This window comes from Wyeomyia smithii, chromosome 2 (assembly GCF_029784165.1).
Source record: "Wyeomyia smithii strain HCP4-BCI-WySm-NY-G18 chromosome 2, ASM2978416v1, whole genome shotgun sequence".
Lineage (NCBI taxonomy): Eukaryota > Metazoa > Arthropoda > Insecta > Diptera > Culicidae > Wyeomyia > Wyeomyia smithii.
Window position 1 is genome coordinate 161,118,503 of NC_073695.1, and position 144,179 is coordinate 161,262,681.

At 38.6% G+C, this 144,179-nt stretch overlaps 3 protein-coding genes, 1 long non-coding RNA gene and 1 pseudogene across 6 annotated transcripts; 2 read left to right on the forward strand and 3 right to left on the reverse strand.

Annotated features, from left to right (window-relative positions):
• Positions 1 to 15,153: 15,153 nt before the first annotated feature.
• Positions 15,154 to 16,303, forward strand: LOC129720163 (uncharacterized). Its single transcript, XM_055671598.1, has 2 exons — positions 15,154 to 15,388; positions 15,452 to 16,303. The coding sequence occupies exon 2, from the start codon at positions 15,470 to 15,472 to the stop codon at positions 16,301 to 16,303; it is 834 nt and encodes a 277-aa protein (XP_055527573.1). The 5' UTR covers positions 15,154 to 15,388; positions 15,452 to 15,469.
• A 12,190-nt stretch (positions 16,304 to 28,493) lies between these two features.
• Positions 28,494 to 86,861, reverse strand: LOC129721723 (nucleolar complex protein 3 homolog). 3 transcript variants are annotated; one of them, XM_055674630.1, is made up of 8 exons: positions 86,494 to 86,724; positions 85,668 to 86,439; positions 84,904 to 85,238; positions 48,004 to 48,374; positions 31,589 to 31,797; positions 28,884 to 29,186; positions 28,775 to 28,822; positions 28,494 to 28,720 (listed from the first exon to the last, which is right to left on the reverse strand). In XM_055674630.1, exons 1-7 carry the CDS (start codon positions 86,500 to 86,502, stop codon positions 28,782 to 28,784), a joined length of 2,040 nt encoding a protein of 679 aa, XP_055530605.1. In that variant the 5' UTR covers positions 86,503 to 86,724; the 3' UTR covers positions 28,494 to 28,720; positions 28,775 to 28,781. The 3 variants fall into 3 exon arrangements, 2 of the variants coding, with proteins under 2 accessions (XP_055530605.1, XP_055530604.1); XM_055674629.1 differs by having other exon boundaries at positions 28,775 to 29,186; positions 86,494 to 86,723; XR_008727452.1 differs by lacking the exons at positions 28,494 to 28,720; positions 28,775 to 28,822; positions 28,884 to 29,186; positions 31,589 to 31,797 and adding an exon at positions 53,649 to 54,465 and having other exon boundaries at positions 48,239 to 48,374; positions 86,494 to 86,861.
• Positions 86,862 to 95,607: 8,746 nt separating this feature from the next.
• LOC129720164 (uncharacterized) lies at positions 95,608 to 97,409 on the forward strand (annotated as a pseudogene).
• Positions 97,410 to 103,795: 6,386 nt separating this feature from the next.
• LOC129724013 (uncharacterized) lies at positions 103,796 to 105,733 on the reverse strand. The gene is made up of 3 exons (XR_008727860.1): positions 105,581 to 105,733; positions 104,389 to 105,060; positions 103,796 to 104,320 (listed from the first exon to the last, which is right to left on the reverse strand). It is a non-coding gene; the product is annotated as an uncharacterized LOC129724013 (long non-coding RNA).
• A 15,194-nt stretch (positions 105,734 to 120,927) lies between these two features.
• Positions 120,928 to 136,395, reverse strand: LOC129724033 (60S ribosomal protein L13a). Its single transcript, XM_055678623.1, has 4 exons — positions 136,299 to 136,395; positions 135,706 to 136,092; positions 135,530 to 135,652; positions 120,928 to 121,166 (listed from the first exon to the last, which is right to left on the reverse strand). Exons 1-4 carry the CDS (start codon positions 136,317 to 136,319, stop codon positions 120,981 to 120,983), a joined length of 717 nt encoding a protein of 238 aa, XP_055534598.1. The 5' UTR covers positions 136,320 to 136,395; the 3' UTR covers positions 120,928 to 120,980.
• Positions 136,396 to 144,179: the final 7,784 nt, after the last annotated feature.

The following is a 144,179-nucleotide window of genomic DNA, read 5'->3' on the forward strand; positions in this document are numbered from 1 at the left end:
TCAAGTTCTGGTGGATACTGGTTGTTCAAAATGCGAGATAGCCCGTAGAATCAACAGGTCAGAGATTGTTCGAAATTTTCTGAAAAATCCACAAAAGTACGGAGTTAAGGCACGTACCACCGAAAATGCGAAGTTGACGGCTAGGCAAAAAGGACGAATTCGGGAAGAAGCGACTAAAAATCACTTGAGTTGTCGCCAGATAATTAACAAACTTGATCTACCAGTACATAAGAGCACCATCAGCCGCGTTCTCAATACATCCTCATTCATTAAATGGACAAAACCGAAGGGAAAACCCAGACTTACGCCTCAACACAAAAGGAACCGACTAGAATTCGCGAAAAGACACATGCACTGTACTGATGAATGGCGCCAAGTAATATTTTCAGATGAAAAAAAGTTTAATCTGAATGGCCCCGATTGCTATAGTCACTATTGGCATGATTTGAGAGATAAAGATGTCACACGTTCTAAGAGAAACTTCGGTGGCGGCACAGTCATGGTATGGAGTGCATTTTCATACGACTCTAAGTTGCCAATCTGCTGGATTTCCACAAAAATGAACTCGAGTAATTACTGCGAGCTCCTGGAAGAAGTTTTAATACCGCCTTTGGACGATCGAATGACCGATTCGGTAATTTTCCAACAAGATAATGCTTCGATCCACATATCACGTCAATCAAAGGCATGGTTTGCAGATAAAGAGATCACTGTTCTCGAATGGCCGGCATGTAGCCCAGATTGTAATCCGATTGAAAACCTCTGGGGCATACTTTCTTCTAAGGTTTACGCAAATGGACGTCAGTTCGATACCACAAAGGACCTGAAGGAGTGCTGGGATCAAATCGATCAACAAACTATTAAAAACCTTGTCAAATCAATGCCAAACAGAATCTTCGACGTAATAAGGAACAACGGAGGAGCTACAAAATACTAAACGACCAATATTTGAGGAATTTTTGTGAAGTTCCTTTTTCTGAATTAAATGCGGCTATACGAACGCAACAGTGTATTTTCATTTTTTTACGATTAAATTACTGAACGTGATTTATTTTCAAGGAAACAGTGGAACATATTTGGTCTTGCGTTAATAAACAACATTGAGAAAAAATGAGAATTTCCATATTGTTTTTACTAAGAAACACAAGATAATTTTAGTGCGGCTGCATCGCACTGTATATATATATATATATATATATATATATATATATATATATATATATATATATATATATATATATATATATATATATATATATATATATATATATATATATATATATATATATATATATATATATATATATATATATATATATATATATATATATATATATATATATATATATATATATATATATATATATATATATATATATATATATATATATATATATATATATATAAGTTAAAAACTTGCAACGATTAATGTTCGGATTGACGTGAGGACGACCTACTACGTTTACGAGTTAAAACAATAATGATTTATTTTACTTATAAAATGTTACACTGCTCGCGATTGTCGTCGTCGTCGTCGTAGCTGTCCAAGGGTCATTATGCCCATTCTGCTAAGTCGGCACTCTCGGTGCTATCGCATCGATAGGTAGTACGCTGAGTTCTGCTGCAGAGTGGAAGGTTTTGTTATTGATGATCGCGCCGGGTTGGTTGGCGTGGCAAAGCATTTAACGCAAGAATTACAGGTGGCTTCAACTGTACTTGCTCTCGATACAACTCGCGGGGTGCGAATAATCGTAGCACGTTGTTGTTGTTGTTATTGTTGTTGTTAAACTTCCATCGCAGCCAGGGTTGCTGCGATTTGTTGTTGTTGGGCTTTTAGCTTCTCAATCGCGTTCGTAACTACCCCCTCCTCAAGTTCGAGCCGTCCCGGGTCGACATTTGGTTGCTGCTTTTTCCTAAAATTGAACATTAGGCAAGGATTGATGTTTCTCAGAATGAGGATTATTATAATGAAGCAAATCGCTGTCGAAAGAGATATTCCTCCAAACGTTATCCATAGATTGAAGCGAAGGCTACTTTGTTGCAAATAAACGTGGTCTAACTTCCTTCTATTGTTGATGGCTGTGTCGTGGATTTCCTTTATATTAGGTTGGTTTTGAATGGTCCAATTGATCAAAATATTGTGGAATGCTCCATGCAGGATTTCTGTATCCACCATGGTTTCCGAATTATGAAATTTATGGTTATTGAATTTAACCGTACAGTTCGCGAACTTGATGATGAAATTGCCAGTGATGGTTCTATTATCGGGTCCACAATTGGATTCTAGTGTGTGATTTTTAGCGTTTGAAATTAATAAGGTGTTTTCGTTTATTAGCTGTTGGGTAGTTTCATTTTTGTGAACTGAGGTACAATGTGATTGTTTTCCCAGTATTAGTGGTCTAATACATTTATCTTCGAATTCTTTAGTGTGGAATGATCTCTGTACGAAGTCTTCGGGCTTATCTGTTTCGAAAAGTTTTGGCCCACGCCGTATAATGTGGCTTGGGTACGATTTTATCATTTGATTATTTACGATCAGTGGGTATATCCTCACAATTGTAGATATTGCGTTTTCCAATTCTGGAACATGGAGTATGTACAACAAGTCTTCTTCTTTCACGGCGATTTTTGGAGTAACAAACTGTAGGGCTTCGTCCGGAAAATTTATCTTCACTCCTTGGTCTTGAAGAGCGGTTTTGATCGCGTTTATTTCTCGTGTTGATAAAATTTTGTTGTTAATAACGGAAATTCTGCTGAGGGTGATTGCTTCCTGGATATTGTCGAGGAGTTCATTAATGACGTCCATGTTCAACATTGTGGTAATTGCTTGCATAACGTCCAATCCATTCTGGGGGTTTAGAGCGCTGGCTATTTGATTGATTGCTTGCGTCAGTTTCGAAATCCGGTTGTTGATGTTTTCGTTAACTCTGTATTGCTGGTTATTTTGATCGATGATATCATTCATTGTAGAGTTAATGATCTGTAGATCTTGTGCATCGGGCGATCCGGCAATCCACTTCCACGCAGCGCCTAATGAGTCCCATCTCTTGTGTCGATGCGTTTGTTGCGGTTTCAACGCGTAGAGGGATGATTACAGCTTCTTGATCCGATATTTAACATCCTCGTTCATTGGGTTAGTTGGGGTTAGTTGTGTATAAAATTTTGTAGTCAGTAGTTCTATGCTCTCTTCGATTTGATGTAGATTGATTGGATGAATAATTTTAATGGTTCCGGTTTGTAATTTACAGTTGTTTTGTTTGATAAGAACGATTGGGTTATTATGAAGGTTAACAATATCTAATTCTGAACTACAGTATACTGGAATCGACAAGAGGAACCATGTTTTCAGTAAGCTTCGTAGCATTTTCCTGTAATTTAAAACGTATAATTGCTTTCGTTCGTGAGCGTCTAATTTTGATTGATTAAATTAAAGGATACGATCATAAATTTGCTTTCAATATTATAATTAGTGTTAGTTGGAGTTAGTCATTCGTTTTGTTTATTAAATCTACATACAATGGTAATTTACTTTTTTTCTATATCTAGGCATTCAAAGGTACCTGAAGGTGAGAGTTGTATTAGGCTCGATGTAACAGACGTGTAAAAGTACTTAGACGTAGGGTAGCAAGCTGCCAATGGAAAGTTTACTTTTTAACCTAAAATGGTAAGAGGAGAAGGTTTTATTATAGGGCACAACCATTTTTTTTATTATTATTATTCCGTTCCAGAGAGTTAGGTTTGTCTACCATTGAAGTGAGATGATCTGTGTGATATCTCCTCATCTTTTATGTTAGCCAGTTGTATGATATAGAGTGAGAACGGTATATCGTAACTGGTTTGCGGTTTCAATGTCTGAAAAGAAGAATAGAGAATATTAATTCCTAATCCGGTGTAGGTTTGATTTATGAATCTTTTTCCCGTCCTGGTCGCGGAGCGTTTGGTGTCCATCGTTATCTACAATTTTCAGTTCGAATCGATCCCTCCGTTTCGATTTGATACCTTGGCACTTAACGAGAATAGGTTGATCTTCTTCGAGAACTGGTGGGTCTTCTCTTGTAGCATTGTGATACATGTGCTGTTTAACCTGTGTTTCTTTGTTAGTGGCAGTAATTTTATCATAAAATTCATTACGGACTCTTATTAACTCAATTTGGTCGAGAGGTCTCTCCTCTCCGTCTTTGACTCCAAAAAATGCTTCACGTGGTTTCAAATTGATAGACGAATGGATAGCATTATTGTACAGTATGCAGGCTAGTTGGAACATTTCTTTAAGAGAGAGATAGTCATACTTCGGCCTATTACACCGAAAGATTTCGATCAAAGTTGAATGAAAACGTTCAACTATACCATTTGTCTCGCTATTATTCACTGGTGTGAAATACTGTTGGATGTTCAAGTCATTTAGCATTCCACGAACTTCAATTGATTTTAGGGCTGGTTCATTATCGGAAACGATTAAACCTGGTTGCCCATAAAGTGACAGGTATTTGATAAGCGCTCTTCTTATATCCGGAATAGACCTGGATTCAACAGGGATTAAAGTTCCAAACCTTGAGAATTTATCGACAGCTGAGAGAAATATACACGGCTGTGATATGAAAACGTCCATATGGACAATTTCCAATGGTTTCTTAGGAATAGGCGTCTCCCCTAGTCGGATGCGATAGGGCTTCCTTTCGTATTTCATTTTGTTACACGTCTCACACAAAAGCACATATTTTCTGATTTTTGCTTTCATTCTGGGAAAATAATACCTTCTCAGAATTTCTGCTTGATTTTCTTTGATTCCCCGATGTGAAGTTTCATGGGTTTGTTCAATTAGTAAGTTTTGTTCAACTTCGTCAGGGATATCGATTAATATGCTCCGAGATATTTTTGCTCGAAATATTCTGTATCTACTGAAGTAATCTCTATAGACTTCTTGAACTGAAGTTAACATTGTTTCGGGACACATTATGCAATTTTGTTTTTTTGTATCCATGTGGTCTTTGAATATCTTAATTAGGGCAGGGACTTCGAAGTGAAGTTTAGTTATTGTTCGACGATAAACCTTTGGGAAAACAGTTTCGAATACTTCTGACTCATCCTCTCCTATTTTGAGAATAATTTGGTTATGAAAAAAATTTAATGGTCTCTCAGTACATTCAATGAGGTTCGGCGGATTTGAGTTGGCGGAATACAAGGAATTCTCGTCCGTAGAATCCTCTTCGTTCGCGTTAACCTCGTGGGTAATTCTGGAAAGGGCATCAGCTACCACGTTTTGCTTCCCTGGGCGATGCTTGATTTCGAAATCGTATTCTAGAAGCCTCAATCTCCACTTAACCAACCTGGTGTTAGGCGACTTCAGGTTCAGTGCATAGGTTAGTGGCTGGTGATCTGTATATAAGGTAAATTTCCTTCCAAACAAGTGGGGTCGGAAGTACTGCGTCGCCCAGACAATCGCCAGAAGCTCTTTTTCTATGGCGGAATACCTCTCCTCGGTCTTAGTTAGTGTTCTAGACGCAAAAGCAACTGGTCTGTATCTTCCTACACTGCCTTGGGATAGAACTGCTCCGAGGGCAAAATTACTTGCATCTGTGGTTAAGACGAAAGGTGAATTGAAATCAGGATATTGGAGGATGTCGCTTTGCGTGAGCAATTCCTTGCACTTCTCAAAAGTTTTAACGAATAATGGTGTATGCTCGACCACTTCTCCTTTTCGTAGTTGGGCTGTAAGGGGCTTAGTAATCTTGGCAAAATCGCGGATAAACCTCCGATAGTATCCCAGAATTCCAAGAAATCCTTTGAGTTCTTTTTGATTTTTTGGCAAGGGCCATTTTTTAATACTTTCAATTTTATCGGGGTTTGGTTTACCACCCTGGTCTGTGACTATGTGGCCTAAAAAAGCGACTTCTTTCTTGAGAAACTCGCATTTGTCAAGTTGTAATTTAAGATTCACCTTTTCAATAGCTTTTAGAATTTTTTCTAAATTCTCTATGTGCTCCTGGAGGGAGGTTGAAAAAACAATAATGTCGTCCATGTAAATTAGACAACATTTTCCAATAAGCTCTCTGAGCACATGGTCCATAACACGCTGGAAGGTAGCCGGTGCGTTCTTAAGACCGAATGGCATACGCAGGTATTCGTATAAGCCATGTTCAACTTAAAATGCAGTTTTCGGTACATCTCTGGGGTTCACTTCAATTTGATGGAAGCCAGAGGCTAGGTCTAATGTACTAAAATATTGGCACTTGCCCAATTTATCCAATATTTCTGTAATATTCGGCAGAGGATATTTATCGTCTACAGTTTTGGCATTCAACTTCCTATAGTCGACGACCAGCCGCCACTTTTGCTTGCCTGATGCATCGGCCTTTTTCGGTACAATCCATATGGGGGAAGCCCACGGCGATGTACTCGGTCTGATGATGCCTTGGCTAAGCATTTTGCTGATTTGTTTCTGCACTTCTTCCTTGTGTATGAAAGGGTATCTTTAATTTTTAGTATATATTGGTATTTCATCACAAGTATTTATCGAATGTTTAACGATATTGGTGAAGGAAAGGCTATCGTTTTCTTTATAGAAAACCTTGGGAAATTTTCGGAGTATCTGGATTAATTTAGAGCGTTCCTCTACGTTCAAGTGATCAGATCGCACCTCGTCTTCAATCCGCCAAATTACTTTGGTTGCTTCGGAAGGATATTTAGATGGAAAAGTTACTCTCTCGAAATTGTTTACCTCGGCCAATATGCTTCCATAGTCGATGGTTGCTATTGTGGGTTCCCGGTTCACATTGACAAAAAGCAAGTTCGCTTTACCTTGCTCGATGCTGTATAATCCAGACGGAACAAAAATATTGGGATTAATTCTCAAGTCATTTTCAACGAAGAAATCTCCTGAGTTATCAGGCATAGGGATTTGTTGAATAGTATGTGATGATTCTTGAAAATTCAACTGTACCGTATCGGGAAACTTTTTTTTAGAGGTATGACGGTGTTGTCCAATATGATACTATTAGTTGATGCGTCCACGATGCATCCTAACTCGTGTAGGGTTTGCATACCAATTAGGCCGTCAAAGAACCTGTGGAATTTGAATAAGTAGAATTTTTCACAGGCAACTTCCTTACATTGTTTAGAAAAAGGGTTGAAGAGTGTGTACTGTTCTATATTGTAAGAGCCAATTAAATTTTTAACTTTGTGAGAGGGACCCAGTCGCACTGATTTTAGGGGTACGAACTCTGGGGAAATATAATTTTGGTTAGCTCCTGTATCGATCAGAAGCTTAAGTGGAGGACTGGACTTGGAGAGAATCTCCAGGTAAGGAATAAAACTCATTCTATCTCTTGTTGCTCTAATTCCGGAGGAAAATTTAGCTCTTCTCCGAGATACTCTGGTTTATTTTCTTCTTCTGTGTATTCTTCATGTTGTGGATTAAAATATTCGCAATGCATATTTATTTGTGGGTTATTATTATAATAGTTTGATCTAGTCTGACGAGAATTGGGAGGAAGTGCTTTTTCCTGCTTAATGGGAGGGAACCGTGATCCGGACTGATTATTTGGGTTAAATAATTTCGGTACGGGGACGTTATTAACTGGTGGTTGTTGTTGGAAATATGGCCTATTTGCTACAACTTGACGTCTTGCTGCCCCGTATTGGTTTTGCGTCAAATTTGGTTGATATCGAGCATTACTCGGATTCATATAATTTGATTTCCTGGTCCTTTCTTTTCGTCTCTTGTAAGCATTGTCTTGGTCTAACGCATTCTGATAGGCAGAATACAGGCTGGTAGGTCTACTTGTTCTCGTTAATGACGATATTGAATCGTCCAGTCCGTCGACATAGGCATTTGTTACCATGGTCTCATAAGTTTCCATGATGCTCACCGCACAAGTTTTCAATTTATCATCAAGCATAACTTTCGCTCTAATTTCGGATAATACTGCATCACACTGGTGATAAAAATTTTCTACACTAAGATTTTCCTGTTGCAAATAAGGGATTTTGTTTAAAAGAGTGGATAAGTCTTGTTTGTCTCCAAAACGATCTTTTAATTTCTTTTTAATCGCGTCCCAAGTGCAATCTGTGTTGCTTAATAATAAAGCCTCATTAGCTTTTCCGCTTATTTTGTCCCTAATAACTGATTCCCAAACTGGCAACATTAAAGGAGTTTTGTCTGCCGGCACTAATCGTTTTGCGCACTCGAGTTTTCTCTCTACGGAGTCCAGCCACGCTGGCAATTCTTTTTCGACACCGCTGTATTCCGGGATCATTTTATTCACGTCCGGAATCCTGGTGAGAGCGAAATTGTCTCTCGGTTGCGAGACAGGTATTGATCTTTGCGACGCATTCTGCAGCCTTTCGAGTTGCAAAGACTGTTGTTCGACCAGGCGCTCGAGTTCACTTATTTTTTCTGCCATTTCAGAGATTTTGCGTGTTAGCATTAACTTTTTTGATGAAATTAAATTTTAGAAAAATTAGAAACTTTCGTTACTATTTCTGGCTGATTTATTTGTTCACAACCGCACACGCGCAATTGATACACACTCGGTCTTAATTCTAGCACTGATTAGGGTAAAACTAGTTTTAGTTAAGAAAAAAAATTACTTACAAAAAGATCGTTCTCTCGTCTGAGTTGGAGGTAGTGATTGTGTTTGGTGTCGTCTCTACGGGTTTGTCCTCAATCCTTCGATAAACCGTCGATGGCGTCCTTGGCGATTCCGATATTCCCTCGGAGAAGCACTGCTGACAGGAACAAACACACGTGAACGAAATCAAACACAGTTCTTAAACCGACTGCGCCAGTTATAAACTTGCAACAATTAATGTTCGGATTGACGTGAGGACGACCTACTACGTTTACGAGTTAAAACAATAATGATTTATTTTACTTATAAAATGTTACACTGCTCGCGATTGTCGTCGTCGCCGTCGTCGTCGTCGTAGCTGTCCAAGGGTCATTATGCCCATTCTGCTAAATCGGCACTCTCGGTGCTATCGCATCGATAGGTAGTACGCTGAGTTCTGCTGCAGAGTGGAAGGTTTTGTTATTGATGATCGCGCCGGGTTGGTTGGCGTGGCAAAGCATTTAACGCAAGAATTACAGGTGGCTTCAACTGTACTTGCTCTCGATACAACTCGCGGGGTGCGAATAATCGTAGCACGTTGTTGTTGTTGTTATTGTTGTTGTTAAACTTCCATCGCAGCCAGGGTTGCTGCGATTTGTTGTTGGGCTTTTAGCTTCTCAATCGCGTTCGTAACTTATATATATATATATATATATATATATATATATATATATATATATATATATATATATATATATATATATATATATATATATATATATATATATATATATATATATATATATATATATATATATATATATATATATATATATATATATATATATATATATATATATATATATATATATATATATATATATATATATATATATATATATATATATATATATATATATATATATATATATATATATATAATATAATATAATATATATATATATATATATATATATATATATATATATATATATATATATATATATATATATATATATATATATATATATATATATATATATATATATATATATATACATATATCATGTTTCAAGATGGCTTGGCTCAGTTTTTTGAAAATTTCTCGGAAATTGCTTAACCACAAATTATCACAAATTAGATTTCGAACTCACAAATTAACCACTAAATATTGGTGATAAAAGAATTAAAAAAAATATTTTGTCAAGCCATCTTGATATATGCTGGGGTGAAATGTTCGAGCGGTACCTTTTATACCAAGGCTTCATCAGTTAGTTAGAAAGAACGAACGGAAGAAAGAATATCATACCTGTTAGTCGAAATTTCAGTGTCACTTGGAGGAGATGCCTCACGATTCCTTGAAGCCGCATCAAAGCGAGCTTTTTTATTTCTTCCAGGCATAAATGGAAAACTTCATTACACTTTCACTTCACTATAGAATTGAAGTAGAAATATCTCAAACCAAATTTTCTCACTGATCTCTGGATTAAGTTTTTTCACACTTGCTTGAAAGCCTGACTTGCTTTCTAACATAGCTGGTGCACCATCGGTATAGGAACAACAAACATTATCCCAAGAAGTTCCGTTAGAATGAAAGAATGACGTGACTTTTGCCAAAATGTCAGATCCTTTCGTTGTTGTTTCGAGTGGCGAACATAACAGGAACTCTCCCTTGATGACATTGCCGAAAACATATCGCACGAAAACCAACAACTGAGCACAGGATGACACATCCGTGTACTCCACAAGTTGAATGCTGAATAGCCTAAACTTAGCTGCCTTGGTCTCAGAAATGACTTGGTTTTTAATGTCAACAGACATGTCACTCATCCGTCGCTGAACTGTGTTATCCGATAGAGAAACTGCAGCCAATTTTTTCTTCAAGCCGTTTCCCAATACAATTTCCACCATCTTTATTGCACAAGGTTTAACCAGCGTCTCCGATTGTATGAGTTTTTTTTCGCAATTTCAAGTGCAACAACATACGATGCTTCCTCCGTTTTTGTGTTCGTAGTGAAAATACTTCCCGTTTTATCAATCTTCATTGTTCTAACACTCCGCGCACTGCGTTCAAAAAAATCTACTCCTTTATCTGGATACTGTGGGTGCGTCTTGAAAAGCTGCTTTAACTTACATGGCTTCATGGAGTGATTGGAAAGAATTTTCAGGCAAACCAAACATTGTGGTTTTTCTTCTCTGTTGACAATAATGAAGGAGAATCCGAACTGAAGGTACGTAGATTCGTACTTTCTTTTTTTACAAGCCATAGTTATTTCCTACAAATAAGAACAGTATTTACAATGATGAAAACATTTGGCAAGCCAGCCTTTTCACTCTTGAATAAGGCTTAAGCTATCGTACAAGCCACAGGGGCATTCTAAAGAACACGCTCCAGGTGATCTAGAATGAATTTTTGGCGCACCGAAACCTTTTTTAAATTGCAATGCGCTTGAAATTGTCATAATTTCGGTTCTACTTTTTCGATTCAAATAATAATTAAGTTTTCATAATAACATTCCTGAAAGTACTTATTGACGTTGACTAACGTCTATATCGAAGTTAGGCGCCTGAATTTGAAAATCTAGTAATTCAACTAGGGAAAACCAGGGAAAAGTGATCAGGTTTTGAGTGCTAATTTTCAGTCATTTATAATCAGGTTTTCGAGGTTTTGGCATTAATCGATCAGAAATTCTTTCACGGTTAAATTTACTTAACAAAAACAAACTATTGTTTGAGATACACTATTGAAAAATTGGTAATTAATATAGATTGTCTAAATCATACCGCGCAGCCAATCACTACCTCTCTTCCCAAGCACGGATACAATCGATCTGACTTTGTTGTTATTGTTGTTGTCACTTTCTGTTTCCGATGCTTATTTACGTTCCTAGTCATTTCATTTTCTACTTAGCCCCTCCTTCTTTCTAACTAACTGATGAAGCCTTGGTATAAAAGGTACCGTTCGAACATTTCACCCCAGCATATATCAAGATGGCTTGACAAAATATTTTTTTTAATTCTTTTATCACCAATATTTAGTGGTTAATTTGTGAGTTCGAAATCTAATTTGTGATAATTTGTGGTTAAGCGGTTTCCGAGAAATTTTCAAAAAACTGAGCCAAGCCATCTTGAAACATGATATATGTATATATATATAAAGAATTAAAAAAATATTTTGTCAAGCCATCTTGATATATGCTGGGGTGAAATGTTCGAACGGTACCTTTTATACCAAGGCTTCATCAGTTAGTTAGAAAGAAGGAGGGGCTAGGTAGAAAATGAAATGACTAGGAACGTAAATAAGCATCGGAAACAGAAAGTGACAACAACAATAACAACAAAGTCAGATCGATTGTATCCGTGCTTGGGAAGAGAGGTAGTGATTGGCTGCGCGGTATGATTTAGACAATCTATATTAATTACCAATTTTTCAATAGTGTATCTCAATCTTTGTGATAATTTGTGGTTAAGCGGTTTCCGAGAAATTTTCAAAAAACTGAGCCAAGCCATCTTGAAACATGATATATGTATATATATATAAAGAATTAAAAAAATATTTTGTCAAGCCATCTTGATATATGCTGGGGTGAAATGTTCGAACGGTACCTTTTATACCAAGGCTTCATCAGTTAGTTAGAAAGAAGGAGGGGCTAGGTAGAAAATGAAATGACTAGGAACGTAAATAAGCATCGGAAACAGAAAGTGACAACAACAATAACAACAAAGTCAGATCGATTGTATCCGTGCTTGGGAAGAGAGGTAGTGATTGGCTGCGCGGTATGATTTAGACAATCTATATTAATTACCAATTTTTCAATAGTGTATCTCAAACAATAGTTTGTTTTTGTTAAGTAAATTTAACCGTGAAAGAATTTCTGATCGATTAATGCCAAAACTTCGAAAACCTGATTATAAATAACTGAAAATTAGCGCTCAAAACCTGATCACTTTTCCCTGGTTTTCCCTAGTTGAATTACTAGATTTTCAAATTCAGGCGCCTAACTTCGATATAGACGTTAGTCAACGTCAATAAGTACTTTCAGGAATGTTATTATGAAAACTTAATTATTATTTGAATCGAAAAAGTAGAACCGAAATTATGACAATTTCAAGCGCATTGCAACTTAAAAAAGTTTTCGGTGCGCCAAAAATTCATTCTAGATCACCTGGAGCGTGTTCTTTAGAATGCCCCTGTGGCTTGTACGATAGCTTAAGCCTTATTCAAGAGTGAAAAGGCTGGCTTGCCAAATGTTTTCATCATTGTAAATACTGTTCTCATTTGTAGGAAATAACTATGGCTTGTAAAAAAAGAAAGTACGAATCTACGTACCTTCAGTTCGGATTCTCCTTCATTATTGTCAACAGAGAAGAAAAACCACAATGTTTGGTTTGCCTGAAAATTCTTTCCAATCACTCCATGAAGCCATGTAAGTTAAAGCAGCTTTTCAAGACGCACCCACAGTATCCAGATAAAGGAGTAGATTTTTTTGAACGCAGTGCGCGGAGTGTTAGAACAATGAAGATTGATAAAACGGGAAGTATTTTCACTACGAACACAAAAACGGTGGAAGCATCGTATGTTGTTGCACTTGAAATTGCGAAAAAAAACTCATACAATCGGAGACGCTGGTTAAACCTTGTGCAATAAAGATGGTGGAAATTGTATTGGGAAACGGCTTGAAGAAAAAATTGGCTGCAGTTTCTCTATCGGATAACACAGTTCAGCGACGGATGAGTGACATGTCTGTTGACATTAAAAACCAAGTCATTTCTGAGACCAAGGCAGCTATGTTTAGGCTATTCAGCATTCAACTTGTTGAGTACACGGATGTGTCATCCTGTGCTCAGTTGTTGGTTTTCGTGCGATATGTTTTCGGCAATGTCATCAAGGGAGAGTTCCTGTTATGTTCGCCACTCGAAACAACAACGAAAGGATCTGACATTTTGGCAAAAGTCACGTCATTCTTTCATTCTAACGGAACTTCTTGGGATAATGTTTGTTGTTCCTATACCGATGGTGCACCAGCTATGTTAGAAAGCAAGTCAGGCTTTCAAGCAAGTGTGAAAAAACTTAATCCAGAGATCAGTGAGAAAATTTGGTTTGAGATATTTCTACTTCAATTCTATAGTGAAGTGAAAGTGTAATGAAGTTTTCCATTTATGCCTGGAAGAAATAAAAAAGCTCGCTTTGATGCGGCTTCAAGGAAACGTGAGGCATCTCCTCCAAGTGACACTGAAATTTCGACTAACAGGTATGATATTCTTTCTTCCGTTGGGGATCAAGAAGTTCAAACTTCTCATACTGAGCATAAAACCGTTATGAAGAAGGTTAAAGTTCCACCTATTCTGCCGTAATCTCGCAGACTGACGTATGCGCCAGCGAGTAAAATTTTCAGTACGGAGCTTTTTCAGAAAATGTTTGTTAAATGAACGTTCGATCGAATTTCAACCATCTGATCTGTACATAATGCGTTAACATGATCACAGTAAATTGTCAAATGCATGATTTGCGAATAAAGGTTTAAGAACTAAAGTTATGTTACTAACGTCATTTTGTTGTAAAAACAGCGATTTTTTTTTCATTGTTTCCGATTGACGAACCGATTGACGTACATCCATCTTAGTATGCGACTAGTCGCTCGAAAAAAAATTTTCTTCATAATCAGTCAAAGGTCGCGATTCTCGGTCCAGAATTCGAATTCGGATATGGAGTTGATCGCTGAATATGGCAGTACAAGTAAAAGTGAACCAGAAGATGCAGTCACACTGCAGGTTCCAGGCAAATCACTTATGAAACGCGCAACGGAACATTTGCGCTATTTGCAAAAAAGAAGAGAAGAACACAATGTGATCCCGACAAATTGTAAATGTAACTTCGCCTGCTCCACACAGATTTCTCAAGCAAGAAGAACGGAATTGAATGAAGCATACTTGAACCTTCCCCTGGACAAAAAGAGAGCCTTCATACTTCAGCATAGCCTTCGCCAGAACGTTAAACGCCGACGCGTCGAACCTGATATTTCCGGTTCTGATTTCAAAAAATCATATACATATGCTTACCATCTAGATGGTAACAAATCAGCAATTCAAGTTTGTTCAAGTTTCTTCTTGAATACGTTGGGTTACCGATGAAACAGCAAGTATGTTTGTCCAATACTTTGAAAAATTTCAAGTTTAATTTATTTACATTATCCACTTTAAGCAATCTAATCTACAGAGCTTATGAAGACAAAGAATTATTTAAATTAAAAAACGACTCGAAAGAGGTCTCGATTAACCCACTCGAGGAGGCCGTTAAGCAGGACGTTCTCTCCTATGGTCCGACGATTTCGCATTACAGAAGAGAGCACGCGCCAAATGTGCGTTATTTACCGTCGGATTTAACTTGCAAGCAGATGCACGAGAAATTCACACGTCGGCGCGAAACTGAATCGAGAGAAACGTGCAGTTATTCTTATTATAACCGGATTCTATCTGACATGAAAATTCACTTCACCAAGCTTGGGCATGAGCTTTGTGAGAAGTGCCGAGTTGCGGACATACACATGAGAATAACTGGCCATCATAAGCAGAATACCGAATAGACCGAATTCCGTAACGCCGTCTTAGCTGACAAGGAAGACCAAGAGAGTGACGAAACAGGTAATCTTGCCGAGCGGCCCTCCATCAACCGTAGAATCGATTCTAAGTCTGCTGCATCCCTTGTGAATAATGAAAAGAACTGTTCTGAGTGTGCAGCATGGTTGAAACACCGCGAAGCAGCTATCGCAGCACGACAAGAATACGAAAATGACAAGTTTGCTGCTGAAGGTCTTGCTGTTTCCGTCGATTTACAGAAGGTTTGAATTATTCCTAATATTTCGAAAAACTGGGTTATGTATCTTATTTACAATTTCAAATAGGTTATACAACTACCGAGAATGGAACGTTTTAAGGAGGTTATATTCTCTCAAAGAATCGTTGTCCTTAATGAGACATTTGCGCCAATAGGAGGAGGAAAAAATGGAGCAGTTCACGCTATTTTATGGAACGAAACGGTAAGCGGTAGGAAAGCAGCAGATTTGACAAGCGTATTCACTAAACACCTGACGTTAAATGGTTCATCAAGTCGCGTACTCTACTGGTTGGATAATTGTTCCAGTCAAAACATGAACTGGAACTTGATAGTTCACATGATTCTGCTGGTTAACTCACCACTTATTAAAACCAATGAAATCACCTTCAAGTATCTGGAGTCTGGACATACATTTATGTCGGCTGACGCATTTCATGCGGCGGTCGAACGAAGCATGAGAAAGTACCAAGAAGAAGAGCTCTACACATTTTCGGACTTTGTCGAATGTGTCAAGCAGTCTAACAATGAAACTAAGCCACCTGTAACCGTTATGAGCTGCACCGACTTTTTTCAGCCTAGCATTGCCTTGAAACCATCCGTGCTGAACAAATTGAAACCTCGCCCGAAATTAGCTGAGATTAAACAGATTCGATTCACGCGCGGGTGTTTCGAATTCAGCTATAAAACGAGCTTTGGGCTAGAATTTAAGAAAGTCAAACTCTTCACTCAATTACAATTGAAATGCGTTCAGAATCCGAAGTTCAGCCTTGAATCAACTTTTCAGTATAATAAAACGGATAGAGGAATAGAAAAAGTAAGGAAGGAGCATATTTCAAAGAAACTCTGTCCTTTGATGCCGACAGAGAAACGTCGATTTTGGGAAAATCTCCATGTCAACGATCATGTTGATGTATTCTAAAAAAAATGGGATAATATAGATAAACCGATTGGAATCATTGCTTCGTCCTTATGTTTCATTAGTTAATATCACAAAAAACTTTTATATGTCCCTTGTTAAACATTTTTACCATTAATCCCCCAAAAACCGATCCCCCTTCTTCTGTGTAATAGATTGTAACGCTGAGAGCTACCTTCCTCTGATTAATACGAAACGAACACGACTTTCGAAATAAACTATGTCGTTATTTGTAATAAACGCATCACAATCATAGTGGTGTTGGATTTACGTCACTCGGAGTAGAAATGGCGGTTACGTCATTTCGTTTTCGTGAAGTGTTGACGCTATTTTTCACACTTTTGATTAAATTTCGGTGCCTATAGGTTCAGTTTGGTGTGTTCTATCGTTTAATCACAAAAAACACAAATTGGCCACTTTGGCGCTTACGTCAGTCTGCGAGATTAGGGCAGTATTGTGGTATTTGTAGCAAATTTTGAAGCATTTCGATCAGAACTTTCATCATTTCTGTCGGATGTAAAAATTAATTTTCAAATTGGCTGCCAAGGCGATATTCGTATTTTGGCCGAATCTTTTGATGGCCATAATCATCTTTTACAGTATTTGACTGAAAAGATGTATAAATTTTATTCTTTTGATGCCAAAATAAGAGACCGTTTAAGGCTGTTTTGAAAGGTCTTTCAAATGATCAAACTATTGATGAAATTAAAGATTGTTTGTCAGAATCACTTGGTTTTGCCCCCAACCAAGTAATTTTGATGGAACGAAAGGCAAATGCCTAAATTAATCAAACTGGAATACACCAGGACAATTACTTAGTACATTTTGATCGTACCAAAGTACATAATTTGAAATGTTTGGAAAAAGCACGTGTTTTATTTAACGTGCGAATAAAATGGGAAAATTTCAAGAGACATAGAGGAATCTTACGCAATGTCGGAATTGTCAAGCCTATGGTCATGGAACTCGAAACTGCCATATGGCAGCAAAATGTATGATTTGTGGTGACACTAGTCACACGAAAGATATCTGCCCCGTGAAAGAGACCACTAATAGTTTCAAATGTGTAAATTGTGGGGGAAATTACAAATCTAATTTCTTTAATTGTCCTGTAAGGTCAAAAATTATTGCTTCCAGACAACGTAGGAATTCTAAACAACCTGTTGTCAATGTGGGTAATCAAAAGACTTTCAATACTGTTCAGGCATCACCAGCACTTTCATTAGCAAGTGTGCCTGTAGGTAATAATTTAAATTCAGATAACAAATTTCAGACAAATAATCCTGTTCAGGCAACACCAGGCTGTTCATATGCCAGTGTCCTTTCAGGTAATATTTCAAATTCAAACAGTAACAAACCATTCGTGTTTGGTGCAGAAAAGTCAGCTAGTATTGATTTAGGTATTCCAACACCCGAAAAGATTGATTACCTACAACAATCCATGCTGCAGTGAATGTCCGCTTTGTTGAACTGTAACTCGATGTATGAGCCTGTTCAAGTAGGTATGAAATTTACAACAAATATTGTAAGAAAATTGAAATTCAGCAATGATTTTAAATAATGCTGTAAATTTTCTAAATTGGAATGCTCGCTCTTTAAAAGCGAAAGAGGATGAAATTTTCAATTTTTTAACAGCCCACGATGTACATATTGCAGTTGTGACTGAAACGCTTTTAAAGCCAAAGGTGGTAGGTACGATGCGTGGAAGACAGCCTAACGGCTGGTTCGATGCTGAGTGCCAGAGAGCGACAGATGAGAAGAACCGTGCCAGGAGCCGCATGCTCACTGCGGCTACGCGTCAGAACAGAGAGAGGTACAGGGTGGCAAGAGCTGCCGAAAATAGAACCCACCGTCGGAAGAAGCGCGAGTACGAGGAGCAGGTGCTCGCCAGCGCAGAGGACAGCTATGCTGAAAACGACGTGCGGAGATTCTATAGAACTGTCAACAGAGTCAGAAGCAGGAATTTCCCGGTGCCGGTCATGTGTAATGACAAGGACGGCAACCTGCTTACTGATAAACCGACGGTTGCAGCCAGGTGGAAGGAGCATTTTCAGGCGCTATTGAACGGTGAGGAGCCGGATGAGCAGAGCAGGAACAGGATGACGATTATGAGTGACGAACAAGCTGTGGAGCCACCGACACAGTAAGAGGTGAAAAAGGCGATTAGTGAGCTGAAAAACGGCAAGGCCGCTGGGAAGGATGGTATCCCGGCCGAACTTCTAAAAGCGGGAAGCGAGCGGCTGTACTATGCGATCCACCAGATAATACTAAGAACCTGGGCGGACGAACAAATGCCGAACGACTGGTTGAAAGGCCTCATATGCCCTATCTATAAGAAGGGCCATCGATTGGATTGTGGCAACTATCGAGGGATAACGTTGCTCAACTCCGCATATAAAGTGCTCTCCCGTATCCTGTTCTTCAGATTGAGACCGCTAACGGAATCCTTTGTTGGCGAATACCAGGCTGGTTTTCGACAAGGGCGTTCCACGACGGATCAAATTTTCACCCTGCGACAGATCCTCGATAAGTTCCGGGAGTACAACTTATCGACTCACCATCTGTTTGTGGACTTCAGGGCGGCATACGACTCAGTTAAAAGAAACGAGCTGTGGCAGATCATGCTGGAACACGGTTTCCCTACGAAACTAATAAAGCTGAGTCGTATGACACTGGAGGGATCAAAATCGTGCGTGCGGATAGCTGGCGAGACATCAGCCGCGTTCGTAACGTTGGATGGACTGAAGCAGGGGGATGCGCTCTCCAACCTACTGTTTAACATCGCTCTTGAGGGTGCAGTACGAAGAGCAAAATTCGAAAGAAACGGTACGATCATCACGAAATCTCACATGCTTCTTGGTTTTGCGGACGACGTCGATATCATCGGTATCAACCGTAAGGCCGTGGAGGAGGCTTTCGTACCTTTTAAAAGAGAAGCAGCGTGATTGGGACTTGTCATTAACTCTGCCAAAACAAAGTACATGGTAGCTGGCAGAGAGCGTGGGAGTCCCCGTGGTGTTGGTGCTGAGGTGGAGATAGATGGGGAACGATTTGAAGTGGTTGACGAATTCGTTTATCTTGGTACGCTTGTGACATGTGACAACGATATGAGCCGTGAAGTGAAACGACGAGTTGCAGCTGCGAACAGGGCTTTCTACGGACTGCGTAACCAGCTATGGTCCCGTAGTTTGCAAACTCGTACAAAACTAGCGCTGTATAGGACGCTGATACTCCCGGTGGCCCTTTACGGACATGAAGCATGGACGCTGAAGGAAGCTGATCGACGAGTGCTCGGAGTTTTTGAGCGTAAAGTTCTGCGATCGATACTTGGCGATAAATTGGAAGGTGGAGTGTGGCGCAGACGCATGAATCACGAGTTGTACCAGGTATACAAACATGCTGATATAGTGTAGGTAATACAGCGTGGCAGGCTTCAGTGGGCTGGACACGTAGCCAGGATGCCTGACGAGAGAGCCGCCAAAACTATCTTCAGTAGAGAACCAGGAAGAGGCCGTCGACTCCGTGGTAGGCCTCGCACGCGGTGGATGTGGAAGAAGATGCGTGATCTGCTGGTGTACGGGGAGACTGGAGAAGGGCTGCCCAAGACAGAAGAAGCTGGACATCTCTAATTCGTTCGGCCCTAGACCGGTGAACGGTCCGTTAGCCGAAAAAGTAAAGTAAAGTAAAGTAAGTATTAAACTAAAAAAGAACCCAAATTATATAGTTCATAGGTTTGATAGAATTGATGTTGTCGGTGGTGGAGTTGCAATAGTTATCCACCGTCGAATAAAACATCGTGTTTTACCCCATATTGAAACCAAAGTTATCGAGAGTTTGGGAATTGAAATTGAAACAAGTATTGGCATTTTATTTATAGCCGCAGCGTATTTGCCTTTTCAATGCACTGGTGAGCGAAAAAATTATTTCAAGGGAGATTTGCAAAAACTCACAAGAAATAAATCTAAATTTTTAATCATCGGTGATTTTAATGCGAAACATCGATTTTGGAATAATGCTCAAAGCAATTCCAATGGAAAAATATTGTTTAATGATTGCTCGGCTGGATTTTATTCAGTTTTATTTCCAAATAATCCTACATGTTATTCTTCTATTAGGAATCCATCTACAATTGATTTGGTACTAACAAAGTCATTCATGCAGTGATTTATTAACTCATGCTGACTTTGATTCTGATCATCTTCCCATAACATTTTCTATTTCCCATGAAACTATTTCAATCCCACTAGATTTGTGTTGAATTAACACAAGACTAATTGGGATAGATATCATTCTACGATCGAAGAAAATTTGAATGATGATATTTTCTTACAAAATAGTGCTGACAGAGCATTAGAAAATTTTAGCAGCTTAATACTCAATGCCCGAAATTTATCAGTTCCTAAGGCTCGAGTGAAATTTAATGCACCAATTATTGACAGTGAACTTCAACTTCTTATACGTTTGAAGAACATACGGAGACGTCAATACCAAAGATCTCGTGATCCTGCTTTGAAAATTATTTTTCAATAATTACAAAAGGAAATTAAACATAGATTCACTCTCTTGCGAAATGAGAATTTTATGAGAGAAGTTGAACAATTAAAACCTTATTCAAAACCTTTCTGGAAGCTTTCGAAGGTTCTTAAGAAACCTTCGAAGCCCATTCTTATTTCTTATTTATGTATTTATTTCGTCAATCATAGTAGACTACATCTTAAAAACTATTGGTAACATCACAAATATAGTTATGTAATTTTAGTGTTCAATATTTTTCTAAGAGCATTTCGTGACATCGTTAAATCAATAACTTCACAATATTTATTGAAAAGACTCATCATACTATTAACTGGCCCGGCCATGGCATATTCTGTTCTATAAGAATTTAATGCAAAAATTTTTCGCGTTCTTAATGAGCGTGTAGGAGCATAAAAGTTAAGTTTTCCAAGCAAATTTTCCAAACTTATGCGTTGTGAAACTAAATCGTTGACAAGAGTTACCGAAGCAATTTTTCTTCTTTTTTCAAGAGTTTCTATATTAATAAGCATGCAACGCGATTCATAACAAGGGAGAGGAAATGAATTCCAACCTAGTTTTCTTAGTGCATATAACAAAAACTGTTTTTGTACGGATTCGATTCTATTGGAATGGACGTCTTGATAAGGCGACCAAACAACCCTACAGTATTCTAAAATAGATCTAACATATGTAACAAAGAGAGTTTTTATAGTGTACGGGTCTACGAGATGATAACTGAACCTTTTTATAAAACTTAGCATACTGTTGGCTCTATTGATGATCGTATTGTAGTGATCAATGAATGTTAACTTAGAATCCATAATTACTCCTAAATCTCTAATTTGATAACACCTTTCTACAACTTGATGTCCAAGAGTGCAACTGGAATGTTCAGGATTTCTTTTCCTTGTGTAGGATATAATATTACATTTTTTACGTTGAGATCAAGAAGACTTTTTTTACACCAAATGTAGACAATGTCAACCTCTTGTTGGAATTGTTGGATGTCTGATTTGTGTTTTATTTCCATGTACAATTTCATGTCATCGGCACGATACTCCCACACAGGAGGCATGGAATTTTCGATTACACCCTCCAACACACGACCAAAACACTTCGGCACCGGAGTCTTTCGCGCAGATTTCGCAAATTTGATTCATTTTTACCGACACAAAAACACAACAAGCAAAATGAAAACTAAGCGAAAAACAATAATTTGATTTAAATTCGCGCGTGGATAGGAGCTAACAACAAACACGTCCAACTTGGTTGACGATTGACGATCCATACCAGTCCTTAAAGATGGTGATTGCATTTTTCTAACGAATGAACAAAAATCTCAAGAACTTGTTCAGCAGTTTGAGAGTGTTCATAACTCCAATTTTAACGTAGTAAGTCCTTTACGAACTGATTTCATTTTTGTCATATGACTTACATTTTAAGTTTCGTAAAGCGGGCAATGTATGCAGTTTGCGAGGATGCGAAAATGAACGGAAATAGAAGGTGTGGCTTTTAGGCTTAGAAAAAAAAGTAGTAAGTCGTATTGAAAATGAAGTAAACCAAAAGTATGATCAGATCACCACCCAAGAATTTCATTCCGAAAAGGTATTGGAAACAAACTTGAATGAGGTGCGAACTATACTCAAAAAATTCAAAAACATGAAAGCACCAGGAGATGATAAGATTTTCTATATCCTCATCAAAACACTTCCCGAAAACTCTTTGAATTTCTTGGTAAATATTTTTAACAGATGCTTTGCACTAGCACATTTTCCTACGAAATGGAAAAATGCCAAAATCACTCCAATTTCAAAACCCGAAAAGAATCCAGCTGAGGCATCAAGTTATCGACCAATTAGTTAACTTTCCTCTATTAGCAAACTTTTTGAAAGAATAATTCTTAATAGAATGATAACACATATTAATGAGAACTCAATTTTTGCAAATGAGCAGTTTGGTTTTCGCCATGGGCATTCCACTACTCATCAGTTGCATAGAGTAACAAATATGATTCGAACTAATAAATCTGAAGGCTATTCGACTGGAGCTGCTCTTCTAGATATAGAAAAGGCATTCGACAGTGTTTGGCATAAAGGTTTAATAGCTAGAATGTCAAATTTCAATTTTCCGCTTTACCTCACAAAAATGATAGGTTAACTATCTAAATGGTAAATCTAATAGATTGCCTATCAGAGCTGGTGTGCCACAGGGGAGTATCTTGGGCCCAATCTTATATAACATTTTTACTTCTGATCTTCCTGATTTACCACCAGGTTGTGAGAAATCTCTGTTTTGTGACGATACAAGCATTTCCGCAAAAGGAGAAAGCCATCGTGTTATATGTAGTCGGCTTCCCCTAATGCTTCTAAAACACAGTTAATAATATTTCCTCATAAGCCAAGAGTTTCATTTCTCAAACCCACCCATAACCACGTTATTAAGATGAACGGTGTGGTCTTAAATTGGTCTGATCAAGTTAAATACTTAGGGCTAATTTATGATAAGAATCTTACTTTCAAGGAGCACATTGAAAATATCCAGTCAAAGTGCAATAAGTACATCAAATGTTTATATCCTCTTATCAACAGGAATTCTAGACTTTGTCTCAAGAATAAACTGTTAATTTACAAACAAATTTTCAGGCCAGCAATGTTATATGCAGTTCCCATCTGAACAAATTGTTGTGCAACCAGGAAGAAGACACTTCAAAGGATTCAGAATAAACTTTTGAAAATGATTTTGAAGCGTCCTCCCTGGTTTAGCACGAACGAGCTACATAGGCTCACTAATGTAGAAACATTAGAAAATATGTCAAGCCAAATTATCAACAAATTCCGACAAAAATCGTTTCAATCCTCAATTGCAACGATTAGCTCACTTTATAGTCAGTAAGATAGTTTTAAGTTTATTTTAAGTTTCGTTTTATTCCTATTTTTTTCTCCTTGACAAGTAGGTTCAATGATTTTCCTACAATTACATTAACCTTACTGTGAAAGCTAATAACATTCAATAATATAAAAAAAGCGTACACTGCCGAATTCTTTGGGTGTTGTTTTGGAGCAAATAATACAAATCGTTAATTTTGTGGAATCAAGTGCATTGAATTCGAGACTGTTCAAACAACTTTGTTATAGCATGGACTCGAATCATCAAATGCTATTGTACCATACCAACGTTCGTTGGCTTTCGAATGGGAATGTAACAGATCAGTTTTTCGAATTGAGGGCTGAGGTGAAATCTTTTCTTGAGATTCAAAATAAGAATGAGCTTTTAGCTGTAATAAAAAATCCTCATTTGATAATAAAGCTTGCCTATTTACTGACATATTTGAACAGCTTAACAAGCTCAATTTGAAACTTCAAGGCAGCTAAACCACTATTATACAGTTTATTGATTCCCTAAATGCGTTCCTCGGCAAACTATAAAATTGGAAACGCAAGGTTCAATTGAACAATTTTGCAATGTGCGAAAGACTTTCATCAGTGATTGATAGTGGCACAAACGACAAAACAGTACCGAAGACCATCAAGAATGAAATAACAGAGCATCTGACATCACTTCTAGATGAAATTTCCCTGATATCAATGCACAAGATTCGGACTTAGTCCGAAACCCTTTCCGAATAGCAGTGACGAAAGTTCCTGATCGATTCCAGGATGAGGCTCATTGATCTGCAAAATGATTCTAAATCGAAAGAGTTATTTGAAGAAACATCACAGTGCGATTTCTGAACCATGTTGAGTGGTCTTTATCCTGGATTTTCTGCAATGCTGCAGATGAAAACAAAATACCGTAAAGACTGGACATCGAGGATGACATGAGGTGTGCTTTGTCAAAAACAGCTCCAAAGACCAAGATGTTGGCCGAAAAGCGTGTGTGAATTATCAAAAGGGGGTGCATGAACTGAAAAAGGTTGAAAACCACTGTACTACGGTCTACAATTATGGTGTTGACTAAGTTAAATTTGTGTCTAAAGTCGCAGCGTGTATGAGTGCTGTTTTCTCTCTCATCTCTTCTATTGTTGCTGTTGTATGGGTGCCGTCCATGATCTCTTCTACACGGATCCCCCGATAGCCAAAATCCTCCGATATCAACAATACGGTTGATTCCCAAATTATATTTAATTTTTCCATAGTTAACCGTTGTTTACAGTACAGTTTGATATTTTTCATTGAAATGTTCATTATTACTTTCCATTTGACACCAAAAGATTTCACATCGGTAGAACGCTACAAGAGTTACATATGTTTGAAAATTGTAAAATAAAAAAAAATCTTTTCTTTTGGCCATCCTGATTCAGAAAAAAATCGCCTGAAACGCCAAACAAAAAAATACAGGTTGTTGTGAGTCCCTAACAATCCACAATCAATTGGATATCGATTGGTTTTGTCTCCGCTTGGCGCATTGCATTTCAAATTTGTATGAAAATTAGAATGAAAACCCGATCAGAAGAGCATAACTAAAAAAATACAAAATTCTATCAACGCGAGATATAAATAACATATTTTGATACAATTTAGTATTTTTTCTGAATCTGAATGAGTTATAATATCAAAACCTGAAATAAAGTTGTTCTAAAACAAGTCTAACAAATTTTTCAACTTCATCAAAACCTTGTTGTTATTATACTGTTCTAAATACTATCTTATTTTGTTAGAAAGCTGATACGTAAGTAACAAAGTTTGATATGTGTTTAATACTAGTAGAATCATTTCTGTTATATTTTTTGTTATTTCAACACCAATTTAAAAACACAGCCTGTAAGGTTTTTCCCATAACAAACTTACAGCTTCTGTTACATTTATGTTTCTTTTTTCTGATCGGAAAAACCAACTTTTTTGAAATTTCTATTCTTGAGACTTCGAAATGGCTGAAACCATGCATGTCATGGCTTCAAACAGTAGGTTTTGGTAGCTAGTTGATCAGCGTTTGGGCATTGCATTTAGACGCCTCGCGCGTCTAATTACTCTCGAAAATAGAAGCATTGAAATACGATATCCTCCACCCGCGAGAGGCTGGAGTGTTTGCTATGGGTGTAGCCGCCGTCTATCTTTCAGTTCGTGATCAGTCTTGGACTACAGAACATTACATCGATGATTGACTCTGCGCCGTTCCTACTGAAGGTATTCTTGGTGCCGACGTTGGCCAAATCTATTTTGAGCTTTGCCAAAGCCTCCAACAATATTCAACCTCTCTGGTTCGTGCGGCAACTTCCCCACTCGACTACCCATGCGATGAAGTCACCCGCCATCACCTGCTATCACTGCCGTCCGCCGACCAATTGCAGCTAAAAGATTGTTGTCCTTGCTCGAAGCACTGGAGGCAGATCTCCGGCGGCTGGTAGATGCTAAGCGGGCTCATTGACCAGCCCACTTGAAACCTCACTACTTTTAGCGCCTGCGCTCTGTGGCAGCCTTGTTCCTGCCGGGCCCTTGCGCATTAGAATCGCCTCCGTGGCTACCACTACTCTGTACTACTCTCTAAGGGTGTTCGCAACTTCGCACGCTTCGATGACCTCGTCCTGGTATTTAATCTGTAGGGTTACCTCCGACGTGAGTGCCCGAACCTGCATCTCGACTCCAAGCGCGTCTTGGATCAGTGCTCGGCAGGCTGAGCTCTTGTTTTTGGCCTCCTTGTGAAGCTTAAGGATCATTGCAGGACCGACGGGTGCTTTTTACATCCGTCCTTTGGTCCTTTAGCTTCGCATCCACACTCATTGCCTTGATGACGTCGAAGTACTTCGACTCTTCAGTCTTAAGTATGAGAGCGCCTGTTTTTTGACCGGCTGCAGTATTTTAAGGTTTCTTTTCTTCCACGAGCTGCCCGGAACCTGCTGCTCTGTGATTGCCACCCTAAGAGTTGTTTGCGCCACTGCTTCGCTGACCTGGGGGCTGCGGTTAAACGCTTCTTGTACCTCAGGGAGCCGTCTCTCCTGGGAACTGCCTCGTTTGTTTCGCGGCTGGCCCGGAGTCGAAGACCGCCGCAAACGTGCAGGTATTTGTTGGAACCGACCTTGTCGCCTTCACCTTTTTCTTCTCCACAGTCGCAGCTTTCGCGTTGAGCTTAGCACACTCCTTCTTCGCAGTATTAATGGAGGACCGAAGCATATAGAGGGCCTACTTCAGTTACTCCGTTGTATTGCTGCGACTTGACGCAAACTCAATGATAACATCGATCTGCTCTGACAACGCTGCCACTGCCACTGCCACGCGTCACACCGTCTTATATATCCATTGTCACAATGGAGAAGTAATGACAGTGTGCATCTCTATGATGCGCGAGTGTTGAATGACCATCCTGTCCTTTGTGTGAGAGGCGACGGTTGTTTTACATTTACGGGCGAAAGCCTACTGTGGCACACTAGGGATGGATGTTCTCATTGCGATAAAACCAATCATCTCGAACGGTTTGTCTTTTAAGTTAGAACGTATCCAATATGCGATTCGTCAGGCATTTGCAGAATATTGACAAATCGCAAAATCAACTTTTGGATGTATGTGGACGAAGTTTGCCGAGTCAGCTAGGTAATAAATAAAATATAATTAAAATTCTAAAATAATACTCATCTTACAATAACTGTATGCAAGATTACTTTTTTTCAAATTTGGTTTGATCGTAGCCCACTATTTACCACATTCCTAGGCACATCACAATATTTAGAATAGAAATGAAATAAAGGTTCTCATAATTTTGTTGTTATGAAATCAACTACACGTATACCTTAGAATACTACCTACAACGAAATTTAGAATACTACCACGTGGTTGTTAGTTCCAGCCTGTCAAAATAAATACTATTGGAGATACTCAGAAAAAGACAGATAAGCGATGAAAAAAAACGCGAATTTGGCAACTAGGTTTCACATGTTAGGAATGCCAGAACTCTTCTCAAAGTGCAATGTTGACTAACTTTTTTATTCGGTGGTGACGATGGAAGTCCTGGGAGTACTAAAGTGCAATGCAAAAACCGTGAAGGTATATATACTTTCATTATTGATCATTATTTTGTTAGCCATACAAAAACGTGTGTGAACCTCCAGTGGAAAATCACTGAGATAAAAAAATCTTTCCCACATTCCTATGTGATTGCCGAAACAAGAGTATGAATAAAAAATAGAACACATTCAGTGTAAATAAAAAAACTCATTCATAGAGAAATGAAAGCTCTCTTTTCTCTTTATGCCAGTATTTTTTGTTATGTTTATGCCTGCTCTGTTCTGTTCAAAATGGCGTCGAAGCAAGAAGCATTGTATAGTTTTAAATAAAATGCAGGGAAATCTCGGTAAAAAGTTCACGGTGCGCTATTTTTAGAGCGAAAATCTTCCGGTTTCGACTGTGTATAACATCCTGCAAAACTCAATAATAATCCGCAAGGAAGATAGTGGAAGACCGACCAAAGTACTGGAGGACTTCGTTACTCTTTTTTCAAGCATGATACAAGACCAATGGTTTGATTATTAATCAAGATGAAACCAATGCGAATGTTTGAAGAAAATGTTGGATCCATTTCTTTAAAAACACCATGGTGATAGAAGGCCCCGAACGACGTTGCCACGCGGTGATTCGAAATGATCTTTTTTAGAGATGAATGTTACGTCTATTGGTCTGTGTTTAAAGTATATTAATTCAACGTCCTAATAAAAATATGATATGTGATACTTCAACAGAAAAATGAGAACTAGAAGACTGAAATTGTTTAATGCATCAATTTAAAGATTCCATGAAATTGAATTCAGTTTTTGTTTGTGAATTACATCTTAGTTTAGTGCAATAACTTTTCAGATGTTGATCGCCAAAAATGTGAATAGCCGTTTCAGGTAATTGCAATTTTTCTTTTGGAGGAGGGATTCCGGGATAGAACTCCATTTGAGTAGTGTCGTGCCGAACGTAAAGTTCAATAGGTTTTCTGAAAGAAATGACAGTTTATATCATTTAGTTTTAATATTTACAGGATTCATACAGTTTTCCTAATGTAGGAGGAAGCATTCCAGGTCCCGAGCATGGTGCACTGTTAGAAATATTATTTGTCAATCTTCTTACAACAGGGTGATAATGTCGGTTGAGACTACCCAACTCGTACAGGCATGTTGAGGTTGCATTGCTAAACTCTGGTTCATCTATTTCCGGATCATATTTTCCCGATCCGATGGCCGAATCTGTATCGAGCAAAACACTTAGTGCAGAATTCATAACAAATCCAGTACGAATGACTCCAAGACATCCCAAAGCTCCAGAATGCATCAGCTGCAACGTCATCATCGTAACTCTTTTAATGAACGCCAAATAACGATGATACGTTATATTGTTGTGACGTTTCAGCAGTACACTGTCCAAAACACATATTACAGGTTCTATATCATCACGTACTTTAGCTACATACAGAAAAGATAGAACATATTTTTACATATAGTCTGATATCTAAAAATGGAGGTTGTTAGCATTAATTTCCGAAGTGATTCTAATCAATAAATAATTTCACCCGGAGACCAATTTTACCTCTGCATCTCTAACGACTATAACTCAAAAGAAGGATATTTTGTGACGAATTTTAATACTTTTACCCTTCCCACTACACGCCTACTTTACTGCTCTTCTTTACCGAACTTTGTTAGGAATCGGAAATTATAACTATCTGGAGAGATATTCATTCAACTGTGTGATTTTTTCTGGAATGTCGCATGAGGGAACCCGATAAGAAGACTAACTATAAAATTATAACATTCTATCAACACGAGGTACAAAAAAAACAAAAATTAAACGATTTTGTGTTTTCCCACATGCTTCTAATAACGAACTAACTGAACGAGTTATAATTACAGAAGTTGTCCTGAAACAAGTCTAACAAAGTTTTCGTCTAAATCAAAACCTGTTGTTTCTAACAATGACTGTTATTATATTATTCTATATGCTACCTTTTTTGTTAGAAAGCTGATACGCTAATAACAAAGTTCGATACAGGTTGATACTAGTAGAATCAGTTTTGTTATAATTTGTTATTTTAACACCTAACGGGATCAAATGAAAACACAACATGAAAGGTTTTTCTCATAACCAACTAACATCTTTTATTTATTTTGATACTAGTAGAATCAGTTTTGTTATAATTTCTGTTATTTTAACACTTAACGGGATCAAATTGAAATCACAACATGAAAAGTTTTTTTCATAACTTACTAACAGCTATTATTACGTTTTTGTTTTGTCCGGTTCGTTTAAAGAGAAAATTACGTGTTTTTCTAAACTTTCAAAGTCACCTGATCCGTGTTAATAATTCTTATGCTATACTTGCTTAAAATCAATTACCCTATGGGTATTTATATCTAGCTTGTATACAAATACCCAGCCGTAAAAATACACACCTCCGTTGACGAGTAATGAGAGATACACAGTTTACGGCTGAATATTTCGTTACGAGCTCGATATGATGACCCCTAGTATGGGTGAACAAAAATATATATATGTGGTGAAATGATTGACTTTTAAAGACTAATTTTACTACTAACAGTCAATTCATTTTTTAAACGGCACAAGATACCGTATTTTTTGCCATTTTCTTGACGACATTATCGATGTGAGACCTAAAAATTAATTTGTCACCAATAATAACTTCAAGATACTTTAATTCATTTACGTAATCAGTCGTCTTACCATCAATTACAATGTGTAAGTCCGGTATGGAGTTGGCAGAAGAAATAATCAAGTATAGGGATATCATCTGGTTCGAGTTAAAAATCAGGACAGCTTTTTTCGGCACAAGCTTGATCTATCCCATTTCTATCCTTCGAGGTATAAATCATTGAAACCCGTAATGTTAGATGTGCTCTTTAAAATATACCAACATACTCAATTATTGATTGATGTATTTCAGGCAAATTCTATCAAACAATTTTGAATTGTTAGCCATAAATTCAGCACACTTAAATTATTTCAAAATAAACTATAATTGACAGATGTTATTGGTCTCAACGCACAAACTACCGCTGATGGCCAGTCCGTTTCATTACAAATACTAGCAAACAAAGAAAAACTCGCTCTAATATAATTCCGCACCATTGCTTTTTATGAAATGGAACAATAAACTTGGATGTTTTCACAAAGTTCTCCTTTAAAAGTTATCAAGTATATCTATTATTACAAAACTATATATTGTTAGTTACCATTTTCCCTCAGAACCTCAGTATTGGTAAAAATGCAAATAGATTCAACAGAGCAAAACAAACGATCTCAGTGTACAGTGTGATGCCATTGTGTCTCCCGGAATCGAAAAAAAAAATCCGAAAAATCCTGCATATTTTTACGCTACAATATTGTATATTTTAGAAAAATCAGGACAAATGCTAGAATACGAAAAATAAATCAGGATGCCCAAATAGATTTTCAAAATCAGGACATGTCCTGCTGAATCAAGACCGATGGTATCCCTAATCAAGTACTGTGTTTTAGTGATATTTCATTTAAGCTGTTTAAATTTTAGCCAATTCGCCAGATAATCAAAATCTTGATTCAAGAGTGCAACAACATCGTTTGGATTGGAGAGTCATCGGCAAATAAATTTGTATCGTAAAACCGTAAAACTAGCTTCATGTCATTAATATAAATTATGAACAAAATGGGCCCTAAAACACTTCCTTGCGGTACACCAAGTGTTAGCAATGGAGTCCGATTCTAAATCATTAAAAGGAAAACCACCTGCAGACATTTGATTGTTTTTTGTATTTTTGAGGTCAGCCTGCGACTGGTTTGCCTTAGATTTATGAAAATTGATGGCGCTTACCTCCATTTATGTACAATAAGTTTTTGTATAAATGCGTGTAGAAGCGTGCAGGATCAATATTTAGCACCTCTCCTTGTCCTTTGAGTATTGTAAAAACTGTTTGAATGCAGTGCAGCTGTTCCCGGTTACCAAGACCAGCATGTACTAGAAGATTATCTAGTACATCGATCAAATCCGAAAAAAAATCTATGTTTATGGTATGCGCAAACCTGTAAGAGATTTTTATCATATTAATAATTAAATAGCCAGATAGAGCGTTAGATTGTCACTCTAATATCTTCGAAAGAAAATTGAGTTATTAAATAATGTAATCAAAATATCATGGAGGTAAGCATAGAGGTACATCTAAATATTAATTTCATTCATATTTAATTGAATTACATTACTCTATTATGTCAAAATGAAAATTCATTTGCATATTACCTTTCCTAGTAACACAATACCCTTAATCCTGTAACATCCATGAAGCCAATATGGCTTTCCTGCCCCTTCTTCTTCAAATGTTATTATTTGAAAGAAAGATACGCTTAAAGCTATGCTATAATAATTTGATCGGTATTCGAATCAGTATTAGTCGTTATGCAAATCTCGCAAGTGACATGTAAAAGGTGTCCCACATCAAATTTTGTCCCGGAAAAACGCTGTAAAAAATTACCTTGTTGACCGATCCTTTTCAAACTTTCAGAAAATAAATTATAACACACTGGTAGGCTTTCGGCATGGCTAAGTTACCTTACAAATGTTGGTGTCCTTTTTGCTTTACGGAAGTGAGCTTATATTTGCTTCGCTTATACTGCCGCACATGGAAAGTGAGTTGCAATGTCAGATCCTCTTACGCGTGTTCCAGAGTAATGAATGTAAGCGATCGGCTATTCATCAGTGGTTCAGCTTCTAGGAGAATCGTCTCAAATGTTTCATCATCAGGTTTACAAGCACTTTCTAATATCGCTGCTGTGGTTACTCTCACCGACCTCACTAACTTATCCCAAGCTCCACCCATGTGTGGTGTAGCTGGGGAATAAATTTCTACGAGGTAGCAGATGATGTAAATTTTTCAGCCAACACTTTGTTAGTCTCCTCGCGTTGTCGAGCTAGTGCGCTGTTGGTGCCTTGAAATCACGTTGCGTTGTCGCTCCAAAACGCTTAAGACGTATCGCATCAGCTTATGAAGCGCTGTACTGCCATGACACATGAATCAGTGCTTGAGAAGTGCACTATCACCAAGTGGACGGCGCGAAACACGTAAATACGTGCTTAATGTTGAGCCAGCCTAATTCGACAAACACCGACCCGAAGTAATCTACTCTTGTAAATGTGAAGGGTTGGATAAGGGCAGTCACTCGCATATAGGGTTTGCAATATTCCCGGGAATTGATTTTCCGGGAAACGGGAATGAAAAATCTCATTTCCAGGGAATTCCTGGGAACCGGGAAAGGAAAAAAAATCTTAGCAAAAACGAAACATCAAATCAAGTTTATTAATAAAAGGTATCAAACAATCGTTTAAAAATTTCATTATCAATTCACATAAAAAACGAATTAAAAAAACAAACTTAATCAAGTTTATGTTCAGAAATTCATGATCGATTTTTGTCGCAAATGTTAGCAGAAGAGTAGGTTTCAGGGTTTTTATGCCGTCGAACAATCGCTTCAGATCCGCTGACAACTTTTCGTCAAGCCAAAATAACGTAATTTCCTTCAAAAATTGGTGTCGAAAAAAAAAGAAAAAATCAAGCAACTATCGACTTAGTAGTGAACTAACTAGCAAAAAAAGACATTAGACGAAGCAAATATTTGCATAATTTGTCGTTTACTGAACAAGACAGTATATATTTTTGACAAATAGTTTAAGCAAATAATTTTATATTACACGGCAAGCAAATATTGATCGTCATTTTAAGCAAATATTTGCTTGTGTAATGCACACTTTGAAGCTGCTTTACACTTTTACGACGCAAGTTTCGTGTTTCGATACGTTATTTAGTTTAACTGCAATATTGTATGGAGGATTTTTCGAGAGGCTCGGGAATCCCGAGAATCCCGGGAATCATGATTTCTATTCCCGGGATCCGGGAATCCCTGAAAAAGATAATTCCCGGAAAATCGTGCCCGGGATTGCAAACCCTACTCGCATCTTAGGGAGTTGAGCTATCGCAACAGGGTCTCTAAATTTGCTTTGTTTGTCGACGGAAAACGCATTTTCATGCCTCCTTTTCACGACGACTCTCGGGTAGACCTTAAATTTAATTGAGCACGGCAACTTTTTCGGAAAAAAATTTTTTGCACCGTTTTCCACAGTGAATCTTTGGCTAGACTTAGCTTATTACTAAAGAGGTCACTACTTGAACAACCCAATGTTTCCACTACGAACATTGCGGACAAATCGAATTGCGTATGCTGTTGTACCCTATCTCCCATCTGCTAAATTTTTCAAGCTGCTTCCATTGTAAAAAATCTACCAAATGATAGTGTGCAGGTCGTAATTCAGTTTCTGTGGGTTCTGTTTTCTGCGGTCGAGGCCAGTGCTCTTCGGATTAATAAAGAAATCCTAGTCCTCAAAACCAGGGATTGTCTATAGAGATCTGCGATCCACCATTCCACTTGGTAGCCAGATCAGCAATGTTAGAATAAAATTCGACGACACCTAGCACCACTCTTGTTGCTTCGTATACATTTAAATTTCGCCTATGCGTACAGCAACAAATTTATTATAGCGACGATGGTCGGTAGAACGAATTCACTTCAGCAGTAACGACGAACAGCGAGAATCTGATATTTTACGACAGTCTCTAACAGTCTAGCTCCCAGGACAGCTACCCAGCGTTCCGGCAACAGCTAGATGGATCTAGCGTAAGAGGAGTTGTTGAACCCTATCCAATCCTTTCGCCCAAGTTTATAGAATCAAAACTTGAATGAGGAGCAATGCTACTAGCCCTAAGGGGTCAAAGCGGACTCTGTAACCTATACTTATCACATCATAAAAGGCTTTCCCCAAAACTTAAGATAATTGGCCACAAATCTGTTTAAACAACTGCTCTATATCTTCCTTCCTTAATTCCTTCCCACACTACTCTCCTATCTTTTTTGCCTATCTAAGTTTGTCGTCGGGCATTTTCCGCTCCGACCGACCCCAAGTGGCTTGACTGCCATCCGGTCTTTACAACGCGCCGCGTCCGTCCAGCAACACCAGCCCGCCACCGCCGCCAATCCTCAAGCCGCTCCATTCTTTCCCGTTCCGATCTGCACGTTTCTGCTGGCCCAGGAAATTCAAAACGCCGTAGAAACCCCCTGTGAGCAATGCGATGCGCACCCGACGACTTCTCACACAAAAGAACAGAATTCTCGATCGAATCCACTGTCTCTTGTTTGACAATTCGTTTGGCTCCTCGCAAGCCGTGCTACATATTTCTTGGCATTTTGCAGCGTCGCTTTGACTAGAGACTGGCGGATTGTCGGCGAGTTGCCGTCAAGCTGCAACTACTTCAAAGAAGTGAGGTTTTTGATGGCATATTGCGTGTGCCGGTGTGCCTTCTTCTACTGTGTGGTTTATTTATCTGACCTCATGTGTGCGGTGTGAGTTTCGTAACTTATATTTATTCTAACTGTAACAAAACAACTGCTCTAACACTGATGAGCTAAGCTACGTACTTGCTCGAAGAGAGCAGCGAACCGTGTATATGTGAGGAGCAAGCAATAAACACCGCTATGGAATCTCAAATATTTCTCCAGAGAGATATTAAACTAAAGTGAGCTTTCTTACGCGAAAGGACATTACGGTCCATAACTACACAAGAGAGTTAACTGCAGTGCTTTTACTGTGTTTCGTTGAAGCATATATCAAATGAGGATAGCATCCATATAGAAAAGACAAAATCGCGTTGTTTGCTTTGCATCTCGAAACTGAAAAAAAAACTCCAGCCGCCTGTCACGCATGTTTGCTCCTAGAACTCTATCGAATTTATATCGGCAGTGCAGATCGCGGCGTATTCCGAAAGAGCGAGAGGAAGCCCGCCGTGTGTAGACGCTTTATTTATTGCGTCCTTAATAATCACCTTAAATTGTGGTGCATAGTGCAAAAAATTGTGAAATTCGTGTGATGGTTGATTCCAGTATAATCGGAGTGAGTTACAAGGGAAGATATTCAGGAATTTTAATTTCATCACTTTTTTTTGTGTGCAGTTTATCGTTCTGCAAATGGCTGGCTAAAAGTAAGGGCAGTGCTGTGTTGGTGACCTTTCTTAACGTTCCGGTGTATGCGAAGAGTGTATTGTGTTGAAATTCATCGCGATACGTTTTCTGTGTTGCGCTCGTTGCGCTGTACATATGATCGTCGCCGATGGCACGATCTGCTGAGAGTGTAGTCCGAGTATAGCTATACCGCGAAAACGAATTCGACGTAAGATAACGTGTGAGGAAAAAAATCCAAACAACTTTTAAATTGGTCTTCGATTTCGAAGTGCTGCACAAATCGAAAATTCTTTTCCACAAAATGAAGATCCACTTTTATATAACTGGCAAAACGATCAGTCGATTCTGTCAAGTGACGCTCAGTTGAGAAAATGGCGTTGTCGGAAGAAGACCATTGTAAATTGATTTGCAATTTTTGTGAGCAAAACAAAGAAAATTATAAAAGGAAAGTGTTCCACTGTTTTAAAGATCTTGGATATAAAAAAACATGTATAAACATTACTGTCAAACTCTTCGAGAATGGAAATACCGTCAAAAGTAAATCTGGTTCCGGACGAGAGTGCACTTTGCAAGAGAGCAAAGTTCGAGCGAAATTGAAGGCGGAAACGGCTGGTCGGTCGGCGAAATCATATCGTGAGCTGGGCAACAAATATCAGGTTGATCCAAAAACAGTGAAAAAGTATCTGCATGAAAGGGGTATAAAACTTAGAATATAAGTACCACAAAAATGACAAAGTAGTGTTTTGGCCAGACCTTGCAGTGCCACACTATGCTAATGCAACTTTAGCGGATTTGCGGCAAGGCAATATCGAATTTATTTCGAAAGAATGCAATCCTCAAAATGTGCCACATCTGCAGTCTATTGAAACTTTCTGGACAAATTTGAAGCGAATGGTCTACCATAAAGGATACATAAGAGATGAATGAATTAAAATTTAAAATCTCTTTAAAATAAAAAAAAAAATAACGGATACATAGCAAAAAAACCGTCGATTGTTTGATCGAAAAATCAAGAAGGAGCTCAAAACAATTGAAACATCCGGAATTCAGGAAGCTATGAGGCAAGTACCCCAAATGATCAGGAAATCAATTGCATAAAAGTGACAGATCGTTTGCTGCATGTTCAGTAAAACAAAATACAACTTGCTGGTTGTCAGCTATGACAATTTGCTGTATATTCAGCAAAGCATAAATCAATTTACTGGTTAACTAGTTTGTTCAAAGGAACCATATTTCCCTCAGGCACCAGCTTCCATCCGCCCATCGGATCATAGCCAAACTACTGTTGAACTAGAGATGTATGGTTATCATTTCAACTTTAAAGTTCATCTGGCTATGGTCCCATACCCGCTATCAGGAGCTTAGCGATGATCGCAAACTAGCTGCACAGCGATTTGGCGCGTTTTACTAATGACAGCTTGACGTCAATTTTTTTTTGACATATCAATTCTTTCGCTGGATTCCAGCAAACATTCATTTACTGTTTTCTGTTCAGCAAATAGTTTTGCTGTATTTTCGCGAATCACTGAATCAATTACTGGTTTTTAGTAAATTTATCAATAAAATACTGGTTTACAGCAAAAATAAAATGTAATGATTTATTTATGTACTAAAATATCTATTCATAACTAGTATTGTGTGTTCTGCCACAAATGGTGACATTTGAACACTATTATATATATTTGTACGCTTTTTAATATTATTGAATGTTATTAGCTTTCGCAGTTAAGATAATGTAATTGTAGGAAAATTATTAAACCTACTTGTCAAGAAAAAAAAGGAATAAAAGGAATAAAACGAAACTTAAAATAAACTTAAAATAAACTTAAAACTATCTTACTGACTATAAAGTGAGCTAATCGTTGCAATTGAGGATTGCAACGATTTTTGTCGGAATTTGTTGATAATTTGGTTTGACATATTTCCTAATGTTTCTACATTAGTGAGCCTATGTAGCTCGTTCGTGCTAAACCAGGGAGGACGCTTCAAAATCATTTTCAAAAGTTTATTCTGAATCCTTTGAAGTGTCTTCTTCCTGGTTGCACAACAACTTGTTCAGATGGGAACTGCATATTGCTGGCCCATTGCTGGCCTGAAAATTTGTTTGTAAATTAACAGTTTATTCTTGAGACAAAGTCTAGAATTCCTGTTGATAAGAGGATATAAACATTTGATATACTTATTGCACTTTGACTGAATATTTTCAATGTGCTCCTCGAAAGTAAGATTCTTATCATAAATTAGCCCTAAGTATTTAACTTGATCAGACCAATTTAAGACCACACCGTTCATCTTAATAACGTGGTTATGGGTGGGTTTGAGAAATGAAACTCTTGGCTTATGAGGAAAAATAATTAACTGTGTTTTAGAAGCATTAGGGGAAATCTTCCATTTTTGTAAGTATGAAGAAAATATATCTAAACTTTTTTGAAGCCGACTGCATATAACACGAGGGCTTTTTTCCTTTTGCGGAAATGCTTGTATCGTCACAAAACAGAGATTTCTCACAACCTGGTGGTAAATCAGGAAGATCAGAAGTAAAAATGTTATATAAGATTGGGCCCAAGATACTCCCCTGAGGCACACCAGCTCTAACAGGCAATCTATTAGATTTACCATTTAGATAGTTAACCTGGAGAGTGCGGTCAGTTAAATAACTTTGTATCATTTTTGTGAGGTAAAGCGGAAAACTGAAATTTGACATTTTAGCTATTAAACCTTTATGCCAAACACTGTCGAATGCCTTTTCTATATATAAGAGCAGCTCCAGTCGAATAGCCTTCAGATTTATTAGTTCGAATCATATTTGTTACTCTAAGCAACTGATGAGTAGTGGAATGTCCATGGCGAAAACCAAACTGCTCATTTGCAAAAATTGAGTTCTCATTAATATGTGTTATCATTCTATTAAGAATTATTCTTTCAAAAAGTTTGCTAATAGAGGAAAGTAAACTAATTGGTCGATAACTTGATGCCTCAGCTGGATTCTTTTCGGGTTTTTGGAAAAAACCCAAAATTGGAGTGATTTTGGCATTTTTCCATTTCGTAGGAAAATGTGCTAGTGCAAAGCATCTGTTAAAAATTTTTACCAAGAAATTTAAAGAGTTTTCGGGAAGTCTTTTGATGAGGATATAGAAAATCCAATCATCTCCTGGTGCTTTCATGTTTTTGAATTTTTTGAGAATGGTTCGCACCTCATTCAAGTTTGTCTCCAATACATCTTCGGAAAGAAATTCTTGGGTGGTGATCTGAACATACTTTTGGTTTACTTCATTTTCAATAGGACTTACTACGTTCAAATTGGAGTTATGAACACTCTCAAACTGCTGAGCAAGTTTTTGAGATTTTTGTTCATTCGTTAGAAAAATGCAATCACCATCTTTAAGGACTGGAATGGGCTTCGAGGGTTTCTTAAGAACCTTCGAAAGCTTCCAGAAAGGTTTTGAATAAGGTTTTAGTTGTTCAACTTCTCTCATGAAATTCTCATTTCGCAAGAGAGTGAATCTATGTTTAATTTTCTTTTGTAATTTTTGAAAAATAATTTTCAAAGCAGGATCACGAGATCTTTGGTATTGACATCTCCGTATGTTCTTCAAACGTATAAGAAGTTGAAGTTCACTGTCAATAATTGGTGCATTAAATTTCACTCGAGCCTTAGGAACTGATAAATTCCGGGCATTAAGTATTAAGCTGCTAAAATTTTCTAATGCTCTGTCAATGTCAGCACTATTTTGTAAAATAATATCATCATTCAAATTTTCCTTGATCGTAGAACGATGTCCATCCCAATTAGTGCAGCTGGTGTACTGTTTTTGACGATTACACAATCTGATCTCATGGTTGCTGATAGTTTCTCCACTAATTCTTGCATGAGCATGGGATTTTCTATAGGTGATTACGTTGTTTAGCTGAAAGCAGCTGGTGATCTACAAGATTCTCTAGGCCACAGTCCGTTAGTTTACGTTCACGTATCTTCTTCTCAGCTGTAGCGATTTGCATTTTTGTCTTCCAGCTTTCTTTATGCTTCGTGCGGCTGTCCATTTATGTCTTCCTGTTCCAGTATCTCCTGCTCTTTTAACCCTCTAGTGCCCACATTAATTTTCAGACGGACTTCGAAAAAATCGTTATGAAGCTATATAAACATTTTTTATGTTCTTATTGAAGCTTTTTAGAGCTTCAACTGAAGACCGTCTAAAGGCGGCACTGGGCACTAGAAGGTTAATTGTCGTTCTTCCTTATTAATTTTTTATGTAAACTAATTTTTAGATTTTCAAACTGTTGTGTAACAAGGAGGAAAAAGCTTTAAAGAACTCAGAATAAAATTCTGAAAATGATTTTTTTGAACTACTTGGATTGATACATTAGAATTACATAGGGGAGGAGTGCCAGTTATGGCAATACCTAAAAAATGTACCAGTTATGGCATGAACCAGTTATGGCCTATGGAGTTTAAATGGTGTATTGCCATAACTGGTACCATTGCGCTTATGCGATATAACCATAACTGGTGCACTTGCCATAACTGGCTCACCTACCCTATATAACTTTTTTATTTCGGGTGTTACACCATGACGAGTGGAGCAGTATTACAATGAAAACTAAAACAACACGATATATGCTTTAAACAAATGCGGCATAATAAAAAAAAAGTAAAATTATTGAATATAAAATCTATTTTGCAGTATCGCAGTAATAAAAACCTAAATTAATCCACCTAGCGGTGAGACCTAGCCTTTCTCATTCGAACTTATTATTTTATTTGTTAAAATAGATTTACACCAACACTTGAAAAATACACCGTGATGATTTCTGCTGGATTTGTTATTCATTCTAAACAACAAATTGTTGGTAGCCAACAGCACAACTATACGGAACATTTAAAATATAACATTCACACACGTATCAACATTAGGGTGTCCCAAAAAAATCGATGTTGAAAAAGTCAAGGTGCTCAGCCCCAAATTGAAAGATAATGTTGTTTATAGCATTTTTGTAGAACATTTCGACTTTCTAAAATAACGTCTTCAGGTTGCCCAAACGTGATTTATTAAAAAATGACTTTTTCAAGCTACAAATACACCCTTTCGTGCTTTTTTCAAATCTGTTCAATTCCTACATTTTTCCATACATTTTTTTTTTATTTTATTGGGGTTGTTTTTGAATATTTTGCATGGTTTGGTTCAGCATCGCATTCAATTATTTGACTCACAGAGCGCATTGAACATCACGAAAAAGTGATTTTTTCTCATAATTTTTAGATAAAACCCTTCAAAACACATATAAGAATTTTTTTTGATCAAGAACTGAAATTTTTACTGCAAAGCGGGATTCAAGACGAAAATTTACATGGAAAAAGATCCTTGATATCTTATCGAGGATTTAAGATATTGGCGTTTTTCCATGTGATGGAAAACTATACATTTTGTCAAAAATGCCACTAAAGCTCAATATCTCCATTGCACAGTGTTTTATTTTGCCGTTTGTGCGCATAATTTCCTACATAGTGACTCAAATGTTGATTATAGCCATAAGGTATGTTCGGAGAAGTTTCAGGATATTCAAAAAGGTATCTTTGAATGTAGAAAGATGGGTGATCAATCCACCAATGAGTGAGATAAAAAATTTACTTTTTAATCAGAATGAGATAGACGCAACGTGTCTTCAACAAAGTTTGAGGTTATCTTAAAACAATAAACTTTACCAAAGACATCATGTTGCTATCTCTTACATATTACGTGCAACATTGAATTTTCTATTAGTAGGCACTAAAAATCACAATTTTCGTTCTAATTTTTTTCGCAGATTTTTCCGAATTTTCAAACCTTCTACTAAGTTATTAGCCATCTAAAAAAGCATTTCTTTTCCTGAACATTGTTATTTTCTATCTCCCAAAATAAAACAGTTATTAAACATATTTGTTAAAATGCATAGTTTTCCATCAGGCATAAAAATACCAATATCTCAGCTCCCCGATAAGATATCAAGTATCTTTTTTCATGTAAATTTTCGTCGTAAATCCCGCTTTGCAATGAAAATTTCAGTTCTCGACCAAAATTCTTTTTTATTTGTGTTTTGTAGCGTTTTATCTAAAAATTATTAGAAAAATTAATTTTTCTGTGATGTTTAATGGGCTCTTGGTGTCAAAAAACTAAATGAAATGCTGAACTGAAACATGCATTTTTCCAAAAACAATCCCACAAAAATAAAAAAATATATGGAACAATGTAGGAATCGAACAGAATTGAAAAAAGTGCAAAAGAGTGGGTTTTAAGCTTGAAAAAGTCATTTTTTCATAAATCACGTTTGGGCAACCTGAGAACAATTTTTAGAAAGTCGAAATGTTCTACAAAAATGCTATAAATAACATTACTTTTCAATTTGGGGCTGAGCACCTTGACTTTTCAACATCGATTTATTTTGGGACACCCTAATGAATATACATTAACACATAAACATGCGAATAACATTTAATTCCTTCAAATATATGATGCGATTTTGTTTTTGATCGTGGTATAATCGATTTGTACCCATATACTGCGTATAAATATTTAGATTGTTTATGTCAACTTTAGTCAGTAGATTTCAAATAATCTATATTAAAATTATAAATGTTGTTCCTTATACATTAATTTGAATGATCTTATCAGTGAAAATGAAATTCTTAACGCAGTTGATATATATATATTTTTTTAAGGGAGGGATTTATTAGTAGCTTAAGTATTTATGATAAATATTAGTAAATAATGAGTATGTGTGTCCAATCACAAATGGTGACTTGTCAACACTGTTAGAAATTTGTAATTCTAATTGTTAGGATTTGTTTGCTTTCGCAATTAGGACTTATCATTCGTAGGGATTTAAACCTACTTGACAGAAAAGGGGAAGTAAACTTACAACTAACTTAATTGCTAACTTATTGGCTATAAAGAGAGCTTATCGTAGCAATTGAGGATTGCAACGATTTTTGTCGAAAATTGTTAATAATTTTATTTGACATAGCTTCTAATGGTTCAACACCAGTAAGTCTATGTAATTCGAGTGTACCAAACCAAGGAGGACGCTTCAAAATCATTTTCAGAATTTTATTCTGAAACCTTTGGAGCGTTTTCTTCCTTGTTGAACAGCAACTTGACCAGATCGGTACAGCATAAAGCATTGCTGGTCTAAAAATTTGTTCGTAAATCAAAAGTTTGTTCTTTAAACAAAGTTTAGAATTCCTGTTAATGAGAGGATATAAACATCTCGTATATTTCATGCACTTGGCTTGTATACTCTCAATGTGCTCTTTTATAATAAGTTTTTTATCATAAATTAGTCCCAAGTACTTAACCTTGTCAGACCAACTTAAAATAACCCCATTCATCTTGACAACATGATTATTGTTTGGCTTGAGGAAAGAAGCCCTAGGCTTATGAGGAAAAATTATCATTTGAGTTTTAGAAGCATTGGGAGAGATTTTCCACTTTTGCAAGTAGGAAGAAAAAATATCTAAACTTTTCTGCAATCGACTGCATATAACACTTTTTCCTTTTACGGAAATGCTTGTGTCATCGCAGAACAATGATTTTGTGCATCCTGGAGGCAAATCAGGAAGATCTGATGTGAATATGATGTACAGGACTGGACCCAAGACTGAACCTTGAGGCACACCTGCTCTGACAGGAAATCTATCAGATTTTGAATTCTGATAGACAACCTGCAGAGTTCGATCAGTAAGATAATTTTTTAAAATTTTGATTAGGAAAATTGGAAAATTAAAAGTTTGCAATTTCGCAATCAAACCTTTATGTCAAACACTGTCGAATGCTTTTTCTATGTCTAAAAGAGCAGCTCCAGTGGAATAACCTTCAGATTTGTTAGCTCGTATCATATTAGTAACTCTGAGCAATTGATGAGTAGTGGAATGCCCATGGCGAAATCCAAACTGTTCATCTGCAAAAATTGAATTTTCGTTAATGTGTGATATCATTCTGTTAAGAATAATTCTCTCAAACAGTATACTTATTGAAGAAAGCAAACTGATTGGTCGATAACTTAAAACTTCAGCTGGGTTCTTATCCGGTTTTAAAATTGGAGTAATTTTTGCATTTTTCCATAATTTGGGAAAATATGCATTTTTGAAGCAGCAATTGAAAATTTTCACTAAAAATTCCATTGTGCTCTCAGGGAGATGTTTGATTAGTATATTAAAGATTCCATCGTCACCAGGTGCTTTCATATTTTTGAAATTTTTAATAATTGATTTAATCTCATTCAAGTTAGTTTCAATTATTTCTGCAGGTAAAAAAATCTGGGAAGAAATTAAATCAAATTGACGTGTGACTTCATTTTCAATTGGACTCACAAAATTCAAATTTGAGTTATGAACACTCTCAAACTGCTGAGCAAGTCTTTGAGCCTTTTGTTCATTGGATACAAGAAAACGTTCACCATCTTTTAAAACTGGAATAGGCTTTGAAGGTTTCTTAAGAATCTTCGACAGCTTCCAAAAAGGTTTTGAATATGGTTTCAATTTTTCAACTTTAGTTTCAAAATTTTGATTTCTCAGAAGAGTAAATTTATGTTTAATCTCTTTCTGTAAATCTTTATAAATAGTTTTAAAAACAGGGTCACGAGAACGTTGATATTGACGTCTGTGGACATTTTTCAAACGAATTAGAAGTTGAAGATTTTCGTCAATTATTGGTGAATCAAATTTCACTTGAGCCTTTGGAACAGAGTAATTCCTGGCATCAACAATTGCACATTTTAATGCTTCCAAAGCGGAATCAATATTCACTTCGTTTTGTAAATCAAGCTCATTATTGAAATTTCTCTCAATATGAGTTTTGTATCTTTCCCAATTAGCCTTGTTATAATTAAAAACAGAGCTCATTGGGGTAAAACTGATTCATGTGATAAAGAAAAAGTTATTAGAAGATGAATCAAAGTCAGCATTTGTGATCAAATCACTACATACTTGACATTGATCTGTTAGCATCAAATCATTTGTTGATGGGTTTCTTACAGAAGAAAAGCATGTAGGACTATTCGGAGACAAAATTGAATAGTATCCTGAAGAACAATCATTGAATAAAATTTTTCCATTAAAATTACTTTGAGAGTTATTCCATGAACGATGTTTAGCGTTAAAATCGCCGATTATAAAAAATTTCGAACGATTTCTGGTGAGTTTTTGTAAATCCCCTTTAAAATAATTTTTGTGCTCGCGTGTGCATTGGAATGGTAAATATGCTGCGGCAATAAATAAAATCCCCTGTTCAATTTGAACTTCAATTCCCAAAGTTTCAACAACTTTCGTCTCAAGATGGGGAAGGGCACGATGTTTGATTCGGCGATGAATAACAATTGCAACTCCACCGCCGGAACCCTGAATCCTACCATATCTATGAACCACGTAACTGGGATCATATTTTAATTTAATGTTAGGTTTCAACAATGTTTCAGTAATAATTGCAATATGCACATTATTTACTGTATTAAAAATTAAAAAGCTTATTCTCATTGGCCTTCAATGAGCGAGCATTCCAATTTAATATTTTAATTGTTTTATTTAAATTCATTGCTAAATTTTAAATTAGAAACAATTTTAATAGTAAAATTTGTGCCTATTTGAATGGCTTCAAACATTGATTTTGCATGCAACACGGCGTTCATAAGATCGAACATTGCCTGTTGCAAAAAAGAAAGTTTACCTGCCGTAATAGGCCCCAGGCAGTTGACATTAGAAAAAATATTTTCGGCAGCAATATTAGCTGGAGTAATAGGTGTACAATTATTTTCTAGCGTGTTTTGCTTACCCATATTAATGGTCATTTTCGAACTAAGAACACTAGGCGGTATAATGTTCGAACTACCTGTAACCTGTGCATATGTTAAACGGGTATGCATAGGAGTAGGTAAACTATGCGTCACTGGTACGCTTGGAGAATTTTGTTTTGAATTTTGTTGACCTTGCCTTGCCTTAACAATTGCTAAACGGGCTGGGCATTGATAAAAATTCGACATATGGTTGCCGTTACAATTCGCACAGCGAAAATGTTTACTCTCTTTCACAGGACATGTGTCCTTTTTGTGAGAAGAGTCTCCACAAATGAGGCATTTTTGGTCCATGTTACAAAACTTTGAACCACGGCCATAACGTTGGCAAACACGGCATTGGGTGATATGCTTTTCACCTCCGCCAAACTTTCGATATAATTCCCATTTTACACGCACGTTATATAAAGCATGTGCTTTTTCAAAAAATTTTAAGTTATTAACCTCACTGCGGTTAAAATGAATTAAATAATTTACAAGGGAAATTCCAGTACGCTGACTGTTTTCGCCTCGTGATTTTTGTTTCATCAGAATTACTTGGGTAGGGGCTATACCATGAGGCCAGGAATCAACTCCATACTTCATTTTGAAAGCCGAATTTACGACTTCCGGTTTCTGGAAAACATCCTTCAATTGCGAAATATAGTCCGATAAAGGTACACTAAAGTCGCTTTTCACGCGGGGGATACATGCCGCGTAAAAAAACCGCGTAAATTCCAGAATCCGCGTAAATTCCGGAATCCGCGTAATAAAAAACCGCGTAAATTCCGGAATCCGCGTAAAAAAAACCATCGTTAATTTTGCATTGAGTGAAGGGAAACCGAAATCCAGGCAAAAAAAATACCGCGTAAATTCCGGATTCCGCGTAAAAAACGCGTAAATTCCGGAATCCACGTAAAAAACCGCGTAAATTCCTGAATCCGCGTAAAAAACGCGTAAATTCCGGAATCCGCGTAAAAAAGCCGCGTAAAAAAAACGTGTAAAAAGCGACCTTAGTGTGTATCCACTCTTCGGATTTTAGAATATTGATGTTGTATTAGAAGGAATAATTGGAGCATAGTATTTGAAATTTGAAGTAATATTTGTACTAAATAAATAGTTTCTCTATCATAATGACTCCTAATTTTGAACTTTCATCAAAGCAGCTAGTTTTAAACCGCCTTTGGGTTTTGATTTTTTGTAAGTTTGAGGAACAACCTGTTCGTTTGACACCTGTTTTTTTAAACAAGTCGTGTGATTTTTGAGAGAATAGACTTTCAATATTTTTACAATTTAACACATGATGGTTAAAATAAAAGTCCGATTACGCTGGTCAACACAAGTATGGCCCCGACGGTCAAAATAAAAAAAAAATGAAAAATTATAGCTTTTCTTGTGATTTTTTTCTTTCTAGGACAACTATTGTGAGCTTTAGAGCAGCATTTTTTACGATTTTGTAAACCAGTGTTATAATCAAATGAAATGGGTACCAATAAAGCAACTAAACATTCAATTTAAAACTAAGATTGTTGCAATCAGTCATGCCATCTTTGGCAAAACGAGTGAATTTAAAAAAAAAAATCTGAACATGTTTCTTTTCAAAACCTTTAAACATGTTCAATCATCATAAAAATCGTTTTTAGAGGTTTTGAAGACAGTACGTTCATTTGATACCTATTTTATTCAAATCGGTTGTGTAATTTATGAGACAATGGAGTTTCATAACTTTTACATTTTGGTACATAACAGACAAAGTTACAGTCCGATTATAGTAAAATTAAAAAGGGTCTTATCAGGCAACTAGACCTTTCTATTGCAACTTATTTTGTGGAAATCGGTCCATCCATCTCTGAGAAAAGTGAGTGAGTTCGAGCAGTCTTAGAGACATGTTTCTTGTCATAGCCTGATTTCCCATTATTATACATAACGGACAAAGTTAAAGTCCAATAACAATAAAATTCAATAGGGTCTTGTGGGGCAACAAGACCTTCCATATGACACTAATTTTGTGAAAACCGGTCCAGCCATCTCTGAGAAAAGTGAGTGAGTTTAAACAGTCTTTGAAACACGTTTCTTTGCATAACTTTTGAACTACATTTCCAATCATTATAAAATTATTCTACAAATGGTTCGAAAAACAAACCTGTTCTTTTGATACTACTTGATACACACACACACACACACACACACACACACACACACACACACACACACACACACACACACAGAAAATGCTCAGCTCGTCGAACTAAGTCGATTGATATACGAGATTCGACCCTTTGGAGCACATTTAAACCTTTGGTTTTTTCAGCGATTGCTATACCTTTCTAGGAGAAAGGCAAAACACTTAAAACTAAATTTCTAGCTAAATGAAGGTTGATGTATCAACGTTAAGCCCTAGAATAATGTTATAAAGAACTATGTACTTACTTAGAAAGTCCCTCCAGAGTAGCGCTTAAAAGTTTCGATTTCGGAGCAGTCTTTAGAATACGGAAAAAAATGATAAATACAAGCTTTGTTAAATCAGTTAACTTCTTTAGCTGGTTATGTTTGCTTTCCTCCGCTTTGGTTTCAAACAACTCTTTCTCCAACTCCAGTAACTTTTTTTTACGTTTACGTTCTTGTCTGGACATGTTTATCACCCGTGACTTATGAGCTTCAAGTTTTTTAAGCTTTAGCTCTTTTTCCTTCTGAGCATCCACATTAAAATCCTTAATCCGCAAATATTTTAAACATGAAACCATCTCCGGATACACATTTTGCTGTTTTTTCTTCACTAATTGATTTATATGCCGAACAATCTAAAAAAAAAAACAAGAGATAAATCAACATGATGTGGATAAACAATGTCTCTTCTGATCTTTGTATTCTGGTGAATGGTTTTATTTGAACGTTGAACAGGGTGGCGACTCAATTTCCAAAAATCAATTCCCTGAGTTTCCGTTATGTTTCAAAGAATTTTCCTGGCTATTCAAATTTGTTTTAAACTGGTTTAGTTTACGACTATCATAGGCTCTCACATCTTAATCACAAAACTAAAAAGAATTAGACTTAAACTAGTTCCTGCTAAAATTCCCACCAGCATTTTAAACAGTCTAGCTTAACAATAAGCAGTTCAAAAGCAACGTCATTGTAGAAAATTTGTGAAGTGCTCAAGGACCTCTCCCAATCCTTTTTAACTACACAAATTAAACCTATCATCCATTCAATATCACGTTGCCGGTATATTCCTATTAATGTACGAATGTGTTAGTGCTACGCGTTGCGGAAAACATCAACAAATCGTTGGTTTGTTTGCAAATGCTACGAGCATCTGGGCAAATATTTATTAGAACTTTTATTGTATGTTTGAACTCGGTTCTGAATACGCGTTTACTTGTGTGCCCAGGTGAAAAGTCAATTATCTCTATTGTGTGGGACTACATTCAACGCTCTTCTCTCTGAGCTACAGCGTGCAATACCGGTTCCAATTACAAGATAAACCAAGCACAAACAGTTATTACAATTATTCCATTCTCACTCTAGTATAGAACTCGGAAGCGGTGCAGGTGTAAGTGTAGTTTTGTTAGAGCACGAAAACCGAAAATGTACAATTTTAGCACTAAGGTGCTAACTGATTTCACATTTTTCTTTTGATGTGTGTTTCGTTTGTTCACTTTCATCAAAAAGGCACAGAGAATCTAAAAAGTGTTGATTGTGTATCATTTCACCAAAACCCGAATTACCAAATGTTATTTCTCCGAATGATGTATCCCTGAATGCCCGCTTTCGGAAAATTATTTTCCTGAATGCTACATCTGAAAAAGTGATTTCGGATCATATGTCCTCGAAATCCAAGTCGCCGGGTGTAACAGTTCCCCGATATCAATTCCCCGTCTTAAACATTTTTCAGATATTAATCTGTCATTGTAATAATTCAGTTACCTCTATGGCTAACCGCTACCTGCCCATCTACTTACGCTGAGTGGTAACAACCCCCTATTGCAGAGCCGAATGATGTTCTTCGTGACGCCCTTATGCCTTCACATAACTCTTGCATCCTCATCCAACCGAAAAGGAGACTTGGCCCTGTACCCAATAGTTTCGTGATTCATTGTTTGCCTTCATACGACATCCTCACACACTCCGACGAACGTCGGTCGAAAACGGTTGGTACTTGCAAGTATTCCTCGAACATTGTCCATGTTTCGTAGCTATAGACCGCTACCGGTCTCACAAGCGTCTTGTGCACTTGGTACGGGGGCAAAGTTGACAGGACCTCAAGGGCTTGTGGAGTCCGTAGTAAGCACGACTTCCAGCTACGATACGTCTGTTGTAGTTGTTGCTTGACGTTACCAATGACGCGAGGTACACAAATTCGTCAACTACCTCAAGCTCATCTTCGTTGATTACCACGCTACTGCCTATGCTAGCTCTAGCACCCTATCGTACCCCACATGTTGAAGGTCGCACGTTTCATAACATCTGTTGAGTATCCTAATTACTCGTCGTTACCATCAGAATGCTACCAATCATTTTGGCGCGAAAAGGCGCTTTTTGCTACTACTCATACTTTTGCTACTACTCATACTCTTATCAATAAATTGAGTCATTCTAATATTGTATCTCAAGTAAGACACACGTGCTTTATACTTTATCGCTCCATGAGGAACTCCTAATTGTTCTCAACACGTGGAGAACATTCGATATTGATTTCAGTTCTCTAAACCAATATGAACAAATTGGAGATACGGGAATCTTTTGCAATTGTCGTCCGTTAAGTGGCAGCCAGCCAGGATCGCCCACATTTCTGGTACCGAAACCCGGAAATCGCCCGGTCATCATCGCTTTCGACCGTCTGATGAGGCTAGCGTGGGATATCATCGAATTGTCGCCTCATCTATCATCATTTTGGACCTCGCTTAATCATCATTTCGGATATCATCGTTGACCATTCAACTGGCCTGGACGAAAAGGATAATCAGATCGCTTCTAAGGCTAAAACGCAACGCAGAGTAAAATTGGGCACAGGTAACCTCACTTCGTCATAGCAGGTGAGTGCCATAAAATATAGAAATAAAGACCGTTCAAGTCGTGCAGCAGTAAAATGAAAGAATCCAAAAAGGTAGAAAAAACCTCTAGTGCGCCGGAACAACGTTGCTGGTTCCGCGAAGCTGATAGGCAATCTGATGCAAATTTCGTGTTCGACCGTGATTTTCCTCAACTCAAATTTCGCCTCGAAAAGTTAGATGAGCTATGGGAAGAATTTATTGAGCTACAGGCTGAGTGCGAACACAAATTGTGTGACGAAATCTCGTCTGTACGTATTGCCTTTGAAACGAATTACTTTCAGTTGAAAGGATCACTTGCCGAAAAGATCGCTGCTATATTAGACCACCTCCGTCACCTGCCGCTTTATCTGCACACGACCTACCCGTTCGTTTGCCTGAGATAAAGATTCCCGAATTCGACGGAAACTTTCACGAGTGAACAAACTTTTACGATTTTTTTTCACATTAATACACACAAACCCTCAGCTTTCATCAATACAGAAATTTCAATACCTCAAGGCTCTTCATCTAGTCCAATCATTAGCAGTATCGACCGCAAATTATACAATCGCGTGGGATAGCGTTATTATAATACAAATTTGCAAAAAAGCAACATTTTTCGGCGTTACTGTCTACGACTGCTATCCGTTAAGGATCCGCGAAAGCAGAGTCACTGTCATTATCAAACCTCGCGGATGAATTCGACAAGCGTGTGTGTGTATTGAACAAATTAGAGAATTGTGATGAACACTAGAACTCGTTTCTCGTCGAACTTCTCAGTAGTAAGTTGGATCTCATAACGCAAAGGGAATGGAAATCTCAGTTGGAGAATGATCGTCGCCCTCTATACACTGATTTGATATCCTTCATACGGAAACGGTCTCGTATTCTACAATCGATTATGCTCTCCCAACCATCGCAACAGGTCGTCGCCAAGCTTGAATCTAAGTTTGAGACCAGAACTGTACGCAGCAAAACATCACTCTATCATTCTTCTAGCAATGATAATATTCCGAAATGCGCAATCTACAAACAATCGATTCCTCAGTGAGAGGATTTCAAAAGGCTACCTCCGCAAAAGAGATTTGATTTGGCTAAAAAACATGGTCTTTGTTTAAATTGCTTACGATCATCACATATGATGAAAAATTGCTCTGCTGGATCCTGCCGCACGTGTAATAAACGACACCATACTCTATTACACTTGCATTCTTCTGATCTAAGGACAAATTGAATTGATGATCAAACCATGATTGCTGTTACAATGGCCCAATGTGCACAAATCAAACGATCGGCATCGGTCGTCGAAGCGCCGCCGCCGGTTCAGTGCATTACCGATCAATGTCCCTCCGGTTACAGGACCTGCTCCGTCGTCTTCATATGGGCAAAGTACTCGTTCGCTTCGCCGTCGGTTTCAAATTTTATGCCGTCAGGCTCAGCTCTAAAATCGTCACAGGTGACAACCTGTCAAGCCGCTGACCCTGTATCTTCGCTTGTACCAAATACTAAACCAGAGGCGACGCGTGACCAAGTGGGCCACCTGTTCAATCGACATTTGCAACATTAAAACAACAGTATTGCGATAACAGATTTTAAAAGTTTTATTTATCAACATTTATTTATATAACAAAGGAATCCTTCGGTTTACTTTTAACGCAAACTTGTCGATAATATCGTCGTAAAATAATGGCGTCAGCATCATCTCATGGAGTAAATCTTTCTCCACAGCCATCATCATAATACCAAATAATCGATTCTGGCCCGATTTAGACCGCAAATAATTTTTGATCCGTCGGAGAACCGAAAACGTTCGTTCGACGGACGCCGTTGTATTAGGCAATGTCAGTATCATTCTGGCCAGCCGAAGCGTTTCGGAGAAAGTTTGATGCAGGTTTTGTCCAAGGATAAACGAAATTAAATACAATATATTTTTGCCTCTGAACTCTTCGCGCGAGTAAAGAACGGTCAGCTCATTATACAGCTTCGCTTCATCGAATTTAGAATGGTACGAAATAAGCATTTTCAAATTCTTTGTAGGGAATGTGACATTGAATTCGGCAAATTTTTCGTGATTCAACAAAATGATGAATTTGTATTCATCTAGTTCTTTGAATCGTTTAGACATTTCGTCAATAATTTTGTCAATGATAAAGTCATATATGGGACGATAATTGATACCGTTGCTATCAGTGACCGTTTCGCCAGAAACATCAATTGCATCATTAAGCGTTCTGTAGAAATGATGCTCTGCTTTGAGCTCTTCGATAGAAGCGAGGCAAGCCTTGACGTTACGTAAACATTCTACTACATCCAATTCTTTTGTTTGCAAAATTTGATACAGCACATCTGTATGTGCAAAAATATTAGCAAAAAGTTTGAGCAAGAATACGGTATTGAATTTAAGCATGAATGCGTGAAGACCTCTGGCTGTAGTACAAGTTTCAGCATCAAAGACACTGTCGCCAAGATAAATCTCACCTAAACATTCATTGATCGCTGCATAATTCGAATCAATTATTTTGATCATACGCGAATTATACGACCATTTGGTCTTGCAAACATTTGGTATGTGGGTCTCCATAAATTTCTTTAATATCTCGCTGCGTTTAGGTGACTGCGAGAAAAATGCCGCGAGTGATGAGATCGTGTTGAAAAACCTTGCTGATTTCTTGTTATTTGTGCACGAGTGAAGTAGCACCAAATTAAGCACATGTGCGCGGCAGTGGATATATCCAGCTTTTGGAAACCGTTGCTTCACCAATGTTCGACTCCAGATTTGTCCCCGGACATTACAGCAGCTCCATCATAGCTCTGAGCTACAACTTTGTCACCATCAAGACCAAAATACGCTGCTATTTCATCAACGTGTCCGGCCAACGCAGCGGCGGTTTTGTCACTGCTAACGTCTGCCAATCTAACGAGCCTTTCAACTGGTGTTCCTAAAATTTTAATGAACAAAAAAATGTTTGAGCCTCGTTGAATTAAAAAAAAAAAACAACTATTTGTTAACATATTTGTAAAATATATTTTATGAATATTTCTTACCATAAGTAGTAGCGCAGAGCACAAGATAGTTGCGATAACCGAGCCGAATCTGTTGATTCATCCATCATAATGGACACGAACTCAGCATCAAGAACTTCTCTTTTAATTGTTTGAAGCATGTAGCTTTCAATGCATTCTATAAGCTCGTTCTGAATTCCTCCCGACGTTCCGCTGAAAACTTTATTATTTATAAAGTCCTGGAATGCTGGATCCCTGGCGGCGATCAACGTGCAGAGGTCTTTATAATTTCCTTTATAATGTTCGTGGAATCGGAACATTCATAATGTCCGCGAAAGGCGAGACCGTGAGTGCCAAGGAAACAGGTGATCTCAATTAAAGTTCGCATACCCTTCCGGTTTTTCGTTACTTCTTCGTTATGCTTATTGCGGGCGATCTGCCGGCTATGGTCAAGTGCTTCGTCTATCCTCATTTGCCCGAACATCGATAAGGCAAGTGAATTGTTTATGTAATCTTTAGAGCTCGAATGCGTTTTAATTGACGCAGAAAGGTGATTCAGATCACTATATCCTTCCTTGCTCCAAACATTTTTTTCATTGGCGCTACGGAAAAGCAAACATGGCCAGCAGAAAAGTTTATTTAATTTCGCCGATCCACACAGCCATTGCTGGTCATACGATGACACATTAAAGTTGCGGGACATAATGTTTCCCTTCAACTTATACGTGGATTTTAATTGTTCCATAGGTGGACGAGGAACCGGATGTCCAATAACTTTAATTTTTTCTTCCATGGTTCTGGCGGCAAACGGGCGCTTTAGCATTTGCTCAATAATGCAATGATCCATAACGTTGTCCATCTGGAAATCCACGCAAACAATCTCCAGTAGGTATATGGTAGTTTGTGATGATTAATTGAAATATATCTCGCGTAATTTTTCAAAGCGACCTATCTAACATTGAGAGACTCTCTTTGTTTACTTTCTCTTCAAATCAAGAAAGCTTAGAAAATATATATAATGACGACGTAATTAACGGAACAAAGTGAGAGAGGAGAGAATCTGTCATTGTTACTTAGGTCCCTTTGAAAAATTACGCGAGATATGATGAAGTAATTAAGCTTTACTCACCACGTATCGTTCCTTAAACGAGATTGAAATTTCACACAAGAAAGCAACAGAAATTTGAAAGATGGAGCAATGGTAGTCTTAGCCGTCACAAACAAATCAAAAGCAACCGTAACGTGAGCAGTCAAACATGTACTATACCATTCTAGTTACCATACTATGGTTCAAGTTATTGAATGAACAACATCGAGAAAAATGGCTTGAATCGAAACCACACATCAACGAAAAAACACCACTACATCTACCATAACCATGAATGAATTTGTTCGATTTTTCATTTGTATCGCACTCAGCGCTGCGCGACACTTTTTTTCTCACGTGAAGAATAATGTCATCAATGAGGAAATACATGAAAACCCTTCGCTGCACTCTCGGCTTTGCATCGACCTGACGCTCGCTTGAGCGTTGAGAGCTGTGTACTTGGCTTGGTTCAACATAATTTTTGAACCGCAAATGTCATTTTTACGCAAGGCTGCGCATTAGTAGTGGTGCACGCTTTATGTACATAACTGGCTGCGTACGCTATAGTACTTGAAAATGCAGAGAAGTGTTTGAATGAATGCTAGTTCAGATAAATGATTTGAACAAACGGTAGTCATTACTGCTTATCTCGTTGTGTTGTGTTGTATTACGGGTGAGCTGTGTTGCGGGTGGGTTGAGTAGTGTAGAGTGAGTTTAGCCAGGTTATATTCTTCACGGTGGAGAAATAAATAGAAATTGAAATTGGTGGAAATAAATTGAAAATCAAAAAAATGTTCGAATGTTCGAAATAACATTAAGGTTACAAGAAAACTTAATGATGTCAGATCCATGCTACAAATGAGAAATAATTCGAGTAATTGTTCTGAAATTGTCTACCTGTCCTATGAACAGGTTGAACAGGTGGACGAGACGCCTCCGGACTAAACAAACATCGGTCTTCAAGCTGATCGCTTATATTCGAGATAATTCGAGATATATTCGAGATAACGTAGCAATGATATTGGTATCAGAAATATCGATACTTTTAGAACGATACCCCGATATTTTGGATCGATACTCAGGAGTACGATACCTGACAATATTGATACTAAAATCCGCGATATTTGTATCGATGGTGCTTATTACGGGAGTCACTTCACGTTGAAATATATTTCACTCTCACGCTCACTTCACTTTTTTGGACCTAATCCCGATTCCACCTCAAGTGAGGTGACAAAAATCACCTCCGTGGAGTGAGTTTGAAGGTGAAGTGAAATTGAGAATAAGACAAGTGAAATGAGATTGTTTCCCAGCTCAAAAATCTCAAAAGTCCCAGAAAGTCGTTTTTTCCGTTTTTTTAGATAACATCAGATCTTGACGTGTTCTGCCTTTCTAAGACATTCGGCATAAAAAAAAAATGTTTTTTTCGGTATCGAAAATTTCCTGAACTAGTTTGCAGTTTTTCCATCGGGCAAAAAAATGAAAATTTGACCGCTTTGAGGCACAGATCGAATTCTGATTCGTTTCGTTACTGAAGAAAAAATCCAATTTTTACCATTAGATCACAAATCAATCAACTTTAAGACTTATGGCATCTTCGTGGAATCATTTCACCGTTCAAAATGGTCGTGAAATAATTCCACGCGAAACGTCGCTTTTTCCGTTCTCACTTCACTGATATGACACTCATAATAACCCTGATTCCGCGGCAGATGTCACTTTGCGACGTTTTTCTCACTTACGTGAGTCCCGTAATAGGATTTTGTTCACTTCACTCTGATTTCACCGTGAAGTGACTCCCGTAATAAGCACCGATATTCTTTAATGTTTACAAATTTACGAACTGGAATCACTGACAAGCTGCCCAGGGATACCAGATGTGCAGATTCGTCTGCAAAACTCAGATTTTCGGAGCCATGACTTCAGATTTTTATTGATTTGCAGATTTTTCATTTTTTCTACAAATCTTAGTTAGAGTCTCCTTGTATTTGAGCCGATTTTCTCAAAATGTGTGCAGGCTTTTGCCTGCGCGAGCGAATTTTTTTCCAATTACGATTTTTTACAGATTTCATGCACATTTTTCCGGTTTTTCGAGCAGTTGCAAAAGTTTTCCAGAAACATCTGGCATCTCTGAAGCTGCCACAGCCAGCATAAATGTACAAATTTGGTGTCGTATGTTCATATAATTTTTCGCAAAAATCTTGAAAATGGCTCCAAGAAGTGATATCTGGCGTTATTTCATCAAAATTCCGCTTTTCGGTTCAGCAGATTGTAAAGAGTGTAGTGCAAAAATAAAAACCAATGGCAATACAGCGAATCTTTGGAGACATTTGGAGCGGCACCATCGAAAGCAAGCCAATATTCTGAAAAAAAAAACAACCAGGTTTAGAAGTCATCACTGTTTCTGACAGCTCTGAGAAGGATACACAAGGATCAAACGCTGATGAGGTGAGCAAGATAAGAGATAAAAAATGAAATTAATATTAACTTAAATATCTATTCAGGCAACGGATGCATCACCTGCAACGGATGAAGCTTCATGTAGCACGGGACAACTATCAACTTCGAAACAGAGTTCTTCGGCGATTTCGATTCGCGACTCATTCGCGAATGTTTCAGCTTTTGGAGGTGAGCTCAAATTAAATTTTTAGAAATATCAATTATATCGTTTTATTTTTGTTTCTAGTTAAAGGATTCAAGACTATTCAGTTGGACGAAACGTTGATCTACATCAGCGGTTCTCAACCTGGGGTACGCGTACCCCTGGGGGTACTTGAAAGCCTTCAGGGGGTACGCGGAAGAAAAATCAGGTATTTTTTATTTCAATGTTTGCCGGTTCAATATAATTTTACGGTTTGATTCATTTCAGATAAGCGTTCTTGTAACCGTCGGTGGGGCAAACGTAGTCGCCGCTGCTCATGAACTAGTAGGAAAGTCCCGTCATATGGTTTGTATTGACCATTCTCTCTCTAGAATAGTGACAGTAGCCACTGAAAGATCCAAACGGTTCGAAGAGTTGCTGACAAAAGTTCGTGCGATTGTGACCTTTTTCAAGCATTCAACAAAAGCAGCAGATGACTTGCGAGCTTTACAGACTAAGACGGGAAAAACGGAGGGAGAACTTAAGAAACTGAAGAAGGATGAACCTACCAGATGGACCAGTAGTTTTCAAATGCTGGACAGTTTTATTCAGTTGGCTGAGGAGGTTGGCGTTGTTCTTCTGAGGCACGAAAATGTTCTCATGCTATCAGGATCAGATCTGTCTGCTGCTATAGAAAGTCGCAATATACTTCAACCTATCATGCACGTGATTACTGAACTGGAATCTGAAAAAAGTCATTGGCGGGAAAAGTTATCCCTTTACTGAGCATGATTAAAACGGTGAATATACTTAGCAACATTCGTTTTGTTTTATGTTTTAAAATGCAATAATTTCAGGTACTGGAGTCATTCAATTCAAAAACTGAGTTTGTCAAACAGTTGAAACCTGCGCTGTTAGACCAGTTCAACAGCCGATTCCAGCATATTGAACTCGTCGACGGACTTGCAATCGCGACGCTTGTAGATCCTCGCTTTAAAGCGCTGAATGCTGAGACGTTACATGTCACTGGTGCGGTTTTGGAATCAAAATGATGAGGCGCCAGCCGCTGTCGTAAAATTAACACCAACAAAAAGAAGCATATTTGCAAGGTTTTATCCGCCAGCAGCAGCATTTTGTAAAACAGAAAATTCAATTAGCCGCTTCTATTACACAATTTCGAGGCACCAAAAGGGGCCAGTTGCCGAATATATCCTTGTTTTCAGTTAGTCCGCCCAGAATTCTTTCAAGATAGCGTCCGTATGTAACCGGTACGGTTTAGTAATGAAACTGATGGGCTGAAATGTTCGAACGATACGTTTTATACCAAGGCTTCGTTAGATAATTAGAAAGAAGGAGGGGCTACATAGATGATGAAATGGTAGCGACAAATGTTTCTTGAAAGCTGCGCCGGCCGCTGTCGTAATATTAACACCAACACAAACATGAATTTTGCAAGGTTTTTTCCGCCAGCAGCAGCATTTTGTAAAACAGAAAATTCAATTAGCCGCTTCTGTAACAAAATTTCGAGGCTCCAAAAGGTACCAGTTGCCGATTATTCTCGTTTACTGGTAGTCCGTCCAGAATTCCAGCCATTTTAGTATTTTGCAGTGCCATTTATTACTAACAGCCACCAGTATAACGGGTGAAACCGGCACGAGATGACCGGTACTCTTTCGTCTTTTCTCCTTTCAGCTGCTAACACCTAGCGTCCACATGTCACTGGTGCGGTTTTGGAATCAAAATGATGGGGCGCCGGCCGCTGTCGTAAAATTAACACCAACAAAAAGATGCATATTTGCAAGGTTTTATCCGCCAGCAGCAGCATTTGGTAAAACAGAAAATTCAATTAGCCGCTTCTGTAACAAAATTTCGAGGCACCAAAACGGGCCAGGTGCCGAATATATCCTTGTTTTTGGTTAGTCCGTTCAGAATTCTTTCAAGATAGCGTCCGTTTGTAGCCGGTACGGTTTAGTAATGAAACTGATGGGGTGAAATGTTCGAACGGTACGTTTTATACCAAGGCTTCGTCAGATAATTAGAAAGAAGGAGGGGCTACATAGATGATGAAATGGTAAGGAAAATTTTTTCTTGAAAGCTGTGCCGGCCGCTGTCGTAATATTAACACCAACACAAACATGCATTTTTGCATGGATTTTTCCGCTAGCAGCAGCATTTGGTAAAACAGAAAATTAAATTAGCCGCTTCTGTAACAAAATTTCGAGGCACCAAAAGGGGCCAGGTGCCGAATATATCCTTGTTTTTGGTTAGTCCGTCCAGAATTCTTTCAAGATAGCGTCCGTATGTAGCCGGTACGGTTTAGTAATGAAGCTGATGGGCTGAAATGTTCGAACGGTACGTTTTATACCAAGGCTTCATCAGATAATAAGAAAGAAGGAGGGGCTACATAGATGATGGAATGGTAAGGAAAAATTTTTCTTGAAAGCTGCGCCGGCCGCTGTCGTAATATTAACACCAACACAAACATGCATTTTTGCATGGATTTTTCCGCTAGCAGCAGCATTTGGTAAAACAGAAAATTCAATTAGCCGCTTCTGTAACAAAATCTCGAGGCACCAAAAGGGGCCAGGTGCCGAATATATCCTTGTTTTTGGTTAGTCCGTCCAGAATTCTTTCAAGATAGCGTCCGTATGTAACCGGTACGGTTTAGTAATAAAACTGATGGGGTGAAATGTTCGAACGATACGTTTTATACCAAGGCTTCGTCAGATAATTAGAAAGAAGGAGGGGCTACATAGATGATGGAATGGTAAGGAAAAATTTTTCTTGAAAGCTGCGCCGGCCGCTGTCGTAATATTAACACCAACACAAACATGCATTTTTGCATGTTTTTTTCCGCTAGCAGCAGCATTTTGTAAAACAGAAAATTCAATTAGCCGCTTCTGTAACAAAATTTCGAGGCTCCAAAAGGTACCAGTTGCCGATTATTCTCGTTTACTGGTAGTCTATCCAGAATTCCAGCCATTTTAGTATTTTGCAGTGCCATTTATTACTAACAGCCACCAGCATAACGGGTGAAACCGGCACGAGATGACCGGTACTCATTTGTCTTTCCTCCTTCCAGCTGCTATCACCTAGCGTCCGCATGTCACTGGTGCAGTTTTGGAATCAAAATGATGGGGCGCCGGCCGCTGTCGTAAAATTAACACCAACAAAAAGATGCATATTTGCAAGGTTTTTTCCGCTAGCAGCAGCATAAACATCGGAAACAGAAAGTGACAACAACAATAACAACAAAGTCAGATCGATTGTATCCGTTAGTGTCGACTGTGCTTGGGAAGAGAGGTAGTGATTGGCTGCGCGGTATGATTTAGACAATCGATATTGATTACCAATTTTACAATAGTGTATCTCAAAAAATAGTTTGTTGTTGTTACATAAATTTAACCGTAAAAGAATTTCTGATCGATTGATGCCAAAACCTCGAAAACCTGATTATAGATGACTGCAAAATAAGCGCACAAAACCTGACCACTTTTCCCTGGTTTTCCCTGGTTGAATTACTAGATTTTCAAATTCAGGGGCCTAACTTCGATATAGACGTTAGTCAACGTCAATATTTTAAAAGAGAAGAACGAGGACGACGATGTGCAAGCACAAAAATCATCGATAATGTATGTAATGTATGTCAGCTCAATAACGATGACGGAAATTTGTGGAAGATACATGATCGCCTGGTAAAAAATCAAATCATTGGACGAATTTAAGCATTTTATCATATGTTCCTTTAAATTAGATAGTAGAACGCACAACTTCAATGGAGCACGATAAACCGGGTAACATATCTAGTGAACTCAGAAACTTTCTGCACCAACATGTTATCCCAAGAACTTCCGACCTGCTAGAAGCATGGGACACTATAAAAACAGAATATCCAAATTTATATTTTATTGCTTCGGACTATCTGTCGAGGATGGTCACTTCAGTTCCTTCTGAAAGGTTTGTTTTTTATTTTTAATAGGGGGATTGCTAGTAGCTTAAGTATTTATGATAAATATTAGTAAATAATGAGTATGTGTGTCCAATCACAAATGGTGACTTCTCAACACTGTTAGTAATTTGTAATTTTAATTGTTAGGATTTGTTTGCTTTCGCAATTAGGACTTATCATTCGTAGGGATTTAAACCCACTTGTCAAGAAAGGAAAGTAAACTTACAACTAACTTAATGGCTATAAAGAGAGCTTATCGTAGCAATTGAGGATTGCAACGATTTTTGTCGAAAATTGTTAATAATTTTATTTGACATAGCTTCTAATGGTTCAACACCAGTAAGTCTATGTAATTCGAGTGTACCAAACCAAGGAGGACGCTTCAAAATCATTTTCAGAATTTTATTCTGAATCCTTTGGAGCGTTTTCTTCCTTGTTGAACAGCAACTTGACCAGATCGGTACAGCATAAAGCATTGCTGGTCTAAAAATTTGTTAGTAAATCAAGAGTTTGTTCTTCAAACAAAGTTTAGAATTCCTGTTTATGAGAGGATATAAACATCTCGTATATTTGATGCACTTGGCTTGTATACTCTCAATGTGCTCTTTTATAATAAGTTTTTTATCGTAAATTAGTCCCAAGTACTTAACCTTGTCAGACCAACTTAAAATAACCCCATTCATCTTGACAACATGATTATTGTTTGGCTTGAGGAAAGAAGCCCTAGGCTTATGAGGAAAAATTATCATTTGAGTTTTAGAAGCATTGGGAGAGTTTTCCCACTTTTGCAAGTAGGAAGAAAAAATATCTAAACTTTTCTGCAATCGACTGCATATGACACTTTTTCCTTTTACGGAAATGCTTGTGTCATCGCAGAACAATGACTTTGTGCATCCTGAAGGCAAATCAGGCAGATCTGAAGTGAATATGTTATACAGGACTGGGCCCAAGACAGAACCTTGAGGCACACCTGCTCTGACAGGAAATCTATCAGATTTTGAATTCTGATAGACAACCTGCAGAGTTCGATCAGTAAGATAATTTTTCAAAATTTTGATTAGGAAAATTGGAAAATTAAAAGTTTGTAATTTCGCAATCAAACCTTTATGCCAAACACTGTCGAATGCCTTTTCTCTGTCTTAAAGAGCAGCTCCAGTGGAATAACCTTCAGATTTGTTAGCTCGTATCATATTAGTAACTCTGAGCAATTGATGAGTTGTGGAATGCCCATGGCGAAATCCAAACTGTTCATTTGCAAAAATTGAATTTTCGTTGATGTGACATAATTCGGTTAAGAATAATTCTCTCAAACAGTTTACTTATTGAAGAAAGCAAACTGATTGGTCGGTAACTTGAAACTTTAGCTGGATTCTTATCCGGTTTTAAAATTGGAGTAATTTTTGCATTTTTCCATAATTTGGGAAAATATGCAAGCAGCAATTGAAAATTTTCACTAAAAATTCCATTGTGCTCTCAGGGAGATGTTTGATTAGTATATTAAAGATTCCATCGTCACCAGGTGCTTTCATATTTTTGAAATTTTTAATAATTGATTTGATCTCATTCAAGTTAGTTTCAATTATTTCTGCAGCTAAAAAATTCTGGGAAGAAATTAAATCAAATTGACGTGTGACTTCATGTTCAATTGGACTCACAAAATTCAAATTTGAGTTATGAACACTCTCAAACTGCTGAGCAAGTCTTTGAGCCTTTTGTTCATTGGATACAAGAAAACGTTCACCATCTTTTAAAACTGGAATAGGCTTTGAAGGTTTCTTAAGAATCTTCGACAGCTTCCAAAAGGGTTTTGAATATGGTTTCAATTTTTCAACTTTAGTCTCAAAATTTTGATTTCTCAGAAGAGTAAATCTATGTTTAATCTCTTTCTGTAAATCTTTATAAATAGTTTTAAAAACAGAGTCACGAGAACGTTGATATGGACGTCTGCGGACATTTTTCAAACGAATTAGAAGTTGAAGATTTTCGTCAATTATTGGTGAATCAAATTTCACTTGAGCCTTTGGAACAGAATCATTCCTGGCATCAACAATTGCGCATTTTAATGCTTCCAAAGCGGAATCAATATTCACTTCGTTTTGCAAATCAAGCTCATTATTGAAATTTCTCTCAATATGAGTTTTGTATCTTTCCCAATTAGCCTTGTTATAATTAAAAACAGAGCTCATAGGGTTTAAAACTGATTCATGTGATTAAGAAAAAGTTATTGGAAGATGGTCAGAATCAAAGTCAGCATGTGTGATCAAAGCACTACATACGTGACTTTGATCTGTTAGCACCAAATCAATCATTGAAGGGTTTCTTACAGAAGAAAAGCATGTAGGACTATTCGGAGACAAAATAGAATAGTATCCTGAAGAACAATCATTGAATAAAATTTTGCCATTGGAATTACTTTGAGAATTATTCCATGATCGATGTTTAGCGTTAAAATCGCCGATTATGAAAAATTTCGAACGATTTCTGGTGAGTTTTTGTAAATCACCTTTAAAATAATTTTTGTGCTCGCGTGTGCATTGAAATGGTAAATATGCTGCGGCAATAAATAAAATCCCAAGTTCAGTTTGAACTTCAATTCCCAAAGTTTCAATAACTTTCGTCTCAACATGGGGAAAAGCACGATGTTTAATTCGGCGATGAATAACAATTGCAACTCCACCGCCGGAACCCTGAATCCTATCATATCTATGAACCACGTAATTGGGATCATATTTTAATTTAATGTTAGGTTTCAAAAGTGTTTCAGTAATAATTGCAATATGCACATTATTTACTGTTAAAAAATTAAAAAGCTCATTCTCATTGGCCTTCAATGAGCGAGCATTCCAATTTAAAATTTTGATCGGTTTATTTAATATCATTGCTAAATTTTAAATTAGAAACAATTTTAATTGTAAAATTGGTACCTATTTGAATGGCTTCAAACATTGATTTTGCCTTTAACATGGCGTTCATGAGATCGAACATTGCCTGTTGCAGAAAAGAAAGTTTACCTGCCGTAATAGGCCCCAGGCAGTTGACATTAGAAAAAATATTTTCGGTAGTAATATTAGCTGGGGTAATAGGTGTACAATTATTTTCTAGCGTGTTTTGCTTACCCATATTAACGGTTATTTTCGAACTACCAACATTAGGCGGTAGAATGTTCGAACTACCTGTAACCTGTGCATATGTTAAACGAGTATGCAAAGGAGTAGGTAAACTATGCGTTACTGGTACGCTTGGAGATTTTGTTTTGAAGCTTGTTTTAATTGGGAAATTGAATTTTGTTTACCTTGCCTTAACAATTGCTAAACGGACTGGGCATTGATAAAAATTCGACATATGGTTGCCGTTACAATTCGCACAGCGAAAATTTTTACTCTCTTTCACAGGACATTGTGTGTCCTTTTTGTGAGAAGAGTCTCCACAAATCAGGCATTTTTGGTCCATGTTACAGAACTTTGAACCATGGCCAAAACGTTGGCAAATACGGCATTGGGTGATATGCTTTTCACCTCCGCCAAACTTCCTATAAGCTTCCCATTTTACACGCACGTTATATAAAGCATGTGCTTTTTCAAAAAAAATTTAGGTTATTAACCTCACTGCGGTTAAAATGAATTAAATAGTTTACAAGGGAAACTCCAGTTCGCTGACTGTTTTCGCCTCGTGATTTTTGTTTCATCAGAATTACTTGGGTAGGGACTATACCAAGTAATTCTGTCAAAGTAATTTTGATCTCATCAACGGTTTGATCGTTGGTGAGACCTTTCAATACGACCTTGAACGGCTTGGCGCTCTTGGTGTCATATGTAAAAAATTGTACATCTTGTCAGTTAAATACTGAACAAGACGATCACGACCCATTATTGAGTCGGCTAATAAGCGGCATTCACCTCTACGGCCATAGGTAACTTTAACGTCAGGATAGGTAACTTTAACGTCAGAGCTTCTGAAAGGTTATTTTCGCGTACCGCAAGAGCATGTCAAAACCGCTACAGGCTAAATGCGGAAAGGATGGCTAGGTTGACTTCCCTTGGCTCGCTAGAAGAAATATATTGGTTTTCGAAGTAAACTTTTTATTTTAAATACTGAGTAAAAATCAACAGCCCTGGACTTGGAGGTTGAGCTTCAATCTTGGGTACTTATAGCACAACCCTTAAGAATGGAGCCGCAATGTTGTATCAGCTTTGACAGCCCAAGGGCGTGGTCTTCCGGGTGGTGAATGGGAGCCAAGGGAGACTCTTAGAGTCAGGTACATATGTTTTTTGATCTCACTCTACGCATCACGTTTTGATCTCCAATTTATTTAGGGTGTCAGTTCTATTAACGTCAGACCAACCTGATGTGTTATCGTCGAGGGGTGGATGATGTCCTGGACCTTCAATATCTTGCATGATGATTTGTCATATTATAGGGCATCTTTCTGCGGGACGCTGGTTCTCTGTGCTTTCATTGACCCCCCCTGACGATGTTTAAGCGGACCTGGCGATGGTGGAACTGAAACGTGGGTGTATGTATGTGCGTGTATGTAAGTGTGTATTCAAGTGAGGCGTCGTTATATGAAAAAAATGAAACTCGATTGCACAAACCCAGAACCAAATTGTTTTTTTTGTTCTGTTAGGGGCCCCGGGCTATCCTGGATTTATCGAAGGTAGATTGGTTTCAAGTTTTAAAAACTGCTTTTCTGCATTTAACATTCTGGAGACCTCAGAATAGATTAAATCATACGTTTTATAACTTTAATTGGTTTGAATGGGTTAAATGGTTACGTCTGACTGCTTTGCTGGGGAGGCTGGAGGCCTAGGATGTCGCATATCGGTATGTCGTATGTATGCATGTATGTATGTATGTATGTATGCATGCAATGTATGTATGTATGTGTGTATGTATGTATGTATGTATGTATGTATGTATGTATGTAATGTAATGTAATGTAATGTAATGCAATGTAATGCAATGTAATGCAATGTAATGTAATGTAATGTAATGTAATGTAATGTAATGTAATGTAATGTATGTATGTATGTATGTATGTATGTATATATGTATGTATGTATGTATGTATGTATGTATGTATGTATGTATGTATGTATAATCTTTTCTGACTACCAACACGATAAAATGAGTATCATAGCGGTGAGAGGTAACAATGTTATCATTCACAGATATGCAACGCGACTAGAATAATGGATATCTTTCTCTGAAAATCATCATCAGAACAGAGGAAATGCTATAAGTATCATCACATCCAAATATGTAGAACTTTTTCTTATTCTCATTTTTGAACCAAACTCTCGATTACCTTCCCACATTGTCCCCAATCCCATGGTATTCATATAGTCCGCACGCAACAAATCAGCCATTATTCCTCCCTAAATATCGGGGCTGAACAGACTAGGTTTCAACTGGCCCATTATCTACCTCAAGATGAAAATTAAAAACTGAGTTTAAATCTACATTGCGGTAAAATTAACTGTTTTATTTTCGCTGACATATCGTCAGTTGAATTCAATACCCAAAACTCATAATTTAGGGAAAAACAAATTTTAGGACTTTTCTTAACCTATTTGGGTCTTTTATGTGCATGTTTTTAACCTATTTGGGTCTATTATGTGCATGTAATGAGTTGTAACCTTAGTTTTTCGTCGTTAATTAGATTTGAGCTATAAAGGCACATCTACTTATAACTTCAATATTTTGTGAATTTTGAAATGGCTCTTTGTGAGATGAAACTTAATAGTATTTGACATCAGTTGCCACCAAGAACTCAAAACTGCAAAATGAATTGTGCCAGTGTTGAATTCAACTGACGATTAGTCAATAATTATCGATGCGCTCGTATCGATACTTTTCGTCCGATATTTTGAGCATACCGATACATCCGAGTTGCTCAGTATCGATGCTCAATCGATACTATTCACAGTATCGCCCAATGCTAATTTTAACGTGAAGAATGAATTAAACGGAAATAAAAACGTGACGTAATTAAGTGGGGGGGGGGGGGGGGGGGCTAGTAAGTTGTGACAGTTTGTGACAAGGGCCTCAGCCAGTAGTGGCCAAACACGCCAAATACCGATCGCCAATAGTGTTGTTTTGCAAAAACTTAGAGTCGCAAGCAAGGTTCCGCTGCCATTTTCAATCTTGACTGTGTCTCTGGAAGGGTACTTACCCCACGGTTCCCCTCGATAATTCTGAAACAACGGATAATTTCGAAATGTCCCCTATTGTCCCAAAAACTATGATAAATTTGTGATCTTTTGAAAAAGGTTCGATCAAAATCGGTTCAGATCTTGCGAAATGGCAGATAAAAGAATTTTCATTTTTTCGGCTCCGGTCGAGTACGCAAGTGTTAACCAGAATATTGCCCACAAGTAATGTGGATATATCATGATGGGTTGTTTACCGTTACCTCACTCACTCGCAGATCCGAAATTCGACATGGCACACGATGTTGATATGATCATCGGCATCGAATCGTTCTTCGTAATTTTGGAGGATGATCAATTCACATTAGAAAGTGGCTTACCTACGTAAAATTGTTTTTGGATATGTAGTAGCAGGTGAAGCATTTGAAAGCAACAACTCTACCATCGTGTGCAACGTTTCGACTGTTGACAACCTACTCGGAGCTACTGACTAAACGCTCAGTATTTTCGGAAGTGTCACAATTGTTCGACCCACTTGGTCTAATCGGATCCGCTATCGTAACTGCAAAGATCTTTCTGCAATCCTTATGGGTCCATGACTATTCATGGAATGATCCGTTGCAAGCAGAGCATACAAATTGGTGGTTGAGTACCACGAAGAGATATGCACACTCAAATCGCTCACAATTCGTAGATGGATACTCGTAGATAACCAACAAGAAATCGAGCAATGTATCTCTGACGCGTCCGATCGTGTTTACGTGAAAGCAACGAGAGAAGATGGTACATCTTCTCATCGGCCAGCAATCTCATCATTTCGAAATCACGAGTCAGTCCTCGAAGCTATCCCTTCCACGTCTCGAACTTTGCGCTGCGGTGCTTGACAGCATTTGTGTTAGAATCAATGAAATCAAGCTGCAAGGTTACCTACTGGATCGACGCAACTATTGTATTGCGTTAGTTGGCATTCTCTTCTTCGATCTGGAAGGTGTTCGTAGGGGGAAGGGGAAGCAACTGTCGGCATGTGCCTACTCATCTCAGTCCAGCAGATAGGATCTCCAGGGGTGTATTTCCGTCCTTACTTTTTGGTGACAAGCTTTGGTGGCATGAACCAGAGTTCCTATGTAAAAATGGCCACAAAATTGTATTACACTCTCCCCACTACATCTTCAAATTCGTAAGCTCGAAGCTCGTCAAACTGTCGCAGTCATGACTACCATAAACGTGCCAGAAACAGGTTACATCGAAAGGCATTCGGCGCTCACTCCTCTTCATAGACAAACTGCTTCAGGGTGGCCACTCAAAATCAGTTTTTAATTTCCCGGTTTTCACGATGGAATTTCTTAAAATTTCCCGGTGTTTTTTTTTTTAAATATATGAGAAAAACATCTGTTTACTTATGTCCTTGCAAAAATATTATCATAAAACAATGGAAAATATTTGGGGCGGGGGCCTAGCGTAGTTGGTAACGTCTCCGCCAACCACGCTCGAGGCCTGGGTTAGAATTCCAACGCCGACATGGCACAGTGGGGAATCGCTGGCCATCAGCCAAAAAATTTTTTTTTCGTTAGCTGTTTCATAATATTTTTCCTTTATTGCTATAACATACAAGTGTCTAAATCCAAAATTTGGGTGCAATATCATGAAATCTAAATTTTTTATGACTTTTCAAAGCTTGGCGAACTGACGTTTTTTTTTTTGAAAAAAAGTACATTACTTTGAAATGCTCTGTAGCTTCAATGATAGCTTGAATTTTTTTGACGTCAAAGGAAAAGTTGTTGTAAATATTGTGCAAAACAAACCCTTTTCATTAGATATTGTAAAATTTGGTTAAAGTAGGCCTGACACTAAAAAAAATTTAAAAAAAACTTGATTTTTTGTAGAAAAGTAGCTTAAAAGTTTAGTTGCCGCAGTTTGCCACGGTTGTGACTACATTCAAAATTTAGGTAAAAACGTAAGCTTTCAAATGCATACTGTCCGCTGTAGCGCAATACTGCGCAAATTGACACTTTAGTAAAAAAAGCGAAAGCAAATTTTTTTAGTTTTTATTTTTGAAGTTGAAATTTCATCCAGGATTAATTTTAACCGTAACCATGACACCCCATTAAAGAAAATTTATGATATCGTACTTAATCCGTAAGAATAAAATATAAATTTGGGCCAAAATCACAAAATTTTTTGCTGATAAGTATAATGAACTTCAAATTTTCTGGAAACAATTCAACACAAGATTTAAGCGATCACAGCGGAAGATGATGATGATAATGATGACTTTTAAAATTTGTAATTAGTTTGTATTATTTATATTGTTTTAGTTTATTTAAAAAATTATATATATTTAAGCAAAATTTGTTTAGTTCGAGGGGTCGTCCATTAATTACGATTTATTTTTTTCAATGGGAAGGACGCCCGGTGGCACTACTTGTGGTCAAAGATCATATAATTTTATAAAAAAGGAAAAAAGTGCCAAAAAAAGTGTCAAAAATATTAAAAATTGGATTTCGTGCTTTATGGACGACCCCAAACAAAAAATGGATTCCAAAATCGTGTTCAGCGCCCCAAAATTATGCAAATACCAAGTTTTTGTCGCATTTATCGACACTTCTTTTGCTTGGCAAGCCTTTGTATGGAGTCGCCCCACTGTGCATAGGTGTCGATGGTTGTGGGGTGGCGTGATCCACTCGCAGCCAACCCAATTGGTCTAGATTTAATCCTACCTGACACCGGGAGATTTTCTGAGGCGAAAAATCTCTGGGATCACGCCTTCCATCTCCTGGGGGGTCCTGGGTCCTGGCTGGAGTCGCCTGCCTGGGCGTCGGTGATTGGCACAACAACAATGGCGGAACTAGACCGACGGAAAATAAACGAGAATAAAAAAAGGAAAATATTTCTCCTTCTTCGCTTTTAGCTGTTCGTCGACTTCAGCAACTACCTTCATAGAGACCTCTTGCACAATTTTCGCCTTTTTTATTTTCAAGTTTTCGACAATCTTCGCCTTTTCGTGCTTTCTTGATTCCATCTGCTTTTTCTCTCTGTCAACCTGCTCTTGAGCTTGGAATGGTTCTATATTAGGGTGCCAATAGAATGTTTGGGATAAATTTAACCATCGAGCTACGTTTTGCTTTGGGACTTTGTCTTATCAAATAAAAAGTCCTCATGGTGATCAATCAAGCTCTCTCTAAGCTCTAGCTCTCAAATAAAAAGTCCTCATGCAAAATTTGATCTCATGCAGACTTCGGGAAGAAGAGCCTTAGAGTGACCAATGAAAAAATGCACATGAAATTGTCAAATTTATTTTTTCGATGGCAAATCTTAGTAGAGATGCGCCGAATATTCGGGCCGAATATCAGCATAAATTGGATTTCGCCAAATATTCGGCTCGCCGAATAGTAAGTTGATTATTCGGCCGAATAGTGGCCAATGATTATCAGAAAATAATATAAAAGTATAGTTTTATGAACGGGGGTAAATGAAAACTGAAGATGTAACTTGGGCTTAGAAAGGAATATATCTCATTAAAACGGAACACGAACCGCAATCTCCACACAATAGTTCATGTCTTGCCTGGATGAGGTATATTTTTTCTGAGCCAAAGTCACATCCTCAGTTCTCGTTCATTTCTCGCATTTTATACATTTGCATGCACTGCTTGCTTTGCAAAAACACTTAGAATGTAGTTGTAATACAAACTTTTAAATTGTGTTAACCATAATCCTTAAAAACATTATTTTTAAACGACAACTCAAATAAGAACAAAAGTAGGTGCGCCACGGATTAGCGTGTCTCATTCCATAGGCGCAAAATTAATCATTTCTTGTGCAATAGTTCGGACAATTTTCAATCATTTTCGTACATGAACAGTTGAAAAGCGAAAGAAACAATTTAAACTTCAAACAATGACCATTTGGTTATTTTGTTATCATACGATCAACGTTGTGTTCAGCCGAATATACGGCCGAATCTTCGTCTCACCGAATAATGGAGAAAAGGTTATTCGGTATTCGGCCGAAGGCCGAATAGTGCTATTCGGCGCATCTCTAAATCTTAGAAATGCACAAAACGTCGATGTCTGATATCTCGAAACATTTTATTTTTCGAGAAACTTCGAGCTGGGCCCAATAGAATGTATGAGATTTTCTCAGACCCGAAAAAAAATTCACTCACGACACTCTGAATAAACAATTTGACAATTTTTGTTATTCAAAACAATTAGAGAAAAACGTGACTTGATAAACCAGGGAAATTCCGAAACTCGCGGTAAAAAGATGCGTGGAAAATCACACCGAAAACTGTGTAAAAAGCAATTTCACTGTATTTCTAAACAAAATCAAGACCGTTTTTCAGGAATTCGATAAATCTAAGATCCTTTTTTTAAACAGTGTACAACAAATCCTATCAAAATCGTCTTGAAAATTCTAAAAAATGTGTCCGTGGTTGTTCTGCCGAAAACGTTGAAAAATATTTTTTGCTCGATCTTACAAATTTTAAAATGACATCAATTTTAAATCGATTTGAAATAAAAAAGAAAAATTATCCGAAAAACAGAATTTTTTTGTTTCAATATTATATTTTTTCCAAATCTAGTAATTATTTTCTACAACTCGTCCATAGATTATATTTGTGGAAGTTGTTTAGATACGAGTTTTCAATGATTTCATCTACCAGACCCGAAACGCCCTTTCGAAATATATCGCTTAAGTCCAAATGATCCGATAATCTACGAAAAAGACATGTATCTTCCAAATGCAATTTTTTTTTTCAAATCAAAAAATGCTCATGTTTATTCAGTCACTGCGCGGGGAAATGCAAACTACTTAATATGTTCCATTTATTATTATGAATGGAAATCGTTACGTTTTAAAACTTTAAGGGCAAAATGTCACATTTGTGGTTTTGAAAAATTTAATTTTTAATGACATTTTAATTCAAAGACTCTGGAATAGTTTTCCTTCTTTTGTGTAGCTAATGTTTGGTTTTGAAATGCAAAACATTCTGAGAACTCTCTTACGAGAAGCTCATAATGATGGTAGTAGTCAGGAAGGATCACAGAATAAAAAAATAACTTTTTTAGTTTCCGCAAAAAATTTAATGTGAAATATGTTGAAACTACCAGAGTTCTGATTATTTATATTATTAACCAAATTTCAGCAGATATTATTCGAATTTTCGCGTCATGGCAGACGAATGAGGGCATATTTGATATACCTAGATTCTCTTTAAAATATGTATGTCACTTGAATTGCAATGATAATGCTCTTGCAAAAAAATGCAAATAGAAATACAATATGAATGTTCAGCTTGTGATTAAAATCATAAAAAAATCGAGTGTTATTTTTTCTGCCAGACTTTTTCCGACCTCAGAAGTAGCTCCGTTCCGATTCGGTCCGAAATGAGATTGAGCTTTGGAGATTCTGGTTTTATCTTACTTTTGGCTGGACTCTACCCGATCCGATGTCGAACACTGTTCATGTACATATTTTATGCAATCAAAAGATTCTTCCATCTAATTCAAAACTGAGTAATCCACTTAAAAAGGAATTGTATACATTGGAACATTTTTCTTCAAAAACCCGACAAAATATGCGACGAAACAGAAAAAAATGTTTATCTGCTGATCAAGCTTGAATTCATAATAGAATAATAGAACTATAGTGGCAACTTTTCCCAAACAATGTGCTTGTGTGTAAAAATCAATAGTATAGTTTCGTAACACAACACTGCTCAACACATTTTTTTTTCCTAGAGATCAAACTGAAAACAATGAAAGAATATAGTTTTCTTTCAACTTTTCTTGTCATAACTGACAGAATCGAGCCAATTAGGTCATCATGCAAAAATTACAGGTTTTTACGTTGATGTTTCCTTAGAAATGGTCAAACAAGTACCATGGAACAGGGTGAAATTGATCAATTTTTATAACAATTTCTAATTAACTAGCGTCACGTACATTTTTCCCGAAATAGTATAATTTTAAAACAAGTACTGGTATGTGCTCTAGTAAACCTCTATGGCTATTGATGAAATTTCTATCATCTACTTCATGAAATAAATTCGATCATTCTATAAGGTACTGTGAAGTAAATTGGGGTGAAATTGATCACCATTGAAATCCATACATTCTTTTGGCAATGTGCTTTTTTTCGATATGCTAAAGATAAATGATGATTTTTGTACTGAAAAATATCATTTACAGTTAAATTGGAAACGAAAACAACGATATTTCAGGTTAAATTAGTTTATTTTGGTTCACGAGCTGCTTGTTGCTAAAATTGCTCTTATTTGATCGTCGATAGACCGATTTCGATTCGATTTGTTGCAAAAGCTCAAAAACTAGCTCTGAAATTAAAATCTTTGTGGTTTCCTGCGAATTCATCAGTATTTCTCTAATGCTATGGAATGATCATTGTTGAAAATTACATTTTTTGAGCTTTTATTAAACTTTACTCATTTCTCCAAATTTGACGTAATTAACCCTCAACTAAGATTACTTTAAGTATTTTCAATACTTTTTTTATTTGGAAACTTGTTTGATCAAATTTGATTGAGTTTTGACTGAGTTAGAATTTTTTTCGAAAATATGAAAAATTGCACCGGGCATGCGAGGGTTATCTTTGACAGGTATGTGAATCATGCAAAAGTTGCGTTTAAGGACACGTTAACATTGCCTAGTGTTGTAAGAGCAATATCTTTTGATTAGTATTTTTTATCACGAATTTTCAGGTGATCAATTTCACCCCATTCCACGGTAAGGCAGAAGATATGAAGGAATATGATTCTCCCGATGTAAAGCCCAATTTCCCGGTTTTTACGTCTTTTTTCCCGGTGATTTGAAATTCCTGTCTTTCTCCCGCTTTTCCCATTTTCCCGGTAGAGTGACCACCCTGCTGTTTGGATAATGAGGTTCACTAACAATTGTCGTTCGTGCCGAGCAAATCGTTAAACTGGTCCTTCATCGTGCAAAGAAATCAATGACGCACTTAAGCTTCTTGTAAAGCAAACCCAATTGAATTTTTTTTTTCAGAAATTAAGTACATTCAAAAACACAAGAAATCAACAAAGGTGAATTTCAACTTCAAAACGAAGCTCAAAATTTATGATACCGTTTTAGACCCGGAAGGTATTCTTCGACTCCAACAACTGGATGCTCCGTTCGACACCAGACACCCCATGATTTTACTACACACGGCTCATCTGACAATTCTAATTGCAAAAGCAATACATCTTCGCACACTGCATTCCGGACCACATCTACTGTTAGCCGCTATACGACAAAGATTTTGGCCAATCAGAGGAAGTTGCTAGAAAAGTAGTAAATAGCTGTTTGGACTGTTTTCGGTGTAAATCAAAACCCGCCAGTTAGATAATGGGTCAGCCGTCCCGCGCGTTCGCGTCATGTGGTGTCGACTATTGTGGCCCGTTTAATGTAAAACCACCCAATCGTCGGGGATCATCGATAAAAGTTTTCGTCGCGATTTTCGTTTGTATGTGGTCGAAGGTAGTACAGCCTTACATCTGTCGCATTCATCAAAACGTTTTGTCGGTCGTAGTGGACGCGTTTCGAACATTTATTGTGATAACGCACGAACTTTCGTGGGAGCTAATCGAATGCTCCAGGAATATCGCCGTGAGGTCAATGAGATGCATCACTCCGAAAGTGTAATCACTCACTGCTCCGAAGATGGCAACTTTCCTTTCAATCCAGCACGATCACCTCACTTCGGCGGTTTATGGGAAGCCGCGGTGAAGATCTTCAAGTAACATCTCTATCGAGTTATGAAAGACAAAACGCTGACGATTGATGAATTCAACACGCTAATAGTGCAAATCGAGGGAATAGTGAACTCCCGACCGTTATCTCCAATGTCATCCGATCCTGCCAACGTAGTTGCTCTAACTCCTGAACATTTTCTCGTGGGAGAACCCCTTTACTCTCTCCCAGAGCCTGATTTGTGTGATATTTCTATTAACCGCCTGTGCCTACATCGGTCAACTTCAAAATCACAAAAAGTGGCCGGTGACTCTACCTAACATCACTGTTGGAACGATGGTTCTGCTCAAAAACGACTGCGCAAAAAATAGATTAGTTGAGAGAATTCGTTATCGATATTGTTTTTTTGGCACATTTTGCATGTGTAGGATGAGTACAACGATACACCGTGCCTCAGTGCTGAGTCGAGAAAATTTTGAGCTCGATAAGTTCCTCGACTCGATCGGGAATCGAACTCGATATCACAACCGTGTTAGAGAGCTAGCCGACCGACATCGCTAACCACAGAGCCACGGGGACCACTTGCTACTACTCATACTCTTATCAATAAATTGAGTCATTCTAATATTCTATCTCAACACACGTGCTTTATACTTTATCGTTCCATGAGAAACTCCTAATTGTTCTCAACACGTGGAAAACATTTGATATTGATTTCAGTTCTCGAAACAAATTTAACCCTCTAGTGCCCAACGCCGTCTTTTGGCGGGCTTCAGTCAAACCTTTAAAAAGCTTTAATAAATACTTAAAAAGTGTTCATAATAATTCATAGTGATTTTACCGAAGCCCGCCTTGAAATTATCTTGGGCACTAGAGGGTTAAACAAATTGGAGATATGCGAATCGCCTGGATCGCCCACAACATCTTTAAGTGCAAATATTGAACAGGACGCAGGAAAGACCGTTGCCTTGTCGAAGTCCCTTGGGTGTTTCAGACAAGCTTGATACGCCATCCATTCTGGCTTTAATAAGTCACGTTAGTTTCGCAGAGAAACCGCTGTCGTCCATAATTTCCAATAGCTCTACAAGGTAGATACTATCTTAAAACAAACCAAAGCACTGGTGCTACGTTCCGATTCAGAACATGACCTTTTTTTCTTGTAAGAGCTCATGGCCACTGCTACCAATAATTAGATGCATTGTGGTTCGTTCCATCCCGTTCCACTTCTTTGATGAAGTTCCTTACCTTTATTAGTTCAGCAGACCATGTCTTGTTAGGCGTAAGGACACCTTTTCCAAGAATACGCAGTCTTCGCTCAATCAATGCACTGCATAGCACAGTCTGGGAGGGAGAAACGAATACTACACTCAAAACAGAGAACACGGACATGCGTCGTTTTTTGATAGCATGTAGCAATCTTTTTGATGTAACGCATGCATGACTCAAACGAAGTTTTTATTAACATCAGGAATACTGAATGTGCAAATTTGTCTGTAAAACACAAATTTTTCGAGTCTGCCTTTTTTCAACTTGCCGTTGTATAAAAGCCTCTTCAGAGTTTTGAGTTTATATATATTTGCGCAGACATTCTGAAAATGTGTACGAGAGCGTAACCTGTGAGGCTGGTTTTTCAGGGATTCATGCAGTTTCAAAAATGTTACAATCCTACATCTCACTATTTTGTGAAAGGAGAATCAACATTCGGCCGTGATGAATTGTATTCGAAATAGTAACCAAATCCTTAAATCCAGAAAAAAACGCAAGTTTAATAATCGAAGTTCGCTAACATGATTATTACTCAAAGCTTATGAGATTTATTATTTTACGTAAAAATAAACCAATATGTTTTGTAAAACGACAATACCGTTCAGTTATAACAATACTCATTACAAAAAAAAAACGTTTTTTTCTCTTGGTTCAAATTGACAGTCAGTGACAGCTCATTCTGGTTCATTTTGACACTCACACAGCTCCGTATCCTCCCAGGACACAGTAAGTGTTTCGAAGTTTTTACTGCAAAACTACAAAAACGACATATGTCATCTGTCAGTTTACCTTTTTTCTTCAAGGTAATTCCTGTTTGGATAGTGTCCAATCAATAGGCCAGTTAGGGATGGGCGATACTGTCTGAAGTATCGATACCTGAGTACTCGAATACTTTTGCACAAAACGATACCAAGTATCGCGGTATCGGTATAGAAAGTATCGATGCCAAATACTCGATGTTTTTGGCCGAAGTATCGATACCTTTGGTATCGATGCTGGTATCTCCTATCCCCAATAGAAGGCATCGGTGGTATCGGTATCGGTTTCAAAGTATTGTTGGCAAACTATCGATACCGCTACTCATCGCAAGCAACGAGTATCAATGCCGAAATACTCGATACTTCTGCTCCTGGTATCGATACCGTTGGTATCGATACAAGTATCGCCCATCCCTAAGGCCAGTTAAAGTACTCAGATCAACTTCATTCATACTGAGCAGGTTCTGTGTGATTCTATTACATGGCGTAATGATTGTCTTGCTTCTGAGGAAGCCTTCCAGTTGGCATGAAAAACATAACCTTTTGTTTATTATACACAGGCTTCGAAGCCAACTGTTTAATGTACAGGACTCAATTGCGGGGCTAGCGTTACGATCCTACTGACCATTGCCTTAGATTATCGGTGTTTATTCACGAGTTGATGAATTGAATTATTCTCAGTGTCATCACATTTATTTTCTTGTGCAACTACCAATGTTCACTGCGACAATGCATGAATTTCGTTTACCATAATCAATGACAAAACAGTGAAATGAATTTCAAAGGCCTTGTAAATGGTATTCAGAGAAGTTTCGGTAATAATGAATCCAAGTAGTGAAAGTTTGTTTAGATACTGTACACCGCACGGTACAGTATAAATTGTCGAATGAGGTTGTTTTGGTTTTCACTGTTCTGAAATGATTTCTATTATAAACGTTCAAAATAACGACACGAGTGTTAAAGTTTAATCGTCTCGTTAACAGTCTCTCCCAAGCCGAGACTCGAACCTACGACGACTGGCCTGTTAGGCCAGTATCGTACCTCGACACCAACTGTAAGTAGGGTTTGGAAAAGGAATATTGATTCCCGGGATCCCGGGATTCTCGAGCTCTTCGGAAAATTTTCCATACAATATTGCAATAAAACTAAATATCGTAACAAAACACGAAACTTACGTCCCAGAAGTGTAGAGCAGCTTCATAGTGTGCATTATACGAAACAAATATTTGCTTGAAACGACGATCAAAATTTGTTTGCCGTGTAATATCAAATTATTTGCTCAATTTATTTGTCAAAAATATATGCTGTCTTATTCAGTAAACGATAAATTAAGAAATATTTTTTTCGTCTTATGTCTTTTTTTGCTAGTGAGTTTACTACTTAGCGGATAGTTGCTGATTTTTTCTTTGTTTGTTGACAAAAAATTTTGAAACCTGTAAATTGATATAAAAAAATGAAACCCGTAAATCAATGCGACCAGAAATAAATAAATTAATAAAACTCAGTCAGTTTACACTGACTTGGGTCGTGGTCGCGATTTCACATTAATTACGAAGACATTCAAATGCTATAAATTCTGACTGCCAAACACTCAGCTTTATCTTCAACAAGCTAAAAGTACTGGACTCTTCAGTTTCTAATGAAATGTAGCAAGAGCTGGAGTCGGTGATTTAGAAGTATTTTAGAAATCAGACACCAGCGGTGATTCAGCGATCTTAAGCAAAGTTTTACAGAAGGGAACTACATTATTTGGGCCTAACGAAAAATTGTCAGCGGATCTGAGGCGATTGATAGACGATTGTTAATAAATTTCTGGAATGAACTTGAATAAATTTTGTTCTTCAATTGATAATTAAATTGTAAACGATAGTTTGAAACTTATATTAATAAACTTTATTTGAAATCTCATTTTCGCTAAGGATTTTTTTCCTTTCCCGGTTCCCAGGAATTCTCGGGAAATGAGATTTTTCGTTCCCGTTTCCCGGGAAATCTATTCTCGGGAATATTGCAAACCCTAACTGTAAGGTTATTCGAAGATTATTACGATAGTATCGTAAGCGACCTTAACCCTCTCTTTACCATGGTTACTCTAGAGCACCACAGGTTTGGAAGCGCAAAAGCCTTTCGAAATATTTACCAATGCTACTCAGAATGCATAAATATATTCTTGAACGAAATAATAATTGTTCAAGAATATATTTATGCATTTTGAGTAGTATTGGTAAGGGGCCATCCACATACCAAGTGGACAGCTTTGGGGGGGGGGGGGGGGGGGTTGGCTAATGTCCACGGTCCATACAATTTTTTTAGAATTTACATGGTCAGTTGTCCAAGGAGGGTGGGGGGGGGGGGTCAAAATCGTTAAAAATCTGTCCACGTGGTATGTGGATGGCCCCTAAATATTTCGACAGGTTTTTTGCATCCAAACCTGTGGTGCTCTAGAGTAACCATGGTAGAGAGAGGGTTAAAATGCGGTGGTGCGTGTAAACTTGATATTCGCGGCATTATTGGAAGACCTGTCGCAGCGTGAAGACTCGGATCTTCATAACCGACTTGATGACTTCCCACAAACCTTCTTTCTAGCGAATTGCGGCAAAATATGATCTGGGAGAGCATATGTAGGCTACCTTCCAACTTGTCACCCTTCTTGTATGTTGGACTCCCTCTTCTCATTCCTCCGGTAGCTGTCCTCTATCCCATATCCATGTCCTGACAGGTTCAGCAATGCTATGCTTTGCTGCGATTCGCCGGTTGGTCCGTTTTCTATGAAACGCTGCGATCGAAGAGTTACCCGCTCAGTATTGCTACGGTAAAATCAACTGGGCCATAGTGCCGTTCTATCGATCGTTGTCCCATGTTTATAGAAAACTAAATTTTTTCTAATACCAAATGTCTCAGAAATGCATAAAACGTCGAGATCTGGTATTATCTCGAAAAATAAACTTCCTCATTTCAAAAAGTCCTAGAAAGCCCATATTTGACGTAGAACTACGAACTAACTATTAACGAAAAAGGGACGAAATATGTCCCTTTTTTAATGCTTATAAATCGGTTGGTTTTCAACCGATTTCCTTCATTTTTGCAGCAATTGTTTGGAAAATTATACACGCATCCACCCAAATGTAGAAAATTGTTGATTGACTATGCAAACTATTGTACTATTGATAATTGTCAAGCCTTGTTTAAACGAAGATTACGTCCTCTGATTGGTCGTTATATGATTGCTTCCCAAGCACGGTCGACAAAATCATATACCTTGCAATTGAAAACATGCTATTTGGCCTATATAAGAGTTTCAGCCGAAGCCGCTCATAATAGTACTGGACAGCGACAAGTTGTCAACAGCAGTCGTCCTTCCTCAGCAGCAGCACTAGCCCTGTGGTTGGTCACCACGTCGCCAGACTGCCGTTATTCCCCCGTGTTAGGGCAGCATGAAGATCGTCATCACCAAATCCAATTTTGAACAGCAAAATGCCTTTTTTCAAGGCAAATAAACAAGTCATTGAAAGTTAATAATTTTTGACAACGTAAGCAAGCATTCTGTGCGGATTCTAGCAGTTACATCTGTCGCGGCCGTCTAATTTACAGAAGGTGAAATAGCTTCCACAGTGCATGTTGTCCGTGTATCTTAGCTCCCACACTGTTGGGGCAGCACAAAGGTTGTGATCAGCAACCGATTTTGAACAACAAAATGCCTTTTTGGCGTAGAACTACGTTTTACTTTAGCATACCACACAGGGATGCAAACTGAAAAACTGGGACGAAATTTGTCCTTTTTCAAATGCTTATAGGTCGGTTGGTTTTCAACCGATTTTCTTCATTCTTGCAGCAATCGATTGGAAAATTATACACGCATCTGCCCAAATGCAGAAAAATGTTGTTTGAATCTACGAACTATTGCACTATTGAAAATTGTCAAGCCTTGTTGAAATAAAAATAACGTCCTCCGATTGGTCGCTTGCTTGCTGTGTGTATGATATGGTATCATGTGTGTATGTGTGTATGATATGGTATGATGTGTGTATGGTATAATGATATGGTATGATGTGTGTGTGTCTATGATATGGTATGATTTGTGTGTGTGTGTGTGTGCTGTGTATGGTTTTTAACTCGGCACGATCTGTTAACTGCTGAATCCGGTTCACGAAATTCACAACCCTTCATTAGTAGACAATATAACTCATTACCCAAGTAAAAATATTGGTTTTATCAAAGTTTTATAGCGCTCAATACAGCCAAAAAAGCGCTATAAAACTTTGATAAAAACAGTTGTGTTACTAGGGTAATGAAACACTCAATGCATTTGTTGATAGTGTACGTAGTTCTACGTCATTTATGCGGTCGTGTCTTGGATACAACCTCCTACTTTTTTTTAGATAACATCAAATCTCGCATTTCATGCATTTCTAAGACATTTGGCATTTAAAAATAATTTTTGAAATCAACGATTTCATAAACTACTACCTGTGCATGTTTTTCATCGGTCAAAACGTTGAAACTTTAACCACTCGTAGGCATGTGCAGTGTTGTTACAGAAATCTTGACTTTGAATCCGCAAAATCCGCGCCACGGGGTTTGAAGATCCGCGCCGTGAGAACTAAATCCGAGCCGAAAAAACTAATAAAAATTACTAATTCAAACATGGTTTCTACAAGCATCGTAGCGTTTTTACTTCAAATATCATGTATCGATATATTTATAAGAGCAAACTGGACATTTATAGAGAATAAGTTAAAAAGGCCGAGCTAAGTTTCAGTTAGAAAATGAAAAGATATTATGTATTACTATTACGAGTTGAAGTATGGCACCAACCTCGGAAAAGTAGAATCAAACCTTATAGCTTAGTAAAATTGTAAAAATGAAGCTTACTTATAAAAATGTTTTGATTCGATGAAAAATATGTACATAAAAATCACTGAGTTCAAATTCATGTCTAAAGCAGGTATTAGACGACGCAAATATTTGCTATTTTTGGTACGATTTTTATTTGCACAAAGTAAAATCTGTATTGAAAAATAGCAAATATTTGCTTCGTCTAATACCGGCTTAACATTAAACTTATATTTATCTGAAGAAACATGGAAAGAGAGTTTTTTATGTACGTATTAACTTTTTTAAACAAAGCTTCAAACGACAGTTTAACGCAAATGCTAAGTTTGCGTGGGTTGCAAAATAGTCGCAGCGAATAGACCATCATACCGAATCTTTCAACCTCACTTTTGGAAAGATAGTGGTGCCACAGGCAAACAGACGTACCACTCCATACAAAATTCTAAAAATCGTTAGAAGAGATGCCAATGTTCCAATTTAAACTAGATTCTTCCAGTTTTTTTTTTTCGAGTTATCCAGTTAGTTTACAACAGTTGAATCACAAAATCATCCAGTTTTTGTATATTTTTTCAGTTTTATCCAGATTTTTTATCAGCTCAAGTTTCCATTGTTTTTGTCTATTTTGAAAATATTTTTTTAAGTAAAAATTTTATCTTGTTTCATATTAAAAAGTTCTATGAGAGGGAGTGAATAAGGATTTCACTCATTTTTTTCTTTCTAATCTTTGCTCGCACGAACTCAGCCAAATTGATAGCAACATGATATGACATAGAATTATAAAAAAAATTAAAAACAATGTAGAAGCAAAAGAGACAATAATGGAAAAAGCAACTATTTAAAATGGACCGAGAATACCACATATTGAGTGATTGGCGCCTTGTCATATCTGTGGTATATAATCTCCATTTGCAAAATTGATTAATTTAATAAAATTAAAAGAAAACCCATCTAAAGCAAAATCTTTTTCTCCTTAAGAGTGCTCTTTTTGAAATGTTCCGAAGAGTTTTAGACAGTGTAATTGTCTATCTAAGAACCTAATTTGGTAAAAATCAGAGATTACCGTTTTATATATCATTTTTTTGTTTCTGAAGTATCCCTAACAACCCTGCATGTGTCGAAGTCAAACTGAGCTGAAATTTTGCATGGGGACTTTTTCAAGAAGACGCAAGTTTTTGCAAGTGTATGCATTTTGGCATAGGTCATCATTTCAAAGCACTCAAAGCATTGTAACTCAAAAACCTTTGATTGTACAGAAAAACTGTCTAACGTTTGCGGTAAAAGGACAAAAATTGCCGATTTTCATGGGTTTACTTTTAATTGCACTGACGAAACTACTCATGCATAGTGTTCGACATCGGACCGCGTATGGTCCGGTAAAAGTCCGGTCCGGTCCGATCGGACCGGAACTTTCCAAGTCCGATCATTTTCCAGACCGGACCTGAACGGAGCCATCCGGACTCCGGCACGGACCGGGTAATGCTTTCCGGACCCCGGACATTTTCGGTGGCAGAATAAAAAATATCCAATTTGGGTCATAGAACGCAACAAGTTGTTCATCCTTATTAGTTTTCTTCGCTGCTTTTATTAGAAGTCCACTCAGCCTTGCTCGCCTTTTTAACCTGTAATATATGCTTTAATTGATCACATGATTCTTATAAAATTAGAAAGACATTGATTGTCACATTTTTTTTTTTGCTATTTCAATTTTGCTCCTGCTATCACTTCGAAACTAGTGAACAATTGATAGACTCGCACAACTTGTTCTGAGTTTGTGTTTAACCCTCTCTCTACCATGGTTACTCTAGAGCACCATGGGCTCAGATGCGAAAAGTCCTTCGAAATGTTTACCAATACTACTCAAAATGCATGAATATTTTCTTTAACAATATACTGATTGTTCAAGAATATATTTATGCATTTTGAGTAGGGTTGGTAAACATTTCTGAAGACTTTTTGCATCCAAACCTATGGTGCTCTAGAGTAACCATGGTGAAGAGAGGGTTAATTGAATGCAATTGCCATCAGTTTGAGATTCGAACATTGAGAAATGGAGTTACCGGTAGATAGCATCGAATTTTTTCTCGATAGAGCTCTATCGGCACTCGGCAGGCTACCGATGCCTGACGATCGACGTTTTTCTGATATTAGCGCGGCAGTCGTCAGTTCGGCGTTTGTAATCTCTGCTATCAGTGGAACGTTGATTTCATTTCATTGTATTGTGGCATTGTTTTCAAAGCTTTCGATCTCATTTCGCTTCGCTGCTCCCATTACACAAAGGTCTCTGAAGTATCGGAATATGTGTTGTTTGCTCTCTTGAGAGTCTTGTGTAATCTGTGATAAAAAGCATTACTGGATCGATCCTTTTCATTGTATCGGAATCGAGAACTCTAGTCGTTTTAACAAATTGCGAAATTTAGTTTGTATTGTTCTGATTTAGTAGTCAAACACTTTCCAACATGCATAAAAGTCTTATGATAATTTTTTTACTAAAAAAAGCTCTCGAAAAAACTGGCAACTTTTGTTACCGGACTTCGGACCGGACTCCGGACCGGAACCGGAACGAAGCCAATCGGACCGGACCCAAATCGGGCCGGAACGAGCTAGTTCCGATATTTTACCGAACGCGGACCCAATGTTTTCGTTCCGATGTCGAACACTTGAGTCTAGAAAATTATTCCACCTTTGAAAAATACGCAGTTCGCTAAGCCAAATACATACGTGTGCAAAGTTCCATTGGAATCGAAAATAGTTGATTGATTTTACACGAATTTCGAGATCATTTGGCCTGGAAACGATTACCTGGGAGCGTAATGTTTCGACAAGGTGTTATTCAGATGATTCTGCTTAAATGCTGTACAAGAAATTCTAATACGTAACAATGAATATGTGACGTAATCATAACAAAAAATATGTGCCATAATCCTAGCTAACATGCCTTAATTTTATGAAATGTTACGCATTATGCTTACATGAATACTCATATCCCATCGGTTATCGGTTTTAAATATAGCCACGAAGCAGGTATGAACAGTTTTGCGTATATCTTCTCGGTCATTGTTAAGTAATGCTACCAGCACCTGCGCTTTGTTCAAGCTATAGTTGAAATACGGATGGGCAATAAGTAAATCACACACACACTGCACCGCAATTTCTGCAATCTGCTCTTGCTCTGGTGATTGTTTGCTCCTTCTTGCATTATTACTGTTCAGCACGCGTGTTAATTCTTCGCAATAAATAAGAAAGTTTTTATAGTGCAGGAGTAACTCTTTTTCATAATTAATGCGTGCCAATGTTGTTTTTTTCACTGAAATGTCAAAGATAATCACTTTAACTATGCAAAGTTAATCTTCGTCGAATTGATCAAATTTTGCTGAACGATAGCTCAATAATTCCAATTTGAAAAATCTCATAACGAAATAGGTACCAGAGATAATCTAAATAACCCATTACCGGCGGAGAGAAATCAGATTTTACCTCGAAAAATTATCTTCAAACTTGTAATACTCAGCAAATACATGCACATTTGACACAAACTCGATGTGTGCTCTAACCGTATTCAATAATTTCATCGTTCAAAACTGCAAGTATAATTTTGTTAAGCTTCAATCAAAATTTATATGTCAGGTGTTGCCATACGGCACCACCCGCCGAGAAAGGGTTAATGTGGAACACTTTATGACTATTGAATTACACCTGTCTTTGCAAACATTTGAATACGAAAAAAAATACTTACATTTTTGTGAATTTGTGTCAACTATTCCTAATCGATAGTCAGGTACAATATCTTTGAAAACTTCCACCAGGGATATTAGTGCCAATTTCCGAGTAACGAACATGTTTATCCTACCCGATTGGGTTTTCTCACATATTAAATCCAACACCGAAGCAAGACTCTTGATTTTCAATTCAGGGTTTTCAACAATTGATGCGCAAGTTGTTCCAATTATGTATTTTTGTTTTTCTATTTCGTCATTTCGCTGAATCAACAAATCACTGATACCGATTGGAACTTTTATCTCCTGTTGAAGCTCTGGGTCTGACACATGTTGTATTTCGGTGGTTTCCAACTCCTGATTCGATCCACATATGTTTTCACTTCGAGTAATTATACCTCCTTGTGTTTTAATAGGTAGCAGAAGTTTAGTTTCTTTGGATGAATTGTGCTTATTTTGTAATTCACGGTGATATGCGTTTTCTATCTGTTCGGTAGAATAATTCATGTCACGTTCTAACGCCTTCAAATTTTCCAATTCTACGTCTAGATCCTCAGTACTGTTAATCATATCTTCAACGTCAAGATTATCGTCAGGTAAAACAAGCAAGTTACCGTTGTTTTTGCAAGTTTTTTGTTGCAAACATTTTCCTGACTTGGGCTGATTCTTTTTATTAAAAATATTGATATTAACCGTTTTATTCTTCATCGTTTTTGGGCCGGAACCAACCGTTTTTTTCTTGTGCTTTTCATGATAACCACGTTTTACACAGCTTATTTTTATTGTTTTGCGCTGTAAAATAAGACTAGTTGTATCTTTTCAATCACGTATACCAAATATACTTACCAATGCCATATTATATATTCGTTTAAACACCTTTTGTTGTTTTTTGCAATTTAACTTTTTCAGAACCTTCTAGGTAAGGAAAGTTGCTCACATTTATGTTATGATAATTATTCGCCTGGCGGAAGTAAGTCATCTTCTTCAAACACATTGAATTGCGAATTTTAGAGAAAATTATTAAAAAGGTTGCTATCACATTCACTCTTAAAGAAATTTCTATCCTCTGCCCAAGGGATGCCAGATCATTTTTTTAAATATCGGACTTCTAGCTAAAATGTTTTCCTACCCGAGATGTGAGATCAAAACAGGCCAAAGGCAAGAATAAATATCGGTAAAACGAATGATGTCGAGCAAAAACAAGAACATCATTTCTGCAAATTGCGGATGTCTCACATATTTTCTATTGTCTTCACTAAGTCTTCACAAACCAAGATATTTTCACAGCTGGTTATGTCTTCAAACAACGACATGTCTTCCAATCTGGCATCGCTGCTGTGCACACACAGAATAAACCGAATAAACAAATTGAAGATGGCAGCACCGTAACTCCGACAGAGGGACAAGTGATGTTCAATACAGCATTGTTCGATACTTTATCGATTATCGATACTCATATTTTTGCTGCGTACCCAACATCTCATCCGCTGACAGAAATGAAAAAAAAACAGCAAAAATTCCATTTAACTTGAAATGGTTGCCGGAATTGGGTTTGTTAGCTATCCACGGATTTCCGATTTTAATATACCATTTGAAAGAGTGTAATTTTCTGAGCAAAACGTGATTTTTTAGATATAGCTAAACAACCAAATAACTCTTCACTCTCACATTAGAAAGAGATAGCATGATGGCATACCCTTTATCAAAGCTTTTTATCCGCCATACTCAATGTACCAAGCCTAGGTCAGGACGTGACAAGTAGCTTCTAGCTTAGATTATTGCAACATAGATATCCAACTCAACCACCAATACGGGCAACAAAAATGTGACACTCCTCCGGGAATAGAGCTTTCTGACAGCTCAGTCACGCATACTAAATTCGGGTTGTTTACTTCATAAATGACTCTTGCTTTACTCTACCGTGGTGAAGCAAATCGAAAAGTATAGTGTTTTTTGAGTTGCTTGGTACTCGAAATCAAACATTCATTTTGTAAGATACTATCTGTTCAATATTCTAAGCATATTTGTATAAGCTATAAGTTATTATCCGTAATTAGAGACACCCTACAGATTAATAATATAGTCACTCAGAACTGCACGAAAAGTAGAACTCATTTTCCCACGGTAATAACACGATAGTGGTCCTAGTAGGAATAATCGATAGATCAATCGGTCACATAATGACGATCAACCCAAATTTATATCAATTAGTTGGAATAAATCAGTCGATCCTATCAGACGCATTTAAAGGACTACTTGCCAGTTCCTATTTTATAATAAAGTGCCTTCAAAGCACATTGAGCGGTTTAATTTCCCACACAGAAAATTCATAAGGGGCCGTTCAATAATTACGTAAGCAAAGTGGGGGGAGGGGGGTGTGCAATTCTCATATGCTGTCTTACAGGGGAGGGAGGGGGTGAATTGATTATCTTACGTAAGAAAAACATTGTTGATGCAGCTGTTCAAATAACCATGTTTATGAGAGTGCGGACGGTAAAATTCATAAAAAGAAAATTAAGAAAGGACGATTAACTCGAATTAAGAAAGAGAAAACGAAGTATTGTGCCTGAAGCAAGGCAGCATGATAAAACTACAATGAAAATCTATATATAGTATATATAGTAAGATCTTACTAGGGAGGAGGGGGGGTGGGGGGTATCAAAAAATCTTACGATGTCTTACAAGGGGGGTCGAGAAAGTGGGAAAATATGCTTACGTAATTATTGAACGGTCTCTAAAGTGGCTAAACCAGTGGCCATAGATCGGAGAAGTAATTTACATGGTCCTTCGAACCGGATATGTTATGTCGTTTTCGTTTTCGCGGTGTAGCTACACTTTTTCCGTGCTATACTTTGCTGCTTCAAATAAAACATTTTCAGTGTCATTGCATTGGTATGCGTAATAATGGGATAGCTGTCAATTCGTTTTGTTTTGGTCATTATCGCATTCGTCATTTTGTCTCGTATCCATTTCATATGTCCATCTCGCAAATGTGCTGAGAAAAAATTTCCCTGACACTTTACCACGTGGAACGAAAACCAAAACAAACCAGTTTTGACACATACGTGTGAATATGTTGGTAACTTCCTACAGTACACTCTGCTTTTTTCGGGTGTCATCAGTGACAGAAAAAGTGTAAGGAGAGACAGAAAAAGGGTAGCACGAAAAATCAAATAAAACATTTTCGGTGTCAAAAGTGTCGTTTGAGTGTAGCTACACCGCGAAAACGAAAACGACATTAGAAACGAGACCGCACATAGGAGTAAATCAAGTAAAAACCTGATCAAAAGTCAAAAAACGATGGGCGAGACAGCTTTTATCTGAGTTACTCTTATGCTTGGGAGTAACTCTATTTTACTCAATATTACTCCGAAATTTCCAGATGATTCACATCTTCGATTACCTTGAGAACAAGACAAATATATGAGCGGTGAGACCGAGTAACATTCATATTTATATTCGCGGTGGGGAAAAGGTTTAAGGATGGCTTTTCAGAGACACGAGAGTTACTCAGATTTTCTCTTTATTTTTCACGTTTTCTCAGAAAAACTCAAAGTTTCTCACTGAGTTACTCTCTTACACGGGAGTTACTCTAATTTACTCAATATTACTCCGAAATTCTCAGATGATTTACATCTTTGATTACCTTGAGAGCAAGAAATATATATGAACGGTGGGACCGAGCAACATTCATGTGTATATTTGCGGTGGGAAAAAAAATTAAGGATGGATATTCAGAGACACGAGAGTTACTCAGATTTGCTCTTTATTTTTCAGGTTTTCTCAGAAAAACTCGGAAAACCTCGAACTTACTCACTGTCTTATCCCTCGTCAAAAAAGCAAAAGTTTATTAACCATGTTCTGCATAGTCTCATTTTGAAGTGTGATACCTACTGAATCGTAACTGAGAATAACGATACCAGCCGGGAGATAAGGAGACGTATAATCAGTGGAAGTCGTGCCTACTATGGGCTCCATAAAAAACTACGGTCGCATAATCTGAGTCTTCGCACCAAGTGTATCCTGTACAAAACGCTAATAAGACCGGTCGTTCTCTACGGGCATGAGACGTGGACAATGCTCGAGGAGGACTTGCGAGCACTCGGAGTTTTTGAACGTCGGGTGCTAAGAACCATCTTTGGTGGTGTGCAGGAGAACGGAGTGTGGAGGCGTAGGATGAACCACGAGCTCGCGCGCCTCTACGGTGAACCCAGTATTCAGAAAGTGGCTAAAGCTGGAAGGATACGCTGGGCAGGGCATGTAGCTAGAATGCCGGATAGCTACCCTGCAAAATTGGTGTTCGCTTCAAATCCGGCGGGAACGAGAAGGCGAGGGGTGCAACGAGCGAGATGGGTGGACCAGATGGAGCACGATCTGCAAAGTACCGGGTGCCCGCGGAACTGGAGGCAGGCAGCCATGGACCGAGTGAATTGGCGGAACCACGTTATGCAGGCCATGTCTTAGGACGTACGGCCATCTAAGTAAGTAAGTAAGTACCTACTGAATCTTTCGACAGCTTATGAGCATCCGGAAGTTGTTAACCTTTATTACAGCTGATTGAAATCGATGAAATTTTAGTTTTCTGTTGTTGCATTCGATGCTCCCGTACCGTTCACTGTTTTTCAAAACTATCAAATGCAACGTAGTGATTTATCATCAAACCAACTATGGTTATTGTCAAAGAAGGTTAGTTCAATCAATCTTCAAACTTAAAAGACTAATAAACAGGTTCGATATTGCCAGGGAACATTTTAATAAACACAAAAATGCTGTAAATGAGTTTTTTATGTCATATTTCATGAAGTAAGTTAAGTATCAATGAGTTTCAATGTAAACAGTCAATTGCCAGAATATCCGAACCAATCCGAACTCGTGAGAAACATCATTTTGAAAATCATCGGAAAAATTAAATTTTTCAGCTTCTGGCAGTGTTTTTGCGTTAGTTCCAAGACATATATACATCAAAGTTTGCAGATTATGTCCTCAAAACTGCTTAGCTCTACATTCGGCTTTATCCTTGGTATCCAATGACTCCTACTTTGCATAAAATATAAAAAAGTCAAGCTTTTTCGTCCGTAGCAATGCAAATGTTTGCGAGTGAAATGTTCGTACACGGGCAATGATGATAATACTAGTGACTCTTCAGATTCTTCTGAGTACTCAGATTGAATAATAAACAAATCAGTGTTAGTCCCGCACCTCACTGATCTAAAAAACTGTTATATTTCATTCATAAAGGCTCAGCCATACATTGTAGAAAAGAAACTACCATTGAATCCGAACTACATCATCAGAAAAGTAACAAATCGTTCAAAGGTTGGTTATTTTATTAAAATTTTCAGTCACAACTATGCATTATACTATATTTTCGATCCATTGGGGTACATCCACATTCCACGTGGACAGCTGGGGGGGGGGGTCTGTATAATGTCCACGGTCCATACAAAATTTTCAGAATTTATATGGGCAGTTGTCCACGAAGGGAGAGGTGGAGTTTCGGCGGCTAAGATAAGTAAAAGGACAGGTTTGTCTGAGGTGGCGTTCTGAATGCACGATCAGATGCATACCGGTGATAAGTGGTGAAATTGCATGCGTCTAAAATCTTCTATTAAATAAAAATAAGTTGGTGTCTGTATAACGGCGTTTCACTCCAAATAGAATCAACGGATTTGAATGATTCTTTTTGTGTTCGCTTTGTCTTGATCTTCGACGAGTTAATAAGCCATAAAAATAACAATAATCAACTGATAAAGTTTAAAAAAAATTGAAATACATTTTCGCCTTTTTCCGCCTTTTACTCTAAGAACAACGTCATTAGATTACTATGATTGCAGGCTATGAGCGGAAGACAAGCTGTTGTAGCGTCGTTATTGAGTAAACAAGCACCTGTTAATGATTCACATATGATATTCGTTTTCGCTGCCTACTACACCCTTTCTATGCAAAAGAGCTATAGCGTGGTAGCAACAAAATCGACATGCATGTGAATACTCTCAACGTCCCAAGGAACAATTTGGAAGCCGTTAACAGAGCAAATGTGGAATAAAAGCAGTATACAAGCAACCGGTGCTAAATAAGCAACACGTTGAATTATTTGTTGTACAAATATTTTACCATTCTTTGTTCATGTACTTATTCAATAGTGGAACTCTAGCTGAATAGAAGTTATTCAAAGGTTTGCAAAAAAATACAAGCAACACTAACAAATAGGTGCTGCGTTAAAGCGTTTCAAAGGTTTCCTCCATCAGTGGCGTTTTCGCCTAATAAAAGCTCATTGAGTGTACTAAACGGCAACCCGGCAACTGTTATTTGGCAAGTGTTGTTCAAGTGCTGCACAAATGCGTTTGAAATCTTTCATGATGCAATTTTTCAACTCTTATAGACGCGAAGGTTAGATCACCATGTTTTATGAAACATCCTTTTAAAGGCGTCGTTTGTTTGGTTTATTGCAGTATAAAGGTTTTTTTTTTAAATTCCCAGCAAACAACTTTGTTATTTTGCAGCTTTTTAAGCTGTTACGAAGCGGAATTCGACTGAACTTATTAATGATAAGCTAGTACTCAACTAAGGTGGCTGTTGAGTAACGGTATTGTTTATTAGTAAATTAGTAATTAGTAGTAATTAGTAAAATAAGTAAAGTGACTGTATGTGGGTGGTTCATCTGAATAGATTACAAGGTTAAAAAACTCCTATCAATAAAGCAGTCAGCAACAATTAATAGAACAAACTCAAACTTAGTGTATCTACCCGCGTGTGCATGCTATTTGACGTTGCGTATATTGAATTAAGCCTGAATTCTTTATAACACGAATAACACAAAATTCAATTTAATTCATCAGTAGTACTGAGTACATAGCGCCCTACTAGGAAGCAACAAAACTAATAAAATAAATTATAATGTGCGATGAAAAAGAACCTTTTAATAAAACAAACATTTCGATTTCGTACATTCAGCAGGAATACATGGTGTTGAATCTTTTTTGTCCTGCCTCTACTCTTAAGTTACATCGCAGACAGACGTCCAAGCTAAGTTCCAAACTTGTGTAATGTTTTTTGTAGTAGCAATCCTTAACCAGATAGCGCTATCAGTACCGTCAGCCTCGTGAACCAGCGAAAAAAAATGTATTGTAGCGATAAGGTCACCAGGCGGCGCTAATGTACAAGTGATTTATAACGCAATTTACTTTGAAAATTTACACGGAATTTTGATCAATGTTGTTCTTGCTTGGACATCTGTCTGTGGTTACATATAGAATAACGAATTACAGATCAAGCTTAGCATAGAATTATTAATTAATAAAAGATAACTTAAAACTAGGCGAAAACGTAACAGATGCTCAATCTTCACCATCACTTTCCTCTTCTGTGTCGCTGTTTGCTTGTAGCAAAGCTGTTTCGTTCTTTTTTTCCCGCATCATCAGTGATCATACATTCAGCAACTGAAAACGGATCAACAGATAAAAAAGGTGTAAAATACACGAATTATATATATATATATATATATATATATATATATATATATATATATATATATATATATATATATATATATATATATATATATATATATATATATATATATATATATATATATATATATATATATATATATATATATATATATATATATATATATATATATATATATAAAATATTTATATATATATATATATATATATATATATATATATATATATATATATATATATATATATATATATATATATAAACAGATGAATTACTTGAAACAGAAGTGATCTTTTTCTTTGATCTCCGGTGAACGGTCGAGCAGCGCAACCCCTTGGCTTCACAACGCTTCTTAGCATTTCTTGTGACTGACTTGAAAAAATGTTCCATCAATTTGACGCTAAAGCTTGAATTGATACCCTTGACGATTTCGGAAAATGTGTTGAGAACGTTTTTATACAAACGTAGTGCACATTTTGGGTTTTCATTTTTGCTTGCACCGGTCCATGAACATTTCAACATTAGCTTTCGATCAAAAAAATGATCAACAAGCTCGTAGCATGTATTTTGCCCATTGACTGTATCTGCCACATTACTTATCTTGTCCATCATATAATTTTTCTGAAAAGTATTGAAAGATGCGTTGAGGAAATTATACACATTTTTAAAGTTCAACAGCTAAATTTGGTTGAAGTTATTCTTTTTTCTTCCATGATATTAAATTTCAATTTTACACAATCTGCACCGAGGGGCGAGACAGCTTTTATCTGAGTTAGTCTTTTGCTTGGGAGTAACTCTAATTTACTCAATATTACTCCGAAATTTTCAGATGATTCACATCTTTGATTACCTTGAAAACAAGAAAAATATATGAACGGTGGGACAGCAACATTGCTGAATCAAAACAAATGATCAAGCAGTTTGTCATGCTTCTCACTTCTATAAAAAGCGAAATAAAAAGTTAAAACTTGCTCTTAACGGATTACTGATACAAAATATAAAAAGCGAAAAATATAGATGAATACCTCTAGAGACTTTTCCACAGTATCAATAACTGTAAGTATCACATATTATTAGAATTGCATTTGAAACTTTAATATGAAAAAAATCATAGGAAATCTTCTGGAAACACATGCAGGAAGAAATTGGTAAAGTATCTACTCATATTCAGAACGTGCTCAACTATCAGGGTCTTGCTGCAAACAAAGCAATCGAATCTGTTTCGGATGCGGACATCGATGCTATAGAGCAAGATCTGAGGTGTTCTGCTGTGCTTATTTCCAACTGGTTAGATGGAGAAATGACCATGCGCGATGTATATGGTACCTACGCAAACCAACCAGATAAATTTCATTTCACACTAGGCGACAGGCGTGTGATTCTAACCATTGCTGCTGCAGTAAGAAATCAGGGGATTAAGCGATTCCTTAGCAGACGGCCTCAGTAAATCAAATGAGATTTATTAGATTCTTCGAGAATCATAAATCAAGACCAAAAAACGGAAATGAAGAAACTAATTCAACGCATTAAATACTGCCTTTCGAAAAGGTAAGCACCAATTTTATTTATATGGTAGGTACCTCTTTTCTAATAAGCATAACAGTTTCGCAGATTCTACAACTGTTTCAATGTGGGATGCAGCAAAGATTTCTTTCGGCGAGGGATGCGCTGGCTCATTGATCGCTATGGTATCATGTCCAATTTGCGGCGGCCAGGTGAAATCGACCCGACTTCCACCACGCTCGTGGCAGATACACAACTTGTTACGACACATTAGCAAGCACCAAAATACAACACCTGATGATAAGACAACAAATCGCTCGAGAAAATCAAGAAAAAGTAATACTTCTGAAGAGAGTGTCCAGCGCGAGGTAGCAAGCCGGATAGAGTATGACTTAGAAGTAATCGCCATAAAAAACAGCATGAACATGAAGTTTATGCTGCTGATGATGATAATAATAACTCGCCTAATAAATCTAGTTTGGATCGCTCTTTCACAGAATTGATCTCTGAAGACTCTAACATTGACACAGCTGTGGATGCCAATGATGATACGCAACACCGCGGAATGGAAATACTAGGAGGGGCAAATTCATCAATTGATCGTAAGTAGTAATCTATAGAAGATGTCGTTCACGATATTTCTGATATTTTCGCATGTTTCAACCCGCTTTTCACATTTTGATATTGTACCATCTAATGAGCTTTCTTGGGCACCCTACTTTCTCCAACCAATTATTGCGATATGCGTCTTTTGTGGACGACGGCAACACTATAATAAATTTCAATTATTTTACAGCACATAGCCGCAATGTTTCATGTGAGATCTTTTTGAACCAGAACGACGACAGCTACGACACCCTACAAGTAACCGGCATAGAACTACAAAACGAAATTGAAGATTTTGAAATATCTTCCGATAGTGCCAACAATAACGACTCAGTTATTAGTTCCGATTTCAGTCAAACAATACAACTTCTGATAGAACCGAGAATGGCACCTGTTTCCCAAACTGATATAAGTACAGCAGCAGATTTCACTACCAGTAAGAACTACGTCGAGGAAGATATGCTGGAGCCAAATAGTTTACAAACCGTATGATATAGTAAAAACATATCCTCATTTTTTTGTTTTTTTTTTATTTATAGCACACAGTTCTATTTTGGGCACTGTCTCATCTAGTTGTTGTTTGGATAACACTACATCTGAGGATTCGAAATTCCTCAATACTCTTGCAAGCATGAATTCCAGGATAAATAATACGAACATACATTCAAGACGTTACACTGAGTTGGAGAAAGATATTTGTACATTTCAATACCTGACAGCTGGCAATTCGCAATATGAATATTTGGGCTCGAATATTGCCACGATGACTAAAAAAACAATACAAAGGCATATGAAAAAGTACACCATGCGAATTCTCGAAGGTGAACTTGATTTCGCTGGCCTGAAACAATATTTAGTAAGCCAAGTAAGTGGCATTGTGTGAAGATGGCACTAGAATTACTGCCACCACTGAGTATGACTACAACAATGATGCTATCAGAGGTCTAGTAGCACCCCTGGATTCTAACGGAATGCCTAGGAAAAACATTTTCCTTGCAACAACCCCTCATAAAATGGTAAGTGACCTCAGGACCTACTCAATAGGTAACTATGCCTATGTGCAACTAGCAGTACCTCTGGTATCCGGAGCAGCTCCGTATGTACTATTTCATACGTGCACCAACAATAAATTTGAACATAGCGATGTATTCAAAAAGATGGATTTACACTGAAAGCCTACTAGGTAAAGAAGGCATTACAGTAGTAGCTCATGCTTCTGATGGAGATTCACGTCTGTTAAAAGCCATGAAATATCGAGCCGGTTTTGACAAAACACGAGTTCCCTCGTGCTGGGGAAGTTGGTTCAGAGCAACCAGCCACACAAACATGCCCGTCAATGTCCAGGATATGATACACACCATTAATAAATTTAGGAACCGACTTTTGAACGGAGATATGTTGATTGGTAAGAAAATACTTTGGAAATCGCTCGAGTGCTAAGAATGCAAATTTTACTACACTGAAGATCGATGTAATAGAGATCATTCATACATTACGTAACGCAAAAAATTAAAAAACACATTCTGCGCTGCGTTACGAGCTGCGACACGTAATCGATGAATATATTAATAACAGCCGAGTCAAATGCCGTGAGGTTCCCGTTTCATCCAATTCAACTGAAACAATACTGATTCGAAGGTAAGAGTCAGAGTAGTAAACTTTGCAATCTTACCTCTCAGGATTCGAAAAAATATACTTCCTTTGGCTCCGTTTACAAAGGTCCTCCAAGATTTTTCGGAATTGTTGATGCCCCCACCTCCTATTTTCCATGGTTTTCCTATCTAGTTAACATGCAGTGTGCAGATTTCTTGATCCTCCTATCCCCTAAACGACGGACGTCCTTTGATATGAACGATGAGTTTATTTTGCACATAATACTTATTACATTTATAGGTAATCTAGTGATCACTAAAAACCATCTCAGGGATTTGATAAATAATCAAAGCAAAGATAAGCACGGTCTGTGTATCTCTGATATTGAGCTTCAGGATAAAATGAAGTTTCGGCCGACTTTGAAGCTTATTAATCCGAATGTGATGCACTGTCTTAGAGATAACGTTCAACTTAGTGAAGGAACAGCAATGTTCCTCGATATGATGAATCGGATGTACCGATCATTCATCGAAACGGACATCACACTTTTAGAACGAGTCTATGATATATGGTAAGTTCTATTTATAAAGTGAACAAATTTCATAAAACAGTCCAGTGTCAAAAAAGACTACCTAAGTTTACCGCTCAAAAAGCAACCGCAACTGAATATTTTCTGGTTGAAAATTTTCTCGACCCAGCGCTGGGACACGGTGTATTGTTGTATTTAGGCATGGTACACAAATTGCATAAAGCATGAATGGGGGGGAGTGGTTGAGTCTTCGATACATATTGTTACATATGGGGGAGACGGGATAGTTGAGACAGTTATACTGCCGTTCCAATCATAGTACACACTTAATTTATCCCGGTAAACTTCCCAACAGCTGATTGGGCTCGGCAAAGTTTTCAACAAATGTCAGCAATATATTTCGACGAACATTCAGCAAATATATCGATTTACCGTAAACCAGCAAGTATTGACATTTCATTTGCCGAAGTTCTTGAAAATTCTGCCGAAAGTTTGTAGAACATTTCGCTGAATTTATCAGCTGTTGAGTTCTCGGCAATTAAATCTAAGTGTGTAGTCCCTTGTTCTATACAAACCTTATGCACGCTGGGACAACTATGCTTGGAAGGGCAGTATATAACTGTAATATTTCGTGAAATTTTAAAAGTTGTTCGGCATTACCATTACGTAATTTTATGAAGAGAGTCATATTAAACGTTTATCGTTACATAGGGGGGAGGAGGTCTAAAATCCTCCCCCCTATCCAGAGCGTTACGTAATTTTTGTACGATTTATCCTGCGACTTGCTGAATGTGTCGAATACAATGTCGATGACGAATTCTCTCAACTAATCTGGTTGATCGAGACCGCTATTGGCCATCTAGGCTAGCATGCGATATTGTTTGTTTGACTACATTGAAGCCTAATTTAAAGGTTCTCTATTGTAAAAGCTATTCCAAAACAAAACACTACAACTGTATTTTTTATGCGTATATTCATTAGAAATACAGAAATTGTCGTTTTTCCGCAGGGTGGTAAATTTTATTGTACGTGGATGGAGAAAATGGTGCCTTCAGAACCATGAAAATTTGAAAACTTATTTCGTCAATTAAGATCAATGTCTACAACCATCCAGATCGTTGTTAAATTTACTGTTAAAGAGCTAACAGAAAAACTAAGGCGAATTCAAATGAAAATGTGCGTAATGAACAAACAGAGAAATAACGTCAATTTTTCAGCGCTGCTAAAAACGAATGTTAAACAAAACGACCAGTCAATGCCATCAAATGAGGACCTTAAAAACGCGGTGGAAAAAGCATTGTCATTTGCTCGGCACGTTTTACTGGGCCTTGGTTTGAATGACGAAAGCATTGACTTAACCGATTCAATAAATGTAAAACCAATCAGACCAGACACAACTGAATTTGTTGAAGGGCAAAACTGCTTTTTTGTATCAGACGACGAAGAGAGTACAGATAAAACATCGAAAACAGAGGACGGGTTTAATCACCAACAGAATAAGGAAAACTGCGGTTTCAACGAGTTTAATTCATGCTCAAGCTCAACAGTTGAATGTTGCTCTGGATCAGAATATGGGGTAAATTATGATGATTCAAGCACTCCACTTTACGAAGCAAGTGAATTGTTCGCCAACTGTTACGAAAATCTAAACTTGCAAAGTAGTAGAGTTGGTAACAAGCAGGGGCGGATTAACGCGTAGGCGAAGCAGGCGGTCGCCTGCTCGTCAATCATCGAGGGGCGGCAAACAGACGGCTAATGCGTGTGTTTATGTTTTAAGCGACGAGGAAATTTTTTCTCTCTCTAGCAGGATTTTTATTCACGTGCGACGCGACCATCCACATTTTCATGTACTAACGTTGTACTAACACTCCACATACCACAGTCTTCTTGCAAAATTTCAGCTCAGTCGGACTTCGAAAAGTGGTGCCTCGAAGCGGTCAAAGTTTCACTTTTTCGGCCGATAAAAAATGCACAGGTAGTTCGTTAAATGTTCGATATTGAAAAAAATGGTCTTAGAAATGCATGAAACGTCGAGATCTGTCATAATCTCTTAAACTAATTATCATAAACTTTTTTTGTAAAAATCAATTTTTGTAAAAATCAATCCGTTCCATGCAGCAACCATTCTCTCAATCTTGTTGTTAGCGATGGTGCCAAGTCATGTTTTGATGCAGTTGACTTTTTCAGTGTCGTGCAAGAAATTTTCAACTTCTTTTCTGCTTCAACTCATCGTTCAAAAAACACATTACTTTTCTTACGGTAGACCCTCTGAGTGAACCGCGTTGGAAAGTCGAATTGATGCTGTCACTCCCTTGAGGCTTGATATAGGAGAAATTTATTATGCCCTATATGATGCAATCGAGGATCTGAAGCAAGATGCGTTTGCAAGAAATACTGCAAAAAGCCTAGCAAAAAAAATTAAAAAAAATCAAATTCTTATGCAGTTTAGTAGCTTGGCATTCAATTTTTTTTCAAAATCAACTTAGTGAGTAAGTACCTTCAAAAAATAAATAGCAGTCTCGAAAACACTATAGACTTGATAGGCAGCGTTTAAAATTTTTTAAAAAATATAAGAAATGAAGGTTTGAATAGCGTCATTACTGATGCTAAAGAACGTGCCGACATTTTTGAAGTAAATCCGGAGTTTCAAACAGAAACACGAATTCGGCCGAGAATGATAAAGAAACAGTTTGCATACGAACAGTCAGATGAACCAATTACATCGAAAAAAATCTCTTTCAAAGTGAATTTCTTCTATTCTGTATTGGATGTAGCTATTGCATCGTTCGATGATCGATTCCAGTTAATGAAAAATCACAGTGACAATTTCAGCTTCTTGTATGATATTCACAGTTTAATGGGTTGTAGTACAGATCAGTTAGAGAAAAGTTGTCTACATTTACAGAAAATCCTCACACACAAGAAAGAGTGTGACATCGATGGACATGAAATGCACCAAGAACTTATTATTTTATCACCTATGTTGCCAGCTGAGACGGCTCCAATGAATGCGTTAAACTACATCACAAAAAATCAACTGATTAATACTTTTTCAAATGTTTTTGTATCTTTGAGAATTTTACTCACTTTACCCTTTAGTGTAACAAGTGGTGTTCTTTGAGCTCCTGGAAAAAACATACAATGAAAGCGCAGGAGACACATCCACAGTTCGATGAGCACTACAGCGCGAGAAGTGTTGGGTACAACTGCGGCAGCTGCGTCCAATGAGTGGTTTGACGCTGGGTGCCAGCGAGTGACGGAGGAGAAGAACCGCGCCAGGGGTCACATGTTGGCCACGGCTGTGACTCGTCAGAGCGTGGGTAGATATCGAGATGCTAGAGCCGCTGAAAAGAGACTCCATCGCCGGAAGAAACGACAGCATTGGGAGCGTCTTCTTGCGGAGGCGGAAGGTTGCTTCTCCAGGCACGATGCGAGGAGCTTCTACAAGAAGGTCAACGGAATTAGGAATCGAAACGTGTCAGCTCCTGTCATGTGCAACGATAGGGAGGGGAACCTGATAACCGATAAAACAGAGGTGGCCAGGCGTTGGAAGGAACACTTCAGTGTGCTGTTGAACGGTGAGGGAAACAGTGGAGTCGAAAGGAGCAGGATGACTATTGAGGATGATGGTCAAGCTGTGGATCCACCATCCATGGACGAGGTGAAGAAAGCAGTGAAAGAGCTGAGAAACTGCAAGGCAGCTGGGAAGGCCGGCATTCCCGCCGAACTCTTCAAAGTCGGGAGCGAACAGCTGTATCGTGCCATCCATCGGATCATGCTGAGAGTGTGGTCTGATGAAGAATTGCCCTCGGAATGGTTGGAGGGTCTCATATGCCCGATCTACAAAAAAGGTCATCGCCTGGACTGTAGCAATTATCGGGGCATAACTCTTCTCAATACCGTGTACAAAATTCTCTCCCGCATTCTGTTCCACAGACTGAGGCCGTTGCAGGAGACCTTTGTTGCCGAGTACCAATGCGGTTTTCGAGGGGGACGCTCCACGACGGACCAAATGTTTACCTTGCGACAAAAAACAATATCGCACGCTTAGCCTTGGGGCTAATAGCGGTCTCGATCAACTAGATTAGTTGAGAGAATTCGTTATCGATATTGTTTTTTGGCACATTTTGCATGTGTAGGATAAGTACAACGATACACCGTGCCCCAGTGCTGAGTCGAGAAAATTTCCAGCCCGAAAAGATCCTCGACACGATCGGGAATCGAACCCGATATCACAACCGTGTGGGAGAGCTAGCCGACCGACATCGAGGACCACAATTACCTTGCGACAAATCCTGGATAAATTTCGAGAATTCAACTTACAGACGCACCATCTGTTAATAGACTTCAGGGCAGCGTACGATCCAGTCAAGAGAAATGAGTTATGACGGATCATGTTCGAACATGGCTTCCCAACAAAGCTGATTAGGTTCATACGTGCCACCCTTGAAGGTTCTACATCAAGCGTCAGGATAGCCGGTGAGATATCGGACCCTTTCGTGACGTTAGATGATTTAAAGCAGGGTGATGGGCTGTCGAACTTATTGTTCAACATCGCATTGGAAGGTGCTATACGGAGAGCTGGTGTGCAGAGAAGCGGCACCATCATTACGAAATCGCACACGCTTCTAGGTGGTCCCCGTGGTTCTGTGGTTAGCGATGTCGGTCGGCTAGCTCTCCCACACGGTTGTGATATTGGGTTCGATTCCCGATCAGGTCGAGGAACTTTTCGAGCGAAAAATTTTCTCGACTCAGCACTGGGGCACGGTGTGTCGTTGTACTTATCCTACAACATGCAAAGTGTGCCGAAAAACAATATCGATAAAGAATTCTCTCAACTAATCTAGTTGATCGAGACCGCATTAGCCCCCAGGCTAGCGTGCGATATTGTTGTTTGTTCTAGGTTTTGCGGATGATATCGACATTATTGGTATTAATCGTAGAGCAGTGGAAGAGACCTTCGTACCTCTCAGGCGAGAAGCTGCGAGATTAGGGCTTGTCATAAACTCTGCCTAAACGAAATACATGGTGGCTGGCAGAGTGCGTGGTAGTCCGTTGGAGGTTGGTGCTGCGGTGGTGTTAGATGGGGAAACATTTGAAGTAGTCGACGAATTTATTTACCTGGGAACATTAGTGACATGTGACAACGAGGTTAGCCGTGGGATAAAGAGGCGGATAGCAGCCGCAAACAGGGCCTTTTACGGATTACGTAACCAGCTAAGGTCCCGCAGTCTGCAAATCCGTACAAAACTTGCATCCTATGAGACACTGATTCTTCCGGTGGCTCTCTACGGCCATGAATCATGGACGCTGAAAGAGGCTGATCGGCGAGCTCTTGGTGTTTTTGAGCGTAGGGTTTTTTTTTAAACCTTGGCGGCAAACTAGAAAATGGTGTTTGGCGCAGACGCATGAACCATGAAGTGTACCAGGCATACGAATCGGCGGATATAGTCAAGCGGATGAAACACGGCAGGCTTCAGTGGGCTGGGCATGTAGCGAGAATGCCGGATGAGCGTCAAGCGAAGGCTATATTTAGCAGAAATCCCGATAGAGGTCGTCGACTTCGGGGTAGACCCCGCACTCGTTGGATGTGTGCTGTCGACGAGGATGCACGCGATATAGGTGTTAGGGGCGATTGGAGGATAGCAGCCCAAGACCGAGTGACATGGCGACGTATTCTGGATTCGGCACTGGATTGATAATCGGTCTGTTGCCTTAAAAGTAAAGTAAAGTAAAGTAAGTAAGTAACAAGTGGCGAGAGAAGTTTCTCAAAATTAAAACTTATAAAGACGTAACTACGATCGACCATGTCGCAAGAACGTTTGTGTGGCTTGGCGATGATATCGATAGAAAGACAGGTGCTTCAAGAAATTGATATGTTGGAAACGATAAAAAAATTTGCAACATTGAAAGCATGAAAAGGTAATTTTTGAATTGTTAACACAACACATGCTGTCTAATCAAATTTTCGAGTCTATAGAAAATGCGTTTCATATAAAATAAAAACTTGAAGGGGGGGGGGGCCAAATCAGTCTTCGCCTGCAGCTCAAATCAGCCTTCGTCCGCCCCTGGTAACAAGCACACCTTCCTAATACGAGACACAAATGGACGAATCAAAACTATTAACAAATGTACAATATTGTGGATGTTGACACAAGGTCGGCAACAGTTGTCTTCCGATCGACTTCGTCGCTTCCAACAAAACGCAGTGGACCACTCAACATTGCAAGGAAACAAAAGCGAACAAACCGGTAGTTTTGTTTCTACTGCAAGCAGAAGAATACTAAGGATGAACACATTCAGTAAAAAAAATCGCAAAGTTCATTGATCAAGTGTATTTCACAAATATGTGAAGGAAAAAAAAGTGTATTTCACTAATACAATAAATTAAATTTATTTTAAGTACACTATCTCAAATATTATTTATTTATTTATAACAACATGCTTCACTACGACAAGCCTTTTGGCCTGCTTCGTCCACAGAACAGATATTTTTCTGCTCGATGACGAAAGTTTGGGACCCCATCTACTCATATCGATTCTGAAGTTCACCCGCGACGTGTTTGGTTAGAAAAGGTCGTGCTTCTTGCTCGGTACCATTCGCTAGTTCCTTTTCCAGTTTGAAGCCAGCTTTGTTTTGGGCACGGTTTCCATGTTCTAGCAGCACATGTTCAGCACTTTGTTCGTAACTGACAACGGATCGTGATCCGTTATTACCGCGTAGAATCCGATTAGGAGTTTGAGATGTTAATCTCTCAGTTGCTATCGATTCAATATTGTATAACTTTTACACCCCTTTCGCGGTGTCTTGTTCTGCAAGTAGTGCGTTAAACTATTAAATATCAGTCACGAAACATTTCGAACATGGGCGCCGTCACAGAAACACATTCCTCTACTTCCTTTTAAAGGATCTTTAGTGCTTGGGTTGTCTCAAATCAAGTGCTCGGACAGGCGAATATTATCCATTTGAATTCTCTAAAATAAAATATGATAAACAGCTTATATAACACGCGATCAACAAAAGATTCCTGTAAAATTCTCACTTGTGGGCAAGTAATGTTTCGTTATTTTTAAATTTAGCGGAATATTCAAATGGTTAGATTCCTGGAGTGTTTTTAGGACATTTTTTGACGACCACATCATCCTGCATCAGGAAACCTTTTTGCAGAAGGATCTAGTAAATTGAAGACAACGTCGATAGACTGCAGGCAAATATATAGACTGGTTGCTCGGTTTTGTGGCGAGTTAAATAATGATGGTCGATGGTCACATAAAGTTCAGTCCATAAATCCTCCGTTTCTTGGTCATATAGTCCACTGATAGCTGGAAAATTAAACCCTTTTTCGCACACTTGACTCACCAAGGAAATCACTAATTCTGCGGAATGAATTGATGAAAATCCACATTGATAATCTGATGCCAGTCCGACGAAAAATTCGCGAATGCAGTAGAAATACTTATCGTTGCCGATTATTTGATCCCGCACTGAATCGTATAGCGAATTTCTTTATTCCACCAGCTCACCTCGTTTTGACCTAAAAGCGCACTAACTGCTGTCAAACCCCTTCTTTATTCGCTCGATATTGACCCAGTTTTGACCTGGAAGCGCCTGCAAAACAGACAGGTTCGCACTGTGATTTTTGTCAGTTTTGCGAGTGGGTTCACCAATACTATTACATCGTATCTGTCAAAACGGTCAAAACACGCGGGTGATGCTGAAAACAAAAGAAAAATGTGTTGTCGCCTGTGCAGTGAAATCATGGAACGCAGAGAGAAATAATTGCTGCAGCAAAGGTATTTGTTATGGAATTAATGGAATCGGATTTAGATTTGGATTCCGATTTCGATTCCGAGTTCGAAAGTGCTTTAATCAGAATTTTCAGTGAGCCATCGAAAACAAGCAGGAGTCGGGTGGCGTATTTGGTCATCGACGTAGTGGAAAAATATACGGATGCGTTTGTTATTGTTGCTGTTTTTCAAGCTGCAAAACCAAAACACGACCAAAACAGAAATCTTTTAATGTCGGCAATAATATCAAAAATGATTTGTTATTGTTGTATTTAGGATTGGCATCCGCAATACAAGAGCAACCGATCGGATAACATTTGTTTTTCACGCTTCTGGAGTTGCATCCAAGTTGCGACCGATCGAATATACGTAAAGCTGTCATAAGTTGAAAACAGACTGAAATCAGCTGATCGCAACTGTCTTGTGGATTGCCTTATTTATGTTTACATTGCACATAGTCTCACGGACACCAACGCAAGGCTTTAGATCGTAGATCGAGATCGAGATCGTTTTTTTATTCCACACGAAAGTTGGCACTAACCCCGTGGAATAAAGAAATTCGCTAGTAGTTATACATTGAACTGGCCTTCGTTCGTGTAAACAACAAATCACAAACAGCATCGTAAGAATTTGACATTTTAAATAAGGTGAGGTTATTTGGTGGGAACAAACCAACATGTTTTATGAGAGGTATGCACATTTGTATGCTTGTTGGTGAAAATTCTCAGGTTGAAAATATTTTATTGTTCAAAGGCGTTTGACGATCCTAGTTAGAGCCGGTAAATTCCAGTTTCAACTGTCACGGTATTATTTATTTTAAATGATAAATTTATTGAGGAATTTATTCAGTTTTACAGGAATCGCGCATTTATTTGGATTTTGTTTTTTAAACCCGATGCCATATGAATTAACCTTTTATTAAAGCATCATGTGAATGACAAGCCAAGATGTATATTGCGGTGGGAAAAAAGTTTGAGGATGGATAATCAGAGATACGAGAGTTACTCAGATTTACTCTTTATTTTTCTGGTTTGCTCAGAAAAACTCCTGAAAATTCAAATTTACTCACTGTCTTGCCCCTCGCTCGCAACCGCAAAAGAAAAAAAAAGTGGAAGAGGTTGTTTATAAGAAACGACCGCAAGGTTAACGTAGAATCACGACAGCCTGTCTTATGTCAATAAAATTTTGCAAAAGCTTTGGGAATACACTCGATTAGGGTTAATCATTTTAATGGTGTGAAGCGATATATTTTTCCGTATATGTTTCGTATAATATTTTTGCTGGGTATATTATGGAATGGGATAACTGGAAAAATAGGTGTGACTAATTTTATTTCCAGTTATGCCATTCTACAACGTTCGAAAAAAATACACCTCATTAATTCTGGCTCAGAGCGATCATTTGATAAGCTCCACCTTTATTTCTAGTTTTAAAGTTTTTCCTCAGTTCCATAGCACGGATGTACAAAAATGATTTCTTGTGGACATTCTGTCGAGCCGGACCGATAGCACTCTCATGGAGGCAAAAAAATAACATGTATTGTGTCGTGTTGCGCGGCTTGGAAGGAAAAAATGTTTCCTTCCCCGTGTCGCATGGACATTAGTACGGTAGACATTAGTATGAAGGTGGAAATTCTGCTGTGATGTCAAGCAATAACCGTCTTCTTCAAGACGTTACATCCTTGTTAATGAAGTGTTATAAATTTTCTGAAACGGACTCAGCACCGTGAGCAGAACTTACTGAACTTTTCTGTTTGGAATCGGATTAGTTTCGCATATACCGCTTGTGATGCACGGTATCAATGTATCGTAAATACAACACACTGCTGAGCAATTGCAGCAGCATCAAACTGCAATCAAAGTTGCAGTTTAGTAATAACCATTCATTATGCTCTTGCTTCATGGTCCAGAGAGCGCGCGATATCCGCTCTGTGGAATGGGATAACTGAAAAAATAGGTGTGACTAAAGTCGCAACCAACGTCCGTGTGGTATCGGCACAATCATGGAATGAATTATACATAAAACACAAAGCGCGCATTCTTAGTCAACTAGGTATATTCTGTCGACCTTGTTAGGGAAAGAAGCATTGTGCGACCAATCAGAGGTCGACATTTGCGTTTCGACAAGGCTTGACAATTTTCAATAGTACAATCGTTCGAACAATCAGATTACAACTTTCTGCATTTGGACGGGTGCTTGGTTGATTTTCCATTCGATTACTGCAAAAATGACGAAAGTCGGTTGGAAACTGACTGAGCTTAAAACGGTTGAAAATGGACAATTTTTGTGACGCTCTCGATGTTTTTGGTTTTTGAAATTGGATCCCTGTAATGAAATTGGTCCCCTGTATATGTTGCCGTAAGACGTAATTCTACGTCAAAAAAGAATGGAAGTGGTTAATGACAAAGCCGAAAAGTACTGTCACATACATCCACATTCAGACCGCCAACATAATATGTGGTATATTATACCACCACCCAATGAAATTCATTCTACCAAAAACGTATAACTGATAGCGAATTTATCCACTCCACTGGGTCAGTGCCAACACCTGGAATAATGAAACGATACTGCGACTCACGACGTAATCTAAAGAGATGCTAGGCAGTTGTCTACATTCAAAGCTCATGTATTAGTGCGCCAAAACTGGCTCAACATTCGCTGCGCAACTATCCATTTTAGGGTGCCAACTGCACTATAATGGTTCGAATGAAAGCGAAATAGAATCGTTCTGACAGCAGTTAAAGCGAATTCAGGGTGGCCACTCAAAATCAATTTTCGATTTCCCGGTTTTCCCGATGAAATTTATTAAAATTTCCCGGTGTTTTATTTTTTAAAAATATGAGAAAAACATAAATTTTCACATGTTTATTTATGTCCTTGCCAAATAGTCAGGGCTAGTAGCGAGTCACTTTTTAGTGACTTTGTCACTATTTTGAGCCTGGTCACTAAAAAGTCACTATTTACGCTAAAAAGTCACTAAAGTCACTATTTTACGACAAAATGGTCACTATACTTTTTTAGCTTCAAATGCATTTTATTAACTACTAGCTGACCCGGCAAACTTCGTCTCGCCTATTTTAGTGTTCAATTTAAAAATTTTAAACATTTCAAATTCATTGATTCCATGCGATTTGTTTATATAATTTGAAATGATTGGTTTTGTCGGAATGACAACATCCTCGAATTTTGGCTTTTTTACATCACCTCTATTCCGGAAATATATTGAATGCATTTCAGTTATTTTCGTTGTTTTTTAGAAACTTAAAGTGGTCATCTTCGACTTCAAAATGGTGTCCGGGGTCAATGCTTGGCTTCTATACATCATTTCGATTACGGAAATATCCATATGTAGTAGTATTCGGTTATTTTCGGCTGTCTTCCAGAAGTTTCCATTTTACAATTTAGTGAAGATGAAGATACCAGTATCTGAGGTCAATTTTTAGCTCCTTGCATTATTCTGGATTCGGTGATACACATGGTGGTATTTGGTCACTTCAGGTTGTTTTTCCGAAACCGTAAGTCGCCATATTGGATTTTAAAATGGCATTTGGAGACAATTTCTGACCCCTTAGCGTCATTCTGGTTAAAGAAACACTCATATTGGATAGTATTTTGTCATTTTTGGCTGTTTTCCAGTCACCGGAAAACGACATCTTATATTTCAAAATGTTGCCTGAGGTCGATTTGTGGCTTCAGTGCATCATTACAATCCCGGATATACCCATATTGGGTGGTATTTGGTCATTTGCCGCTGTTTTTCAGAAACCGGAAGACGCCATCTTGAATTTCAAAATGAAATGGCATTAGGAGACAATTTTTGGCCTCTGAGCGTCAATCTGGTTGAAGGAACACTCATATTGGGTGGTATTTGGTCAATTTCGGGTGTTTTCCAGACACCGGAAATCGCCATCTTACAATTCAAAATGTTGTCTGAGGTTGATAGGTCGATTTGTGGCATCAGTGCATCATAACAATTCCGTAAATACGCATATTGGGTGGTATTTAGTCATTTGCCGCTGTTTTTCGGAAACCGGAAGTCGCCAACTTGAATTTCGAAATGGCATTAGGGGACAGTTTTTGGCCTCTGAGCGTCATTCTTGTTGAAGAAACACTCATATTGGGTGGTATTTGGTCATTTCGGCTGTTTTCCAGACACCGGAAGTTGCCATCTTACAATTCAAAATGTTGTCTGAGGTCGATTGGTCGATTTGTGGCTTCAGTGTATCATAACAATTCCGTAAATACGCATATTGGGTGGTATTTGTTCATTTGCCGCTGTTTTTTGGAAACCGGAAATCGCCATCTTGGATTTCGAAATGGCATTTGGGAACAATTTTTGGCCTCCGTGCGTCAATCTGGTTAAAGAAACGCTCATATTGGGTGGTATTTGGTCATGTTCGGCTGTTTTCCAGACACCGGAAGTTGCCATCTTACAATTCAAAATGTCTGAGGTCGATTTGTGGCTTCAGTGCGTCATAACAATTCCGGAAATACCCATATTGGGTGGTATTTGATCATTTGCCGCTGTTTTCCAGAAACCGGAAGTCGCCATCTTGGATTTCAAAATGGCATTGGGGGACAGTTTTTGGCCTCTGAGCGTCATTCTGGTTAAAGAAATACTCATATTGAGTGGTATTTGGTCATTTTCGGGTGTTTTCCAGACACCGAAAGTCGCCATCTTACAATTCAAAAAGTTGTCTGAGGTCGATTTGTGGCTTCGGTGCGTCATAACAATTCCGGAAATACCCATATTGGGTGGTTATTGATCATTTACCGCTGTTTTTCGGAAACCGGAAGTCACCATCTTAGATTTCAAAACGGCATTTGGAGACAATTTCTGGCCTGTGTGCGTCATTCTGGTTTAAGAAACACCCATATTAGGTGGTATTTGGTCATTTTCGGTTGTTTTCCAGACACCGGAAGTCGCTATCTTACAATTCGAAATGTTGTCTGAGGTCGATTTGAGGCTTCAATGCATCATAACAATTCCAAAAAAAACATTATGGACATGTTTGTTACACCTAAAAACATTCACTTGCAAAATTTGGTTACATTTGCTTGATTGGTTCTCGAGCTGTGCGAAATTTGAGTTTAGTTTTTATGGGACCCCTCTCTTATAGAAAAGGGAGGGGTGTCAAACCATTATGGATATATTTGTTACCTCTAAAAATATTCACCTGCCAAATTTGGTTCCATTTAGTTGGTTAGTTCTCGAGATAAGCAGAAATTTGTGTTTCATTTGTATGGAACCCTTCCCTCACAGAAGAGGGAGGGGAGTCAAACCATTATGGACATATTTGTTACCTCTAAAAACATTCACATACCAAATTTGGTTGATAGGTTCTCGAGCTGTGCGAAATTCGTGTTTCATTTGTATGGGAACTTTCCCTCACAGAAGAGGGAGGGGTGTCAAACCATAATGGATATATTTGTTACCCCTAGAAACATCCACCTACAAAATTTGGTTCTATTTGCTTGGTTAGTTCTCGAGATGTGGAGGAATTTGTGTTTCATTTGTATGGAACCCCTCCCTTCCAGAAAAGGGAGGGGTGTCCAACCAATATGGACATATTTGTTACTCCTAAAAACATTCACATGCCAAATTTGGTTCCATTTGCTTGATTAGTTTTTGAGATGTGCAGAAATTTGTTTTTCGTTTGTATGGGACCCCTTCCTTCCAGAAGAGGGAGGGGTCTCAAACCATCATAGGAACCTTTCTCGGCCTCTAAAACCCCTACAAACAAATTTTCACGTCGATTGGTTCGGTAGTTTCCGAGCCTATATGGATCAGACAGACAGACAGACAGACAGACAGACCGACAGACAGACAGACAGACAGACCGGACTGCATTTTCATTGGTATAGATAGATAGATTAACTATTGTTATATTGCAACATACTTTAGAAAGCTTGCTTCTCATTTACAGAATATTTGGACAGTTCGGTTTGTAAGGCATTTTTGTTAACTTTTCCATCATAGAAGTTTCATGCCAGGCAATGTTTTTAAATTTCTCATCGAAGTGAACAGTGCAGAATAGTTACGAACGAATTGTCTAAGAGCTGCAAGGTTTATTCTACAAGCTACTCGCGTTTTAAACCAGTGTTGTGCGTGAAATTCCGTTTGTAGTTTGATTTGCTTGTCTCAAATCAACTGTTCCTCCTGGTTGAAGTTGATTCAAAAATTTCGAGCTTATATTGTGCATAGTCGTATTGAGGCAAAAACATCATATCAAGAAGACTGGCATCTTTGGATCGATCCTATACAAATGACGAGCGTCAAATTAAACAGCGCACTCCATCCATTGAAGGTGGAAGTTTGCATCGCTGCGAAGACAGAGTGGGCGTATGTGGTGGTCCAACCTGTGCGATCGGCTTGCATTTGCATCGCCAGCACACACACACTAGCATGCGTCAGTTCCACTTTTACTCGAAAGACTGCGCTGCCAAAACTGTCGCTCAATCTCAGGCAGAGTTCCCAGTCTTCTTGATATGATGTTTTTGGTTGAGGTCTCAATTCTTAGAATTTTGCTTTCAATCATCCGAACCTACCGGTGTTTACCAGATACCATTTCGAAGTTCCATAATGATAACCCGTTCTACGCATATTTGTCCCATGCTCCAGATCAAACAAACGAGTGTTTAGTGGGACGAATTTGATTAGAAAATGTCAAGTGGGTTAAATATGCGTGGAAAATCATTGATGGGACAAACAGGCTTAGTATTGTTTTTGCAGATTTTCGGAACGAACAATGCTATTTTTAATATATTTTGAAAAACCAACTTCAAACGCTTTTCGAAGCTGTTACAGGCGGCCAGGGATGCCACATGTACAGATTAATCTGTATTTTACAGATTTTTGGCCGAAGTAACGATACAGAATCTGTACATACAGATATACAGATTTTTGTCGAAAAGCACAGATTTACAGATTTTTCGAAATTGACATTAATTTTTAAAAACAATCCAAATTTTATTTCACTAAATATTAAGCATATTATATTTTCAACTCCTCACACGTTTTAAGCTAAAGATTTTGTTCATGTACCATAAAAACTTGAAAAATACAAAGTTCTTTATGTTTAAACAATACAGATTTTTTTACAGATATTTTTGTTCCAGATACAGATGCTCAGATTTTTTGAGGGAAAACACAGATTTAAATGTGGCAGCCCTGCAGGTGGCACGGATTCCCAGATTTTCTGGATAACCGCTTTTACCGCTTTACAAGTTGGAGATTTTGTAAAAAAAAGTTTATTGAGTTGAGATCAGGTGAACTTAACGGCAATTTATTTCTATTCAAAAAATCCCTCGAATTGTCCCTATACCAACCTTGAGTCAAGTTCGCAGTATGCGCTGATGCGCCGTCTTGCTAGAACATATAGAAATTAGCTCTGAAAAGTTTTCGAAGACACGGGGTAACGTTTTTTTCCAAAACTACCGTTTTATAATAAACAGCATTAAATTCGGCGTCTTTGTAAATGGAAATCAGAGGAAGTTTACTCGCTTGAAAATTGCTCCCGAGACCATCACTAAAGCTGTACTCTGCAACTGGCCCTGACACAAGTAAAAGAGATTTTTAAGGCTGTTCGCACCTACGCGAATTCTCATATGCAATTGTCAATTTATGTGTTAAAACAAAAGCAAAAATATTTCCCTCCTTCACTTTCGCAAGTAAAAACCAAACCAATATCAACAGAGTCGTCAGGGCCAATCGAGGAACACTCCTTTAGAACTCTGAAATGTTGTCTCTTGCTGATACCCACATTCGATTGTTTTGTGTAACCAGTCACACTCCAGGCCAAATAGTTTCTCATCAGAAACAATGAACTCGCGAACAGCGAGTTGTGAAAGTATCATTTTCACTCTATCGAGCCTCTTTTTCTAAAAGAATCGGCCAAAATATTGTGGACCGATTCAATAGATATATGTACTCAGATGGGTGATTACAACCTGAACGTTATCATTTCGCCGGACACGCTTCTTCATAACAGTCACAAATTTACGACTTGCGGCATCCTTGCTGATCGTGGCCGACAGAATTTTCAACGATCCCCCAAAGAGAATGTTTCCTTGTATTTTTCGATGGTTTAACAAACGAAATCTCGCCTAGCTTCACATGATTTGAGATGTTTGAATATTGTGCAAGGGCAGTCACTGACCAAAAATCGTTTTACTACGACTTTCCGGATTTGTTACATCGCACATCAAGAACTAAATACAACTGATAGACCACCAACACACCGATGCGTATTCGAGAGTGATACATTCGTTCACGTACTTTCATTAACACTTATAACTCGAAAACTGGTATTCGAATATATTGAACAAGGTGTTATTAAAACCATTTCAATGTGAAATTATGATACAGATTTTAGTTTTTTCTATGAGAACAAATCATTGCACATCCTATGTTCTAAAGACATAAATTTCAGATAAAATTTAATGAATGGTTCAACAATAAATTTCAAAACCCTCTTGTATATTTTTGGTCACTATTTGGTCACTTTCTAGTCTCAATTTGGTCACTATTTTAATGAAAAAAGTCACTAAAGTCACTATTATTTTGCTTCAAGTTCCCTACTAGCCCTGCAAATAGTGATAGTGATTTAGCTGTTTGCGACTTTAGCAAGTACCTTCTTGCATAATTGTCGCCCTTTTTATCTCCAAGTCGTTGACAATCTTCGCCAGCTCGTGCTTTCCTGAATCCTTCTGCATTTATTCTCAGTAAAAACTGCTTTTGAGCTTGCAATGCTTCTGTATTAGAGTGTCAATGAATTTAACCATCGAACTTCTCTCGGTTCTCGAAAAAAGTCCTCATGCATAATTTAATCGCAGACTTCGGGAAGAAGAGCCTTAGAGTAACCAATGAAAAATTGCACATGAAATTGTCATAGTTTTTTTTTATGGCAAACGTCTTAGAAATGCAAGAAACGTCGAGGTCTTTTATCTCGAACCAATTTTTTTCGAGAAACATCGATTCTGGAACTAACAAAATTTCCGAGCTGGGCCCAATGGCATGTATGAGAGATTTTCTCAGACCCGTTGTTTTATTCTCATACATTCAAACTACAGAATGTCTTTTTAAAGATTTGGATTTATTCGATGTTACTCTTTTAACTGCTAATGAGAGAATGAATGGGTCGTACAGAATTGATGCCAGCCAAACAGGTAGCGTTTTATCTCTTACATAGACGAGGGGTTATTGAATACCGAAACATCCTCCCTACTAAAACAAAAAAAAAAAGCTATTCCAAACAATAGTCTTTATATCTAGCTGGAACACGAATTTCTCTTTTAGGTCTTGTATTAGATATCTTGTCAGACTTTTGTGAAACACGTGCACCTGCTTCAATAAAAGGTGATGTGGTAACACATGATGACGACTCTGTGAACGAACTCGACGGTATGGATGGCGATGCAATCACAGTAGGCTGCGGTGAAATATTTTCCGATTGACTGTCAACAATTTCTCACTGTTGACGGGAGTTCTCTCACATTCGGATCTCTGTGTCACAGCTTCAAGTGAAGGAGTTCCTGACGACGGAATTTGGTTTGGATTCTTTACGCGGCTTCAAATGCACCAAGCTTCGTCGATAGTCTACACCTTCCACATTTACTTGATAGGATCGGTCGTTAAAGCGGTTTGAAACTTTTCCAGGAGTCCACTGTTTGGATTTTTCCGGATGTAATTGGACATACACAGGTGAGCCGATCTGCAAATCTGGTAATACACGAGTCCTTTTATCATAGTGATATTTGTAGGACTTTCGGTTCAGTTCTATTGCCGCAGGAACATCTCTGATAACGTTTGGAAATAGGCGCATTGCCGACGACGGTACAGCACAACGCGTAGAGCGCGAAAATAAACGAGCTGCTGGACTTGATCCAATCTTATTTGGAATATTCCTCCAATGCAGGAGTGCGTAACAAAAGTCAACTCCTGATTCGTTTGCTTTTTTAAGCAACCGCTTGGCAATTTTCACGGCAGCTTCCGATTTACCGTTGGCTTGTTGATGATGGGGAGCTGAAGTTACCAGCTCAAAATCCCATTCGCAAGCGAAGGCCAACATTTTCGCGTTGACAAAGGTAGTCCATGACGTGCAAAATTTCGTTTGCATGCTTTGATGACGGAGTCCGGTGTCAGGTCTTGTAACTCATCCACTTCAAAAAAATCCGAATAATGGTCAACGGTGACTAAAAGTTTAAGTTTAACACCTTGGTTCTCGGCGAAAAACACATCCTGGAATGGAATGGCTCATTAGTGGAGGATTCGGCTACGACGGGGCGAACTTCGAGCAAGTGGCACATTGTTTAAGGACATCTTCAATCTGCGAAGACATTCCTGGCCAGAACAAATTGGCCCTGGCGAGTTTTAGAGTGGCTTCCAATCCATTATGGCTGACATGGCATTTGTCTATCAGCTTCCGCCGCAGAACGTGCGGAACTAAAATACGATCACCGCGGAAAATGACACCATCTTGAACAGATAATTCGTTGTGATAGTTGTAGTAAATTTTGACACTGTCGGGAACGAGGTCTGCTGAGGCCGGCCATCCGTGATGTATGTAGTTGCACAGCAACTGCATCGACTGGTCCTTACCGGTCTCCATCGTAATCTCTTTCAAACGACTATCCGAAACGCACAAATATGGACTTATTTTCAGCTTTTCCACCTCCACCATCACTTTGCAAATGTTGAGCTTGTCGTATTGATCAGAATGTTTTCCTTCGGAAACAGGAGCTCGAGATGAAGCATCTGCGACGACGTTTTATTTACCAGTAACAAATTCAATTGAAAGTCGATACCTTTGCAAGTTCAGCAACATATGTTGTAGTCGCCGTGGTGCTGATAGTAACGGTTTCTGAAACAAGGCGACTAGTGGCTTATGGTCAGTTTTAATAAGGGTTTTGGGATTTCCGACGATTAGCTGGTCGAAACGTATGCATGCGAATAGAATCGCTAGCAGTTCTTTTTCTATCTGAGCATAGTTACGTTCTGTTGGGGTCAACGTACGTGATGCGTAACCGATGATTCCGTCTGATTGGTAGACAGCAACACCAAGACCGAAACAGCTGGCATCGCACTCGATGATTAATGGCTCATGGACGTTGTAATACCGTAAGGATCGTATGTCTGCTACCAGTGACTTTACTGTATTGAACTCTTCTTCTTCCACTGAAGTCCATTGCCATGGTACTGTCTCAGAGATTAGTTTGCGAAGATGTGTGAGGTTGGCACTTAGATTTCCAATGAAGCGACTCAAGTAGTTGACCATGCCAGCAAAACGATGCACTTCTTTTCGATTAGTAGGAGTAGGGTACTCACGAATTGTTGAAATTTTGTTCTTATTGGCTCTTATTCCTTCATCAGTCAGAACGTGTCCATAAAATTCTACGGAAGTTCTGCATAATCGAACCTTTAATCGCATAATCGAACCTTTAATCGCATCAGAAGATTTTCCAAGCAGCGGTTATGATTGGCCAACGCTTCTTTTAAATTGTCCCCAACACCATAAACTAACAAATCGTCTGCTATGTATCTACGCCTTTTAGGCCCTCAATTGCTTCCTGTAATTTCATTTGAAATATTTCTGGGGCAGGAGCGATTCCGAATTCGAGTCCATCGATAACGACCAAACGGGGTTCAAAAGGTGGTGAGCTTACTACTTGCTTCGTCGAGTACTACGTGCCAAAATCCTTTTTTAGCGTCGACTGTTGAAAAAACCTTTGCCTTGCCTAGTTCGGGGAGTATTTCATCCAAAGTGACGAATTGTAAATTCGGTTTTTTTAACGCCTTGTTTAGTGGGATTGGGTCTAAACAAATTCTGATGTTGGATGAGTTTGGGTCGCGTTGCACAAGTACTATGTTACTCACCCAATCAGTATGAGCGGTTTCCTTAACAATTACACCATCTTTTTCCAAAGAAGCGAGTTCAGCCCTGTGCTTATCTCTCATAGCGATCGATACGCGACGTGGTGGTTGTATTGTCGGACGAACGTTACAGCCTACTTCAAGAGAAACTTCTCCAGACATTTTTCCATAGCCGTTAAATATGTCTGCATGGGCTTCGACTATCTTCTGAGCTTGAACACGGTACACATTGAGAAGATTCTCAGTTGAGTCCGTTGGTTTGTTCCCGCCGAACGATACAGTTTTACAAAATTTTACGAAACCGAGGATTCGAGATGCCTTAGCTGACAGTAGAGGGCGATGTTCACCTTCTACTATTTGGAGAACTAGCGAGTATCTTTCGCCTTTGCGGCGACATGGAATTTTTATCTGCCCAAGAACGTTGATGTTGTTGCCACCGAAACTTTGAAGGCGGAGTTTCGTCGGAAGCATCTGCGGTTGTACTTCTCCGCTGAGTTTAGTAAGACACTCACGACCAATTAGGCTAGTATGGCACCTGTATCTAACTCACACTTTATCGATTTCCATGTATCACCGAACTTCATATCTAGTTCTGCTAGTACACTTCCACCTTTTTCTGTATTGTCAACAATTTTTCCGATTTCTATTTCTTCGCTTTCTTCGGAAGATGAATTATTTGGGACAACTCTTCATCTGACTCACTCGACTCGCCGTTTATTTCTTTCACTCTCTTCCTGTTTTTTTGTATTCTGATTGCGGTTTACTTTGCACACCTTCTCGGAGTGGTTTTTCCCTTACACTTATGACTTCGTTTTCCTAGCGCAGGACACAATCCTTTTGAAAACTCGTGTCGGTCTCCACAAAATTTACAACGAAGTGATCTTGGATTTCGTTTTATAATTTTGTTCACTTCAGGATTTATCGCAAGGCCTAGTTCTAACGATCGTTTTTCTGCTATTTCCTCTGCTCGGCCTTATTAATAGTTATATCGGTTATCGTGAGCATTTTTGTGCGCAGTTGGGACCATTTATTAGCGGTTACGACTTTGTACGTTAAAAACTCTTCTTCCATTACTCCCAATTTTGCGATTTTAGCTAACATTTTAAGCCTGGATGTAAAGTCATCGATCGTTTCACTAGATATCTGTACTGCGGTGAAAAAATCCAAACGATCAATAATTATATTTCGTTTTGCAATAATTTTATTTTAAATAGCTGTCAACGCTGCTTCCGGACTTTCTTGTTCTGCCGGTGTCAACTCAAAGTTGAAGTATTTTTTCCTTGCTGGTTCACCAATAACTGACAGCAGAAAACTAACCTTCTGGCCATTTTTTTCCGCTGGCCATTGGTTCATTCCAACAGCATTGGAATAAGCTTTCCAGCTGTTCACAGAAAAATCCCAATTTTGCTCCATGTCACCATCCAGAACTAAAGGTGAAGGTTGGGGTACTGAAAAGTTTGCTCCGAACGATTGAGCATTGGTTGCTGCTCCTGTAGTCTGTTGCATGCCCACGAGAAGCTGGCTGAAAAGCCTTGTCTGATGCTCCATGAACATTTGGAACTGCCCCGAATCCATATCGAAATAGATCTTTTTTGAACACGTTTGGACGCGTTAAGTTTTCACGAACTTACGGACGAAAAGCACTTTACTTGCGATATCGATGACGCCAAGAAAATGCACTTAGAAGCACGCCATTGCTTCTGACACCATGTTTTATTCTCTTACATATATGTGTGCGTTATCGCAGATCAACTTTGGTCCATGACGTTTGTTGGTCAATGATGTTTGTAACTAGGAACAATAATGAGGGAAAAAATCACTACACAACACATTCATGAAAGTTTCCGCGGTTTCTCGAGTTTTGATAAAAAACGTTACAATTCTATAATATTTCACATCGATCAATTTCATGACCAAAAAGAACAAAAACCAAAACAAACGCCGTGTTGCCGAATATGTTGGTTACATGATATTTGACAGATAGATCCCCCCTGTTCTCATATATTCAAACTACAGAATGTCTTTTAAAAGATTTGGATTTATTCGATGTTACTCTTTTAACTGCTAATGAGAGAATGAATGGGTCGTACAGAATTGATGCCAGCCAAACAGGTAGCGTTTTATCTCTTACATAGACGAGGGGTTATTGAATACCGAAACACCCGTAGAACAAATTCGACCGACACTCTGACTAAACAATATGAAAAAAATATTATTTAAAACAATCAGAGTAAAATGCGACTTTTTCTGGAAATCCGAATGACCACAGCAATTCCGAAATCCGCGTTAAAAAAAACAAATCATGACAGTTTTTCATGAATGCGATAACTATGAGCTCTTGTTTTTTGAACAGTGTACAGCACATCCTAACAAAATCGTCTAGAAATTTCGTTCTTGTGCTGCCGGAAAGATTGAAAAATAATTTTTGCTTGATCTCACAAGTTTATGAATGTTTATTTAATTCCCTGTTCAAGCTTGATTTTTTTCAGCGCTGACTTGCTACGAAGCGGCTGCTGACTTTGGCTGAAACCAACAAACAGCTTTTCCATAACTGGCAGAATCATGGCAATGAGATCATTATGCAAAGAAAATTACAGGTTTCACGTTGACAGTTCCTCAGAACTTGTTGAACAAATGAAACGGCAGACATGCAGGATCTTGATTTTCCCGGCGTAAATCCTAATTTCCCGGGGATTTGAAATTCCCGGCTTTTTCCCGGTAGAGTGGCCACCCTGGAATTTTTATTCCACAGGGTCAGTGCAAGTCTACCCAAGAATAAAGAAATGGCATCATGATTTAGAACGCAAGTAAGAAAGAGATGCCAGATAATTGTTTATGAACTAAGCACGTGCGACGGTGGATTGAAACTGACAAATTTACGGTGCGCTTTGGGCAACACGCCGGGTCAATACTGGGTCAAAATCAAGCGAAAGTGGGTGAGCTGGGTGGAATAAAGAAATTGCCATTAGATCGCAACTGGGATTGACACTGGGAACAAATAAATTCGCGCAGTTAAAAAAGCTGAATGAGAAAAAAAAATAATTATAATAAAACATACGGGTGAAAAGACATAGGTACATATGCATACACACATGCATATATAGAAAAATAATTATAATGAGAGTAATAGTAGTAGTAGTTGTCAGAGAAGTGGGCAGGGTTAGTAATGATACATTACAGTCAGGTTTTTTTACGCGGTTTTTACGGTTTTTTTTACGCGGATTTTAGAATTAACGCGGTTTTTTACGCGGATTTTTGAATTAGCGCGATTTTTTTTACTCGGATTTTTGAAATAACGCGGTTTTTTGTTACGCGATACCGCACAAGTTCAAAAAAATTTTCACGAATTTCCGAATTAACGCGGGTTTGGAACCAGAAACGTTTAAGTGTTTATCTAGTAAGACTTAGTCCAAAAAATACTCTCTGCCCACCGAAAGATCCGGAATGACCGTCAAAGAGGACAATTTTAAATACTGGTTCTAGAGCGTCTCGGGTTTTTTCTAAAGCCCTTCTTGCTGGACTACTTTACGCGGTTTTAAAAAAACGTGTTTAATTTTACGCGGATTTCTGAATTAACGCGGTTTTTTTACGAGGTACGTATCCCCCGCGTAAAAAAAACCTGACTGTATATGAGTGCAATGGGTGGACGTTAGTCACGAGGTTTTGTTATTGGTTTTAGGGTTAGTAAAAACCTCAATTAAGCCCTACAGACCCCACCAGTATTTAGTTTTGTTAGGTCATGCGAAACTAGAACCGGCGGTGTGATAAGTCAAGCGTAATCAAAAAAAAAAACGAATTGCAATTATTGTGTTGATCTCAATAAATTGTCCAAGTCCTCCACCCATGTGTAGGGAATGTGATTTAATCAGAATCCTAGCTCCATAATTTGTTGTATACTAGAGTCGAAAACTTGTTGCTGTTATTTTTCATGTTTATCATTTATTGAACCATTGCAACAGAAATGTTCATATGTTAGACGCTGCTAGTAGCTGCGGCTGCTTTGCGTTTTTTTCTTCCAAGTTTAGCAGGTTCAGTGTTCAGAACCGATCGGTTCCACTTCTTTTCAAATTCGGATGTTAAGTATCCGTATTTCTTCAGCACTTCATCCTGATCCTTGATTTTTTCAGCAATGGATGAACGAGCTCTCCATGTAAGTTTCTGTAATGAAAAAAAAAATATATATATAATTGAGGTATCCTCCATATTGGCGCTCCTTTTTATTTTCGCATCAAAATTCGCAAACAAGGATAAAGATGATTATTTTAGATAAGTAATCTTACTCTCCGCGGTTAACGATATATCGGAGTTATAATAAGAAAAAATGCTCGCTCTCAAATACTTTGTTTTGAAGTAGAGTACTTCTCTCAGGAAGTTCGGCTACATAGGGATGTGAAATGAAAATCTAAAACTGAAAAAAAGTAAAAAATATGTCCAATTTCAAATGCTAATAAATTGGTTAGTATTCGATGGATTTCCTTCGTTCTTGCAGCAATAGATTGGAAAATCTGCTAATATTCTTCCCAAATGAAGATAATTGTAATTTTATTAATCAAACTATTGTACTATTGAAATCAGTCGTCTTGTCAAAACGAAAAATTCGACCTCTGATTGGTCGTAATATGATTGCTTCCCAAGCACGGTCGACAGAATTATATACCTTGCAACATTAAATGCTTTCAAGGAAAAGTTGACTCATTTTGACAACACGTGAGCCGTCTAGTTTTGAGTGTTAAATCAGCTTTTAACTGTTTATTTTATCACAAGGAATACTTTATTCGCACTGTCAGTGATGACGCCAAGATGCGATCGGTATCTTATCTGATATCGAATTGAATAACAAATTGTCCTTTTCAGAATGAAATAAAAACGTGATGATTGAAGTGTTAATATTTTCTCTTGAGCTAATTTACATTTTTGAATTCGCAAAAGTTATAAATTTTACTTTATCTCCGTGTCTCAGAACGTACTGAATTATCTTTTCCTTCAGTCATTGAGCACGATATCCAAAAAATTTTCATTATCTGCATAAAAATTGTCAAGCCCCAATCATGACAAGCAACTTACTATATTATTGAAAATGGTCGATCCTTGTTGAAGCGCAAAATTCGATTGATCTGATTAGTCAACGTTTATTTAGGCCGATACAAATATCATTTTCATTTTATGTCACCCCCCCCTTCAAAAATGTTGAAAATTTGGAGGGGAAGAAAAAAAAAGTTCATACTGTTTTGTTAATATTATTGACTTTTCGATAGCGTGTATGCTTAATTTAGCAACAAACAAGTCCAGTTACAGTGAAAGTGTCATCAAAAGACAAGCCAAATGATTAATAATGATAATAATGTGGTATTTTCAAACACACTTTTGCATACAAGTTACAAACGCCGTAGCCTGCACACAATTTTGTATGAAAGCTATTCATTTTTTTTCTTCTCAGTGTTATTTATTTTTTGCCCTCCCCTTACCTAACTTTGATAACCGTGGACATAAAAACATTTTTAAATTTGTATCAGCCTTACTAGAAAAAATGACTGACACGCAAGCAGCCGGGTTATCTTACCCGTAAAAGTATTCTACTTCAACCTTGCGGTCGTGACTTTGCACACAACCCTCCTGTGATTTTTTTTTCATATTCCCTTTTTGCCTAGATACGTGTTTTGCATTGTATCAATTTGATTTTAATTTGACTGAGAACTCTAAATTAGATAGCAAATTTTCACGAAAAAACTTAAATAATCCTAAAAAAGACGGTTCACAGCCCACCTTTATAGTGTACAGAACAATGGGGGCTAGCGCTGCGATTCTATTGACACTAACAGTTACTCTCTCCCGACCAAGAATTCGAACATACGACGACTGGCTTAAGACCTGCATCGTACCTCGAGACCAGGTGGGAGGGTTGAGAAAAATATTAGGAACATATTTGAGGGAAATTCATAAGATAAGGAGACGATTAGATGTACACGCGTTTTTCCGATGAGTTTTCAAATAACACTTGATTTCTTTACGATTTTTCAAATACACGTTTTTCTGCACGGCGTGTATTCTCGATATGTTACATATTACATGTTATTTGTTACACGTAATATGTAACATTTACATGTTACATGTTACAGGTTTCACGTTACATATTGTGTTTATCATTTCGTGTGTTACATGTTACGTGTTACATATTACACGTCACATATACTACATTTTTATATATATATATATATATATATATATATATATATATATATATATATATATATATATATGGCAGAGCTGTATGCCACCACGGGTCGGTATTTGGCGATTACCGTAGGCCACGGAAGTGCTAACTGCAAGAACGCAGTCCCGGACCATCAGCGAGAGCTAGCCTAGGTTGTGGTGAGACTCCGGCATTGGGCCGCCGAATTCTCACAAAAGCCACATTATCCGGAAGCAGCTCTGACGGAGCGAATAGTGCCGCTCCCACCACCCAAATGCACTAATTCGCCCATTGGGATTGATGCCAGTAAGTTCCCAATTACGGTAACTGGTCGCAACGCCATATGATAACAGTCGGATTTCGTTTTCGTACCACGATTCTGGGCTGGCACCTGCGCCGAGCTCCCTTAGTAAGGTCGTGTGACAACGGCTTGAAACGGCGAGACAACAACCGGTGCAGGGGTCTTCGTCCCGTAAAACCTGGCAGGCCTTCCAGTACGTTCCAAATTCATTGCCCGGTGGGAACCGGGCAGGAGTGGGATCAGATGTCCTTTCCTGACTTGCGCCGGTCGGGGGTGTCATAGTTGCTCATAAGGCGCTATGGCAGCCGCCCCTAGCCATGGCCTCACTGCTTCGGCATAGACTACCATGGGACCAGATAGGCGACCACTCCAGTATGGATAAGGATAGCGGCTGGAAGGGGGACCCAATTAACAAGAATGAATATTGAAAAAAATGAAGATCAACAATTGAGCGCAGATGGGTTGAAAAACCCGTTTGCACGAGGAGGCATCCAGAGGTCTCCGCCGAGAAAGGCGGAGATGGATGCAGTAAAGGACGCCTGCGAAGACGGCAAAGGCAGTACGCCTACCGGATCGACGCAAGACATCGCAGTGGCTGGTCCACTGTTGATAAAGGCGGTCGGAAGACAGCGAGACACGCTACCGAAGGTAGTAGCGCTGTCGGAGCAGCTCGATGCCATAATCGAGTTTGCGAAAAGTCGCACCAACACGACGAAGTACCTGAAGCAGGCTCTCTACATGCTTCGGTCCTCCGTCGATGCTGCGAAGAAGGAGCACGCCGAGCTCAAGGCAAGAGCGGTGGCTGCAGAGAAGAATGCAACGGAGGTGACCGGAAGGGCGACGAAGTCGGTCCAAACGGACACCTGCACGTTTGCAGCGGTTTGCGCCTCCGGGTCAGCCGCAAAAAGAGCAAGGCAGTCTCCGGGGGAAGCCCCCGAGAACAGCAAGAAACGGTTGGTTGTGCTAAGCCCGCGAGATAGCACACCAACGGCCTCCAAGTCCGCCGAAAAGTCTGCCGAAGTGGCAGCTACGGGAAACCCTTGGGTTACCGTGGGAGGAAGGAAGCGCCAAAAAGACAGCAAGCGCAACACCTGGATGAAATCACCGAGAGGTGCGATATTGCACAGGCCCTCAAGGAGAAGTGCGGAGTGGAAGTAGCCACTGAGGTAATTCGCCTCCGAAAGGGTCCAGCGGGGACCCAGGTGGCCACTTTCCGGCTTGCATCGGCCGATGCAACTCTGGTCCTGAAGACAGCCAAACTTAAGGTTGGCTGGTCAGTATGTCCCCTGAGCATACTCCAGCAGCCGGACGTTTGCTTCAGGTGTTTCGAGGGAGGACACAAGTCCTGGACCTGCAAGGGGCCCGATAGGAGCCAGTTATGTAGGCGTTGTGGTGGTGCTGGCCATAAAGCTAAAGACTGCGGGGAGCCTCCCAAGTGCTTGGTATGTACTGGAAAACGGGACGCCAAGCACTTTATGGGAGGCCCACGGTGCCCCGCCGGTAAGGCGGCCACGAAACCACGGGCGTGAGGGTGACACAATTGAACCTGAACCATTGCTATGCGGCACAGCAGCTGCTATACCAAGCAGCGTCTGAGTCGCGGTCGGACATCGCAATCGTATCGGACCCCTACTGCATTCCTCCCGGAAACGGTAATTGGGTTGCAGATAAGTCCAGTACGGCGGCCATATGCACGACCAGCAAGTTCCCGGTTCAGGAGGTTGTGTCAACCTCAAATGAAGGATACGCGGTTGCCAAGGTGGACGGAGTGTTCTACTGCAGTTGTTATGCTCCGCCGCGTTGGTCTATCGAAAGGTTCACCCAGATGGTCGATCTGTTATCTATGGAGCTGACGGGACTAACACCCTTAGTAGTGGCGGGCGACTTCAACGCTTGGGCTGTTGAGTGGGGAAGCCGCCGCACGAACCGGAGGGGTCAGATCTTGTTGGAAGCTTTGGCAAAGCTCAACCTAGATCTGGCCAACGTTGGAACCAAGTGTACATTCAACAGAAATGGTGCGGAGTCGATCATCGACGTGACTTTCTCCAGCCCAGGACTGATCGTGAACTGGAGGGTAGACGATGGCTACACCTATAGTGACCACCAGTCGGTCTGCTATAGCGTAGTCCAGAACGTGAGGCGGCAGGCGACGGGTAGAGCCAATACTCCGACCGTCCGCGGGTGGAAGACATCGCATTTCGATGCCGAGGTATTTGCAGAAGCAATGAGAAGAGAGCGCGAGGGGGGCAGTTGGCTCCGCCCGAGTGCTGACCAATTAGTTGCCACATTATCGCGGGCGTGCGACGCCACCATGCCTAGGACCCGCCAACCTAGGAATGGTAAGTCACCGGTATACTGGTGGACCGACGCGATAGCGGACCTCCGTAGCGCGTGCCTCCGTGCAAGACGGATGTTGCAACGTGCACGTACCGATGCACAGAGGGTAGAGCGCCGTGTAGTATTCGGATCTGCAAGATCGGCGCTTAAAAGTGCGATAAAGGCGAGCAAAAGGGCCTGCTTCGATAGGCTATGCGCGAGTGCCAATACGAATCCGTGGGGCAACGCCTACAGAGTCGTAATGGCGAAGACCAAAGGCGTGTTGGCGCCTGCAGAGCGATCACCAGCGATGCTGGAGCGTTTCATCGAGGGACTCTTTCCACGACACGAGCCAAATCCTTGGCCTCCGGTTGCTGAGTCCTCACGTCCGACGTTCCAGTATCTCAGACACAGACCAGGGATGGTCGGCCAACCTGCCGGGCATCCAATCCGTGAGAGACGGCAGCCGTGCAGAGGTTGTGGAGGAGGTAAGGGTTACGAATGAGGAACTCATCGTGATCGCCAACTCCCTAAAGGTGAGCAAGGCACCGGGACCGGATGGAATCCCGAACTTGGCCATCAGGACGGCCATGAAAGTGGCCCCCGATCTATTTCGAGCAGTCATGCAGAAGTGCCTGGATGACTGCCTCTTTCCGGACAGGTGGAAGCGACAGAGATTGGTGCTGTTGCCGAAGGCTGGGAAACCGCCAGGGGACCCATCGGCATACAGACCTATCTGTCTGCTGGACACTACGGGCAAGGTGCTTGAGAGGATTATCCTCAACAGACTGGTGAAGTACACAGAGGGTGTAAACGGTCTGGCAAGTAACCAGTTCGGCTTCCGGAAAGGTAGATCCACGCTGGATGCTATTCTCTCTGTCACCAAGACGGCAGAGGTAGCACTCCAGCGTAAGAGTTGGGGCATTCGCTATTGCGCAATCGTCACGCTTGACGTGAAGAATGCATTCAATAGCGCCAGTTGGGACTCCATAGCGCTCGCGCTTAGGAGCATCCACGTACCGGTGTCGTTGTACAAGATTTTGGAAAATTATTTCCAGAATCGGGTACTAGTTTACAACACGGAGGAGGGTCAGAAGTGCGTCCCAATCACCGCAGGGGTACCGCAAGGTTCCATTCATAACCCGCTCAACTTTTGAGACGTGCAGACGTGTTTTTAGATTGCGCCTATCAGAAGTGAAGCATTCACCGTTTAAAATTCTTATTCTCCATATATACCGTGCCGCGTCGCGTGCTGCAGTGACCCGCGATGAGGCGCGAAAATACTTTTAAGATCGACTATTCGCAATTCGCCATAAAGCCGTCGGTTGAAAAACTCTACGGATTTTGTTGTTCGGTTCTCGGTTTGAAGCGAGAAGAAATCAAACGGCTACAGTGCCACAGAGGTGGATCATGTGCGTTCATAAAGGTCAGTGACCTGTCGATCGCTCAGAGAGTCGTCGCTGAACACGACGGAAAGCATGACGTAGAGTGTGAAGGGAAGAAACACAAGTTACGAATCACGCTAGAAGATGGTAGTGTTGAAGTGCGTGTGTACGACCTCCCCGAAGATGTGTTGGAAGAAAAGGTCGTCAACTTCTTAAACGATTATGGAGAAGTGATCTCTATTCGCGAAGTGGCGTGGGGTGAGAGCAACGAATCCGAAGGCATACCGCTCGGCATATGGTCTGTCCGTATGTTGGTGAAGCGGAACATCGACTCGTGGGTAACCATCGACGGAGAGCAAGCGCTAATTGTATACAAGGGACAACTACAATCCTGCCGCCACTGCAAAGAGCAAGCGCACACTGGGCTATCGTGTGTCCAGAATAAAAAACTTCTGTACCAGAAAAGCTACGCGAACGTAGCGAAGCAACCTGGACAGAGAAACAAACCAACTGCCGTCCACCAGCCGAAGAACTCAGCAAGCATGAGACCAACAAACGTAAAAACAGTGGGTCCTAAGTCCACCGCTCCATCACTGAATTCGTCCACCGCTTTCCCCGAACTACCGAAGAGTGCCACTAGTCAGAGTGAGCCAGTAGGTTCGAAAACGCTCGAAATCAACCAGCACACAGCTGAATTGGCTGCAACACACCAATCTATAAAGAAAGCGTATGATGGGCCGCTGATATCCGTACCACAACCGAAAGCTATCGGGAGTGTAGGAGATATTTTCAAAAAACCCTTCCTTACGCTGCGATCGCAGAGCAAGAGTAGCAACGGCAACGAAACCGACGATTCCACCGCTTCAATGAGCAGCCGAAGAACTCGAGGGCGACCTGCTGGTAAAAAACCACGACCGAACGACGGCGATGACGAGAGCGAGGAGAACTACCAACTATAAATGGCTCTCACATCCTACAATATTTCGTCCATCAACATCGGTACTATAACGAACCCCACGAAACTGAACGCACTTCGGACTTTCATCAACAACCACGATCTCGATATCATATGCTTACAAGAAGTAGAGAACGAACAGCTATCTTTGCCTGGATACGTCGTTTTCTTCAACGTGGACCATGCGAGAAGAGGGACAGCGATTGCCCTGAAGCAACACATCCGAGCTACTCACGTCGAGAGAAGCTTAGACAGTCGAATTCTCGCACTGCGAGTGCAGGACACAACGATATGTAACCTTTATGCTCCCTCTGGTACTGCACAACGTGCTGCGCGGGAGAATTTGTTTAGAGAAACGCTTCCCTACTATCTTCGTCACCGCACAACACATACGATTTTAGCCGGTGCGTGCTTCGAACGTGCGATTCAAGTAGCCCAAATACCAGCGGTGCTCTTAAAACTGTTGTACAACAACTACAACTTCATGACGTGTGGGAGAAACTATGTCCGCGCGACGCGGGATACACATATATTTGTCGCAACGCGAGGTCACGCCTTGATCGCATTTATGTCAGCAACGGTTTGCTTGACCACCTGCGCGCAACACATGCCCATGTCTGCTCGTTCACCGACCACAAAGCGCTGACACTTCGAATCTGTCTTCCAAATTTAGGGCAAGAGCATGGTCGTGGTTTCTGGTCCCTTCGGCCCTATTTGTTAACTGACGAAAACGTAGCGGAGTTCCAATATAAGTGGCAATATTGGACCCGACAACGTAGGAACTATGCTTCTTGGATTGAATGGTGGCTTTCTTTCGCTAAGCCAAAAATAAAAAGCTTTTTCAAATGGAAATCGCGAGCTGTATACGAGGAATTCCACGGCCAACAGCAGCATCTCTACGGTGAGCTACGGCAAGCTTATGATAACTACTACCAGCATCCAGAGTTGATCACTACCATCAACCGGCTAAAAGCTGAGATGTTAGCACTTCAGAGAAGATTCTCACACTTGTTTATGCGAATCAACGAAACGCACGTGGCAGGAGAACCCATGTCAACGTTTCAGTTGGGAGAAAGGAGACGAAATAAAACCGTCATAACACAACTGCAAACAGAGCAGGACGAAACAATAACAGAGCCCAGGGAGATCGAGACACACATGGTCAATTATTTCTCGTCACTGTTCTCGGAGGAGGTAAGAGAAGAGCATGATAACAGTTTCAACTGCACGAGTGTAATCCCACCCAACGACCCGCTGAACGAGGCTTGCACGGACGACATTACGACGGCAGAAATCTGGACAGCAATACAGACGAGCGCACCCCGAAAATCCCCCGGTTGCGATGGTATTCCGAGAGAGTTTTACCATCGTATGTTCGATATCATCCACCGAGAGATGAATTTAATGATGAACGAGGCAATGAGTGGCAATCTCCCGCCGGCGTTTGTGGAAGGTATCATCGTTTTGGTTAAAAAGCGTGGCGGCGATGGCACAGCCCGATCGTACCGCCCGATATCATTGCTGAATAGCGACTATAAGCTCTTCTCTCGCATCCTCAAAACCAGGCTGGAGAGAGTGATCACAGAACACCACGTCTTGAGTGACGGACAGAAGTGCTCAAATGCAGAGCGCAATATCTTCCAAGCCACTCTCGCTCTGAAAGATCGAATCGCCAATCTTCGTCACCATCGACGCCCAGGAAAGCTAATCAGCTTCGATCTCGATCACGCTTTCGATCGGGTTCGGCATTCATTCCTCTTCGAAACCATGCGGTCGCTCGGATTCAACCGAGATTTTATAGTCCTTCTCTCACGCATCGCCAGCCGAGCTACATCCCGGTTGTTAATCAATGGACATCTCTCGCGCTCCTTCGAAATTCAACGATCGGTACGGCAGGGGGATCCTCTGTCCATGCACCTCTTCGTGTTATATCTCCATCCACTAGTATGCAGGCTCGAACGAGTATGCGGCAATGATCTGCTCGTGGCATATGCAGACGACATCAGCGTGATCGTTTCAACAACGAGGCAAATCGACGCGATGAACAGCTTGTTCACCCGCTTCGAGATAGCCGCCGGCGCAAAACTTAATTTGCGCAAAACTGTTGCTATTGATGTTGGATGTGCAGAAGGCAACACGGTCAACACCCAGTGGCTGCAGACAACAAATGTTGTAAAAATATTAGGTGTTCACTTCACAAATTCAATACGCACGATGACTTCAATGAACTGGGATGCGCTTGTAGGGAAGTTCTCGCAACAAATGTGGCTGCACTCGTTGCGCACACTGACACTGCATCAGCGAGTCACTATGCTAAACACATTCGGAACGTCGAAAATATGGTACCTCGCGTCCATATTACCGCCGTTTTGCGTACACACTGCGAAAATTACATCGGCAATGGGCAAGTTTCTCTGGCGAGGCATGGTGGCCCGCGTCCCAATGATGCAGCTAGCTCGTAGCATAGAAAACGGTGGCCTAAAACTACAATTACCGGCTTTGAAATGTAAAGCACTCGCTATCAACCGACACCTGCAGGAGATCGATTCACTCCCCTTCTACAGATCCCTTCTCTTCAACGCAAATCCGCGCCTAACGATACCAATGGATCTTCCCGATCTTAGGCAAATACAGTCGAGCCTGAGATTGATTCCGGACCAAATTCAACAAAGTCTCTCCACCGGCCACATTCATCAGCACTTTATCAGCGAAACTGACGTTCCTAGGGTGGAACAAAAATATCCAGACAATAGATGGCCCCGCGTCTGGCGGAATATAGCAACGAGAAAGCTAACATCAGCACAGCGAACACAACTTTACCTGATAGTCAACGAGAAAATCGAACATCGTAAACTGCTATTCGTGATCCAGCGAGTGGACGATGAAAACTGTACACATTGTGGAAGCAGAAGTGTAGAAACCTTGATGCACAAATTCAGTGAATGCGATCGCGTCCGACCGGCCTGGACAAACTTACGGCAAAGAATAACAGCAATCTTGGGTGGTTGGAGACATCTTAGTTTCATGGAATTAGCCAAACCTGCTCTAACAGGAATAAGCGAAAGGCAAAGAGTGAAAATACTCAAAACTTTCACAGAATATATCTGCTTTATAAACCAGTGCAATGATAGAGTTGACACCTCAGAACTAGACTTTCATCTTGATTTAGTGAACTGAAGATAAAAAAAATATTTTATGTACATAAACGACTTGACTAATAAAATGATTTTACTCTAAAAAAAAAAAATCCTGGGCCCGGTGTTGTGGAATGTCATGTATGACGGGGTGTTGAAACTAAAGTTCCCTGCAGGGGTTGTGATCGTCGGTTTCGCAGACGACATCACGCTAGAGGTCTACGGCGAGTCGATCGAAGAGGTCGAGTTGACGGCCGCGCACTGCATACGCAAGGTCGAAGACTGGATGCACTCTAGGAAACTGGAGTTAGGGCACCATAAAACGGAGGTTACGGTTGTGAACAACCGCAAATTAGAGCAACAGGCGGTGGTCAGAGTCGGTGACTGCACCATTACCTCAAGGCGTTCCTTGAAGCTCTTGGGGGTTATGGTTGACGATAAGCTCACATTTAAGAGTCACGTCGACTATGCCTGTAAGAGGGCTTCAACGGCCGCTGCAGGACTATCTCGAATGATGTCCAATAGCTCAGCGGTATATGGCAGCAAGCGTAAACTTCTTGCCAGCGTGGTTTCGTCCATACTTAGGTATGGTGGGCCAGCGTGGTCCAAAGCGTTAGGTACCAACAGTCATCGTCGAAAACTGGAAAGTACCTACAGGCTCATGTGCCTGAGGGTTGTGAGCGCGTACCGTACAGTGTCATACGACGCAATCTGCGTCCTGTCCGGCTATCAGCATAGCCATTAAGGAGGACGTAGAATGCTTCGATCAACGTGACACAAGGGGTATACGAGGCACCAGAAGGTCATTCTCGATGATCAGATGGCAGCAGGAATGGTCCAATTCCGCAAAGGGTAGATGGACGCATCGACTTATTCCGGACGTATCCGGATGGGTCGGGAGGCGCCATGGAGAAGTTAACTTCCACTTGACACAGATTCTGTCAGGTCATGGTTGCTTCAGGCAGTATCTACACAGATTCGGGCATGCGGGGTCCCCCATGTGTCCCGAGTGTGCGGATGCGGAAGAAACTGCTGAGCATGTCTTCTTCGTGTGCCCTCGTTTTGTGCATGCGCGGAGCGACATGATGGTAGTGAGCGGGCCAGACACCACTCCGGACAACCTAGTTCGGAGGATGTGTAAAGACCCAAACATTTGGAGGGCGGTTTGTACAGCCGCCTCTGAAATAGTTTTAGAATTGCAAAACAGGCGACAGGTTGACCACCGACACGCCAGTGTTAGCTAACGGCCAGTCTCCAGGTTAGTTAGCTAAGTTAGCAAAGAGATCTATAGAACCAAGAGGGTGCACAGAGCACAAAAGCCGCTCCCCGAAGCAATACCTAGCGGTGGTCCCGGGGAGTATTATGGGCTGGAGACTGGAGGGGTTTTAGTGGGTCCGGTCACTGATTCAAACCAACCCCACACTCCCTGAGGTTGGTCACCTCAGGGGTTTGGATGCAAATTTCCCCTCCACCTGAAACAAAAAAAAAAAAAAATAAATAAAAAATAAATATATATATATATATATATATATATATATATATATATATATATATATATATATATATATATATATATATATATATATATATATATATATATATATATATATATATATATATATATATATATATATATATATATATATATATATATATATATATATATATATATATATATATATATATATATATATATATATATATATATATATATATATATATATATATATATATATATATATATATATATATATATATATATATATATATATATATATATATATATATATATATATATATATATATATATATATATATATATATATATATATATATATATATATATATATATATATATATATATATATATATATATATATATATATATATATATATATATATATATATATATATATATATATATATATATATATATATATATATATATATATATATATATATATATATATATATATATATATATATATATATATATATATATATATATATATATATATATATATATATATATATATATATATATTTCCAGCTCGAAAAGATCCTCGACCTGATCGGGAATCGAACCCGATATTACAACCGTGTGGGAGAGCAGGCCGACCGACATAGCTAACCACAGAACCACGCTAAGTGACATAAGTGACATTCACACGTATGTGTCAAAACGAATTGACAGCTATCCCAGTATTACGCATACCAATGCAGCTACACCGAAAATGTTTTATTTGAAGCTGCAAAGTATAGTCCGGAAAAAGTGTAGTTACACCGCGAAAATGAAAACGACATAAGACGTCTCTTCATTCAGTTTTTATTCGAATAAAGAGTTTTTAAGAGCTGTTTTTTTCATTGTTGTCAGCTCCGGATTTATTAAGTGTAGTAGTGAGCTTTTTTTGTTGATCACCTTCCCGGAGTTTGAAGCCGTTTTCTAATTTGCCATTATCTTATCTCACTGAACATATCTGCCCGGGTCCCTAACACCTAAACCCGACACTGGATGTTATGTTCGGTTCTTTTTGTAATTATTAGATGTTTCGTGATTCGATTCTATTTAAGGAACATATGGTTAAACTCGTCGTTTCATTATTTAAGCAAATATTTATTCGAAATTTCACCAGAAAGCAAAAAAAAAAATCGTGGAAAAGAATCTACGGATTTACACGAAATAGATCTGGCATCTCTGGTTACAGCTGAGTCAGTTGACTCAGTCGAGTTATTTGACTGCAATTCGATTTGCTTCCACTACTGTAATACCAAAATTGGTAAGTCGAGTAAAGTGAATCTCGACTCGTCATAAATAATACATGAGACGAGTGATTAACTAGTCTGAGTCGACTGTCTATAAATTTGTGACTCATCCAAGTTTCAGTCGGCCTCCCTCGACTCGATAGTGAAGTCGAGTCGAGTTACTTTCGGGAAATGTCGCCCATAATCATTTTTTCGGATTAGCATGATACTTCGTCGAAATTACTAGTTTTTAGCCAACCGAGCCGTTCAACCAATAAGGAATACGCCTCAGCAACAATAAAATATTATCAATGTTACCTGTCTGAAAAACACAAGTTAAATATATCCGGAGTGATTTGCGATAAGTGCGCAACTGGCAAAAGATAAACATTGGGGAATATCAGTTTGAAAATATGCAAGTACATTTTCAAATCGTAATTTTAAAGGAAGTGACTAACATTAACACCAATACCAAAAATCGACGTAAAATAAACATATCTTATAGTTTCCTAACAATACTACATTGAATTTGTACATTGATGGATAAAATTTGCGCTTCTCTTCTAACCCTTATCAAATAAGCCTTAAAGCATTCTGACAACGAGAATCGCCCACCTCTATTTCGCCATAAAGCGTTCTGACAACGATACGCGACCACCTTTATTTCGCCTTGTTTTTATTTTTCCCTCAGTTGCGCCCTTCAAATGCGCCTGTATTTTGAAAACATAATGTTGATCCGCCCTTTACTGTCGCCTGTTTACGAAATATTTCACAAATAAGCCCGTTGATTCAAAACAATAAAAAGGGCCAATTTCCAAAGTATCTTTTGTTTTGGGTAAACTGTTTTGTCGCCCTTCACTAAAAACTTGATTTAAATAATTTTATCGATTTATACAAAAGAAAGGATTTTTGCCATAAATTTTGTAAGTGTTTTCGAAACCAATGGTGTAATTAAACGATTTGTTTACATTTTGTTGGTTAAGCCCTGATCGCAAATCACTCCGGATATGGATTACTGCAGATGATGCATTTTAAGAGCATTTTTAGTAAAACTTGAAGGTAACATAGCAGTGTAGTTTGAATCGTCGCATCTACCAATTCAAATTAAGAAGCACACGAACTAGACTATCGCGTGAAGACAATATGTAATTAATTAAAAAAACACTAATGAACAAAGAGCATCCAATTCGAATATTTCACAAAAAATGACATCAATTGGAATTGTGTGCTGTAATATTATTGACCTCTATACACTGAAAGTCTCTTTGGTCCACTTGATTTTCTATATTACTGAAGCTTGAATTCTATCATGAATTATCCCTAAAATTATTACCCGCGAAAGGGACGTATTGATTGAAAAATCAGTTTTAATAGAGCCTAATATCAATCGGTTTAAATAGAACCTAATACAATAGAAAGGTCAACAAACCAACAACGTTGACGAGTGAATATGCAAGTTTTTTTTTTGTACAAGGTTAATTCTACGTTTTATACTTACTTTCAACTTTTTCTTATGTAGGTATGAAAGGCGAGATTTAATTTTTCTCTTAGCTTCCAGATTGCTTACAACTTCACGGTATTTCCAACCAACTTCGTGGGCTACTCTGCCTACCTCGCAGTACTGTAACGATCTTGTGTTAAAGACAAACTTTGTATTAAACGAAGCAAACCAACCTTTCGATCCGGACGTAGACAGAGCTGTCTCATTGCGATTGGAACGCACAGGCGTTTCTGCCTATCGTATGGTGGCGGAATACCTTCATACACCTTCAATCGCCTTAGAGCATTATGTCCACGTTTTGTTTTATGTGGCACCATTCCACGAACAGCTTTCCATAGCATTCGGCTAGGAGCGCGAAAATGAAACGGGCCTCGAGCTGGATTGACATTACAGCGCTTTCGCAAGTAAGCCAGAAACTTTATTTTGTTGCGGAAGAAGTGACCCGAAAGCTGCAAATCCTCACAGCGAACCACAACGACGACTCGGCCATTCAAAATTTGCTTAGCAATCACCGATGCAAGTCTTCCAAGTAAATGACCGCGACCGTCGATCAAAATCGGCTGCAATGTACAAAACAAAATGTATGACACAATATACAGCCACATGTGCAAATAGATGTGTATAGCTAATACTGGCACACAAAAACTCATCACCAAACTAAAATAACATTAACTTGAAAATCTACACAAACGCACAATATTTAGTAAGATTATAAATTTTTATTTAGTTAAAAACGGATAAAATTCAGTAAAAATTGATTATCAACCTTTTCCGACAAGCCTGTCATTTTCGCAGTTCAAAATAAAAAGAAACAACCTACTGAACCTCACATCCGGATAAACATAACAAGAAAATATTTTTCAAGAAAGCGTAATGTCGGTAACCCAAAAGCATCAACTCTAGTAAAGGACATTTCAATAATACGTAACAACTCTAGGGGCAAGACTTTATTGATATACTCATTTTGATACTACCAATATTGCGACTTTAACGCCAAATTGGACTACCCCGAAATACACGATTATCACAGTCGAATCTCGCACACGATTTCGCAGTTTGGGTGATGGGTATCGATACTAGCGTTATCGAAACGCTTGACAGAAATATTTTATCATATAGACAAAAAAATCTCTATCATGACTGCTACCTTGGTAGGTTAATAAAAAATCACTCCAGCAATGGTCAGTGCTTGATACCTATATATATTAATAAAGTATACTTGAAACCGTGAGGTCTGGTATCGATACAATAACAATTGAGGAAGTATCGATACTCAGTATCACCCAATCAACTTTCTTTTCAACTAAAGCTGCTCAAAAATATATACTTAATGTTGCAAATGAAAAACAAAACAAACAATGAACCCGAAAAAAACTGCCACTGCGCTACTGAGGTGTCAATTTGATAAAGCGAAATAGAAATTGGGCAATGAATGATTATCACAGAAGTCTAAATAGTCATGCAAGGGGCAATATTTCCGGACTATACTTCGTGATTAGGGCGAAACTTACAATGACAACAAAACTCAAAAAAGGCAAACAAAGTTTTCACTCACAATTTCAAATCCTAATTAACGATTCAACAATATATTTGTCATTCAAATATGCTAATATAAGCAAAATTGCTCTAATTTCGTCCATGTTATACATAAAACTTAAATTCCAGTCGCTTTACATTGTAGTTTCAAAAATTTGTTGTTTCGCCCTTTACTATGCGCCTATTTAAATCTGCTCGAAAGTATCGCCCTTTACTTTGCGCCTTATTTTGATCTGCACGACAGTATTTGGCTATAGCAAATTTTACTCTGTTGCTTTTAATCACAAATCAACGAAACTGAGTGAAAGTTAAACACTTTTGTAATTTAAATATTTTTAAAGGCATTATTTCAGATATCATTTGGAATGAAAAACCATCAATTGAACGCAAATCATCAATTGTTTATTCATAAATGCTAAAATGTAGTCCAATGAACATAGTTCAAACAACTTCAACATCTTCTGCCTTGCCGGCTTCTTTTAAAACAGCAGCGATACGGTTAACAGTTGCTCGGGAACTGTTGTTTAATCTTTTCTCTAAGGTGCTTGACATGAAGTCCGTAATCATGTGCAAATCTGTTGGAATTTTGATTCCAAACATTGATTTGAATCTGGTACATTGAAGTAAATCTACCTGGTAACGACAACGAACATTCGACCTGTTTAGAAAGGCCTTCAAGGTGAGGTTGCTCTTTCTCGAGAGATGCCAGGTACATTTTTTTAAAATCTTCGATGCCGTTAGTGGTTCGGGCTCGAATCAATTTACAACTTTGAGTAACATAGAAATAACGAACGTCGAATATTAGCATTAGAATATATACTGCTTTTACTACTTGAAAATATTTGACATTCGCTCATATTACGCAAAAATGAGCAAATACGGCTATGGAGAGAATCTGAGTAAATATTACTCAGTTCAAACAATCAGTGTTACTCAGTTTTTGACGTTTAGCATAGAAATATAAAACAGAGTAGATGTTACTCAGTTTAGGGTAAAATTGAAGGAGCGTGGATAGTACTCCGTACCTCGTCCTGTCCAACTGCTCGACAAATAATGAACAAAATGAATTTTCTTTTTCTCGGCTTTATCGAGCCCCAAAGAAAATCCCATAAGGAACTGTCAAAAAGTTATTTACAAAATCAATGCAGCATTTTTCGAGTAGGAACGAGACAAATGCAGGGCTGCGCAGGTACACTGCCTTCAAAAACAACTCAAACGGTGATTTTATTCAAAGGTAGGTACCTGGGAGGGAGAAACGGATACGAAGCCGTGTAAGTGTCAAAATGAACCAGAATGAGCTGTCATCGACTGTCAATTTGAACCAAGGAAAAAAACATTTTTTTGCGATGAGTATTGTTATAACTGATAGCTTTCAGTTAATCGAAAAAATATTCATCGCAAACAGGTTTTGCATTGTGTATTTCACAAAATATTTTGGTTTTTTTTACGTAAAACAATAAATTTCATAAGCTTTAAGTAATAATCATGCTAGCGTACTTCGATTATTAAACTTGCACTTCTCTGGATTCAAGGCTTTGGTTACATTTTCGAACATACTTCACTACGGTCGAACTCAAAACTCTGAAAAAACTTTCATACAACGGCAAATTGAAAAAAAAAATTTGCACATTATTCGCGTTGAAAAAGATTTTGAAAGCTGTTCGCACTTATGTGAGCTCTCATATGTAATTGTCAAATGTGCGTGATGACAAAAGCAAAAATATTTCCTTCCTTCTTTTTCGCACGTAAAAACCAAACAAATATCAGCAACACCGTCAACGCGAATACCTGATGTTACTTAAAACTTCGTTTGAGTCATGCATGCGTTACAGCAAGAAGACACAGCAAGAAGACACGCTATCAGAAAACGACGCATGTGCGTGTTCTCTGTTTTGAGTGTAGCATTCGTTTCTCCCTCCCAGGTAGATACCATTCGAGTAGTTCATTTTGTACCAACTTTTTCGGAAGATTTCTTACTGAGTGTTACCACAGACAGACGTCCAAGCAAGAACAACATTGATCAAAATTTCCGTGTAAATTTGCGTTATAAATCACATGTACATTAGCGCTGCATGGTGACCTTATCGCTGTAATATTTTTTTTTCGCTGGTGTACGAGGCTGGCGGTACTGGTAGCGCTATCTGGTTACGGATTGCTACTACAAAAAACTTTACACAAGTTTGGAACTCAGCTTGGACGTCTGTCTGCGGTGTTACGTATGTTTTCTGTATGGGGCCATCTACATACCACTTGGACAGCTTTGGGAGGGGGGGGGGAGGTATATGTGGTATCGCCCTTTACTCACAGAGAACAGACCAACAAGCAAACGATAAAAAGTGTGTAAAACAGTTTGTGTGTGCAAAAATATACTCTCCGAATTACACCCTTCGTCATGCTGAGTGGTAACCCGACCAACCACTCTTTAGCCTGTAGTACACTCTTTGTCTAATGGTCAAATCTCTGACATAATGGTCAAATTTATTTGACATCATGGTTGTTGTTTGCCCGTGTTTGCCCCATGTTAAAATTGGAGAGTGACAAATAATTATCTTTGACCAAATTTTTATCTGTCAAAAAGTGACAAATATTTGACGCTCGGTCAAAGAGTGTACTACAGGCTTTTAAGTTTCTTCATGAAACAAGAACGATCGCTATCGATTAGTTTTGAACCTATATCGATTGGTTTTGGTTGTTGTCGTTTCATAAAGGTGCATAAAGAGTGGTTGGTCGGGAAACTAAGACGTGATGTCGTAGCGACATCACACTTTACTTTGCCATTTAGCATAACGAGGGGTGTTATTCCGAGGAAATCTCGTGGCACACATGCACAATTTTACACACTTTTTTCAGACCGTTTGTTCGTCGCCTGTTAGTCTGTTCTCTGTGCTTTACTACAGAGATAAGTGACTTTTCACCTACGCACACTAGTAAACGTGTAAACCCGTGTAAAGTTGCTTTTGTTTCCTCCAAACTGTAAATCATCGCATCTCGTTGCTTCGACTTTTATCACTTTTTACCATTTTTGGTCGATTATGTTCAGCAGCTTCTTCCGAGCTCTGAACACGAATGAAAACATTTATTCAGAAACAAATTTAAAACACATAATGAGTGTTCAACTGAATATTTGTCCAGCTGCTAAAACATAGCATTGCAAACAAAACAGCCATTTGTAAATATTTTCCTCATCTAGTTGCACTAACACATTCGTACTTAAAAAGATCTATTCATCAAGATGAAGTCAAGTTTCGCCTTTCACTAACGTAAGCAACAAAAAGGGCGTATTCCTCATTTTATTTCGTTTTGATATAAAGTAGATTTCGCCCTTAACAAACAACTTTTTAATAGTTATAAAATAGATACGTTATTTTCTCGAAGTTTAGAGGTAGGTAGTAGCTCACTTCATACGTTTCCTGTATAATCTTAATTTGTTTACAGTTTGTTAGGTTTGCCCTTATGACGAAGTATTCCGGATTTGGTTTCGAATGCTAACGACATCTTTCTGCAACTTGCGACTTAAGGGGTAATATCCACCAAAACATTTTTTTCTTGTCATTTTTTTATTGGCTCGAATCATGCTAAAACTATCCTAGAATCAAAATCTGCATCGCCCAAGTACTGATTTCAACTCAAAATTCGTTTGAATCAATTTTTACCGAACAACTTTTATGCTTCAAAATAACAGTTTTCGTTTATTTTGGCGATGCTCGTTTTTTTTTTAATTTGGAGAATTTGTAAACTATAGGACTATAGTCCACTCAAAATATTTTTTACGTTATAATTACCGGAAAAGTTATGAGAATATTTTCCACTGTCATTTTCACGTAGATTTTACGTGATTGTCATTTGAGTTCATCATGAATTGGTGAGAAGATTTATCCTACACTCAAAATATTTTTCACGTTATAATAGACATTTCCCGTCGGACCTTACCCCCTATTTTTATATATTTTTATTCGAAGTACTTTGCATTCAAAGATCAATAGCGCAAAAACCATTTTTTTTCCATGAGTATTAAATTTACTATTATTTTTTGAAAAGTTGAAAATGCATGAATGTTGAATATTTTTTTCACCTTGCATGAATGTTGAGTTAGGAAATTTACGTTCTTGCAGCACTGCAAAATATTATTCACCCCAACTTTTAGGCAACATCGTCATTTTTTACATGTTCCCGGTACTGGAAGTTGTTGGAGTTGTTGGGCTGGGGGGGTCTTCAGCCTCCTCTAGAAAGTTTTAAGTAGAGATACTCAGAGAGAGAGTGTGCAATGTTGACTAACTTTTTTATTCGACTCGTATAACGGATGGTGACAGTGAAAGTCCTGGGGAATTTATTTATTTATTACTGTTTATTTATTATTGTTTACATCAGCTGACAGTTGTCCTAATGAATCGATAGTTAAAAAAATCTAAGCCTAATAATTTTCTGTTTCAATATATGTGAAGGTTCGCCAAAGTTAAAAGCTTGTTCAACACATGTGAAAACTCGAATCATGTACGCTGCAGGCTCGAAATAACCGTAATTCGTGCGGTGGAACATATTGTGAAGCATCGAAGATGATCTCAGCATGCGTTGTGATGCCCGGAAATTAATCATAGATAGCAATTTCGGAGAATCTATCTCGCCAGCTAAAATTTTTGCAACGAATAATGCCTGCTGTATCTTGCGGCGACGTTCCAGCGATCCGGATAAGGAGGCAAATTAGCTGGATCACGCCAAGGTAAATCCTTTGAAGCCAAACGGACGAATCTTCTCTGCACACGCTCAAATCTTAAATTCCACAATTGTTGATGCGGAGTCCAAACTACACTTGCATTTTCCAACATGGGACGAACCAAAGAGCAGAATAATGCCTTCAAGCAATGGGGGTCCTTAAAATCGCGTCCAATTTTTGCGATAAAGCCGAGTTGTCTAGTGGCTTTAGAAATAATCGCTGTACGGTGCCTTTCAAAGGTCAGTCTTTGGTCCAGGATAACGCCAAGATCGCTTACGTGATCAACTCTTTTTAGCACCTGTTCGTCAATGACGTATGCGAAAGTTATTGGTGAATGGATCCGGTGAAATGTAATCACTTCACATTTTGCTGTGCTTAGTGTCAACCCAGCAAACAACTTTGTTGTTTTACAGCTTCATAAGCTATTATTCAGTGGATTTCGGCTGAAGTATAGCTTAACAAGCCGTTATCCAACAAAATTGTTTGTTGGGAAGGAATTTAGTTTACACCACGACACAAAGTAGCACAGAACAGATATGCAACTTTGAACAAAACTCTGCAGCAAATCGGTGCCCAAGCTTTCGCATTCATTTTTTGCTGTTCCATCCTACATTGATTTTACAGAGCATCGTTCGAACAGTTCGCTCCAATAGTTTGAGCATGCACCAAAAAATTACTTTTTTGCTTCAATGTCCAGGCTAAAAGGTGATCTTGAATAGTTGAATTGATCAAAATCAAGTTAAGACAGGACCGCATTCAAAAGATTTATAAAGAGGAAATTCAGTAACAATTCACAATCAACGTCAATAGAACAAATTAACCTAAAACCCTTCAACCATTCAAACATTGTTTAACACATTTTCTTGGATCGTACACCTCGCGACTGTTGAAACTATTTTAACCTATTAGTTGATTTACTTGAATATTTTCGTTGGACTTGGAAACTAAATTTTTCAACCAACGAAAATATTTTTTCTCGTACCCTTTTTCATACCTAACATTGCAAGTAAAGCATATCAGACGCGCTATACACAGCACTACTTATGATATTAGGTACAATGTAAAAAAAACGATTGTCGTTAGTCAAGATATTCAGTTTTCAACTTGGGCAATGAAATTCATTAAAAATATATCTACATAAAACATTCGTTGTTTTGCTTTCGTCTCGATTAGACGCAAATTGTTCATCTCCGTTTGAGTTTGCAAAATAACAATACACGAGTTATCGTACGGGTGTTTTTTTGTCGATTAGTTCTTGTGCTGCGCGATAACAATAGCCGGTAGTTTATCGGCAGAAACATCTTCTGCACACTGGTAGGGGCAGGCTACCCCGCCAGTGATCCGATACGCAGCTGATATATCAGCAAGAATAATTCTCCCGCACCGCTGTTACCCCGCTAGCAGCACGGACCACCATACGATCGAGCGAGTGGAAGTCAACTACAAGTGGCATCTACAAGGTCGCGTGTAGGATACGGCCACTGTGTCACAACACGAAGCTGGATCGTCATTGTTTGTTCTGCGGAGACGCTCGATTAATCCTACTATCAGCCGTGAGGTCGTGACTTAGACGTTCGGTGAAGTATTCACTTTAGAATTTTTATCATTATTATTAATAGTATTATTATTATTGTTATTATTATTATAATTATTATTATAATTATTATTACTATTATTATTATTATTATTATTATTATTATTATTATTATTATTATTATTATTATTATTATTATTATTATTATTATTATTATTATTATTATTATTATTATTACTATTGTTATTAGTATTAGTATTACTGCCTTTTTTTTATTTTGATCCATTGTAGTTTGAAAAATTGTTTTTAAAATTTAATAGCAACTACTTGACCCCCCTCCACATTCGAATATTTATCGTTTGTGTGCGGTAGAGCGTAACGCTCCCGCAAAATGGACGACATGCAGGTGCAACTATTCCTGGATATGGATACAGCTGGGGAAGAGATTGAGATCTCCCCCATCAATTCCCCTCTACCTTCCCCGCTACCTAGCCCCGTACCAAGGGTACCGGCAACACGGGTGAAAGCTTACCCAGATGCTTCGAAAGGTCCGTTCGTAGTTTACTTCAGGCCCATAAAGAAGCCTCTAAATATAATTCAAATCGGCAAGGACCTGGCAAAACAGTTTTCGGACGTAACCGAAATTACAAAGGTTAGACCGAACAAACTGCGAGTTGTTGTGAGTAGCTTGAAGCAAGCAAACGCAATTGCTAGCTACGAGCTCTTCACGAGAGAGTACCGCGTGTACATCCCTGCCAAGGACGTGGAGATCGACGGTGTGGTTACCGAAGGAAGCCTCACGGTCGATGACATTTTGCGTCACGGAGTTGGCTGCTTCAAGAACCCCCTGATTCAAGATGTAAAGA

Coding starts and splice junctions, on each gene's coding strand:
- LOC129720163 (XM_055671598.1), top strand. CDS start 15,470: ATGGAACGTTTTAAGGAGGTTATATTCTCTCAAAGAATCGTTGTCCTT.
- LOC129721723 (XM_055674629.1), bottom strand. Junction 31,798..48,003: donor ACTCTGGAGGGACTTTCTAA/GTAAGTACATAG, acceptor AATCTCTTACAG/GTTTGCGCATACCATAAACA. Junction 29,187..31,588: donor CTTATTGTACATAAATGGAG/GTAAGCGCCATC, acceptor TTCTGTATGTAG/CTAAAGTACGTGATGATATA.
- LOC129724033 (XM_055678623.1), bottom strand. CDS start 136,319: ATGACAGGCTTGTCGGAAAAG. Junction 136,093..136,298: donor TGACAGGCTTGTCGGAAAAG/GTTGATAATCAA, acceptor TGTACATTGCAG/CCGATTTTGATCGACGGTCG. Junction 121,167..135,529: donor TACATAAGAAAAAGTTGAAA/GTAAGTATAAAA, acceptor TTTTCATTACAG/AAACTTACATGGAGAGCTCG.